We start from the raw sequence: 144,179 nt of genomic DNA, 5'->3' as shown, positions 1-144,179 counted from the left end.
AGAGTGTCTTGAAGATGTGTCCAGAAATAGCAAAAGTTGGAAACACATTGCATGAGTGTTTTATCGAGTAGTCAAATAAGAACACTCATTAGAGTTTGTCATGTACACACCAGAAATCATATTTGGAAAATGATTGCAGATTGCAGAGTGTCAGGTACACATTGGTTGAGTAGGTTTCACATTCTAAATCCAGTGATATCTGCATCAAGGATCCACAAAAATAGTGTAATCCTCATGGAGTGTAACATGGAGTGTGATTTGGAAGATATCTCTAGATATCCCCACTGGCTTGTCTAGTTGAGAGTCGAAGCATGCCTGGATAGAGGTGGAGTGTGCACAGTCAGTCTAGTGCTCAGAGAAAGCCACTGAAGAAAATTACAAGTATTGTCTCCTCACATCATTTTTGTTTTTCACTTTCACAATTATCGCTTTCAGAACTCTTGAGTTCAGGTCAATTTTGGTGTTGCCAAATGTGCTCTTCCCTTTGTGCTGTTTGACAGCTGTGCCTGGACTTGACATCTGTCAAAATTGAAATAGGCCTTAGTGATTAGCCCAAGGTTGGACAGTGTTGATTTTCTGATTATTATTATTAGAGTCAGTGTGCTGTTTAAAAAGTCTCCCATAAACCTAGTTTGCTGACAAATTTGACTTGCTCAGCGGGGTTTTCAGACCATAGCATAAGTTAACATCCGATTGAGTTGCAAACACAGATGTTTGTTTGTGGTTATGCTACAACTCCAATTTGTTATGCTGATTTGAATTGGGTTGCATTGCCTTCACTCAGCTGACTTCACACGCTTGTTTGCAGCGAAGTTCAAAGCCATTTTCCCATGAACATCTCCAGCTAACTCCATAAGTTCTAAAACTTGCTGTTGCTGGACTAATCTACTGTCTTGGAGTTGTACTCCCTCCATGTTATCCAGTACCAGCACAGCTGCATTCACCACTTAGTCATGACCCACAAAAGTCATTTCAGGACCTTCTCTTGTGCATGTAAGGTCCATTGCCAGATTTCACATGTGCCAACATTTCATTCCCATACTGTAATGTGACATGTTAGGGTTCACTACAAACCACTTAGAGCTTGGAGTCAACATGGTTGTCACTCACTGGACTGATCTTCACAAAATGAAAAACTGTGGAAAAAGTATTTTCATTTGTTCAATTGTTTAGGGTTTTGTGACTAGGCAGAGAATATTTGCAGTCATGTGAATTTTGCCATTTGAGGTCCCACAGATATTTAGTTTAGTTTCTGACTCCAAGCATGTTAGCAGGTGCAGACAAGGATAAATCCTAAAGGTTGTCACTCTCCTTCATGTTTCAATCCTCATATTTGATCTTCAGTTCAAAAATTGAATCAATGATATTCTGGTGTAGGCGTATGTGTTTCTACTTTAGCTCACTTCCCTGCAATTTCTCGATAAAGTGGAAGTGGTTGTGTGGAAGTGGTAGGTGTTATCAGGTGTTTGACACATCACACACATTATTTCCATGGGTTGAATGTTTTCAACATTTCCTTTTGCTTTCTTTCCTTTACTCTATATCTTTACACATGACTTAGTTTAGTTCTTTATCAGCTTAAAAAAACTTGGCTTGGGCTTTTCCTGTAAGTAAAATACTTTATGAAGCAGTGTGGTATGGCATGTTTATTGAGCCTTGGTAAAGTTTTTTAGATATTTCTGTTCCTCACGCTTTACAATAGGTTTATGCTTTGTGGAAATGCTTTATGATAAAACCCCCCACCAGAATTCTGACATTACACTCATGAAAGGAACTATTATTATTATTATTATTATGTTATTATGTTTCGTCTCGGCTTCCCACGTCTCCATACCATTGTTCCCATTGTTTTTAATAGGGAGGAGTGTTAGAGCATGGCCTTTGTTTGCCAAGCATGGGTCCAGAGCACGTCTGTAGCTGAAATCTGGGCCCAGTTCTATCAGCTCCTATTGTTACACTGGACCAATTTCTAGGCTGACCCATGCAATCAATGTAGTGAATAACAGATCATGGAAATGTATTTTTTCCTCTCCTGAAAAGTAGAGGTGAGATTGAAAAGCAATACGGTCGATGAAGTCAAAACATACATCTTGTGGCTTTGTAATATCCACGTTATTCTTGGTGACTGTTCTCTTTACAATAGTTGTTGGAAATGTCTACATTGTGCTCTGTTTGATAATGTCTTTTGTAAACTTGGAGAAAGGAAAGCCAAGTTGGCGGCACATTCATTTCTTTGTGTTGGGATTAGAGTGGAAAAACACCCGTGTTTTGTAGATTATGAAAGGTGATCGTTTGATGCAGAATTTGATTTGAACAAAGATAGCTCTTTTCATTTGCTGAGTTCTTTGATGTAGCCCTGAGCACACAGACATATTTGTTCATATACAAGAGTTGACCAAGACCTTGAGGTCTACACTCAAAAACTGTCTCCCTCAGCAGGTAAAGGTATTCAGGGTATTCTCTGGTATTTGTTCACTTTTGAAGGTAATATTTGAAAACTTGTTTTCTACTGTCAATTAGCTTATTTTCATCTTAATTCTCTATTTTCATGTTTGAAACTTTGAATTTTAATGTATAGCCCGTTAAGCATATGTAGTGGAACTTACCCTCAGTGAGAGATCAGACTGAAAGCTTGTGTTGAAGCCCTAAACACTGTTTGCTCCCAGAGGTCCTATTTGGACTCTGTTGGCACCCATACTGCTCCATTTCCCTGCAGATGTCTTGCCAGCCCAGTGCTTTCTTGATGGAAGTTTGAGATTTCAGGCCTATTGTTTTTTGTTTTATGGAGACTCTGGGTGCTACTGGTCCTTTCTCAGCTCTCTTCCCCTCTCAGTGTTCGGCCTAGTTGGTGTCGTCATGTTACACATCCTCAGGGGTTATAGCTCCAAGTAAAACATGCTGGTGTGTGAGAAATTTCACTAACCCTTTGTCTACTAGAAACCTTAGAAGGCTCCAGCTGTAGTTATGTGTGCAACTCACCTTTTGACACAAACTGTGGTTAGCAGCTTGTGGTTTTAATTGTGGATGCACATGAGATGCAATGATGGTTTCATCAGTGTAGGCCTAGTTGGTATTACTTTCCACTCTCTATACCTAAACAACCCTCCAATGTCCTGAGGGCAGGTGTTGCAGACTGTTTACATTTTTAAAATGAATACAGGTGAAGGGCCGTATTGAGTGAAGCGACTCCCTCTGTATTATACGTCTCTGCTAGTTTAATATATGAAGCATGTACATTCACTCTGACCCCATGTATAGCCCATGGGAATGTGAATGGTTTGTTGACGGTGAGTCTTTGTCTTTGATGAGAGGCATGGGAGCACATACAGGCTGGACCAAACAGGATATGGCTGCATACCTATGGGTATGAATGAACAGACGGTCAATTCATTGCAGCAGACCATTCTCACTGTTGTACAATTGTCAATTTCGTCTTTCAACGGCTTGTGGATTTCCTTCCTTATTCTCTTGTCTGTACATGGAGAGAATCATTTGAACCAAGCACTCCGAAGATGGCTTGATGTTCACTTTCCAGTTTTCTTAAAGACACTAAAGCACTTTTCCTCTGTTGCACGAACGCTATTTGTTTATCCAGCAAATAATGATGTCCACAGACAAGGTAGGGTATGTTACATGAGGTTATGAAAGTATGATGTATTGCGACATTGAAGCAAGTCAAATTTGTAGTTTCGTATGTTTAATTCCATCGAACTACAGATCCGCTCCCCAATCTGGTAAACTTACATAGTGCAGTTATAGCCGATAGAGTGCCGCGAAGCGAATGCAGAAGTGCTATTCACCCTGTTAGGAGTTGATGAACCACTGAAATGATTTTGGAAACATTATTTTAAGGTACAAAAAACTCTTTAGTGTTGCTTTAAGGAGGCCTGTTTGTTGAGTCTTCTGTCATCAATGCTCTTCAGCTGGGCTGGTTAACATGATGGTCATCTTTTTATTTCTGGAGGGCACAGATCCCCCCAACAGATGCAGTGTGGCCTGATGTCCTGTTGTCATATCTTACTGTAGCTCCCAGTAGCAGCTGTTAGTAAGCATGCTGAAACAGAGTGACTCAGAAAACGGCCAGCCCCAAACTTCCAGCTGAACTGAACAGGAACAGGAGGAAGACGATAATGTAAAATGAGGAAATGAAATGGGCTAATTGAAGACAGAAAGAGACAATTCTTGTGGGCCACTTGTGGCTCTGGAGAAACTCCAATCACAGTAGGTGCATATCTTAGCAAGGGTGTGCCAAACATCATCACACTGGCCAAGTGGCAAGGTCCTGTGAAGTTTGGACACCAGTCCGTGAAACGCTCCAGTTGGAGCTGCGGCAGTGTTTTCTTGACAAGGGATCCCAGCATGAGTCCTGCTTAGTGCCTTTCTGAGGAGAGAAGCAGCCAAGGTGTTAGTTAATAAGCATTGTTTCGAAGTCCCCATGGAGACCTGGGCGTTTGTTATGGCCCAGGTAGGCCAACAGAGTATCTTAGTGCTCAAGCCTACAGAGATATCCATGTTTCATGTCATATACTGATCCACATTCGCTATGTAATGGTTTAAAGTAACGGAATACCAACCACCATGGAGTTTTGTTTTGTTATACAATTACTGTTTTCAGATTCCTCTGACCAGACAGGAGCAGAGCACAATGAAAATCCTTCTCTCTACAGTACAGCAGAATCCATATAATACACTATATCAGGCCTTATGTGGATCCCATTGTATGCCAATAGGGGCCTTTTTGGATTATGTCTTGGTGTTTTAATTTTAACAGTCCAGTTTAAATTCAGATGATTTCCAACCAGTAACCAAAAATTCCACAGGCAACCACATGCACTATTTTTTTTAATATGATTCCAAACTGGTTGACCTCATAAACAAACCCATTCGAGTTTAGGGAAATTGAGTTGGACTCTGCTTAAAGGAATGAAAAGAACCATGCAATTTCCAATATTAAACTTCTGTTGAGTGCTCATTGCCAAGTGTAGCAATTGTAGTGTTTTTGCCTGCATTTTTCATAACTTTAATGAGTTGATTAGAATTGACCACCAATTAACCAGAAAATCCTTAGTAGAATGAAATCACTTTGTGATTTTACACTTACTCAAATGACACTTACAGTAGCAACAACATTATGGAATGCCACCCATTATTGGGTTCATTCATTGCTGTTTATTCGTTGGCACCAAAGACATGTATAGAAACCAGAAGTCAGTATGATCCAGTTTGCTCTCAAAGAGCTCTCACCTGGAACTGTACCTGTTGTGAATGGGCTGTTTCTGATGGCCAACCACAGCTCACTATGCACCTCTTGTAGTTCTGGAATTTTGGCAGAGAGAAATACCTCAGGGTTTGGAGCAGTGGCCAGTTATAGCATAGTGGGTTTTTACCCAAGGCATACTTCATCTGAGGCCGTCATGTGACTTCTTGGTTTGTGCTTTTTAAGCTCACTGACGCATGCTCACGGGCAGACACTCACCCTCATGCACAAGTTGAGATGCCACCAGGCTCACACATCAGAGCAAAATATCCAACTCTGTTTCCCCTGTATTATTAATATTTTTATAGGATGTGTTCAAAATGTGCGTCTGAGACTTACTGCCTCATATTTTCATAGTCGTAAACTACAAAAACTTATGTCAAAATTCCACGCGTATTGGGGGATGCTGTGGCACAACTGGTTACAGAGCGCATGCCATATATGGGTCCAAGTGCCCACGAGGATCCTGGTTCAAATTCCCGATCCCACACTGTCTCTCTCCCCCACTCATTACCTGTCAGTCTCTCACTGTCCTATCAAAAATAAAGGCAAAAAAGCCCCAATGTACTTAAACAAATCGTACGGTTGTTGATATTTAATTGGGTGGGTTGTTGGGTAAAGATGTTTCTCCATCCTTTTATGTACAGTTGTGCGTGCAACACGCTCATGTTTGTGCCACATTAGGATTAATCAGCTATAGGTTTGACATACTGACAAAAATCTGCAGTCGAAACAAGCAATCATTTAGGGTTGGTCCCAGTCAAAGAGATGTTTCTTAGGGAGATTAATTCAACCTCTTCATTAGCATACTACTATTAATTTAGAGGAGGTAATGGGTTTTTCCTGGGGCCCTTTTTCCATCTGGCTAGTATTCAGATTTGTTTTAAGCCTACCTTACACTGACAAGATTTGTGAAAGATTCTTGAAAGATTGTAGTCTTTGATATAATGCCCATCATTCAAGCTTTACTCAAAAGACTACAATCTTTCAAGAATCTTTCCAAAATCTTGTCAGTGTAAGGTAGGCTTCAGCTGGATTCTATTTACAGAAAGGTTTCAGATCTCACTTTTTTTCATGGTTTATGTTGCATTGCAATAATTTAAATTAGGGTTACGATTAACGGTACACAACAATCACAGTTTGGTGTCTACCAAATCACAGCTCAGTTAATTTTTGGCACATTAAGCCTGTGGATACTGCAAGGCTAAAATTCACTGACAATATTGCTGATGCCCAACAGTAATAGTACTTTGAAAAGGTGTCAAATGTTTTGATGTTAATAGACTAAACTGACATGGTCCACCACTGTTGTTTGTGTGTGTGTCATTTAGATATGTTTGTTTTGTGGGAAAAAACACAACTAAAATAGGACCTTGATTTAATCATTCCAACCATTTTCAGTTGTGGCCCCTTTGGCAGTGATTAATGCCAAAAGCTTGTACTTGGATTTTCTGCGGTTCTTCTTTGTAGATCCTTTCAAGCTTTGTCAAGGTCGATGGGGACCTTCAGTGGACAAACATTTAGGTCTCTCCAAAGATGTTCAATTGGGCTTAATTCTCTAAAGTTCTCTAAAGTCACTCTTGGGTCCCTAAGCCATCCTTGTGTTGTCTTTGCTGTGTGCTTAAAGTCATTGACAGTAATTGTTTGTGATCAGAGATCAGAGAGTGCTTTAGGTTAAGAGTATCCTCAGTCTCAGGCCAGACAAGATGGCTCCAGAGTAGAGCAGTGGAATTTTCTAGTATTGTATGTGATTGAAGCATGACAGCACTGTTTAACCTCCTTTGCTACATCGGTCTTTGAGCAAGAACAGCATAGAGGGCAGCGTTGTGTTCCCTTTACCCTCTAGAGGGGGCTGACTGAGTCGAAGACAGTTGATCACATCTGCAACTCTCCAACTTCATGGTAAGAGTAGGGACAAGTTCATTAAAACACATAATCTGAGTTGAGATCAGGATGTGATGTTGTGTGTGCTGAGTTACTGATAACTTCCTCCTCCACAGTTTGTGGTTTTCAGGAGACTCATTTAAGCCACGGTAACTTTGCCAATCTGGATTTTTTTTTAAAAGGAATCAAATCAGCTACATTCCCAAATTAAAATCTTCCACACTTGGGTGTTGCTATTGGCACGGGTCCTGTGTGTGTGTGTGTGTGTGTGTGTGTGTGTGTGTGTGTTGGTTCATGTGGGCGTGTGTGTCAGAGCTGAGTCACTATTGAGCTGTCCCCCTGGTCACATGGCCGCGTGTCAGAAGTCTGAGCGGAGAAACATAATCCAGAGGAGGAAGGATTGAGCCATCAGTCTGCTGTGTGAGCCTCACGGAGCCTCTGCCTGAACGAAAATCTCACACAGTCTTCTCACTCACTTCTCTACCTCTCTCCCTCCCTCCCTCCCTCCCTCTCTCTCTCTGTCTGTCTCTCTTGCTCTCCTCTCCGTGCACTACTGCTATTCCTCCACAGTGTCCTGGCTCAACACTACGATGTCAGTGGCAGCCCCACAGCAGTAAGCACACTAAGGTAAGATGGTCTTTCACTCACTCATACTCTCTCCCATTCTCTGTCCATCTCTAAGCCCATTTGTTGTTTGCCAGCTTATTGTCTTTGTGTCTTTCTTGTATTGTTTGTTCTCCAGCCCTGATCACGCTTACACTTCAAGGATGGAAATAAAAGATTACAGTTTAGTGACTGTTTTCTACTGGTGCTTTTGTGTCAGTTGAAATGAAGCTAAGTAGGGTGCAGTAAGGTCAGGATTGCTTTCTAAAGACACTTTGAGGTTTACAGAAATGTATAGTGTACTGTGTTATTCCCTCTTTAGACAAGCTGGACATTAAACCTGGAAATAAACCACACACACTTACAAGTTAAAACTGGTGTTGTTGGAAGTCCTCTCAGGGATATACTATTACCTTGTGCAAATGCCCATTCTCAGTGAACAGCTCCTGAGGGATTTTCATTTGTGTTTTCTTTGATGTCCACTAATCAAGGGTCAATTTTACAAACCAGGCTCATTATAGACCGGTTGGCATCTCTGCTAAGAAGGCTGTGTGATTTAACCAACACAAATTGTTAGAGTTAGAGGAATGGCAGAATACAGAGAAAGGGTTCTTCTCTAGATACAGATTATATTAAAGGAGCTCTTCTGCTTCTTACTTAGTCAATAAAAGGAGAGATGCTGCACAGAGATCTGCCAATCTGAGGTTGGAGACATGCGTCCAGTCTTGTGAGTTTGATAAGACAATTACAACATCAAGCTTTCCCAGGGTTCCACTGGTGCTCCTCTGCTCCTCCTCTGCTCCTCTGTAAACATACCCTCTCTTTCCCTCTCTGCCTCTGAGTGTTTGCATACATACTTGTCTCTGTATGTAAGGAAAAATGTACGGTGGCCTTGAAGGACCATGCATGATTTGCATTTCAGAACTGTCTCCATGTGCGAATGATATAATTACTCTAGTGAGAACCTGGATATGAAATCATGTCTGTAATGAAACATTGAGACCTATTTAATTCCTAGCTTTCCTGCTGGCCCACGTACACAGACACCCGTAAGCGTGCGTCTGCCGACTCTTAAATCAGTTAGGAGCTGTCATTCAGCGGTGGTGCGCCTTTCCAGCTGGACAGACGACGACTGAAAACAACATGTTGTAAAGATGTGGGTAAGCTGGCTAAAGCTGTTCCCTGTCCATAAAACTTGCAAGGCAAACTAGTACTTGCTTGCAATACTCTGTTATTGTCCTCTCGCTATAAGAAAGCTATTCCTCTGTGAGGGTTTGCACATTGTGATTCTATGTCTATTTCAGGATTGGCATTTACAGTGTCTCTCCAATTTTTACGTCTGGAATAGCTTCTTTTGATGTCTATTCAAAATGCAACCCACATACCCCTTTGTATTTGCCAAATGGGAAAGGACATGTCATAAAACTATATCCGTGTCTGTAATTTAGCGTCATCTTGAGACTTGGATAAATAGCAGAAAGTCTTTCCTGAGTACAGATTGCTTTACAAGTAACATGTTTAGATGCCTGTGCATGTCTGTCTAGTTTTTCACTTTCAAGTAATTTAATCGTGACCCTTTGGTACTCTCTGTCTGAGGTTTCTCTGAACTAAATTGACGCCCTCTCTCAGAGGAAGTGCAGAATGTATCGATTCTGTGTCCCTGCCCACATTTCAACCACAACTTCTCAAAGGAAGCCTATTTTTAAATCATTAACCTACACACATGGGTCGTTGACACATCTTAAGATAGATTAGTGTGTACTTCCATTCCTATTTCCCAGTTTATGAAATGTAATGTTTTATTACATGAATCATGTAGTCAGTCAGCAGAATGAGTTTAGTTAATCTATTCACACTGTTTTGGACTGTTATTTAGAATGGCTTATCATTAAACTAGAATACAAACTAGTGATTTTCATGCAGGAAAAGGCTGAAGTATGAAAGGAATGTTCACAGAATGAAGCTGTGTGATATCAGCAAGTCTTAAATCAGTGTGTAGAAAAAAGTTGCCTCAGTTTGCTGAGTCACCATAAAAACCGTCTGCTCATCAGCTGAGAGTGAGAAGTGACCTAGCTTCCTGCTGCTTCTCATGCGTCAGGTCATGTGCTACTAGCCTACTTTGGAGAACATCCCTCCTGCCTTTTAACACTTTCCTTTCTAGTGGTCGTTCCAAAACCGTAACGGTGATCATTTCAGCTGCACAGACAAGCTCATTGTGTTTTTAGTCGCATTGCACACCTAGTCGTTTTTTTTCTCCCACTTTCTGTGTGTGTGTTTGGGGAACATGAGGAATTTCTGTCTGCACAATCTATTATACGGTCCTTGAGAACATGCTTTAAACTTGAGGAAAGGTTTGTGTAGATTTGCCATTTCTGCTTACATTGCATCATAATGAACACTGATCGTTCTCCCCGTAGCAAAGCCCACCAGCACAACATTAGAAATGTACACACCCCAAGACAGCGGAGGTGCCAGTTTTGGCAGGTATTGGCCAGTGAGGTTGTAGAATGTGACACGGCAAAATATTTAGTAGTACATCACGCCCACTATTGAGCTGTCAGAAGGGCCTCTAACATCTGAGAGGTTAGTGCAAAATGTAATAACACTGTTTGACATACTGCATGTATGCAGACATAGTAGGCCTCAAATGTCAGTGTTTTACGAATGAAAACAATATTCTTCCTTGTTTTATATCTGTTCCAAAACCCTCCCCAGGAAGTCTTAACCTGCTAGACATAGAAACTGTGCCCCACCACCAAAATTGTTGAAGAAGGTGATGTGGTCAGGTGTAATGGAAACCCAACCATTATGTTTCACACATAGAGCAGCGCCTCCCTGGAAACAACATCATAGCGCTGCAAAGGCCAAGCTGGGGGGCATTTTGTGTTTCTTTGTGACCAGTAGGTAGGCAGACTGCGTGCAGAGTGGGCGAGGACTTGTGCGCTACAGTGACATCAGATCTGGCCCTCTGGCACTATGGCCAGAGGAGTCCTGCTGTGGACCAGGGCAGCGAACAGGGCCCCGTTACCACCGGGCGACATGACCCTGTGTTATTACAGGGCACTCTGTTTTTTTGTGGAAGTGTATTAAATCACATCTTAAATTAAATAAATGTTGGATTCTTCTCATGCTCCATGCAGCTAAAGCAATTACATGATTAGAGGTCAAACTGTCGTATCGTTTTTTGACAGTTTATTATGTTCCTGCAGTTGACATTCCTGTATGATTTTGTGATTCCAGAAATCTAGCATGTAACTTTCGTAGAAAGTATGGCAGTGGTAGACAATAAGCTATCAAACCAGTTGTATGCATCAGTTCTTATCAGTTGTTTAATGGAGCATTTATTTGTTCTTGTACAGTTTGTTCTTTATCTTTTTATATCTCTTGAATTCCCAGCGGAGACTGGGACTGGGAGACTATTTTAAATTGTATCTCAGATGAATTGTAAAATGGTATCGGTCATATCAAAATGCTGTTGAGTAAATTGCTCTTGGGTCATAACTCAAGCATGCATTCCATTGTATCTTACATACATTTGACCTCTCTTTGTACTGTACATAGGCCATTCCTCCTTAGTATTTCCATTTATTAACCATTCATTCCATTCAAAAACTTTTTTTCGTTTCTCATTGCATCTGTTTTAAGTTATCACATGCAGTGAATACCAGTTTGGCTCTCTCAGCTTGACTTTTAGATATACATGTAGCTATATCAGTGACCTTGTTTGTTAAAAAGGATATACATCAAACCAGCCAATTAACAGAGACATGACAGGTGTTTCAGGAAATGTGTGTGGCCATGGTAGTTTGTTATGAATGTAATAAATAAGAAATGTATAGGTGCAGATACCTCAGTTATTCCGATCAGGAAATGAATCCCAGCAAAACATGACAACGTAATGTGAACTTTATTTATATTTTAGAATGGGGTGTATCTTTTGTACTAGTATGTCTAGTTCTTGGGAAAAAAATTGAATTGACTCCAAACTCATTACAGCAATATGGCTACTTTAGCTGTTATGAAATGCCACTGAGTTGGGTCAGGGTCAGTGTTGGTGGTAACTCTCTGGCTTGTGTCTTGCCCCTCTGCAGCTCATGGAAGCCATTTAGAGGTCAGACCCAAGCCACACAAATATCTCCCACTCACTGTTCTAACAATCTGTAAAAGCTGCTCACCTCTTGACCGTGGTTTACCATTGCAGTCACAGCTACAGTACGTTCACCTACCATATCCAGTGCATTCCATTAAAACCCATCAGTCTTGTGCAGATAAAGTGGGAAATGCTGCATGTGACATTCCCATTTCCTCTTGGATTTTGTCCTCAGTCGCGTTTCTTCCTCTGCTGTAGTTGGAGCTGCTGTGTTGAGGGCCACGTGCCACTCGCTATCTTCATCAGCGTTCCACAGTAGCTACTGCTTATCTGACTGTTATCAGTCACTCAATACTTAATCACTGTTGACTACTTGGAAGTGCCTTCAGGGCGGGATCGTGGTTGTACGGTGGTTCTGCTATTTCTCCTTCAACAAAATGCCTATCACAAACATCAACGTCCTCATCCATTGTATTAGGTTTACCATTCATCTATTAGATTATGCCTGTGACAAATCAAACTCACAAGAGAAGTGTAAGTGATGTAAAAGTAAGCTGTGTTTGCTTGTATGTCCAGACAGAACCCCCGTACTCTGACGTAAAAAAAAAAACCCAGCGGAGGAGCGCCCAACACACCAGCCCAGTCATCCAATCATGCCTCTCCGCCCTCGCTCTGCCCACAGGTTATGCTGCCCATAAGTTCCTGTCTGAGTCCCAGTGAGAAAGAGAAGGGCTAAAGCCTGAGCCAGGTGTGAAGCACTCCGCTCCGCAGAGCTCCAGTACAGCCGTTCGCCCACAGCCCCACAGGTGCACCCCAGAGCAGGAGCCATGAGCGACCCCCAGACCCCCGGCCAGGTCACGGACACGGTGACCTCCATCAGCTACACAGTGAGTGCATCCTCCGTCTCTTTTGATCCAACTGTTAACCTAATTGCTTAATTATGTTAACCCAATTTGTTTTTCCATGCTTTCATTAAGCTTATTTCTATCCCCTTGAATTCATCATAAGTCATTTTAGAAGTGAAGTTTTTTTGGTTATGGGAAAAATGATGTCAACTGTTTAACAGTAGGTTCTTTTCCTCAGAAATTAATTTATTCTATGTTATATGGATATCTGAGGTCTAAATGGGTGAGATTAATGTGGATTAAGGTGAAGTTCTTTATTCAATGCATAGAACAGTCAAAAATGTTTAGTTTTTTTTAACAATGTGCAGATAATTTGAGCTTGACACCTCCAGCATCTTCCATCTTCCAACAAACTCTATGAATGCCTGTCTTTATCAGCAGCTCTCCATATGGAGCTGGCTTCCCCTTCTTGCTTTGATTCTTCCCCAGTCAGGCTTTCGTCACAACCAGGCTCTATATGTCTGCGTTCCATGTCCTGTGTTCACTGTTTTTGAGAAGTCAACAGTATTGCTTCGGAGGACAGGGCCAGTCAGGCTTGCCAAATGTTTCTCTCTCTCCCCCCAGCTGCACATCCTTTCTGAGCTTGTGTTATGCCTGGTCAGCCCTTTCAGTGCCTTTTGAGTTTCGAAAGTCAACTCCTTTTGACTTTAGGGTTTGTGTGTGAGCTGTTTACCCCTGTAGTGCTACTCTGCAGTCTGACTTACAGGGAGTTTCTCTCTTTCTCCGCCTCAGTGTGTTGTGATTCTGGGGTCTTTCTGTTGGGAAATGTCTTGTACAGTTGTAGTGAATAATGGGCTGAATACATTGGGCTGGTTGGTGTGCTCCTGAGATGAACTTCAAGTCGAGCAGACCCGCAGTGCTCTTGCAGACTGTATCTGTTTTATGAGTACTGGAGGAAGCTATTACAACAGAGAACACGGCACCATGTTTTTACCTTATGATCATTTTCATGTATGAGAAAACGGTTCACCAGAGACTAGAGAGCCAGCTGGCTAAGTACGCTATTATTACAGAGGGCTGAAGCCAAGTTTGGTTAGTGAAGGGCCATTTCCAGAGGCACATGGATCAATTTGAGTATTCAGGCGCAATCACTGTTTTCAGCGGATACTTTTTTCCCTTAAAAGTATTGATTCCAGCCTAGTTTTCCTCTCCAGTCATCGCTCCTCTTCACTGGACCAGCTGTATGGCATTTTGTGGACCACTGGGGTTTCCCCTCTTCTGAAGAGATTACTGTTCATAGTTCATATTCAAACTTACTGTACTATGATCCAGTTACGACAGTTACTGCCTGTTTGCCCACTTCAATGGAGTATCCTCTTCTTGTTCAGCAAGCATGACATGCCTCAGTATGTACTGTGAGGCAAGATAAAGGGATATTGTAGGTCAGGAATGTTCTTTTCAAGATTTTCCTTTCATTTGACATCTCCGGCATCCGTGTGTTTTTTTTAGTCAGTGATTTCAGATTAAGGTCACAGGATGGAGTCTCATACAGATTGAACTCCAAAGGATTTCCCCTCTGAGCACTGATTGAACACCTTGTGGGATCAAATTTGATCACCACTGAGCAGAATGTGTCCCACACTGGCTTAAACAATTGTCAATTATCCACAACCCTGCCTTTTCCAGTAATGTGGTCCAAAGAAACAGTCAGTCGACGTACCTTCATATCCGAATCGCTGTTTATTTCAAAAAATGTTATGTTATATGGTTCACATTTCAGTGAAGGACAAGCCTCTGCAGGGTGCTAAAAGGTAAATCCTGATGAGATAAATGTGGAAGTGGTGCCTTCTCATGGACACAGGATATTTGTTCTTAAAAAAAGGTCCTTTGGATGCTGCCTTAATATCCTTGCCCTACCCAGACCGTGCTTTTGCATTCAGAACATAGATGTGGTTGCAGATTATCTGAGGCAAGGTGTTTGCATTGCTTTGCCCTCACCTTGAGACTTGGAAAAAAGCTTATCAATGCTTTGTTAATGCAGCACATATACTAGTAGATGCAGAACTAAGATTATACAAGTGTTCAACGTACTAGTGTAAACTTGGTTGTTTGCTTGCACTACTAATGGATGAAGATTCAGTAAGCATATAATGTCTGGTGTTTCATTGCAAAGTATTTCTATCTTTTTGTTTTTATAAATTCTTGAAAATATCAATTAATATGTGGGTCCTAGTGTGAGGTCAGGCCTTTGGAAGAGAGAGAGAGAGAGAGAGAGAGAGAGAGAGAGAGAGAGAGAGAGAGAGAGAGAGAGAGAGAGAGAGAGAGAGAGAGAGAGAGAGAGAGAGAGAGAGAGAGAGAGAGAGAGAGAGAGAGAGAGAGAGAGAGAGAGAGAGAGAGAGAGAGAGAGAGAGAGAGAGAGAGAGAGAGAGAGAGAGAGAGAGACATTTAAACATTTAGAGACTCTGGCTAATACTACCGACCTTTCACCAGTGAAAAATGAGTGTTTAAAGCCGTGCTGTCTACAGTAACTTTTATGTGCAGCATAGACCTAGCTCAAGCGGGCGATCTGGTGGGGTTTAAGAGGTTTTATACGACCAAAAAACGTCCATAAAAAAACTGACCAGGCTACTAATTGAGACCTGCATTTGTTTGTCCACACCTGTAGCCATATTAGGCCAGTAAAAGGGGCCTGTGTCTAATTGGGACTCAGCTTTTAATCAAGGTTTTACAATAAATTAAGTTGTATACCATGGATTTAAAAAAAAAAAAAATTTAGTCAGTTGGGCCCTCCCTCAAAGCACAGTGATTGTTGGTCAAGCACTCTAAACAAGCCATAAATGTACCTTTGCAGGCAACAAAGCCTGCAATGCATTCTACCTGGAAACCTGACTTTATTTACTTGCAAACGTAAAGTCTATAGTATAGTCTACTAAGTATACAAGCAGTTGCGTTTACAATCCCGGCACAATGATACAGCAAGCCTCTCTGTGACCGATAAGTGTATTTGCTGTGTGACTGCATCTTAGCTGTAATTGGCTCACGTCCATGAAGCAGCAACAGTTGCTCCCTCGGGTTAATGATTCATCTAGAACCAATGACTATATGCTCAGTTTGGATCTACATTTTTGGTTGTTAGGATTGTGAAGACAATCAGTAATTGGATTTTGAAATAGGGGCGGGCATTGTGAAACTAGTCTATATCCACTTCCTGTTAGTCATGTGAATTGTGACATGAGTGAGAGTTCTCTAGTAAATGACCAGAACTGCCTTTAGAAGGCAAAGGACCTACCACTCCGTTGACAACGTTGTCCTGGACTAGACGGAACAACAGTTTGATGGATTTCCTTTACACAAAGGTCAGTTTGAATAAGTCATGGGAGAATCCTGAGAATCCTATCACTCCACAGTCACATACTCTTAGAGGTCAGGGTACATGTTGAAATGTTGAAAACGGCAGCACTTAACCAATATTTAACACCCCATATGGTTACTTAGCTTTGTGGAGGAGAAGTCATTGTGCTAGCCGGAACCTAATATTAGTGCTGTGTCGTTTTCAGCCCTCCTTTTGAGGAAATCAGGCACACTACTTAGATAAATCTTTCTCTTTTATATTTAGGTTAGCATGAGCCATCATGAGTCCAGTTAATATTTGATTTTGATAAGAGTCAAACTTGTCAACAGTTGTCTCTAAACGGATGTGGCGTGGAAATCAGATTATGATTGCAACTTTTTTTTGCCTTAAATATTAGAATTTTGTTTATGTTATTGTTACAGGTTCATATATGTATTTTAAACTGACATGAAGACCCTGTTAGTCACTCTGATCCAACCATTATCCTCTCATGGTTGCTTTTATTTTCTCTTTCAGAAAAATCTTGTCACCAGTCTACCAGTTGCTTGTTTTTTGTAAATGTTTAACCTGTGCCAAATAATGGCATGTCTAGTTTCTAGTTCATTTATCTATGATACAAACATGGCACAACATTGTGACTTTGTGCACTAGATTATTATTTTCATATTCACCTCTAGATATTCAGGTTCCTACTAGCTACCCCACATGTCATTGTTGTCCTATGAAAATGACCAAAAAATGCAACCACACCGAGTTTTATCCTTAACTTTTCCATTTCCAAATGCCGTGGACAGCTCAGATATTGGCACAACATTAATAGTTGTATTGTAAAAGTATTATATTGAAGATAAAATATTGATTGATGCCATGTGGGTACTTTGAGCAATATCTGAGATGGCACACCAACAACTTTCCTGGATTCTGTCTGATCTGACACAGTATGACTTAAATAAGACAAATAACAAGATAGCAGGTAAATATGCTAAATGTTGGGTCTGCATCTTAAATTGAAAGCTGGAGTGTATCTTAACCCCCTTGGGTCAATTTGACATTTACCCAAGACTTTTGTCTAGTGACTAATTTGGACAAATTGTCATTTGAGGCCAGTCATTGTTTCCAATGAATGATCACACCTTGAGGTTCCAATCAACCACAGGAGAAGGAGTGGGCTTAGGCTTTAGGAGGCTGCCTTTAGTCAATCATACCCAAGAATGGAAAGCCAACCTAAGTTTTTAGTTACTGTAGACATAAGGCCCTGGCAGAGGCTGATATTTGGTGTCTTAGAATCTAGCATACAACCTGCCATGTAAATGAATGTGAGCGCTAATCCGTTCCTCTCTATAATACCTTCATGTGTGAGAAGGTGGCAAGAGGTAACAGATGAGTCATGTACTTTTGAAGGGTAGTCTAATTGTTTGTAAACCCTGGGATGTCATCAAGGAGGATCTAGTTGTCGTCATGCAAGATTGAGGTTTCACTGTCCCTCAGCGATTTTATTTCTGTCTGTTAGTGTTTAGATGTAATTTGTAGACAGTACTTGGAAAATAACACAAGACTTACTTCACTTGCAGTTTACTCTCCCTGCCTGATCACTTTACCGTTCTCCTTGTCTGCCATGCTGCCTGTCCGTGTTGATACCGTGAGTAGCGGCTGTTGCTGACTCAGTGGGATATTAGGCACCTCCTGGCCACTGCTAATCCCTGCCCAGCTGAGTGCACCTGCAGCCTGCACACACTGCCCGGCTCAGGCCCTCTGTGCAACTCACTGCTTGGGCCAAGGAGACCGAGGATGTTGCTTAATGATAATGCCTGTTACTTAAAGTGTAACTGTAAGGAGGGGTGCATCACGCTCTGGAGATTAGAGTTAGGGTTCATCGTTAACTAATGGAGCTTCATAGGTATGGTCCCTTTTCTTAAGCTTCTCTTTTTCTGCAGTCAAATGGATTACAAATAGCATATTTTCTGAGACAGTGTTGTGCAGTGTAAAAGGTGCAGAACATTGAATCATATCACAATACTCTGCATGCCTCTGATCTTTATGGCTGCGTTCAGACTGCCAGCCAAAATCCGATTTTTAGCCCATCCAGATTGGAACCGGATGGCGCTTTTGAAGTCTGAACAGTCACAAATCGCATGAAAATCCGATTTTTGCAAAACGGATCGAAATCATCTCCAGGAGGTTATAATCACATTTGGACAGATGCATCTCAGTCTGAACAGCTCTCAACACTCAGATCAATTTTGGCTGTCCGTGACGTCACTTTATGCGATGCCAGACCAGACCCAATGCTCCAGACCACCTGCCCATTTTGAGTTGTGGAGCTACAGTATGTTACGGGTATCCGAATGGAGCAGGAAGATGCCGAAAGCAACAGTCCTTGAACTGTGGGGAGATGGGTCCATTCAAGCGAAGCTCGAGGGCATGTATATCGCACAATACACGCCCTGGATGACGCCTCCGCTCCGACGCCGTTGCTACAGCAGCCAGTCAGACCGGTCAATAATGTGGCCCAGTCTGAACAGAACCTGATTTGGACACTTGCTAAAAACAGTGTAGACAGTCAGCTCTAAATCGCATAATGAGAAGGAATCAGATTTGAATCAGATTCGCCTATAGTCTGAACGCGGCCTAAGACCACTAGAGATCCAATGTGGCTTATTACGAGAATCTTGCCTTGCCTTTAGATACAGTATTTATGCAATAAGCCCTAATAGACAGTAGTTTGCAATGATTTTAAAACAGCAAAGGGGCAATATTGGGATGCAATTCCTATATGTTGATATGACGTGAACAATTGTGCATAATCTTGTAGGCACCTATCCCATCTGTTGAAGTATTATGATAAGTGTGGCCTGTCCTTTTCCTTTGGTGACATGTTTGACTTTTCTGAGCACAAGGTTAGATCAAAGAGCTTGAAGCATAACCTGGTGCTAATGTCCATGACCGGGCTACAGACTTTAAGGGCCAACGTGCCATGGTCAATATTTATACATGGCAATGTTAAAAGTGTAAGATTAAATGAGTGGTATTGTTTCGGACCAAATCAAACAACCATGTGCCCTTATGAAAGCGTTTGTCCTCCACATGGAAAATGGACAATATTTGTTTTAATCACACTGTGAATACAGCTACATACGCACGCCAGGTCAGGACTGCAGTTGCTGTGCAAATGTCACACGAACTGGGAGTGAATGGGAGGGAATCGAGGGGGCATCGGCAGGTGGGGGATAGAATGAGTCTGTTTGTATTAAAGTGGTGTCGTGATGTGACGCCCCACACATTTGCCATAGGCTCTGCCACTAGACACCTCTCAAGGCCGTCTCAGATCTCAGCACTACTGCACACGCTGCAGATGCCGGACCATGAGTCTGGTAAGCCCTGCCACAGTGGGAGGATGCTGGGGCTTTATTTATAGTGCAGAGAGGATTCCTGCCTGCTTTGGGAACGGTGTTACTTTTTTAACACAGGAACCCCATATTACCTCGGTACAGAATGCAAGTACTTTTAGTATTGAACTTGGTTTCTTAACTGAACTTTTCTTTTCTATCAGAGAAGAAAAATATGTTTTCTCTTTTGTTTTTCTGATGCTTTTACAGTAATTTCCTCTGTATTAGCTGCAGGAAAGTGTTTATGCAAGTTAAAAGAAACAAAACCATATTAATACCATATTAGCTCCCCCCGTGTATTAACCTCATACTGTAGCTGAAGACATTTTGCAAAATTGGTGTATAAGCCGCGGCTAATAGTTGGGAAATTACCGTAGTTTGCTTCTAGACAGATTCATTCAGGATTTATTCAGTCAGATTTCACACCCTCTTCCCACTACTGGGAATTCTACCCCAAGCAAGGAAGTGTGCCTGCCAGGTAACTTTAATTAGCAGAGGTTCCCCATTTCTAATTAAACACTTGGCATTTCCAGAGGTCTGGGGAACATGAAATTAATATTCTAGTTGCCTTAAATACCGAGTAGACAGCTGTCGTGGATAATCGCAGAGACGTAGTCATGAGAGGCAGGGGACCAAATGGTACACAGAATGCTTCTAGTAACACACCAAGCTGGTGTAAGCAAGCCATGTGTTTGTGTTGAGATGTTGTTTCTGTCCTCCAAAATGCAAATAATAAAGTGTTTACATTGTTTTTTATACTGAAGAATTAGTCTGGACCGGGATCTAGTCTTTGGTTACATTATATTGAATCATTTAAATGAAAATTCTTTGGCACCAGGGGAAGCGATGGGCAAATAAGTGTGCATGTACCAAAACCAACACTACAGCCCACCCTATTGTGAGACAGAGCTTTTTCTGAGATAGTTTTTGTGAAGTTGGCCTCTGCTGGTCCTCAGGTTTTCTTTCACCTCCACGGCAAGCCTTCACACTCCCTCACTAGCTCTGGGGATTTACTGTGAAGTGTTCAGAGATGGAAAAAAAGTCATCTATGCTGGTGCAGGGCAACTCCAAACCTCTCCTGCTGGCCGTGCTACAAAAATGTTTACATGGAAAGTTATGCCTTGCGGTTTTATTTCTTGATGTGAAACACATTTGCAACGATTTTGATTGATATATTTTCTCTTGAAGCAAGGCATATTTGTAGTTTGTAATTTGTAGTTAGTAGTTTCCTATTTGTCTTGCCTCCTGACAGTGCTGCCAGGCAAATAAAAATAGCCTTTTGCACGTTGGAAGTATGACTTGGATTGAAAGTTCATATAAGACTGCACTAGCTCTGGCCAGTACAGTGAGTGTCACTAACTGCATATTGGTGAGTAGTTTGAAGTGCAGCAGAGGGGGTTAGTAAACTTTCCCAGGGCAGATCTGCAAGGTTACGGGAGGGCTGCTCCTTGGGTCAACATTGACCCTTTTCCTCTGAGTTCAGAGAGATTTATCAATAGTATGTGCTGACTCCTATATGTTCACGAATGCATGTGGTATGCTACATGCACCTATCCATCAAGGCCTGATCTCTGACATGAACTTAGACCAACATGATGTAAGAATTGGTATTTATACCCCTTGTCATAAAATGTCTAACGTATGGGGCACCCAATGCGTCAACAATTGACAAAAGTGGGTCATGATGAGCAAGGGCCTTATGCAATACTGGGCATTTCCTTGGCAATGACACAGGCCTGTAATACACAAAATTACATCTATATCATCAAAAAGAGTTTGAAGCTGTTATTTCAAGATAAACATGCTGTAATATGTTGCTTTAAAGATCCCCTCCCCATTTCTGTCCATATCTAGACAAGTATAGTTAGTGATATTGTATTGTAATAAGTAATTGACAGTAATGATACACTTTGGAGTCTCCTTACCAGCGATGTTTCCCTTTGATTCTGATTTTGGTTGCTTAAGTGATTTAATGTCATGTTGTCTGTCTGTGAATGTCTATGGAAATGTGGAATCATGCCTTTGAGTAGTAATACACAATATAGTTTTACTAAACTGGTGGAAGGGAAGTGGATTATTGCACATGGGTCTTGTCTGTACATTTCGTAATAGCATGACCTGAATATCATATCTGTAATTGAGCTTGAAATCTTGGGGTATTTTCTCCTAATAAAAGATTGTAGTGAACTGCTTATAAAACGGCACTGCACATGCTCAACTAATGCTTGGCATTCCAGACATGGTTACATTTCAATCAAACATGAAAAATGTAGTGAATTCTACCCGGTAAAAGGACTTGTCCCTTTGGTCTCTAGTATGGACCCCAGGAGCTCTCTTCCTGGTCTGGGGGCATAGCACACATTCTTGGAATGACAAGGTTCCATTGAAACAACTCTTATTTGTCAAAGAGCTTCTGAGAGAAATCCATTTCACCCAGGCAGGAGCAGCAGCAGCTGTGGCGGCAGCATCTCTCGTGGCCCTCCCAGTTGGTTTGGGCTGCAGTGGACGTGGCATTTGACTAATGCTGCAGACGGGGCAGAGGTTGGGCAGATTAAAGGGCCGCTGGACTGGGCAGCGGCTCATTAGTTCACTGTCAGCTGGAGAGATCCCACCCTCGGGGTCTCAGACCCTAGGGGGGTGCGCTAATCTCATCATGACGTCATAGAGCCCTTCATTAATGTCAGGGCACGGGAGGATCTCTGTGTTGAGGAGAGGGACCCCAAGCGCTGGATGCTTTCCCTCAGACTGGGGTGGGTGTTGTTTTCCACTCGAATGCACTGGACTGTGCGATTGTCCCTGACATCCTCAAGGAATAACCAGCATGGTAGAATCAATTGAACCAGTCTCTTGAGACGAGTTTAATACATATGAATTACCTTTGCTGTGTGGTACAGCCATTCATTTGATGAGCATTTATTTGATTGTTTTTATGATATCATGTTTTTGACATTCTGTCATGGTCTTTTTTTTCCTTGTACAAATGTTGTCCTATGTGAACATGGGGAGGTCAGAGCTGCTCTCACTTTGGTAATGTGTCCCTCTAGTGGAGAATGAGGAGAACACACCTTCAGCAGCATCTCGCCTAAATGCCTCAAGTCTCTCACAAAGTCTTGAGGCCACACATTCTATTCCTTAGAATATCAACACTAGTTGCTTACAGCGCAGCCAATAACCACATCAACATATCAAAAACAAATTCAGCACTTCAGGATGATCACAGTGTGCAGTATTTCAATTTTTCAATTCAATTCAAGTTTATTGTCATATACTCATAAAAATAATTTATAAGTAATGAGATTCATTGTGCTCAGAAAGAACAAAAAAAACAAAGACAAACAGAGACAAAGAGACAACTCCCTAAGGTGGTCACCATATTATTACTATTATGACATACAGTATATCTGTCCTCTCTCCTCTGCAGCCGGAGCCAGCAGCCTCGTCACTGCGTGGTGGAGGTCGTCAGCAGCAGCAGGAGGAGGACGATGGGGACCTGAACAAGGCGCTGGGCGTGCAGCGCTTCCAGCAGATCCTCAGCCCCACGCCCAGCGTGCCCGACGAGCAGCACCGCGCCTGCCACGAGGAGGACATCGAGTGTGAGTGCACACCCTCAGCAGGGGCGTCATGGGAACCACACAGTGCAGCTGAGCTGGCACGCCTTCGCACAGACAGAAAAAAACATTTAGATGATTGTTCACATGTTGCTGAGACACCACAATTAAAATTGACAGCACATCGAGAACAAGAATTACCTAGGAGTTTTTAGCTGTCTTTGTAGGTGACTATTTTCACATGCAGAGCATTAGCATTAGCATGCAGAGACAATTCATGGGTTTCATCAGGTCCCTTTCCACATGTGTATCAAATCAAGCACCTTGATTATCAATGCAGACTACATGGTGTTTGATTGGTACACCCGAGGAAAGGGACCTGATGAAACCCATGAATAGAGAAGAAACTCATAAGCTTAGCATGTATTTGTGTTGCAACAATGATTCATCAGGAAGGCTGGTGATCATTTATTCTCCATCCTGTTCTGATGTGAAATTGATCATTGCAGACCATCGCAGCTCTTCCCACCACATCCACCGGCCTCTATCCAAGCTTCCTGGAGACAGCAAGAGGAAGAAGAAGAAGAGGAAGGGCCGCGATCACCGTGGCAGCCCGGGGCCTGGCGGAGCGCCCCCTGTAGAGGAGGGAGAGGAGGAGGAGGATGAGGAAGAGGAGGAGGCCATAGAGGTCAAAAGCAGCACTACACAACACGGTGAAGAGACCGACGCCACCCAAGATGTGCAGGTAAAGACCACGGCTGCTCAGCTTTTAGTCTCTGAATGATAGATAGATAGATAGATACTTTATTGATCCCCAAGGGGAAATTCAAGATGGGAATGCCACTCAGTATGACTAATGCAACTAATGACTGTATTCTTTGTTAGTTCATTTGTTGACTGATTTATTGAGGAAGTGATTCCTTATCTTGAGATTGTGATTCCTTATCTCGAATGAGGAGAACACACCTTCAGCAGCATCTCGCCTAAATGCCTCGTGTCTCTCGCAAAGTCTTGAGGCCATACATTCTATTCCTTAGAATATCAACACTAGTTGCTTACAGTGCAGCCAATTTATTAAGGAAGTGATTCCTTATCTTGTCCACTAAAGGACAGTCTGTGCAGTTCCCAAAGCCCTAGATGATGCACTTCAATGCCTTTTTTTTTGTCCACTCCCAAAAGATGTTCAGTTTGTCATCATGACATAGACAACAAGCTGGAATCAGATCATTTTTGCTATTTCTTATTTATTTATTTATTTTTACAATTAATTGATTACTGGTATTCGAATCGTTGGTGATTAATTTAATAGTTGACAACTACTCAGTGAAGTGGCGCTGAGTTCAAATGTCTTGTTTACCCATGTTGCTTTGCTGAATATTAGTACATACTGTACTGTACTGTACCCACTGTCCTCCATTACGCCTGATAATGAGACTAAAAGGCTGCGCTCATCCTGGAGGGGAATGGATGGATGTTTGGGGGATGGGAGGCAAGTGGAGCTGTTTGTGGTGCCAGGGGACAGCCCTGTCCAGCACATGTGGCCACACCACCACGCCGCTGCACGCCACTTCCTCTCTCCTCTACATTTTCCCCTTGTTAATTTTGCAAGAAGGTTTCTATTAATTATTTAATATGTGGGTGTGTTTCATCAATATGACATTCGAAACCTTGTGTGTCATGTCTCAAAACATGGATTATCTAGAGTGCTAGACGTTTTGTTGTCAGCGCCTCTTTAACGTTCACATCGTTGATGAATACCCTCATGTAGCTTTTCATGTGTATCTTAGAGCATGGGCCATAAGTAGTTAATATAATGTATTGGTAGACTGTAGTTACATTCTAGCCACACTGCAATAATATATTCAAAAGGTCATTTCTAAATCAGTCTGAGCATTCATTTGAGCAAGCTTACTGTAGGTGATTGACATTGAATGTTCTAAGGAGATTTCTCTTCCACCTCCTTGTGTCCCTCCCGTCCAGTTCTTTGTGTCCTGTGAGGATCCCGAGCACCCTGAGGGGTCCGAGAGCCCTCGCCCGGCCCGAGACGTCTCCGTGGTGCCCTCCTCAGCTGGGGGCATGGGCCCCGAAGATGCCACGCCAACTGAGTAAGTCGACCCTCCACTCAGATGAGCAAGCTGAACTCAGACGAAATGCCCACAGAAGAGTGATATTCATTGTACTGTCTTCATCAATGGTTTCCTGTTCTCAGTCTATCCTCTACTATTCTCTCAAACTTCCGTGTCGGAAGATGTGGAATAACATTTACAGTACATGGCATTTACATGGTTTTGAAAAACTGAGCATTTTCCAGCACTCCCACACTGAATTGCATAGCTTTTCATTTACCTTCTTCTATCATTTCTGTGACACGTTAGTCATGAGTTTGCTGCACTGATGTTGTGAGAAGGGCCTCCTCCTCTCTGTGTCTTCCCTTTATTGACTGAAGCAGCCGGAGGCGTTTACTGTCTCTTGTGTGAGGCTGGGCCTGATGGGGTTTTGTGGTAAGGTCAGGAGATGGTCATGTACAGGACAACGTGTACGTTACCAAGTCACAGCTATTCAGGAAGCCAGCAGGAGGGAAATTCGTTCCCGCAAAGCCCACGTCACCCCAAAGCCCATATTTCAACCCGCTTCCATGGCTACTGGCCGATGTACCTTTTTTACCTGTCAGCCTGCCCCACTACACTCTTAGACCCTCTGGGGAATACACTTCATAGAATCCTCGGGTCCAGTTCTTACCTTACTTTCTTTTGTAGACCTCTTCAGATAATCTCTCATTTCCTAGTATTAAGAAATAGTATCCATTGGAGCAAGCAGAATAGTGCGGATATTCAGGACTAAAGAGTTTCAGGGGAATATGAAGCTTGGATCCTGATTTACCCTAAAGGTCAATCATTATTTTTGCCTGTATTTTATTTTATTCAGACAAGTTCATTGCAGGTGAGTATTGTTTATTGTATCCTGTATATTGTTATAAGTTATCCTGTTTTTGACTGATAGTCAATGAGAAACTTTGATATTACTATGTGGTATTCAGTTTCAGTTGAAATAATTAAAGAGTGGTCTGAAATACTGAAATAGTCTTAGAATACATTTAGTTTATGTGTTAAAACATTCTTTTTGTTTCAGTGGCATTGTTTCTGTTTTATTTTGATGCACAATTTCACTGATACTTACTGTACTGTAGCTGCTCTTTATATTTCTGCATTTTTCCATAGATTATTCAACGATCCCTAATGTACTGTATGTATGTGCTCTATATGGTTACCTAGGTCACCTGTTGGAGCCCCCGCTGCCGTCCCTCTGGCGAGAGCGTCCAGCCGAAGCTACGACCTGCAGGAGCGGCGCCGCACCGGCAACATGACGGGCGCCGAGCAGGCCAAGTACGAGCGCATCCCCACCGACGAGAGCGAGGCTCAGACGCTGGCCTCCGCTGACCTGGACGGGATCAAAAGTGAGTCGCTCAGGTGCCCTTATATGGGGTCACTCACAGTTCAAGAGATCTTAATGAGACTATAGAAATGGCTGGTAAATGCCTTGTACTTACATATGGGCCCTTTCCGAAATGGATCCCTACTCACTTCGACTCGGTTAGCGAGTGAACTTCCTTTTCAAGTCCACTCGTGGGTGTGGAGAACACTCGCATTTGAAGGGTTAGGGGGTTAAAACAGCGCTACATTTCGGATGCGCTTGAAGGGAGAAGGAAGTTGACGTCATATTCGTTTTCATAGAAATTATGAAGCCAATATATATTAAATCGCCAATTAAGATGTTCTGGACACCCCTGTGTATTAGGATATACATCCCTCTTCTCTCCTTTCATTACTATGAGTGAGGAGTTGCATTTTATGCTTTATTTAACATCAAATTATAAAAGTGCTGTAAATGCGACCTGCACATGTGTTTAAATATTACAGCCTACTTCTGTACGATCTTGCACATTTTACTGAGTATCAAACTAAACATGAGTTGTTACAATGTAGCTTAAAACACGCTTTTGTCTGTAAATGCTGTCACACGGACCAAAAAACAACTGGCAGGGAGATACGCAAACACTTGAAAACGGCTGCACCTGCGTTTCAAGACAGCATCGATGCTGACTTGCTTCTGGAGGCGTGGTAGCCCCTCTCCCTAGGCACTTCACTCGACTCAAAATTCGTTTCGGATGATACTTAATGTGGCGGACCCTCGCGTGAACGCGCAAACGAAGTGGAAGTGTGTAGGACTAGGGTTTAGGGATCCGTTTCGGAAAGGGCCAATATCTTGTACGTCCACACACACACACACACACACACACACACACACACACAGAATAAATGTATTCATCAGAGCATAGGATGTCATCCCACTCTTTTAAAGTCACAGCCATAATCTCCTCACTATTAGCTACTGTTTCTCGATCCAATTAAGTCCACGATTTTCCATCATGACGAGGTCTCCTTACACTGAGCCCTTCGGGCTCTATTTTGTTTTTACTCCATCATGACATTTTAATGAGAGGACCTGTGTTGAGGATCTAAACTCTCCGTGACCTGGGGATGTTTTCACTGGCTGCTGTGCCAGTGCGGCATTCTCAGCTGTCCTTTTAAATTTCACTTCATCAAGCTTAAGGTTGCTCTCCTGTTTCCCGGGCCTCAGAGTGTGTGTGTCTGTGTGTGTGTGTCTGTGTGTGTGTCCTTAGATTGTGTGTGTGTGTGTGTGTGTGTGCAGGCGTATAGGCCTCTTTCATAGCGTTCCTCACTACACCTTCCTGCGGTGCTTTGAAATTAAATGTGGTCCCAGGCCCCCGGAGCCTCAGCTCTGTTGAAGGTCAGCACCCGAGGGGGTGTGGGCACGCATGGGCCTCCGCCCCTCCCAGCAGCCAGTCTCTGCCCTGGCCTGAGATGGTGGCTCCACGCTTGTTTGCACAATGGCGCACTTTATCTCCGGGTAAAATGTTTTGTTCGCCAGTGAGGGTCAGTGATCAGATTACCCCTCCGACCTGTCTCTCAGCTGAATGGGCAGGAGTTAACCTCCTGCAGAAAGGAGAGGCCTGCTCTAACCTCACTAGCGTTGAGGTTAATCGCCACATACTGACTCCGGACCAGTCAAAATATGCAGCCACAGGCTACATACATGATGGTCACAGAGAGCCTGCTGCCCTGCTCCCTGAGCAACCACACATGTGCTTTTATCGCGTGGTCCTGGAGTGGCAGCATGGCTGTAGTGCCTACTGCTCCATAGCCTTGTCTCTGCACCAACATTAGCGATTGTGCTACTGTAATTAGCCTGGGAATCTTGCTTCTCTCATCTCTCCTGGCCAGTGCTCAACGGCAGTAATCATTAAAATTGATCTCTACCCTTTTGTCCGACCCGAGGCGTATCAGCACCTCAGAGTCCTAATAGGCCTGGATGGGATGATCCTGTTAGGTTTGGCCGGCGGTCAGTTGCTGCTGCAGCTGCTGGTCACGTCTCCCTTTAGCGCCATGGATGAACGCTGGCCAAGCACCCAACAGATCAGGGGGTCATGTCCCTATCAAATCAGAATTACAGTAATGCCACACCCTCCTGGATCCTCCTCTTGTCTGAAGACACTGGGATGTGCTTAAATCTGCTTGAAACTATCTCAGATATATTTTCGCTTTGTGTTTGAAGATGGATTCTGTGTATTGAAATGGAGAGCAAAATCTAGGAGCTTGGGGTTTTTTGTTGGTTGATGGACTTTTAGCAGTGTTGTAGACAAGTGAACAGGATGACAGGAGTTTTCTGCTGATATCCCATGGTACTGAGACATAGTCATCAGAGGAGACTGCGGACATAAAGTCTCACCTGTGAACCTGTTGGATAAAGCAGGTTACTCATGAAGAAACAGAAGGAGTGCTGTCTCTATGATATCCCCAATGGCAAAGGTAGGACAGAATGCAACAGAAGTCAAGACTTGGTAATATTACATGTCTGTTAGGAAGTACAGTATCATCCCGTTTTTGAAAGATGCTGTTTGATGTTACCCTTTACCTTGCAAATGACCCTGCAACCTTCAGCCATACTAGTGAGCTTGCGTGTCAGAGACTGTTGGGTTTCTTTTTGTAAACAATGCTCATCTGCGGACCAAATTGCTGACCAAAATGAGTTAGCGAAATCTGCTCCTAAGCCATTCCCACATTAAGCCCAAGCCCATTGGTGAGTGAAACATAATATAACACATATTGTGGGACAAGAACAGAAGATTCCGGCTTTTCTTCGGCTGTCCATTTCTGTGAGTGCAGCCGTCAACTCCTCTTGCATACCAATGCTCCTTTGTCCCTGGTGCTGTTAGGACTGATTAGACGTTTCTCACCTTCAGTGCCCTGCACTCCAATCAGGTAATGTCCCACACACACACAGATACACACACACACACACACACACACACACACACACACACACACACACACACGCACACACGCACGCACACAAAAATACACACACACACAATAACACCCCGTGTATACTTGGTGCCAGGCCAGTCTTGAAACTGGATTCTTGGAGGCAGGGGAAACGGAACAAAGGCGAACAGGGCTCCCTTAATTCAGCAGGCTGAGATTTGATCTGCTGGGTGAGGTCATCCTGACAGCAGCAGGATTGGAGCAGGGACACGCTGTCCAGAGTGCATTGAGAAAACCCTCCCCGGGCTCCCATGATGGAAGTGGGCCTTTATTCTCTCCCTGATGGCCACAGTCCGCTCCTGTGGAGGCGGCCCTCTGCAGCCCTCTGCAGCCATGGCTAGCAGGACCCTCCGATTGCTCTGTAGTCCCTCATGCTACTATCTCTCACTACCATCTGGGTTTCCTTATGCCGCGTTGACCGTCAGTTTTCTCACCTGACTGTGGTCAGGTCTGAGACTGGTTTATCAGGCTTGGTGTGGTGCTTCTGTTGGTGTGTGTGTTTTGTGTGACATGATATGTGAGCTTGTGTGTGTGCGTGTGTGTGTGTGTGTGTGTGTGTGTGTGTGTGTGTGGACATGATAGAGCTATTATGCTGTGGACTATTCCAAACGTAAAGCTTGCGTGAAGCTTCTTCCCTACCTAACACACTTACCTAACACACAAGCTCACCCCATTCCTCCCCTCCCTCTCTCCGTCCCACTCCCCTGTCCCTCCCTCAGGTCACCGATTTGAAGATGTGCCTGGCATGCGGAGACACCTGGTGCGGAAGAGTGCAAAGGGCCAGGTGGTGCACATCAGCAAGGATCACAAAGAGGCCAGCACCCGCACCCGCAAACTGGACCGCACCCCACACGAGGTGAGCTGCTCAACACCACACACGAGCTTCCACATTTCACCTGATATTTGGCTCTGCTTTTGGGGATATGGTGTCATTTTTGGGTTATGATATATTTGGGTCTCTTGCAACTTGCAACTCAGCAACATGTAGTTCAGGGCACTGTGTGGCCTTTCCATCGTGTGATTGGTGGGGTTTTTGGAGGTGGTCCTGGATCATTCCTCCACTCAGATCGGAGGTTCATTTTAGAGAGTGTTCTCTTGTTTTCTGACATTACAAAAAAAACCCTCTGGCCAAGTTGTTGGCAAAGCCCCTCGTGCCTTTTGAGCAGACGAATAGAGGGGGCAGGTGCAATTAAAAATGAATGAATGAACTTCTTTCCTTTCACACACGCTCAAAGAAACCGAGATCAGCTCAGGTAACCCGACACCACGGGCTTGTGAGAAGCGGAGATGTTTTATTAACGCACTCAGACCCCCCAGCGGCCAGGTAAACAACAGGTTCTCGTCAGAGTGAGTGTGTGTGTGTGAGTGTGTGTGAGTGTGTGTGTGTGTGTGTGTGTGTGTGTGTGTGTGTGTGTGTGTGGAGGTCTACGGCCCCCTCTGACAGCAGACGAGGGACAGTGTGCGGACCCTGAAGCTCAGCAGCTCACACCTCCGTTTCCCGTCCCTCTAGTCAGTGGTTCTGTACCGCTCCGAGTCTCGACCCGACGGCATGGTCCTGCTGGACTTCTCCAGTCAGCTGGCCCGCCACCAGAAGGTCAGCAGCTAGCTAGAGGATGTGCCTGTGCTTGGCTGTGTTTTGAACACGTGTGTGCTGGTGAACCTGCGTGACCTGAACCGTGGAGCTTTGTTTTTTCTGCCGAAGACACTAATGCTGGTCAGGATGTGTGTGCTGTGGCATGTGGAGCTGGTGCTGTTATTGTGAAGCGGTTAAGAGGGAATCTCCAGCGTGTCTCTCTCTGCGTGCTGTGATCTGGAGCGGTAGCATCAAGGGTCATGCAGAGAGACAGAGACTCAGCGGCGGTAATAGTGTGCAGTGCTGGAGAGCCTAAACCTGTGTGCAGAATGCTGATCTAAAGGATGTTGTGCAAACATGCTGCGCTGCATGTTTGGTGTGACGGTTTTCCTTTTTGTTAATCATTTAGATTTACTAAAGAATGGATCTTGTCTGAAGAGTTCAAACTAACTTACATCCAATTTGTAATATTTGCATGGCTTGGTTTTCTTTTCTGTTGTGGTTTTATTTCAAATAATTTATTATTAATTTTTATTTACATGCTTTCTCTAGTAAAGAATTAGATATGTATATTTTTAGGCTTTTTTGACTAAATTAGGCAAGGGAACAGTGACAGGAAGTGACTGGGAGAGAGAGATGTGGTGGGTTCTGGAAATGATCATGGGTCGGATTGGAACTCTGGTCCCTATGGGCACTTGGACCCAATTGTGGTATGGCTGTTGCATCTGCTTGTGCCACAGTTCTCTCAAGCTCTGGTTTCAGTGACTCTAAGCGAGATCCTGAGGCAAATCCCCATCTTAGCTCTGTATTGTCCTTCCAGGGATTGACTTTGTGTGTGTGCGTGCTTGCGTGCGTGCGTGTGTGTGTGTTTTTCCCACCAGGTGTTTGTGGAGTTGAATGAACTGATCATGGACAAGAACCAGGAGATGCAGTGGAGGGAGACTGCTCGCTGGATCAAGTTTGAGGAGGACGTGGAGGAGGAGACGGACCGCTGGGGCAAGCCCCACGTGGCCTCCCTGTCCTTCCGCAGTCTCCTGGAGCTCCGCAAAACCATCTCTCACGGTGAGTCGCTTGACCAGCACCTTTAACAGCGGCGCCTCGTCTCACTCTCCCCGAGTGATCTGCGCCTCAAGTAGCTGCACGTCTGCCTTTCCCTCTTCATTAGTAATGTAGCGGTCACCGATAGCCGAATGACCGCGTGACGTCGCCTCCTCTTGTGTGACCTCTCCCAGGTGCCGTGCTCCTCGACCTGGACCAGAAGACCCTCCCTGGCATCGCTCACCAGGTGGTGGAGCAGATGATCATCTCGGACCAGATCAAGGCCGAGGACCGCGCCAACGTTCTCAGGGCCCTCCTGCTCAAGCACAGGTGAGGCGCGCCGCATGGCACCACGTGGCACCACACCACGCCGCTACCCTCAGGACGCCACGGCACGTCTGCCTCATGACTTATGGATCAGTCACGCAGGGTAATGGAGAACACGGGCGCTTAGGGGAAGGGAAACGGAGCTTGACTCAAGCCAAGGTCTTAAGAGCAGAAACCAAAAGCGTCTCTGGCTGTTTGTGCTCTACCGATGTTATCAGGGCGGGAGTTTGTGGTAACTTTGCCGTGTTGCGTAAGAGACACAGCCCATGGGGGTCGAGACTCAGAGCAGCATGCTCTCACTACACATTTGCTTAAATGAGGCAAACAGGTTGGTTGGTTGGTTGGTTGAATTGCAAGACTAAATGAGTTTGTGTCTCATGTTGTATGTGTTGCTCACCTTGTGCTCTCCCCCTCCCTCCCGGTCCTTTCCTTTTCTTTGCCATCGCTGCCTCCCCTTGCGGCTCCCCCCCCCTCCTGTAGACCCGAGCTGCACCCCATGCAGACGCTAGTGCAGGAGCTGACCCGCTTAATGCTCTTCCCCCTCTCCCCCAGCCACCCGAGCGACGAGAAGGAGCACGCCTCCTCCTTCCCCCGCAACATCTCGGCGGCCAGCCTGGGCTCGCTCATCAGCACCCACCACCACCACCACGGCAGCAGCAGCAACCACATCTCCCAGAGCGAGCCCTCCGCCACCGAGCCCCTGATGACCGGCGCCGGACACGAGGGCGAGCTGCGCATCGACATGGACAAGCACGAGGTGCACGCCCAGGTCAGAGCCCGCAGCGCTGTCACGTGTTTTGATTACGGTTTGCTGTGTGAATCGTATTATTTAGTTACTATGCTTTTTTACTATACTGGACTCATTACTTTAGCTTTTTCTTTGCCTTCCGTGCACGGCACGCTTGAGGTGTGCTTGGGATTGATTGATTGATTAATCATGGGCTTTTCACTTGTGAATTTTGTCTCATAACTATAATCTTCTATAATTTTCTCATGATTATAACCCATACAGAGGGACTCCATGCCAGCTATTGGAATGCATAGGTCCAAGTCGAAGCATGAACTGAAACTCTTGGAGAAAATTCCGGAAAATGCTGAGGCTACAGTTGTACTAGTTGGTGAGTTTCTTCCATAATGCAGTGGATCTAGTGGAGGAGCTGTTTTGTTACTAGAAGCTGTTACCAGATGTGTTCTACATCAGCTAACCAGCTTCTTAGATACGGCCTGAATAGTATGTACACATTTAACTGTATAAAAACCTCTGTTGCTGTTGTCGCAGCCTTTTATGATGTATTTAGGAAGCTGTCTGTACTTTTACTGTCCTGCAAGGCATGCGTTGAGAAATCTTTAGATCAGGCGCGCCGCTTCGTGATTGACGGTGTGTGTGTGTGTGCGTCTCTCTCCCCCTAGGTGCGGTGGACTTCCTGGAGCAGCCCACCATGGCGTTTGTGCGTCTGCAGGAGGCGCAGGAGCTGGACTCGGTGCTGGAGGTGCCGGTGCCCGTCCGCTTCCTCTTCGTCCTGCTCGGGCCGCCCAGCACCAGCATGGATTACCACCAGATCGGCCGCTCCATCTCAACACTCATGTCTGACAAGGTGACTTAACAGATGCATGATGTGGAGATCATGGACACACCAGTATAGTGCTCACATCACTCAGTATTGTTGGGTGTACTCATAGTACTATATTGTTAAAGCATTGAATAAAACTGATACTGTTACATTTATATCAAAATGAGTTAAGATAATCTCCCTCTCCACCTTTCTTACTCTCTGACACAAATATACACAAATGAGATTTTGGTGTTTCACCTTGTGGTAAAATATTTAGATTTTTGCATTTGCTCACACCTCCCTCCCCTCCGCAGCATTTTCACGAGGCGGCCTACCTGGCGGACGACAGACACGACCTCCTGAGCGCCATCAATAGCTTCCTGGACTGCAGCATCGTGCTGCCGCCCTCGGAGGTGGGGGGCGAGGAGCTGCTGCGCTCGGTGGCGCGCTTCCAGCGGGAGATGCTGCGCAAGCGCGAGGAGCAGGACGAGAAGCTGCTGGCCAAAGAGCTCAAGAGCCCCGAGGAGAAAGGTGCGCGCCACACCACACCACATCGCACCGCACCTCACCACACCGCACCTCAGCTGAGTTTAGGGGTGGCTCAGGAAAAGGATAATTGATTTAGGACCGCCAGGGGTGTAACTAGCAGTGGAATTCAACTTAAGTCAGTGCATTTAACTCTTATCATATTGTTTCTGAGGTAAACAAAGAGCTTGTAAACAAAGATTTTAAATGCAGTTGTTGCAGTTGAATACACGGCTGTGTCTGTTCAACCCGGTCACCAACTGCGCAGCCATTGGTTGTTTTGAATGCACTGCTCTGTCTGTCATCACATAAAGCCCGCCCCTGGTGTCTGGGTCTCTGATATGTCAAGACAAGCTGGAAAGTTAACATATAGCAAAGTGTGAGAGACATAAGATTTAATTGTGAAAACAAATGATATGGCTTCCTGTGATTGGACTCATCCCCCCACCTTGTGGTCCCTCCCAGAGTCCCTCCTGCCCAAGCCCAGTGACGACCCGCTCCAGCGCTCGGGCCGGCCGTTCGGGGGCCTGATCCGCGACGTCCGCCGCCGCTACCCCAAGTACGTCAGCGACTTCAAGGACGCGCTGAACGCGCAGTGCATGGCCGCCGTCATCTTCATCTACTTCGCGGCGCTCTCGCCCGCCATCACCTTCGGCGGGCTGCTGGGCGAGAAGACGGAGGGCCTGATCGGCGTGTCGGAGCTCATCGTGTCCACGGCCATCCAGGGCGTGCTCTTCTGCCTGCTGGGCGCCCAGCCGCTGCTGGTGGTGGGCTTCTCCGGGCCGCTCCTGGTGTTCGAGGAGGCCTTCTACTCGGTGAGTGCCGCTGACTTGGACCTCTCTCCCTGGGTTGGTTATGCTTCAGATATTGGGGGATTTTTGCTCAGGTTGTTTCTTCCATGTGTAATTATTGTTTCCCCCTATTGGTGATAGTTCAGGTATTGTATTAAACTGGTAATGCTGGAAGTGGTGCTGGTGGGGCCACTTGGATTAAATGGGATGAAGAGATCATCTAACAGTCATTTTTGTGTTTGTCCTCCTCTGCAGTTTTGTAAGTCGAACGGCGTGGAGTACCTCACAGGCCGGGTGTGGATCGGCTTCTGGCTCATTATCATAGTGGTGCTCACGGTGGCCTTTGAGGGGAGCTTCCTGGTCCGCTTTGTGTCGCGCTTCACTCAGGAGATCTTCTCCATCCTCATCTCCCTCATCTTCATCTACGAGACCTTCTCCAAACTGGGAAAGGTCAGACTGGAGGCTGGCTTTTGACTAGTTGTTGATTACTGACAAATGGGAGGAAACACCTCCACTATGTTGAAATGTAAAACGTAAGCCTGATCCTCATCCTCCCGTATTTCAGATATTCCTGCACCACCCACTGAAGCGATGCACCATCCTCAACGGCACGGAGGACAACAGCACATCCGAGAACATCACTCTGAGTGTGCTGTCAGACAACAGCACCAGCACCCTCAAACCCGTTGTGAGCGGCGAGCCCAACACGGCCCTGCTGTCCCTGGTGCTCATGTCCGGAACGTTCTTCATCGCCTTCTACCTGCGCAAGTTCAAGAACAGCGCTTTCTTCCCTGGCAGGGTAAGGCCATATTCGCCAAACATTAAGGGCCCTAATTTGAACAATGAGCAAATTCTAAGGTCTAAGATCATACTGTATGCAAATATGAGGTCATGCATATATGTTTATAAACACGTTATAATATAAATAAGTATAAATATTCACGTTAGGGCCCATAGCGAGGTCCATTGAACCTGTTCAGTCATTGATGTTTGATGCCCCTTTTGTGTGACTCTTCACAGCTTCGTAGGGTGATTGGAGATTTTGGTGTCCCAATTGCCATCCTCATCATGGTGCTGGTGGACTACAGCATTCAGGACACGTTCACACAGGTGAGGCTGACACATACCTCCCAATGATGCAGATACAGGCACAGTGCAGTCTCTTTTAAAACAATGCAAATAGTCAAATCAAGTGTTAACCTAAGTGTGAAAGTGGATAACATAAAAAGCCTACAGATCTCTAAAATGTGTGTCCGTTTAAATTCTTGTCCTCCTCTCCCAGAAACTGAGCGTGCCCAGTGGCTTATCTGTGACCAGCCCGTCCAAGCGTGGCTGGTTTGTGAATCCTCTTGGCATGCACAACCCTTTCCCCATCTGGATGATGGCCGCCAGCATCCTCCCTGCTCTGCTGGTCTTCATCCTCATCTTCATGGAGACACAGATCACCACGTATGTCATGTTAATGTTGTGTTTAATACTGAAGATGATGCATGGTCTACATAACCAGTGAACACAGTAACTCAAGGAACAGCCTGAGATGTTTCAAGCACAGTTCCTTACTGCAAGCATTTTATTCCGCAACATTGCAAGATTTGTTGTCATGTAGGCAGGCATGTGAATAATTAAACAGTACTGACCATCTGTCTTAACAGTATTTTATTACCACCTTCACAACACATCACATTCTAAACAGCTTCAATCAATCTTTTTAGGTTCTAAGCATTGTTTCTCATTTCATCTCTCTGTGTCTTTGTATACCTCATACCCTCAAGTCATTCTAGTATGTAACCATTTGTCTCACTCTGACTTGATCTCTCTCCATCTCTCTCTCTCTCTCTCTCTCTCTCTCTCTCTGTCTCTCTCTCTCTATCTCTCCTCCATTCTCTTCCATGTTGCAGCCTGATAGTCAGTAAGAAGGAGCGGATGCTGGTGAAGGGCTCGGGCTTCCACTTGGACCTGCTGGTGATTGTGGCTCTAGGGGGCACCTGTGCCCTGTTCGGCCTGCCCTGGATGGCCGCCGCCACCGTCCGCTCCGTCACCCACGTCAACGCGCTGACGGTCATGAGCAAGGCCGTGGCCCCCGGGGACAAGCCACGCATTCAGGAGGTGAAGGAGCAGAGGGTGACTGGGCTCCTGGTGGCCATCCTAGTGGGTGAGTAACACTACTTCAGAGTGCTGCAGCACAGCACCTAGCTTAGAGCAGAGAGGCCCTTTCAGTCTGTTCAAAACCAATGCAGATTATTTGATATAAAAAAAAAATACTTTGATGAAATACTGAAATTTTAAAACTTTAGCGTAATGCTCTAGAAAATGTGGACCTTAAACCTTTTTATTTTCGTTTGTCCCGGAGTTACCATTTGCTCAGTTTTGTTTGCTGTGCCACTGGAAATGTCGTAGGAAGACACCTGTTTGTTTATGCCGTTGAAAGGGTCGATGGTGTGCTGTGTATGAGCAAGGATGTTGAACTTAGGTTGAAAATGTGTTGGTATGATGATTAAGTCTCTTTTTAAACTCTTTTTGATTTGTAACTTTTTGTCTGTCCTCTACCCCCGCCCCTGTGTTGTGTTCCTCAGGTCTGTCAATTGTGATTGGGGACCTCCTGCGTAAGATCCCCATTGCTGTTCTGTTTGGGATCTTCCTCTACATGGGCGTGATGTCTCTCAACGGCATCCAGCTGACTGAGCGCATCCAGCTGCTGCTCATGCCTCCTAAGTACCATCCTGACCACATGTATGTGCGCAAGGTGAGAACTCGGCACAGCAGCGACTATGCCTCATGTCGTGACCGACAGACAGCATGGTAAAATAGCTAATAAGCACCAGCATGGACCACTGTAATAGTGTGCCCTAACAGGATACGAGCGACGAGCATTCAATGTTATCTGTCTACACAGAATCCATTAAATATTCAATTGAAGACTAATAATTAGTGCCCTGGAAATCCCTGGAGTTCTTGTGAGAGCACAATTTGAATTGTGTCCGCAAGATACTCTGGCCACGAGCAATGATGCACGTTATGTTTACTCCAACCATCTGGGATTGAACTGATGATGACAGTGCAACAACTTTCGAAATCAGTTAATATTGCTTGCAGTGTTATCCAATTTCCTGCTTGCAGTGAGATTTCTAGTGCATGCTTGGTGCCACCCCTTGAGTTGGACCATTTTCGTTATTCGTGGCCAGACCCTTAGATTCCAGGGTCTGGTTTACTACCAGGCTATGTAATTAGTATAATGTAATTGAGGTTTTTGTTAATCTAATGTTCGCTCGCATCGCCTCCTGTTAGGACACACAGGAAGAACACAGTGTTACTCTTTCATTGAGGCTGTGGTAGAGGCATAGCTACAGTATATGATGTGACTGTGTAATCATCAGCTTCTCTGCTCCCTCAGGTGAAAACGCTACGCATGCACCTGTACACGGCGGTGCAGGTGGTGTGTCTGGCAGCGCTGTGGGCAGTCATGTCCACCGCTGCGTCACTGGCCTTCCCTTTCGTCCTCATCCTCACCGTCCCCGTCAAGATGTTCCTCCTTCCACGGATCTTCACTGCTAGAGAGATGCAGTGTGTGAGTAGACCACACACACGTACCACTGCTTACAGTATATACAAATGACACTTCTACACCAAATGACACCTTAGAAATATCCCAGGTGGTGAGAAGATGATGTTGCTGGTCATATTCAATAGTAGAGACCACTGCTCATTTGAATACGACCGTCAACTAATTTGAGTGTCACTCAGCAACCGTAGAATGACCTCATAAAAATGTGCATTGGTCTCATCATTTCTTCCAGAGCTGTCTATAGTATGTGTATAGATAGATAGATGTGTTGACAATGCTAAGGATGTGTGTGTGTGTGTGTGTGTGTAACCCTTAGCTGGATGCTGATGATGCCGAGCCCACATTTGACGAGCGGGAGGGCCAGGACGAGTACACAGAGATGCACATGCCTGTGTGAGCCACGCCCAACCCCAGCTCTCCACATCCAATGGGATCTCTCCATCCACCCGCCACTCCATTCCAATGGCCAATATGAAGTGCCTTAGGGGAGCTCTCTCTGTAGCCAATCTGAACAGACGCACAGAACACACACACGCACACATATGCACACACGCCACCCACCTTCACCCACCTCTCTCGTTCGCCCTCTCTGTATCTCTCCTTGAAGACTTCCAGACACCAGAAGGCAGACAAACATGAAGTAGACTCTCCCTTACCAAAGCCTGTTCTGCTTCTGGTTATTTAGAAAGCATCCGTCCATCATCTCCACGTTCTAAATGAAGGATGCCTTTATGGTGATGGCTTTCACATGGGAGGTTGTCTGTGGCAGCAGTGTCTTCCACTGGGCACAGAGAATATTCTTCCTATTAGAAGAAAAACTAGTGTTCCCTATGGTGGAAATGTTATAATCGTAACTGGACATTCCCCCCTCGTCCTGCGGCGTAACGTGGCTCAGAGGTCAATGATTTCAGATGTTTTGTAATATTTATTTTTGTATACATCACTATTCACTACACATTTCAGAAGGGCTCACAAGAGGAACATTTGAAGCGGCTGGATGGGAACATCTGTGCTTCACTAGCGTTCCACTTAGCCACATACACACATAGGAACGCAAGTAGGTGTTCTTCCCCCCTCACATATCTGTTGTCTGATATTGTTATTGTACCAGGGAGAGAGCTGTAGGTATATGTAGCTTGATCCCACGGGTATTACTATGCTGGTATGATCCCTGATTGTCACTGTGCTGAATATTTCAGTGTTGCCAATCGATGCCTGCAGCATAACTGCAGTAAAGTCACTTCAGCTATGGTTTCTTAGGCTCACTCAGTTCATGCAACGCTACATTGTGTTCCAGTGGCCATAGCTGGCTTTGTGGACCGGTAAGTGGTCCCATCCACCTCGCTGTATCTGAACCGGCCATCACTCCTCAGTATCTCAGTAGCTTTCGTAGGTAATTGGTTTAGCTGAGTGGCAGTTACTGAGCCCCTACATAACACTAACTGTCAGAGAGATTTAATAATTGCACTTAGTAGCAACCACAGGCTTAATGCTGCCTAACCCTGCTTCTCCTGTCCTGCTTTATGAGCAGGGCTCTGTGAGCATCCAGTTCAGACCAGTTTAGCACACACTCACTGGTGTATTGGTGTATTTCATTTTGGGTATTTAAAATGGTTCATATTATGTTTGGGACTATTGCTGGTGTCTCACTTTTAGAAATGGTGGAACTAGACGTCATCTTGACAAGACTTCTCGCAGCTTGTTGGAATTCTCTTAGATCATCGTGTATTATCCCGTAACACATTTCAGTGCCAATCCAACCAGGTCTGTGAGGATGTAAGCTGTTCCTGATCTCATTCTCCTTCTCCTCCTCCGTCTTTGTGTTTCGATGATGTGCTGGGCTGCTTAGTCATAGGAATGACATCACAGAATGAAATTGTAATGGTGGTTCCCTCTGCATGCCCTTGAGTTAGGGTGACATGGCCCACAGATGAGGGAGGGGGGGGATTGCTGTTGGCTGTTATGGGCCACATATTGAAGTAAGCTTAACTCTTTTTCTTGCTTTCTTGTCAGTCTGTCATCTTTTTAGTTTCAACATGTATTTTAGACAAACCTCTGTATATAATTTGAATGTTTTCAGAACAAGTTGTATCCAGGCTTACTTTCTCTGAATTCTTCCAAAAGTGCTTCAGCTGGTCAGAAAGTGCTCTTAACATTCCACGTATAACTTAGCTTTGCTTACTTGATGATTTTAAAGTAATATAATAAACATAACTGACAGCACAATCTTAGGAAGAAACGCTGCTCTTAACTAATTACAGTACATTAAGAGATCATGTATTCTTTTCTTATCTGAGGATCAGTTGGACTCTTTGTGAGGTTATATTTTTGAGTAAATTATTAATGAAGAGCTATACATATAATTTTATAAACCACAGATTTTTATCTTCAGACATACAACTGGATTCTTTTGTAGGCCAAGTTCTTTTTATGGTTTGCCTTCCCCTGCTCTGGCAATGTCTGCACTCCTCCATAAAGCCTTTATTGCGGTTGTTTGTATTATCAGTTTTGACTGTATTGTCCTTGCTGAAAGTGTTTTGAGAGTGCCATGTAGCTGTTCTTAGCGTTGTCTGAACTCTTTCATTCACTTTTTTTGTGAACTGCTAGTATCATGTATGGGAAAGATGTGTTGGTGATAAGATCATGTTTTTTTGTTTGTTTTTTAAATTTGCACAGTGTTGTGTCTACATGTGCATTATCTCAAGTTAGAGTTGAAAGTCAAACTACGGCATATTGATTTCAGACATATTAGTCTAAACCTACAACATCTCCAACCTCTTACAGAAGTCCTTTGTGGAACTGTATGCATATTGTATCTGTTTCAATCAAACATTTATCCTTTTTGGCTTACCCTATCTGTGTACATGTATGTAGGTCATGGATATAAAATAAAGTAATTTTGTATTAATGCTCTGCATTTGTGTCACCCAATGTTTTTCAAATTCCTAAGAATGAGTGGTGTGTGTGTGTGTGTGTGTGTGTGTGTGTGTGTGTGTGTGTGTGTGTGTGTGTGTGTGTGTGTGTGTGTGTGTGTGTGTGTGTGAGAGAGAGAGAGAGTGTTTGAGCGAAAGAGAGACCTGTGTTACTGTTGGGACTGGTGTGAGAAACAGACATGCCATCAAAGAAGACAATGGCTTAAAGAGTTGGTTGTGAAACATCCTAAAACATCATGTCTACTCCTTGGTCTCAATCACCAGTAGAGTCGTGAAATTTCCGATGACAACTACCATGCTAACCATTGGAATTAACTATTTAATTGACATTTTCTAATAATATTTTGCCCCTTTAACCTCACTGTAGTTTAATAATAGAAACATCTTATTAAGGAGAGGGATGGATTGTCATTGGACATTGGAATGCAAATTACGTTTCTGTTTGCCTTTTAGACTTTGCAAACAAAAAAACTGTTCTTGGCAAATACTGTATGACCTAAATAACCAACTGAGTTTGTTACTGAGATATACTTACACTCTTAGTAATTAACAATGTGTGTGACATGTGATGTGACATACCGCTGCCAAATGATGCCCAATTATTCTCATACAATTGGTAACCAGGAATTATTTAATAACGTGATGTGAAGTCGTGTCCAGAAAGATTTTTTTTTTTTTTTTTTTATGTTTTATTTCAGACTGAAGTCCCATCTTCAGCTACAAAGCAGAGTAAGTGTATGGTAGTTCCTGACGTAAAAGACTTGGGATTTTTGGGGTATTCATATTTGAGGTGGAAGTAAATTCAATGCCTCTTAGTACAATGTCATGATCTGAATACAATTGTGCATCACACAGTGTTGTTTCTGTTAGAATCAAAGGAGGGTGTATCTCTGAGCATTGCATTCTACCTACCAATATCTGAATTTGTAGTTTTCCTGAGAATGATTGTATAACATCGAGCCATCCTTTTTATACTAAACTTGAGCACCTGTCTCAGCTGCCATCACTGTTATCTCTTCTGTTCATAGACTAGAGCAAAGGGAGAACAAATGGTCCGTTCATGCCACCTGGGAATATCGGGGACCACCCTGTGATTACGTTGTTTTTCCCACTTCAAGACTTCATGTGCTTTGTGGAAAACATGGATGCCACAACTAAGGTGAAAGCATACACTCACTAATCTTAATCAACCAACTGTATTTGCTTAAAAGTATGATGTAAGATGCTTGAGAAAGAAGATTATGCTATTTTCAAGTGCAAAAATGGTAAATTTAAGTTCCAAGTTCATATTAAAATGGTTGGACATTGAAGTATGACATGACGATGAGCCCCAACTGGGCAATTCAGTTGGCAAAATCTTCCCCCAGTGTCTCACCACTTATTCCATGAGGTGACATGGATGATGCTGTTTTCACTGGGAATTTCCCCATGCACATGAACACACCGAAAGAGTATCACTGTCAACATCGGCCAAAAATCCCTCTTCTGCCAGTGTTTACTCTTCCCGTGGGTTTGGATGGGGCTTGAATTTCACATATTTTTGAGGTTAAAAGTTAATGTTTAGCCAACATGTGTAGTCCAAGTGACAGTGCTACTTGCTCCAAAGTAGTCAAGAGTCTGGTGGAAAGATGGCGTTTCTCCTGAGTCTCTTACTGCTGGCTGCTGCAGCATTGAGCACTGAAGGTCAGGAGGCTTACGGCAAGCTAACTGATCCCTACAGGAAAGGAGTGGACCTGGCCTTGCAGAACGTCAACAACTATTCAGCCATCCAGCAACACTTCCTCTTCTTCAAAACTCTTGTCATGTCAGACATAAATGTAAGTAACTCACCAAGTAAGCTTGTCAACTGACCAGGGTTTGAAAAAAAAAAAAAATTAGTCGTCTTCATTTGCTAATCATATATATATTAACTTCTTTGAATTCTCCTCCTTTTTGATACCATACTACACAATTGTATCACCAATGAAATAACAAATGCTCAAATTATGAGATACTGTCTGATGCTACTCTATTTTTAAAGGCTGGATTTAATGTGAACTTCTACTACCACAACTTTTACCTGAAAGCTACCAAATGTACTAAAGGAACAGTGGATCCTGACCCAAAGAAATGTGTGTTCAGGAATGACAGAGTAAGTGTGTTGTGCGTTTGTTTAAATGTCTTTGAACTTAGTAAAAACAGTTCCAGTTTATGAATTAGATTGAAGCTGAAATTGTTCTAATGAATTTTCCCTTTTGGCTGTGCATCCTTTTTTGCTTGTCTAGCCACTTATAGACTGTGCCATTTGCTACAAAACCTTTGAGGGAGAAATTGACCCAAACCCCAAGCCCTATGTACACTGTATACACAAGCCTTCACTAACAGAGGTACAGTACTTCAGCCCATCTCTCTTGATTTGTTACTTAAAGGAATAAGGACTCTTACAGTACAGTAAGTGTCCCTTTCAAAGAATGGTATTGCTCAGGATTTCACTTTGTTTGTCTCTGTGACTATTAGGAAATGAAGAAAGCACGAGTGGATCACTGCAACACTTTGAGCTATAACAACGGATCTCCAACCCTCTTGGCTGTAATTACAGAGAGCTGAAAAACAGAAGGAGCAAACCTCAGTGTTTGAGGACTGACTAAAGATTACATAATACTGATGTACAGAGATGTTGACTGGTTGTCTAATCATTACTGACTGAAAGACATGTGTAGGCTATCTGTTTGATTTGGTCAAGAATTCCAAATGGAATACACAAGACGAGGAGTTAAACTGAAAAGTGGAGTAAAGGTGCTTGATGATGACTGTTGAGCTGACTGTTTTAAATCAGTGAAACATGCAAATGTTTGTCTTCCGTGGAATCTAGATGTAATCTCTGTCCGACTAATAAAAGCATGTATTCAAACTGTTGTTGGTAGCAGTTTTATTTTTCCGGTAGGACTCGTGTTTATAACAAATCATGCGCAGCAACTACCACAAGTCTGGACTTGTGCAACTCTTTGTTGAAAGAATGTTGCCCGCCGCCAAAACAACAAAAAAAAGGGTCAGGGGGTGGTGATGAAAGAAAACATGTGAGCTGTCGGCCATCCTCCTCTATTCCCGTCAAACCATTTGCGCAATCTCCTGCAGTACAGCAGAACGTTAGATCAATGCTCTCTCTGGATCTCAGGGGACAGAGTTTGTTTGGCACTTTTGCTTTATACGTGCGTTGGGAGACTTAGTGGGTACAGAGTCTCGGTGGAAACATGGCGTTTATCGTGACTGTCCTGCTGTTGGCTGCTGGAGTGCTGAGCTGCACTAAAGCTCAGGATGCCTACAGTAAGCTGGCTGATCCGTACAGGAATGGAGTGGACCTGGCCTTGCAGCAACTCAACAACCACTCAGCCATCAAGAACCACTTTCTTTTCTTCAAAAGCCTTGACAAATCAGATATGGATGTAAGTTTTCATTTCGGGTTTAATCCCTATGCCTTCTATAGCACAAGGATTCTGATACTGTGATAATGTCATTTTTTTTTTTTTTACATCTACACTCATTTATATACTGTACGTTTGGTATTTAGATCCGTTTTGGCGTGAATTTCTTCTATCATAACTTTTACCTGAAAGCGACTTCCTGTGCGAAAGGAACGGCCAATGCTGACCCCACTAAGTGTCCATTCAGAAATAACAGAGTGAGTATTGTGGGCAGTGCTATTCAGTTATTTCAAAATTCTCTCTAAAACGGCAGTGTTCAATAATCCCTGTTATGATATTTTGTTTAGCCACTAATCGATTGTGTAGCGTGCTACAACACCTATTTTGGGAAAATCGAGCCAGAACCCAAGCCCTACATTCACTGCGTCCACAAGCCCTCCTTAAATCAAGTAAGTCTTTCAATAATATTGTGTTAGTATTTTACAGTGGAATAGAGGTGGAGGGGTAGTCCTTCTCCTTGACATTTTCTATTTAGAAGCCAAAGCTGGAGGCATGAGCACGTCTCTGTTCTACTTTAGTTTCAGTTTCCTGGAAATAGCTTGACTTTCTCTTTCAGGAGGTCCAAAAGAGAAGAAGAGAACACTGTGGCCAAATGAATCACATCAATGGAGGGGCAACCGTGCTTGCTCAGAAGGGCCCGTAGAACAGCTGTGGCACACCACTACTCGTCGTCTGCAAGTCAGATGAAGTGAACAATAAAATAAACTAAAAGTTGATTTTACATTGAAGTATTCACTTTTCTAGAAAGATGCCATTTTTAATGCACTTAATCCCCCAATAATAATAATTAACAATCTCAATTTATCATCAGACTGGTAGAATTACTGTTATTTTCTACCAATAGATGTCAGCATAATACTGTACATCTATGATGATATGAAAACATTTGATGAGTGAGCTTGCAAATCAAGAGAGATGCTTGGAAGTATTTTGATATGTGAATGTTAGACATTCACATTCACATTGTGGACAATCCCATTATGTGCATTGAGACTGGGGTTTCCATAATGCATAGGAGAGAAAAACAAGCTTGTCACATAAACAGTATTTCAACAGCTCTTTGGTTTCTTTTCAGTAGAGTAGAGTGGAATGTTATTTGGTCCACATTACAATATTATATATTTTTATGATTAGATACTTAAAAACAGAATTATACTTTCACGTTTGTGATGATTTTGCTGTATAAATGGGCCATTCTGTATTGTATTTACATTTTTACATTCAATTTTATATGCACTGAGATTACTAATAAAAGAGTACATTCCCTAATTTGTATTTGTTTGTATAATGCAGTGTGAGGAAGTATGTTGAGCAGCAGAGGTATCACCAGGGCACAATGTTGCCAGTACAAGAACAATATTTATTTTAAGCTGCCGGCAGGTGGACAGACAAGACAGACAAACACATTTAACATTAACTGTTGTCAGAAACAAGGCTGAAATTAACATTGGTCAGACAACCTCTCACCTCGGGTCCAGAACTGAACACAGTTACCTGAATACAGCTGTAACCCCTCCCCTCAGGAGTAAACCAACATACATAAACCAATGAACTAGCAGAAAGGCATTTAAATAACACAATCATACATAATGCAAACTGACTTTCATGTTGAACATGACATGGGTATCAAATGCACATGCATGAACTGCTGACTAGTTCTCTGCCAGACATATACACAAAGGCATGCACACACACACACACACACACACACACACACACACACACACACACACACACACACACACACACACACACACACACACACACACACACACACACACAAGTGTAGATTTGTATGGGGACCTAAGGACATTGTCACACCAATGTCAAATGATGACTGAAATGTCCCCACCAATATTCAGGTTGAAAAGGCAAAAAAAGCGCCTCAAGAAAGGAATGCACACACCTTTGATAGCTGAGTTAGCAAATGATTAGCAAACACTGCAGTGCAGCATTGTTTATTGTGATCAGCTGCCTGTGTCAGTCTCACTTCATGTAATCTTTACCATTATCTTATTGATCCTACGTATTACTCATTGTTATCATAAGCAGTGTCCTTAGGTATGCCCTTAGCAAAACGTTTATGGATATAGGCCTACTGTTGATCTGCTTATTTTGAACAAAGTAAATTACTTTTTGTGTACTGATCAGGACAGGAGATACACCAAATTGATTTGTTCTTACAAGTACACCTGCAGTATAAAAATGATTGAACTTTTACTCTTCTCGAGCTGTTCACTGCTTCTGCTCTGTAATAGGCTTGCCTTCTCCTAGAGATAACAACCATCCACACCATCGATTGACCCTGGTTTTGGTTGTCTGATGGAAACTGATCCGCACTCAAGGTCGCTTTGACACACCTTAAGTTAAGCTAATCATTAGCAAACTTATATTGCAGTGCAATTGGGGGAGGGGGTCATTAAAGTTCATCACAAGCCTACAACTAATATGGGATGCGTCTTCACAGTATAGGAGTTAATATAGATATCATCCCCTGAGCGAATAAAACTACAGTATATGTACCGCAAAGCGATACACAATATGACCGCCGCTCAGTCCTGCACATTCTCTCCGCAAATATCAATCACGCTTTTGTTTCCATCGCCTACTCCATCCCTTACTGCAACTTTAATGTATGTAAATGAGTGTGTGCATGTGTGCGCTTGCTTTTGTGTATGAGTGCACACACACACACGCAGGCACACACTCAGACACACACACACACATGCGCGCGCGTGCACACACACACACACACACATACTGTACACAGGCACACACTCACACACAAGCACACATACGCACACACACAGGCACACACACAGATACACCCACAGAGAGAGAGAGAAAGAGAGAACACACACAGAATACACACAGACAACACAGAACACACACACACACAGAGAGAGAGAGAAAGAAAGAGAACACACACAGAATACACACAGAACATGCACATACACACATATACACACATGCAAACACACACATGGGCACACAGAAACGCAACCCCCCCCCCCCCCCCCCACACACACACACACACACACACAGGCTATAGTACATCACACACACACACACACACACACACACACACACACACACACAGGCTATACTGTAGTACATCACACACACACACACACACTCACTTCTCAGCTCCGGTGGTCTCAAACAGTGCTGCATCTCAGAAAATGTACTCAAAGATGTGTGTGTGTGCGTGTGTGTGTGTGTGTGTGTGTGTGTGTGTGTGTGTGTGTGTGTGTGCACTGTGCATCTCTGTGTGTGTGTGAGAGAGGTGTGTGTGTGTGCACTGTGCATCCCTGTGTCTGTGTGTGAGAGGTGTGTGTGTGTGTGTGTGCACTGTGCATCTGTGTGAGGTGTGTGTAGGTGTGTGTGTGTGTGTGTGTGTGTGTGTGCGTGTGTGTGTGTACGTGTACTGTGCATCTGTGTGTGTGTGCGTGTGTGTGTGTGTGTGTGTGTGTAAGGGTGTTTGTGCATGTGTTTGTGTATTTTTTTATGTACATGTGTGTATGTGCTGGTGCGTGTGTGTATAGGTAAGTGTGTGTATTTATGTGTGTGTGTTTTTGTGTGTGTGTGTGTGTGTGTGTGTGTGAGTGTGTGTGTGTTCCTGCATGTTTGTATGTTTGTTGCACCCAGAGCAACCATTCTCTTTTAAAACATATATATTTGGAAACTAGTTGATTAAAGGTTTCTAATGGTGTCACTTATATGTTTCTAGGACAAAAACAGCAGAGATTGAGATGTGTGTTTGGAACAGTTTTTCAAATCCCCAGGGGGGGATTTAGACTCCAGAGTTAATACCACCATCTACAGGCCGATGGATATGTACACATAAATCCATTTATTTCATAGCCCCCCATCGATGAAATTCCACAAAACTTGGCATACTCCCAGAGGGTGTCAGGTTAATCATACACATGAAATTTGGTGCAGTTCATAACATCTCATCTGAAGATAGGGGCAATTAAAGCAATATTACATTGCATTTTCAATTTTTACCATGGGGGTGCAAATCACAAATGACTGGTTATAAGCGAAGTTGATGCGAGCTCTTGAGACCAACATACCATAAACATTTTGTCATCCTCGGTGCCACGGTTCAGGTAGTTATGTAGGAAATTTTTGGGCAATTTTTGGGCTTCGGGCGGGGGCAGCGCGGGGGGGGAGTGACCCCCGGGGACGAAACAAAATTTTTCCTTAGAAGTCTACTGGGGCTACATGCCCACCAAGTTTCATGTGCCCCGGTGTTACGGTGTCCCGGGAATCGTTAACGAAAAATTCAGAATCGATGACGAAAAAAAAGAAAAAAAACTTTGACAACAACTATATGACACCGCTTCGCTAGCTACGCTAGCGGCGGTCATAATAAATGTAAACCCATATTACAGGGTTTGTTTTCAACTGATAACACACTAAATATTTGCTTGACACAACATTTTCTAAACATGTCTTTCCAACGCCATAACTCAACACCAAATCTGCAATACTAGTCCGGCAGCCAAATGCCATAATTTAGGTGAACCTGGTTTTGTCGGTTAAAGTTTTTTCTTTTGCAGAATCTAGTAGACTTGGGGTACCTCTTTAAGATTTAAGAGGGTGCAACAGATGTGAATAGGGTAAAATAATTAACAAGCAGATATCACTATGAAACTTCACCAGTTGATTACTTAGATCAATATGAAAAATAAATGTATTACACGTTTTCTGAAATTTAATGTTTGAATATGCAAATTAGGTATGATGTAATTAAATATGCGCTGATTTGCATAAACGTAAAAAGATCAAATCTGAACATTGGACAAAGCCAGTTTCAATGTTTTTCTTTTCATTTTGTTGACATAAGAGATGAAAAGTATTTTAGAGAGGGAATTATGGATATCTCATTTAGTTATTCAGTAAATCAGAAAATACTATACCAGCCTTTAAAAAATCAATTTTCGCCATGTTTTTTGGAATAAAATGTCATGTAAATCAGGCTAAGAATCATATATCAACAAACCCCTCTGCAAAATCCTTCTAAACATGGTTAGGTATAAGACTGAAAAGTTTGGTGTATGTAGATGCTTGTGAAGTGGAGATTTTGTTCTCCGAGTGAGAGAGGAAACTCATCCATATCCGCCTTATATTCAACACATTGGACAAGAAAGGCTTAATATACAAAATTGCCCAAGGGATATCACCGGGCACCCTCTTAAATCTTAAAGAGGTACACCTACTCTACTAGATTCAGCAAAAAAAAAAACTTTAACCAACAAAACCAGGTCTGACCTGGGTTGGTTGCAACCTGACCCCATGGCTTAGTGACTGGTCTGGTCTGCCAAAAGCTCACGAGAACCTTAAAGGAACACTTCACTTTTGTCGGTTAAAGTTTTTTTTTTTGCTGAATCTAGGACAGCACACTCCTAACCTTCCTCAGCACTCTCTGCTCCAGGATTTCCTCCACAGAGCATGCGCCAATGATGGAACCTGCTTTACTTATCAGTTTATTGAATCTGTTCCTGTCCTCCGCAACATAGCATAAAATAAAATACTTGCCAGAATCCAATGATAAAACATGTTTAAAATACTGTAGGCCTGCCCATATCAAACGACTTGAGCTTCCTAAGGAAAAACAGATAACACTTTAAAACTAGAAAATGTAATTCCATGGAAGGAATTACCATTGCATGTAAATGCAAAAAGGTTACTGACATCATTGTATTAGGCCTATAGTTAAAAAGACAACTAGGCTACACAGACAAATAGATAAATAACAATAACCCAATTACAATTCCACTGAAATTACTTGGAAAGTCACATTTAAAAAGTGATTTATGAAAATGCATCAAAATTGTGGATATAGGCTATTTTGGAAAATAACTCTTCATTTATTAGAATTTAAAAGACTGAAATGAAGTTGCCAACTTCAAACGAGTTGCAAGAGCTGACACTTTAGTAGTGAAACGACTGGTAGGATAGCTAATAGCCTTCATATCTACACTAATGCAGGTTAAAAGTAGGCATGGAATAGGCTACAGAATACAATCTCATTCTCAAACAACGCCAATCAACGATGATGCAGCAACAGGTAGGATATCTAGCAAATGTAACGTTAGCTTACAGTAGGATATTTTATGTAGGCTACACATTTTACAGGATGAGCTCCGCTTTAACCCTCTCTGGCCTGGTTTAGCGCAGCGGTGATGCCATGGCTTTGGATCAGACTCAGAGATCCTTGATTAATGACAGCTGAGCACTGACGTAACAATTAGTCTTTGCCGCCAAAGGGTCTCCATGTAAACTCTATGGGAATTTTAAACTCTTTTATCGTAAATATCTCAAAAAGTATAAAGTTCACAAATGTGAAAAATAATAGAACAAATCTCCGTTTCAAGACCTTTGTAAGAGTGCTTGAATGACGTCAAACGGTTCAGTGGTTTTAGAGCCTTTGATCGTTGATTTTGGTCGGAAGCAGAATAATTATAACGATAATAAGAAGAACAGGGATAACAGTACATTGCATTTACGTGCAATGTAATAACTACACACAATTCATAATCTATTAAGCATCTGTTACCTATAAGTTAATGGTTTGCTCATCATTAGTAATTTATTGTTCATGCATAATGTATCACCAGTTACGCATTTGTTCACAAAGTTATGAATGGTTTGTTCATAGTAAATAAGCTTATTTATTTTCTTGTTTATAAATTATTGCTAATATTTTAATATGTCATGCAATAAACATTTTTAATGAAGTGCTATTTCCATTATTTAACAGCTGTTACATAAATATGCACTAATGATTAGTTAGGATGTGAATAAATGTTTTATAAACGACTTCCTAATACTATAATTCATGATTAAAGATAGATAGAGATAGATACTTTATTGATCCAAGGGGGAATTCAAGGTCCCAGCAGCTTAAGACACCACACACAACATACAATACAATGTAAACAGGATGATCAACAACAACAGCAAATCAACATGACTAAAAAGAACAGTAAAATACTTAATACTAAAGATAAAGATGTGCATGAATGTACTGAGGATTGGTACTGTGATCCAGTATGAGGTGTGTGTCAAGTTAGTATTGCAAATAAGTCCAACAGTGCAACAGTGCAAGGTTAAAGTCAAGTGAAATATATACATATATAAATATGGACAATAAAAATTAAGCATAGTAATATGACAGTTCTAGTATAAATATACCGACAAATAAGATAAAAAATAACATAGCAATATAAGAATAATAGCAGCAGTGCAAGGATAAGGATACAGGCATCAGTCATTGGTCAAGTACTGTATGTTAGAAATATATGGACAAAATAAGAGAAACATAGTAATATAAGAGTTGTAGCAGCAGTGCAAGGATAAGTTTGATAAGATGAAGGTTAGTTAATGATATTTTGTGATCTCATCTAAGGTGAGGACTTTATCTGCCTTGCTACACATTTGCAAATGAGTTGTAAAGACTACATTCTCATTCATTGTCAGTGAATGTCAGTCACATTCAGCCAGGAATCTAATCCCCAACTCTTCAGGCTACTGCATGCTAGGCTAGCCCTGCTCCTTAGCCACTACACTACCTCCACTGTAATGTTCAAATAGACGGGATCTACTTTTGCTTATTTTAAGAGAACGACTTTTCTGTAATGCGTATGACTACATTTGATATAGCACTGTAGGAGCCATTTGTTCATTTTCTGCTTAAGACCCCTGCTGGCCAAATACATGTTGAATCGTAGCCTTGGCCTTAACTGGAGCCCGGTACACAAAAGGTTAAAGGACGCACCTGTGCTAATTAGAGAAGCGCGCGTCTAAGGTCTAAGACAAAGGTGCTTGGTTTGGTTGTGGAAGTTTTGGAGACACCAGCGGGCACAAGGTTTTTCAATCTCTTGATAGCCTTTGTTTTGCTTGATCGTATATCGGTTGTATTATTTGCTATTATCGTTTTTGTTTTACGAAAAGTTTAGTTTTCATGGACTTAAAGACGTTCACTATTTATACGAGTTATGTTTTGGAATACCACCTGGAATAGCGTCTAAGAAGTGCCTTACAAGGAGACACTACAAGCACTAAGCAGCGCATTGATAGAGTAGTATACAAGTAATTGACTGTAACATATACTGAAGTGAAGTTAACCTAGTAAAGATATTGTCACTTGTGATATTGTCACTCTGGTGTTTATTGATTGTTCGTTGTGAAGTGAAGAACACAACATCCACCCAGTTAAAAACACGTAGAACACGTAGAACTGCAAGAGTGTCTTACTACAATTGTTAAGCATTTGTTAAACATTTGTAAACTGTTATTAGATGCTGTGTTCTTCATTTTAAAGCATAATTCCTACATTAACTCTCATCTGTAAATCATGTGTACACACAATTATAAATGGTTTGTTCATAGTAAACAAGTGTATCTATTTTATGTTTATGAATTGATGATAGCAAAAGCACTGGGCAAAGGTAGTGTATAGTGGATAAGGAGCAGGGCTTGCATTAAATAAGCCAAAGAGTTTTTAATTTAAATTTCAATTTAATTTCACTTATAGAGCGCCAAAACATTAAGCATGTCTCATGGCGCTTTACAGAGTGTTAAATATTCAGAGAGAGCCCATGAGTGCTAGCCTGACTCTCGCCAGACCCTTGTAGTTCCGCCATGCTCCACCAGAGGCGTTTCGCTGAGCTCCTCACAAGGGTCTGGGCTCAAGGGCAATGCAAGCGAAGAGTCTTGTGCTGACATTGATTCTGCTATTTCAACCGTTTTGTCGAATCTATCGAGTATTCATTCTTTAAAAGATGAACAGAGAATGGTTTTGAAGGCATTTATTGGTGGCAAGGATGTTTTCACTCTTCTTCCGACCGGGTTTGGCAAGAGCTTGAAGTAGCCTAGCACGTCATTCAAGATAATGGACAAGTGGTTTATCAAATCACATGCAAGGATTTTTTTACAAGGCCCCACCTTCAGAAATACATCTCCTATCCAGAAGTCCCAGATCCTTGTGTGAAGCTCAGCGAACTACAAGGATCTGGCGAGAGTCAGGTTAATGAGTACAGGGGTGAGGAAAAACTCCCTAGAATTGGAGATACATATAGGAAGAAACCTCAGACAGATCCACGACTCAAGGACACAATCCATCTGCCTAGGGTCAGTTTACAGTACAGTAAGGTGATTTTTAGTGTCAGAAAGTTCAAATAGTCCAGTGTAAGGAATAAGTTGTCCATAGGGATTAGTAATTTCTAAGGGGAAGTAATGGGTTGCTAGGATGCGTGGGCCAGGAAACCGGGCAAGGGGACCACAGCAAGTGATGGTAGGGCAGTCATAGGGATGGGACTTCAGGTGTGATGAGGGCCAGGCACAAGGATGGCTGATGACTGGAATGGTTTACCTCACAGGTGAGGTATAGAGGGGAAAGAAAGATACAAAATTGGTTAGTATTACTGTAAGTATGTAGTATCACTGTAAGTAAGTATGGTTAGTATTAATAAGCATATCAATAAGCATATCAATTAATAAGCATATCAATGGTGAAATAAAATGTTATACTATAGAGAGAAAAGGGCAGAGAGGGAGAGTTGAGAAAGAGAGGGAAGTAGAGGGAGATCAATTACAGAACAGATAGAGGAACAGATAGAGGAGGTAAGAGGGAGAGTTGAGAGAGACAGAGGGAGAGGGGGGAAGAGGAGTTGTACGGCGTGACACATGAAAAGTCCATGCCAGCGCTATGCTATAGCAGCATAACTAAGGCATGGTGGAGGGTAGTCAGCAACAGCACAGGTGCGGTCAGTGGCCACCATGGGACGCATGATCGGGGCACCAGTCACACAAGCCCACAGCAGAGGTGGTCCGTTCTAATAAGACCCTGAGGTGGTTGAAATTCCACACTGCACCATACCTAACTGGGAAGCACTAAAGAGGTATGTTTTAAATCTAGATTAAAAATAGGGAGGGTTTCTGCTAATCAAATTGAGGGAGGGAGATTATTCCAGAGGAGGGGTGCACGTTAACAAAAAGCTCTGCCTCTTACTGTAGTTTTTGAAATTCTTGGAATTACAAGAAGTCTAGTATGTTATGATTGTAAAGGTCTAGGTGGATTATATGGGACTAGAAGATCTTTAATATATTCAGGTGCCCTGCCATTAATGGCTTTGTATGTTGGAAGTAGAATTTGGAAGTCAATGCGACTTCTGACTTTTAACCAGTGTAGAGATGCTAGGATGGGGGAAATATGTTCATATGTTTTGGTCCTAGTGAGTGCGAGCAGCTGCGTTTTGTATAAACTGCAAGCTTTTTAATACAGGTATTATAGCAGCCGGCGTATAGTGCATAGACTAGCCTGGAAGTGACAAAAGCGTGGATTAATTTTTCAGCGTCTGGTAAGGATAAGGACTTCCTTATCTTTGAAATGTTCCTTAAATGGTAAAATGAAGTTTTGGGGATCTGTTTTATGTGATTATTAAGTGAAAGTGCTTGATCAATTACACCTAGATTTTTAACACTTTTGGATGAGGTCAGTGAGAGATCACTAAATGTAACTTGTGATGAGGATAAGATTTCCCTAATCTTTTTAGGACCTAAACCCATAACTTCTGTTTTATCTGAGTTCAAGAACAAGAAGGTATTAGTCAAAATGTTGCCAAACATGTGTAAAGTTTGGCTAATGGTGTTAATTCATTGGGCTTTATGGAGATGTATAATTGTGTATCATCTGCATAAGAATGGAAATGAATGCCATGTTTTCTAATTTCAGAATTTAGGGGATAACAGGGGCCCTAGTACTGAGCCTTGAGGCACTCCATATTTTACCATAGTCTGGGTAGATGGTTCAATATGGACCTGTACAAATGTCAGCGGTTAGTAAGGTATGATCTAAACCAAGCATGTGTAGTCTTTGATGCCTATGGAATGTTCAAGCCTGTGTAGTAGTATGTCATGGTCTATGGTGTCAAAAGCAGCGCTGAGGTCAAGGAGGACTAGTAGTAGACATTATCAGCAGCAATGAGCTGGTCATTAAAAACATTAACTAAGGCTGATTCGATACTGTGGTGGGCTTTAACACTAGAAGCGCCAAGCGCCGGTCATTTGACCGCTGACGCGTATTCCTAGAAGCGCCGTGTGGGTTTGACCTAGATATACCTAGAACTGCCGGGCTGCGGTCATTTGACCGCAGCGATTACAAAAAAAAAAAAATCTTTTCACTCGATTAAATTCCAGGACCCTACGTTCACGACTTTTCTTAAATACGAGTGTTTTGTCAGCCAGAATTTTTACATGATCAAAAGCACACCGGTACAAGCTAGTTTAGAGCTATTTTGCGCTCACTTATGTGACAACACTATGTTGTCTCGCGTTCGGCCATTTTTGTCCAGGCTGCTATTCTCTTTTCTCACAGCAGATGTCGCAAGGATTCCTGTCAGTCGGGCATGAGAATAATATTTTACCATAAAACATATCGTATGTGCAATATGTATTATAGCCTATATGTGCTTTATTTTAATAACTATTTTTCATTTACATGGTATAGTCTATGGAGGCAATTTACAGTGGTAAAATGCGAGTTTGTTTTGAAAACGTTGCGACAGGCCTACAGGTGTAAAACATATTTTCGTCGTAGCCTATTTATGTACGTAGGGCGCGTATGCCTACGTACATTCATAGTTGTATATCTTATCTTCTATTTGTAGGCTATCTTTTAAAGCTCAGGCTAATATATAAGCATTTTCTTACATATTTGCTGGACTGACTGAGTTACGTCAAGTCAAATACCTATCCTAACGCAATCTTAGTAGGCTACAACGTCAAGTGGCGCAGCGTTAACACTCCTGTCTGCAACGCCAGAGATCCGTGTTCACATCTTGGCATCAGCGAAATACAGAATCTTACATCGATTTAATTTACTGACCGTTTTTCAACGTCGATGAACAATTATTTTTTGTTAATGGTTTTTAATAACAACCTATCTGAAATAAACGGATGAATCACAATATGTTTAGGCCTACCATTAACGAAAAATAATTTCGCCAGCCAATCATTTTCTGCCGCCATCTGACAAACTTTGACTAAGCCAGTTAGACTTTTTGCATCTAAAAATAATTATATCATATAGTGACACGCGAAAAAATAAACGATAGCTTAGAACTACTACCGCATGAGATTTTCCCACTGGACACACCACATCAGTATAGAGAGCCGAAGTCCCGCCCTTCTACTTCCGGTCTATGGGACCTATTTTTCGATTTTTAATGCATGGGAGTCAATGGAGAGATAACAATTATTTTTTGGTCCCGTTCGAGTTGGACCGTGCATTTCACATATGATGTGTGGGAATTTAAAAGATAATTTTCCACATTAATAAAGTTCTGTTTTTCGTTAGACTTTAAAAGTTATGTAAGTTTTGTGCGAATCCGTTCAGTGGACTACATCTCTTGTCTCAAGCGATGCACGTCACCAACTAGCAAACGAGAGGCTGGCTAGTTAGCTAGCTACTATGCTAGTTAACGGTTACATCTTGCTGCCAGCTAAGTCACTTAACAGCAGTGTTTGTACAGTCTATGAATGAAATACAACTTATCTGGTGTGTTTAATCCTCTGACTCATGATATTTTCATCGGCAAGGGGGAAGCTCAAATAAGACCTGTTGCTGGCGCCCGTGGCTGTGAATTGGTCTAACGTCACTAACGCGACTGATGTGTTTGTAGTCGTTGGAAACACGATCTTTCACAATGTTGTAATTCACTAGTTACAACATACTTTTCAAATGTCTTTACATGAAAAATTGTCATTAAAATTGACAAACATCATATGGGTAATTCAAGGCACAAGACAATCGGGACCAGAAAATAATTTATATTTCTCCATTGACTGCCATTAAAAAAAAATCCAAAGATAGGTCCCATGGAGGCAAAAGGAAGGGGCGGGACTTCGGCTCTCTATTGTGCTCGTTGCTACGATACAGGACTCACAGTGAGTTGACGACCAATGAAAATGACATGGGGAAAAGAAGGAAACAAAGTAGGCTAGCCTGATTTTGATCTCACCTTAGGCCTACATACTTTCCTAATTCCTACGTTACTCAGACTTTTGTTAAATCGTCAGGGCCCGGTTGCACAAACACCAAAACCAAAGATTGATGATATGAACCAAATATTCTGGAACAGATGGATTTACAGCATTGAACGTGATAGGCTATTAGGCTACTGCTGCGACTTCCACCGTTTCCTTTCCAGAGATTGCTGCACGTTCACAACGCAATGAACGCATGCAGTCTACATTGAAGTGAAACGTGCAGAACGTTGTCCAAAACAATACAATAACATTGTGTGTTGATATCTAATAGGCTACAATATAGGCTACACATCTGTAGACATGAAGTGGCAACTAAAGCCATTATCAGTCATGAAAACTGTGGCGGCTGCATTAAGGTTTTGGCTGAGCCAGCTAGCCAGCCAACAACTTCATCAGCCAGCCGTTCTCAAAGCAAATGGCTTCGGGGTCTATACATAACACTATCCATTGCAGCCTATTTGAAACCGATCATCCCCCCTCCCCCATACACTCGTCTAGGCTAGGCTACAGACATCACCGAGGCATTAGCCCCTTTCAGACCGTCGGAGGACAATTAACTGCCTCCCCACCCCCACCCCCACCCCATCTATCTGTCCCTACATAGGCCTACTAGTCTGTAGGCTGACTGTTTAGGCAACTCGTGGAAGAATGCGCAATGTTTCATCGCATATGCGCATTTCAGAATGTTCGAATTCGCCAGCGTGCGTGTAGTTATGTGAATAGAAAAGAATAGAATAGCCTAGGATACTTGATGCCTTGTTCAAAAGGACTTCCGTCGTGAATAGGTTGGGAATCGAACCAACACCCTTTAGATCTTTAGGCCGAAGCTCTAACCAGTGAGCTACAGCCTTGCTTACCAGGCAGGTGAAAATGTGTGTGTGAATGCTGAATCTCGAATTCACATAGAAGTTAGCTTAGAAAGAATAGGCGTATAGCTTTTTTTCAGCAAACATCGCAAACATAGCCCACACATTCGCAAAACGGAGAATATCATTCACTCATTATTTTAAATTATGCTACTTCTCACGCCTATGCCTGCTCAGCATAGCTCTCTCTATCTCCCTCCCTCCGAGGTAGCTAGCCTACCCTATGAGATGCTTCTCCCTAAATGAATGAAAGTTGTTTTAGAAAGTAGCCATGGTAGCCTGTAAAATGCGGCATGAAATCCTGGCTACTGTGTAATTGAAACCAGACTGTTAGGCTCTTTGTTCCAGGTGACCAGGTCCGATCATTTTCGGCGGCGCGAACATATAGCCTAGGCTACCTATTAAATGAATAGAAGTGAATTTGGGGAGTGAATTAGAAATAGCCACATTCACGTTTAGAGCATTTTAGTTGAAAGTCAAGTTTGCTTAAGGTTTGTTCAAGAACTCTTCCAAAGTTTTTACCTCAAACAACACAAATCAACACAAATACATGAACAGATAACTCAAACGTGCTGTATGTCATAATGAAACAAACAACCACAGATTATCAACAACATGGTCTGACACGAATGACACATGGCTTAGTGCAAACTGAATTTATGACCAAACGATTTCATTCGTGCACGAAGCGCCATCTACCGATCATTATGTGTAAGTAAAAGCCTCCCTGTCTAAGGACTCAGCGGTCATTTGACCGCCTCGCCGCGCTTTAAGTAGTTCACAACAGCACGGCGCTTCTAGTAGGTCGTCAAAGCGGTCAAATGACCGGGGCGTGGCGCTTCTAGGTATAAGTGGGTCAGAACGGCGCGGCGCTTCTAGTGTTAAACATGACTGTGCACCAGTGCACAAAGCAAGGTCTATAAAGATGTGGATGACAGAGTTTGGTGTGGATGAACTTGATTGGCCTGCACAGAGTCCTGACCTCAACCCAATAGAACACCTTTGGGATGAATTAGAGCGGATCCTGAGAGCCAGTCGCCTCGTCCAACATCAGTGTGTGACCTCACAAATGCGCTTCTGAAAGAATGGTCAAAAAATCCCATAAACACACTCCTAAAACTGTGGAAAGTCTTCCCAGAAGAGATGAAGCGGCAAGAGCCGCAAAGAGTGGACCGACGTCATCATAAACCCAATGGATTAAGGACGGGATGTGACCGAAGTTCATATGTAAGTCAAGGCAGGTGAGCGAATACACTATAGTGTATATTTTTGTATGCAAATAGTCTTAGGAATTCTGGAAATTATATAGCCTCTCTAGATTATGCAGGCTAATGCAGTATATTGATGTTGGTTGATGATATTTATTGTAATCTTTGTTTTTGTGGGCCACAGTTGTGTTAGAGTGTGGAATACTCTCACCGCGTCTAGTGTGGTCATGTGATGATGTAATCACCTATTTCACCTGTGGGTGTCATATTGACTGTGAACATGAACCTGAAGAAGCAAACTGTGAAACGTGTTGTTCACGCAGATAAAATCATCAATAGGATATCCTCCAGTATGTGATACAGTATACTCTTTTTTGAGGTTTCAATAGTTCTACTGCACATCATCAGCACCAATAAAAATGAAGGGCTGTGCACAGGAATTTTAAACTTTAGGCCTAATATAAAGTTGATTAAAAGATTGAGGACAAATGCCTTACTTTGTGCATTGATGAAGAAATACACTGTCAAATTTAATACATTTGCACAATTGAAATGCGAGATTTTGATGAAGTTAAGATAGAAGATTATGATACATTGACTCACATAACAAATATACTATACCCTCCATCATGATTTTATACACAATAACTTTCATGTCACACCAGGTCTGACAATTTCAGTCACTAACGCAAGAAATTAGTGAATTAGTATTCCCATACAAATTCTAAAATACCATACCCTGGAAATCCAGAGTTCTTGCAAGAGCACAATTTGAATTGTGTCTGCAAGATACTCTGGCAATGAGCAATGATGCACGTTACGTTTACCCCAACCATCAGGGGTAACCAATCAAATCTGTGTATATGATATAGGCGGGCCAGGGGCGAGCTAAACTTATGACGAAATGCGCTACAACTTTCTAAATCAGTAAACAGATCGTAGTGTTATCCAATTGCGTCGAAGTCCATAATCAGTCAGCGTAAACATTGGTCGTAGTGTTATCCAATTGCGTGCAGTGAGATTTTCAAATGCATTCTTGGTGCCGCCCCTTTAGTTGGGCCATTACATTATTTGTGGCCAGACCCTTAATCTGAAAGATTACTAGGCGTCTGGATTTTCCAGGCTAAAAATACCATACATATTTTGGGGAATGAGAGAGTCAGTAGCCATTTTCAGACAGGTTTTCCACACATTTTGCAATAATTGCTTGTCGAATTTCTGACGGTAACGGACATTCAGACATGAAGCATACTGTATGCTGAATTTATACGCCCACCTGCTGTTCACATCTAATTTAGAATTTCCGTCAATTGGGGTTAGGTTCGCTGGGCAGATAATGACGCCTTATAAATGCGGCCGCGCTGTCAGCTGTTCATGCTTGACAGCGGAAGAGTGTAGTTTTTACATCGGTAGCATGTAGGATTAAAAAATAGTTGCCATAGCCTTGCTGCATTACCTGCAGCGTGTTAGAGAGATGGAACTGTTCAGTGACATTAGGGCGCTTTAAATACACTTAATACTTCCTTCGATCATCACTGACAAGTGCGGAATCTTTTTGCGATTGTACCCACATAGCAGCTGTGGCGGCAACATTACGCCAAAATTACTAGGTCAACAGCAGGACCTAGCAAGTTCCGGTTGTAGATATGCAAACATATGAATTCAGACAGCACAGCCAAAAAAAAAAAACTACCATAAAAAGTCCTTGAACATTACGGAAATACACGTCTGTCTGAAAACGGCTAGTCCAACAGGACTCTGATTTTTTATTAAAAAACTTTTTCGGTCTAAAACGTCACCCACCAATGTCTAGGAGAAGTGTGTGTGTTTGTATCTGACATGTAGCTCCAAATATAAGGATACATATCAGGGAGGTGCACAAGAATTTTGAGGGGCAGTTGCTCCGACCTGAAAAAGCCCCCCACCCACGTGGCTTGTGGCCGCTCCTGGCTCCTCATCTTAAATGTAATGTAATTATGAAAAATTGCCATTAGTAGACTAAAATATGAGTCTGAATATGAGTGAAAAATTGCCATTAGTAGAGTAAAATATGATTAATTTGGGTGACTCCCTTGAGCGTCTTCAAAAATGAAAAAAAAACAAAAAAAAAACAAGAAGATTTGATAGTCTGCGACACACGTTTCAGGGCGTTGCCGTGCCAGGCAGGTGGCTGTTGTAAACCTATGGTTGTAAACAAACTGGCGGGTGTGTCATCATGGGCCATGAATCCCAAAGGGAAAAAGAGAAAGATAGCCAATGTTTGCTTTGTAATGAGTGGTCAAACAACAGAAAGAGTAATTTGGAAAGACATTTCCAGGGAAGGCATGCTTCATTTGCACATGACTACCCAGTTGGGACTGAGAGAAAAAGTGTGATTACAGTACATCTGGACACATTCTGTTGCAACCTGAGAGATAATAAAGCGTGGAAAACCGTTCACGGATGGTGATTACATGAAGTTAAAGTTAAAGCACCAAATATCGTACAGTGGAGTAGTCAAGTGGTGTGTCATTCTCTCCAGGATGCGCATTCGCTACAGGGAAAAACATTTAATCATGAATGCACATTAGGCTATAATAGGGCTCGGTAGGGATGTACGCTTAGCTTTTTCATTAGGAGCACAGCCAGGTGCTCCTAAATGAAAAAAATTAGGAGCACAGAGAAAAATTTAGGAGCACTAAGAAATGTCCTTGAAAACCTCATGCCTTAAACAGGATACAGATCATTCAAAGGAGTGGCAATCCTAGTCTCTGCTCAAACCCACAAACACAGAAAATGGCTTGTCTTGTTTCTATTTCATATTTTGAATTCAGAATTTGTATACATTTTGTTAACAATTTATAGCATTTGCAATATCTTGAATACTTCATATCGATTACACTCGTCTGATATTACAGTGGTGGTGTGTAGGTCTAATTGAATGTCTGTCACTTTAAGTAACGTAATGAACATAATTAGGTTTCATTTTAGGAAAATACTAGTCACGCATAGTTCAAGGATACATGTTTTCATTAAATAACATGAATGTTAAAAAAAACTAATAAAGGTTAAGACAAATATTTCTGGTGTAAAAAGATGAGTGTCCAGCACTCAGTTGTCCAGTTAACTTCTATGATTTAGGTAGCCTACCGTGGCATGGCATTGTGAGTTGTCCCGTTCACTTTTTCCTTGGTCGTGTTGGCTGGGTGCTTAACCTACTCTTTCTTAACTTAGGAGTACTCTTTCTTGGAGTTTGGTATAGGCTATCTGTTGTATCCAATGAGTGACAACCAGTGCTAAAAAAAAACGTTACGGTATTGATCATGTTAGTGGAATGGATTTAATGTGAACGTAGCCTACAAAGTCGCAGTATATGATACAGCGCACATTTGCGATGAAAATGTTCCGCCTTTTTGAAGTAAGTGTAGCACCTGTCAAATGCAGGCTCGGGTGAAGCTGGGAGGAATTTAACATAGCCTACGGTTTCCACACCGTATTTATCAACCTTGATAATAATAATATTTTAAATGAACACGGTAATATAGTCAACATTTGTATCATAGTTCACCGTTTCACCGGTAATCGCTACATATAGTCACCAACTGATAACGAACAGATTGAAGAAAAAGAACAATGGATTTGGAGTGACATTTATGTTCTTGCGTGTGTGTGAGAGTGGAGGTTGATGCTGAAAGCGTGAGTGTCCAGCCAGGTGCAAGAGTTTGCAACTCCAGAGCTGTCAACTCTGAAATGTGTAGGCTGTACAGATGTGCGAAAATTGTAGCCTACTATAGGCCTACTTTGGTCCACTTGGTGTTGATTCATTTTAGGAGCAAAATGCGAATGAAAGGGTTGAAATCAGTATTCGCACGTGTGCGACAAATTATTTTTTTCAACTAGCATTAATATATATTTACTCGCATTTGCGACAAGCTGCTCGCAGTGTACAGCCCTCGGGCTCGGGCACATGCGTTGCATCCTAGGAATATTGCCGCCATGTTGGTAGCTCTCCGAACGTAATAATCCATTCATTCAGATGCAGAAGACAAGAATTAGCGTTTCTTTTCCTCTTGCGATCGTGGGTTGCGCTGTTACACCCCACTACACAGCAACATACGACCAAGAAGGCACAAACTAAGTAACAGGAACACACTAATAGGCGGGAGTAAATTCTTACAAGGCGCATAGTATAAGGAGTGACGCTGCCAACATGGCTGCCCGCAAAGTTTTCACGTCACGATCCCGAGCCCTATATAGCTAATATACTTGCAGCCTGTGTTGCCTTCCACCCATCCTACCCTAAGAGATTGATTAAAAACATTCCTATTGGCCAATTCTTACGTTTAAAAAGAAATTGCAGCACCGAAGATGATTTTGAGATCGAGGCCGTGGAAAAGGCTGATAGATCAAAGAGCGCGGCTATGCCGAAGTCGACATCTAGACACAGTCTTTGCAACCTGACATTCTAATCATAGATACAGACAGTCTTCTTTACGTTCTAAGCATAGAAACAGGCATAACAGGACGATTGACGATTTCAAAATCTGATTGACAGTTACAATTAGGAATTCTTAAGTTAAGTTAAGATGGGAGGTCTGAGATAAGAGAGGTCACAGCCATGAGTTTAGGAACTGCTTCTGTAATAGGAAGATAGGATTTTTCCTATCTTTGAAACTTAACTTAAGATAGGACAAGCACTTAGGATATTTTTCTGTCCTTGGATAACAGCACCACTGCGGTCGTTGCGCCCACTGTGCTAACTCTAATGACACTAGCACTTTTCGCATCCACACACTGGTAAACGTTACAACCTAAATACTTTTATTAATTGTAATACTAGCCTACTCATGTTGTATGCATCTTGAAATGTCCTTGTGGATTATTTATGTGGGGAAAACCAAAGGTCCACTCAAATAGCGGATTGCTGAGCACAAGGCCGTGATACGGAAACAGAGCCACTAGCGCCACTATGTCCAAGCTAATCACGGCCCTTGTGCTACATTACAATTCTGGGGGATTGACAAAATAATGCCTCACCAACGAGGGGGAGACATTATAAAAAGGTTACTCCAAAGAGAAGCCTTCTGGATTCACACACTCAACACAGTTGAGCCCCATGGTCTGAATGAAGAATTACCGGTATGTCTGTCCTGTTTTCTCTGATTTTGTCATCTTGAATTAATTTATTTTCACTTTGTTATATTCTTAATTTCACACTGACTAAGGATGTACTTGATGCCCATTTTGCTTTCAGTGAGTGCTCGAGTAGGGCTCGAGTAGGGCATATGGGCAGTTGCTAGGGCAACCTGAGCAACCCCCCTGTGCACATCCCTGTATTATATCATATCAATATAATGAATATAGTGAATATCAGGCCTTAATTTGGGGCAGGGTGGGATGGAGGTCCGTGCTCAGGGGTCCATGGGCGGAAAACGATTTAACACCCCTGTTGTACGCAGTACATTTAAACAAGGGTCTGTCATTAATAAAATATGTACAGATTATGTGCATTCATAAGCACCATGTTTTAATGCATTTGGTGCTTCTGAGAAAACAATTTCATTCGACTGAGCGCTTTATTCACTTCCCTGATCATTTGTGGAGCCCATTTCCACAACCCTTGATCTACAATCAAATCATTCCTTTTCAGTGCTTTGTTTTTCCTGCGCCGGATGTGATACATTCTCCCCAAGGAGGGTGGCACCTTGACAGTACTAGTACTGCCTCTGTCCACTAGGTGCACATTCAATTCAAACACAGTTCGTGGATTGATGATCAGTTTTCCTGATGGGGGGGGAAACATTGGAAGTGGCTCTCGAAGAGTGTGCTGTAGGAAGCTCTCACCAGGAAGGGAAGCCCACTCTTTCAGGTAGTACCTCCCGCTGTCGTCCAACTCCTCAACAGGGAAGACATTATTCTCAAAGTAGTAGTTGACGTCTCCATACTTGGCCCTCAACCTGTCTAGGAAGTCCCTCCAGCTTTTATCCAGATATGGAAGGATGATCTCATCTGGATCGTGTAAAAACACATACTTGGAACTGTACATGTTACGATACATACAATCATGGAGTGCTTGGATTTGTCCATTGTAATGGAGGTCACCAGGGGACACCGAGACCAACCAATCGGAGGACACATTGATGTGGGCACTGATTGGCCAAGGGAGGACTTCCACAAATCCCAAGTTATCTTGGTAGTAGCGCAGCACTTCTTCCATGCCTGGGCTGCAGCTACTTTTGTAGACCACCACCTTCTGGGCTCCTAGTAGATAATACATCTCCATAGCCTGGATGAACTGGAGGACATTGTTGTACCCATTAAACATGGTACTGATACAGACGGTGATGTCCACTGGGAACTCACTGTCTCTTGGCTCCTGGTTAAGAACACTTATGAAGGTGCTGTTCACATAATCACTCCCAGCAGTAGTGAGGGCTGCATGCTTTGGTTTGCAATCCCCTGGAATGGTGCAGAGAAAATCAGCCATTCCATAAGGGAAACCATAATGGCTGCTGTGAACGGTCTTCTTTGTGGAAACGATAAACAACAAATCTTCACAATACAAAACACAGTAATGAGGAGTTTCTTCAGCCCGCCACACAATAGCTAAGACTCTGACACTTGGAAAAGAAGTCCGATGCTCCAAGAAGGCATTAAAATATAATGTTTTGCATTCTTGGATACCAACAAATGTTTCTGTTGACACTACATGAAGACAATTGGAAACAGAACAGTTCATCTTTTTGACACAATGCTGGCCTTGTGACTCCGAGAACCAGTATCCACTTGACCAGATTTGTGAAAACATAAGCATAATCCCAAGGAGTGCAAAAATGAAGGTGATCACAAAGCCACATTTTAGTTTCTTTATAGTGCACTTACAGTATGAAGCATTAAACATCATTGACTTCTTCCCGTGGGGCTTGAGGCAGGGGCTTCTTTTTCTAGAGAAAAGAGGCAGAAATTAGGAATGGACAGATTCAATCACATCTAATACAATGTCAGCATAAAGCATAGATAGAGCACAAAACAACCAGCATAAAGTACAGTATTTCAGTTTTTCATATTGTAGCGTTTATGAAGAATGCAGATTTGAGTATGTCTCAGACTTGGTTGGCAGCTTAACTAATGCGCATAAGCATCCATTACATACACTTCCTGATAGACTGGCATGAGGATTTATAGGTGGGCACAGAACAGGACATAAAAGGTAACACATGTCCATACATCAGGAACAGTCAATAACAAAGGAAATAACATTCCCACACAACATGTTTGTAATTGCCACAACTGACAGATATTTACATAGTCATATTTGTAAAAATAACAACTTTCCAACACAGTTCTGAATCACTGCAGCCTAGTAACATTCATTTACCTGCAGTATGCTCACATTTACATTTGGATATGGTGATCAAGGATGCATTCAGAGTAGCAGTCACATTTATATTGGTGTGAACCCATTTCGTCTGTTTGCTTTTGCAAATACAGTTCAAAAGAGAAAGAGGAAGTGATTAATTGCTGTATTTTGCAGGACTGGAAAAACACTTTTTGAGGAATTGAGGAATTGTATATATTTATTGTATTTATTTACTCAAATACGTAATAAAAATCTTGGCTAAGCCTACATTTTATCACTCAGTTAAATATACTAGTCAAGTCAAGTTTATTTAAATAGCACACTTCACACACAGAGGCCATTAAATGTGCTTCACATAAACAAAAACAAACAGTAATAGCAGATAAAAGCATAGATGGCATAGTAAAAAATAAAAATAAAGCATAAAATGGTAAAATCAATAAAGAATAATTAACAAGAAAACATAAAAGACTACCCATAACCATGACAATAAGCCAGGGTCGAACTGGGAATAAAATTCGGCCCTGGCAATTTTTGTCCTAGACCGGCCCACCACTGGACTGATGACTGATTTAACACACATGTTTTCAACATCTGCGGCATTGTGCTGTGTGATGGAACTACACATAGAGTGGCCTTTTATTGTTGTTAACCTAAGGCACACCTGTGCAATATTCATGCAGAGTGGATATTTTGGAAAACTTTTTCACATTTGCATGTAAACTGAGAAAAACTGAGCTTTAGGCAGCCAATGTCACAGTATGTGCCAGAACCTACAGTATGCTTACATTGACATATGGATATGGTGATCAAGGATGCATTCAGAGTAGCAGTCGCATTTATATTGGTGAGAACCTGTTTGCTTTTGCAAATACAGTTCAAAAGACAAAGAGGAAGTGATTAATTGCTGTTGTTGCTATTTTCAGGATTCTGGCTAACATCGGCTTGAGCTTCTTGTTACACTACCACTTGGAGAAGGTGAAATGTTTGTTTATGAAAATAGCAGGCCGCGTGTAAATGTAGCTTCAGATCTTAGAGTTCAGCTCATGAGAAAAGGGTACAAAAACTAAAATGTTGCATTTATAATCTTGTCCAGTGTATATAGCGCTTTTCAGGTAGGAACTCATTTTGGATTGTGCCATTCATGTATCAGATAGTGTTGTATTGAACGTGTTCGCTACTGTCTTTAATGTTTGCTGCTGTGTTGCACCAAAAGTTAGCTCTCTGTGTAGTCTATTTCAAATGCAGCTCGGGAAACAATATGCTGTCTGCACAACTTGTACAATGTATGTACTGTAAGTCGCTTTGAACAAAGGCGTCATATAAAATATATAAAATCATCTTTTGGAAATTGACCTTAACGCCTTAAATAGAAAAAAAAAGAGGAAATATCCAACCTTTAAGGACATCAATTTTCTTTGCAAATGAATAATGTATTGTAAATAAATAAATGTTTTCCTTAAAATACAGGGGTCATAAGTATTGGAACGCCTATGTTAACCCTATGTGTTAAAATTCCCATAAAGGCTAGCAGATTTGTATTTGTTTTATTTTTTAATTGCCAGTTATTTCAAGGATACAGGACATACTATGCACCCTGATGGAGTCCCCTTGGCCTTTGGAATTAAATAACCCCACATCAACACATACCCTTCACCATACCAAGAGATTGGCATGGTTGTATTTCAGTTAGCCTATAGCTGGTTTGAATTGCATAGAGCTCAATGAGAATGAAACCAGCTAATAGGCTAACTGAAATGACCATGAAATAACTGGCATTTAACAAAATTAAAAAGATACAAATCTGCCTGCCTCTATGGGACTTTTAACACGTAGGGTTATAGCTGTTCCAATACTTACTGTATGACCCCCCTGTATTTAAAAAGGTATACAGTCCAGGGCAATGTCTTTCTTGAAACGCTGCAAAAAAAGTCTTTGTGGGGTAAAAGTGGTGGATCATTCTAAAAGACACTTCTTTATCTTTCTTCGTATTCAGAAATTTAGAAGGTAAACACCGTATTGTTTCTCCATTCTAGATCAGAAAATAAGAGACAGCACTTGGAACAAAGATCAGATCTCTTTGAAACAGAGCATGGATTTAATTGTTGTTCTTTAAATGTAACTGCACCCTAAAATATGTTTTTTGAGCTGTTGATTGATTGAAATTGCTCATAAGTGGTGAACCACACTATTACCAGGGTTAATATTGACAAAAATCGTGTTTCCCGAGAAAAGTAACATTTTGTATTATTTTGTATTGGAGATATAGCTCAATCAACAGCTCAAAAAACATATTTTAGGGTGCAGTTACACTTTAATGGAGGTGAAGCAGATCTAGCCAATCTCAGTCACAGTTGGAATTAAGGGCAATAAAGGTAGTGAAGCATGTGAGCTGTTTTGAAGAAGACGGAAAGCACCAAAGACTATTGCATATTTTTTGGGTGGAATAGGTATACTATGCTTCTGTAAGAATTCAGAGTAGGACAGCTCACCATTAATGTTGATAAGTTGGCTAACCAGATAAATACCATGCCTGAACCAGTTTTCTAAAAACAACATTTTGTGGTGTTTATATAATGTGTCTCTGTTGTTCCAGATATGTGGGGTGAGAAATTATGTTTATAGATTAAGGACCAGGAAAGAAGCATCTGTTTATGAAAGTGAGAGAGCTTTGCGGTTTCTAGGAAATCATTTTCACCAGTCTCAGTCTGAACCTGCAGTTCCTCTCGTACTGAGCAGGATTACCATTGCAACAACACGTCATCAGTAGGGTAAAACTAACCTGTCTCACGATGGTCTAAACCCAGCTCATATTCCCTATTAGTGGATGAACAATCCAACACTTGGTGAATTCTGCTTCACAATGATAGGAAGAGCCGACATCAAAGGATCAAAAAGCGGCGTCGCTATGAACGCTTGGCTGCCACAAGCCTGCAAAGAGGCGTGTCCCTGGATGCATTACTGTAATTGCTGCGGGACAGCCTCCAGGTCAGTCACGTTACTTTGTTGATATAATGGTCTAGAGGATACTGTAGAAGGATGACATCATTCAATGTGTCAGCCCGTGGTGACCATGGTGGTCAGAGGGAGGTCTAAATAGATTCAGCATTCCCCTTCACAGTAACAGAGGGCTGTGTAGTCTAAGGCAGCCTTTTTGTTTTTTTGTTTCTGTTATTCACCAAAAGGTTATAGAATAATATAACACTTTTACTGTCTAACCATTAAACATTTGAATATTATTCACTTTTACCATTTGAAGACTTTGAACAATAACACCTTTATTCACTAGCTAAAAACACCTCAGCAACATGTCACAATAATGCCATCACCCTTTGCCAATGCTGTCAGCGATCTATCAAAAAGTTGTTTATGCCAGCCTTTGTGGTCTGGCTTCATTACCAGGATGTTCTTTTCTTTCTGTATCACATCCTCTGCAAATAAAAACCGAATATCTATAAGTCTTGTCTATAGTATGTTGTCTGTGTCCTATTTGCAACTAAATATGAGTAACAAGCTTTCTATAAATGTGGATTCTACTGTGGAAAATAGCATTAACTGGTGATATGATATGATATTATGTCTTGTTACAGCTAAACCTAGTTTCTGTAATCTTTCAACCAAAGTTAGGAGTCATATTGAGTGTGGGCGTGCACTGCAGCACAGATAGTATATAGCACAACAGGATAGAAGTTATCAGTTAACATGTAACTGACTGCTAATTACCTTACGTTAGAATTGTAGTCACAATAAACAATGGATCTGGGACATTTTCCTGTTTCTATATTCGGCTTATGTAATGTATTGTTAGTGTAGTATGTAATGAATTGCATTCACATATCATTGCCACTATGCACAACTATTTTCAACTAGCCTAAAACCGTGAGATTGAAAGTTAATAACTTTTGACATGACAGACACTCAAGTAGACACACCACACATACAATTACATTAAAGACAAATATAATAATTTAATGTCTCCCCACCGAAGCGGAGTCCAAACCTACACCCTTGAGCAAGGTTATATTTCAAATACACTTCAGTCAGCTCAACTTTGATATTACTGGTCAAAGTGAACTGTGATGTTTGGTTTTAAATGCATGCAAATTTAGCCGGGACTTTAAGCTGGCACACGACACGTGGGTACTCAATTTCTTTTGCCGCCTATGGATAGCAGGACCACAATCACAAAGAGTGCTAAAACAAAACTCAGGCCTAGATCACACCTTAAAGTTTCTTAACAGTTTCAGTCAAGAAAAATAATAAGAAGAATTAAGATGTACTGTATCTCATTGTTTAGGGCTTGATGCATTTCAGCTAGATAAAAGAAGCAGGAAGTTTAAACAGCAACAAACTCACATATCTTTTCAGGTTTATTATGGGAAAGAAACAGCTTACATTTTAAATTAAATTAGATTTTCTTAAAAAACAATGCAAAAAGTTTTGGGGCAGTATACGCCTATTACAGTTTTGTCACACAAACATTTGACTTAAACATGTTCCCTTTAAGCTGTTTTGGTTACAAAAGCAGCTTTCAATACATTCAGTAGCCTATAGTCCTACATTGTACATTATACAATACATTTTTACTTCAAACATGATTATGTGTCAAGCGATATCTGTATCACTCATTTCTCAAATGCGATCATTTTCCAAGCAGATAAATATTTCATAGAAGATTATCCTACTAAAAGCATGTTTATATAAGGATTTAAAGGGCTGTGAGGAGGTGTGAGTTGGGCTACGAGGCTGCTCGGAATTTTCTCAAAGTTATCGCGAAAATCTTGATTTTGTCTCGCGCACACCAAGACACTGTTCCATTCGCTACATAGGCTACTGTACTATATGTTGATGGAAAACCATCCAGCGTAGAAAAATACGCATTATAACAGGGACATTAAGACATCATTTGAATTTGCCAGAATCGGTCTGTTGAATGGAAAACCATTTTGGTGCTTCTAATATCGCTCAAAATGACATCGAATTATGAGTTAATTCGCTTGCCAATCTTAAGGAAAAGGGCTTGGCTACTGTCTGCATAAAACAGTCTGATACAACCACTAGGCAATTAGTTTGGAATATGTAGGCCAATTTATCATAGCTAAATACCTCAGATTGTATATTTATCCTACACAATCTTGTTTCCCAGCATTATTTTTGATAGGTTGACGTTAATTTCCTGTTGTAGGTCAGGCTTTGTCTTGTTTTTGAGGATTTTGAGATGAGGCTACACCCTATAGAAGTTCAAAGTGAATGTATGGTATATCTTTAGTTAGCCTACCGTTAAAATAGGAAAATCCTCAAAGCAGAAAAGGCAGCCAAGAGACGCAAAAATGACATCCGGACGGGATTTGTTTTACATGCATGTGAGGCAAGTCGGCTACTTTCATCAAGTTCTAACATACATGGTTCAATTTGCACGGGATCACGAAATCTCTGTTTAGGCATATTGCCAGAAATGGGAGGGGTAGCCTAACTCAATTTGCCAATTTGCTCCCCGATATCGCATGCATCATGTCCTTAGTAGGCTAGCCTAGTATTTATCTAGCATAGGATCCCAACATATCATAGCTATATAACAACAGCCCTAGGAGTTTGGGATTCTATAGGATTGGATCTGATTGGAATCCTATAGGACTTTTTGATAAGGGAAGTTAATTTGTCATATGCTCATAGGCTATCCTTCATCCGGTCCCTATCCACAGATGCACAATCTGAGTGCAGACTGCGTGTGGTGCTTGATAATAGCTGGAGAAAGGGATCTGATGAAACCCATGAATAGTCTATCAATTGGCAGCTTACAATAAAATGCTTGTGGTGTGAATAACAGTTCACATTCGACAGGCTGGCTACAGCTCAAAAAGTACCCTCACAAATTCACCCTTCTTGGCTTATACTTACTTAACAGGCAAATCACCCTGTGGTTGCCTCACAGTATTTATAACCGAATGCAATTACAGTAAGTTATGAAACGAGACGCAGAAAAAGAGACATCTGTGCTACGTCTCAGGATATGTCATTTAAGCCACATTTCCGTAGCCTGTTTTCTTACTCGACCTCTTGCTTGTGACACCACGAAACATTATTGCCCAGGCAGCAGACTCTCAAGTAGCAATACTGGCATTAGCCTACCGATGTAAGAGTAGGTTAATATATCTTCCAACAAACATAAACACGGTGCAACAATCTGTTAAATAATTGCAATTATGCATCCCTAGTGTGGTAGGCCTAGCCTATAGCACTTTGGGCAATGCAGAGTTTTTCCTATTTTCGTATGAATTAATGTGGAGATCCGAAGTTTAAACGGTAGACCTAGCTGTGATATCACCATTCACCATACAATTAGACGATATTTCAGGACCATTAATGTGGACAGCTCCTCTTAAGACGCCATAAGAGCAGTGCACGTGTTACTTATGACCTCCATTGGTGACATAGGCTATTAACGTTTTATTCTGAAAGAATAATGAGAGGGGCTAAGATGATTAATCGACATGTGACACGTGCTAGTGGCATGTAAAATAGTACTTGTCACTGGATTAATCGACATAGACCTCTGAAGTTCGCCTACAAAAAGGATCCAAAGCTGCCATCTTTGCCCATATAAGGAGATCCGGGAGTTAATTGAAGCTAACTGCCTATGGCAAGTTGCATTGTAAGTTAGCTCTGGGGTAGCGAAGATCAAAGTGTGCCATCTTCACCTACCGAAAATCACAGTATGCACTTGAAGGCAGAGGACAAAACTTTGTAGCGCAAAACGTCTGCATTTCCAATTTCTTCGTCCCCGTGAGAGTTTGACAGGTGCGATAATTCAAAATCCCCATGTTATTTTCCCATAGAAAAAATCTTGAGATACCGGATCTCCTTATTTGGGCAAAGATGGTGGCTTTTTTGTAGGCGAACTTCAGAGGTCTATGTGCCACGTTCCAATGACATGTCACTGGCATCGGCATGACATGCCACTTAACCTTCTTGTAGGTGTGCATAGTAGCATCCCTTGCACATTGTGTCTTTGGTTGTTGTTGACACATAGTTGTTGTTCAGACTTGGGAATCTGAAATGTTTTTCAGAATGTCTTTGCAAATCTAAATGGGTCTATGTTAAGGGTAGATGTGGTAGTGCATCTTGAGCAGATGGTATACACTCAGGAGGAGTCAAGAAGTAAGTTTTAAGATGGGATTTTTAATTGAAGTTTCCCAAATAAGGCCAATAACTGGCAATAAAGATAATAGAAAAAAGATAACAAAAATAAATACTTTCAAATCACCTCCTTTATGTTGCAGTCTCACCATATCTCCCCCTCGGCCTTCTTGTTGTTGTTAAAACACACTTGTTCCACATATTGAAAATGTAATAAACAAATGGTACGCCATACTGTCTTCGCTCTCCGAACGTTCGCCTGCCCCCTTGGTCTTGATGTGCAAATGACCAATGAGCTGCCCGTTGCCCTGGCAACGATAAACTGAACCGCACCAGAGACCTTTGACCGCACCAAAGATACTTAAATACTTTTTCAACAGTCTCTGACCGCACTTAGCTGTTTCACTCCATAGATAGGAAAGATTCTAGAGTGGAGCGCGTATCACTTGCAATTTATGACCTTTGGTACATAGACAGTTTCACTCGGACAGTTCACGTTTTGTCGAGTGAGAAACAGTAACTTTTCACTGCACTATCATTGCCATTTTTACATTTCCATGTAGGCATAGTGGAGGCAAGCGTTAAACCTGACTTCTCACACTTATTTCAGCAAAAAGGATTAACAATGTTCAAGGCATGCTAGCACGATAGTTTCATATTGACCATTAGTGCCTAAATGGCACTGGCTATACCAGACAAGATACACTAATGTTACACTGTGCTAATACCATCAATAAATTGACCACCTGAAAGAATATAGAGTTGCAACAAGCACAGGCAATTTCCAGACACCATCTAGGCTACCAGATTTTTAATGGCATCCAAGGGCCAAACCAAAATTCTAGAGCTGAGCTCTTAACCTTGCAGTTGTACACATATCATGCAAGACTCAAATTCTCCATTTCTTTGCACAAAACTCTCCAGAAAGTGACAGTGGTTTAATAAAAAAAAAAAAAAAAAATCAAAATCCCAATTAGAACCCTGGTAGTCATCCGTATCTCCATCATTGGACTTCCACAGCTCTCTGTGTGCCTCACACGTGGGTTCACGCTATCTGCTGGGTTTCCCAATAACGATGGATACACACACTACACTGACTACAGTAATATGAGGGCTGCTGCTGCTGCTCCTGCTGCCACCTGCCAGTGCAGCCAGGATCTGGTGCAGCTGGAGAGGGAGAAGCTGGGCCCAGGAGGCAACTGCGTCCAGGAGTGAGTGGTGACTCCTTTGGGACAGTGAATATCCTCTCCGGCCATACCTGTTCACACCTGTGGCCAACCCAGTGGACGACCACCAGCGAGCATACAATGAGACTCAACAAAGAACAGGCTTTAGATGGAGGTACTCAAAAAGGAATGTCAACAATTGATGAAGGGGTCATGCACATTTAGTAGCCTGTTCAGTGACAGTAAAAAGGCTATGTCAGTCTGTAGACTTTATAGGCTACTAGGCTAATAATTAAAACGGCTTCATGTTTAGGGTAGCCAGATGTCCGTCTTTAGGCCAGACCGTCCAGTTTTTCAATGCCCTGTCCGGCGTCCGGCATAGTACCAAGCCAGACGCGTATTTGTCCTCCTTTTTGAGACACTTGGTTTGGAAAGCAGCGTTCTATGGGGCGCCAAATGTAACATGCCTTATTTCCTGGACAGAATACCCTTTGTGTGAAAAAATACATTGTAATGCATTTTGTCCACAGAACAGGCTACACAAATTAGTTTACATTGTGTCCATGAAACACCAAAGAGAGCACGTTTCGTGGACCAAATTGACTGGTGGCCTTTTCCTTTGGTAGACATAAGGCTTAATGCACTGTCGTAGATGAAATAAACTTTATCTTGGTCAAAATGAATTAGTGTCCACATAAATTGCGGGATGCACATTGTTTCGTGCCATTCTACTGTATTTCAATTTCGTCCACAAAAGCATTGTGCTGCGTTACAGAGATTGTGATGTGTTCATAAGGGATTTAGCACAATATATTCTGTGACTCTGCAGTTACAGAAGGCATTCCGTCTACAAAAATAGTAAATAATAACTTACGAAATGCATTCAGTGACATTGCTCGCATTTCGTGGACAATATGGAATTGAGAAAACCGAGGTGAAGTTAGTTTGATATTGGATATTCAAAAGATATTCGGATTTTCATTGAAGTTAGTTTGATGTTGGATATTCAAAAAGACACACCTCAATATGAAATAATATTTTGCATCCACTAGGCCTATTTGTTTTTAAGAATCCCATTCAAATCAGTGTCGTGACTTGTTACAATAGATTTTGTGAGTCAGCAGTTTACGGAATTAATTATGTGTCACGAAATAGTAACTTGATAACGTACAAAATACAATATTGCTTGCATGGCTTTTTTTTTTTTATAGAATCACAAAATCAGTTTTGTGACTTAATGACCCAAGAAATTCACCCTCGCATTGGTGAATTTTCAATGACCAGTAGGTGGAACTGTGACACAAAACACTTTCCTGGCCAACCACCGGAGCCAGGTTGGCTTCAGTGGACCCTGCTGAAAAAAACAGCCTGACCGGCTGAAGGTGGTTTGCTGGTTGACCAGCTTGTTAACCCGTTTGTTTGACCAACCTATGATGGTTGACCAGCTAGACCAGCAAAACTCTTGCGAAAACATACCTTCAGCTGGTTTAACCAGAGAATGTCTAATAGGGGGAGAATGGCCACTCTCTAAATACCTCCGCATGGTACTGCAACTAGAGGGCGATTGTGAGCAAGTGGAGAATGAATGGAGGTGAATGGAATGGAATCCACTTTTCTCTGGATATATTTTTTTGTGTAGAAATCAGAATATTGCATGCGAAAGGGGGGTCAAAGAAAATACACATGGCTGAGTTTTAGATTTTTTAAGTCCCTTAATTGTTCTAAAAAGCCTTTCAAACGTGTCAATGACGTCATTCATTAGCAGGATGCTAGTGTGTTATGGGCAACAACGACCAAGCCTGTGAGAAACCGGCCAAAAGTAATTGTTCATTCAACTTTCGACCTATAATCCATGTGACGGAACTGCTATGAGTCTCGTCGATTTGTTTGGGGCTTGGCCACAGAGTCAGAGGGACAACGCAGATAAGATGAAAAAATAATTCAATTTAATTGTAGGGCTTACCAAGTCAAAGCAAGCAAATCCGGGTGACAAAAAGGAAAAGTAATTTACGACAAAAAATAGAAAAATAGCAATGTAAATATGTAACAGCAAAAACTAGTTCTCAGAGTCACTAGGCCTATAGTCAAACACACGAGACAAGACTAGACTAGCACTCACCATGACTGACAAAAAGGTGAACATATACACAGGTGACCAGCACCATTCTTAATTACAGGTGAACACAAAACAAACAATTAACACATAATTCACAAGACAGACTCTGAGTCAAAATAATAATATTTCTCTATAAACTAATAACCAATTCAAATAAACATAACATAATAAACACATTCAAACAGGTAGTTACAGGGACAAATACACAAAGCAACTTGATCAGGATTGCCCTGCTCCCCCCCCTTCCGCGCTACCCACATGAACGTGGCCAATTCCCCCGGAACACAATAAACAGTCCATTGTTCCCCGGCGGCACCCCTTTACTGTCGGACAGTCAGAAGTCGGAGAATGCAGCCGCCGGTAACCAAACATGCAAACACTTTACACAAAAGTTTGTGCACCAACTTTGTATAAATAAAATGCATAGTTTTACTAATCTTATCTAGTCCATATATTTTGACATGAGTGACATTGATGAGAACGTTGAGTTTGTTCGTGTGCGTGCGTATGAAAGAAGTTCGTGCATTGTTTGTGTGTGCGTGCGGGTGTATCCAATAGTTCGTACATGACATAAATCCATAGTCTGTGCCGACCAGGCGATAGATATGTGCGGTCACACTCGGGACCGTCACACACCCCCCCTCCTCAGGTCTCAAGCCGGCAGGCGGGAGAGGAAATCAGCAGTGACATTATCCCGTCCCGGAACATGGCTGATGGTAAAGCGGTAGGGCTGCATGATAGATACCAGCGTGTAATCCGTGCGTTGGAGTCTCGCATGCGGTCCATCCATTGCAGAGGCCGATGATCTGTTTCAAGGAGGAACTCACGAACTTGCGCAACATCTGTTTGAGGGTCTGGTTGAACCGCTCAGTCAAACCGTCGGTCTGTGGATGATAAGGTGTAGTCCGTATGCCCCTTATCCCTAACAGTGTATAGACCTGCTTAAGGAGCTTTGACATAAAATTAGTTCCCTGGTCTGTGATTATGGCCCTAGGGAAACCCACTCTGGAGAACAGCTGAATGAGACAGGTGGCCACCGTTCTAGCCTTCACTGCCTTCAAAGCAAATACCTCTGGGTACCTAGTGGCATAATCAGTGATCACCAACATATAGCGGTTTCCAGCTTTGCTACGCTCAAGGGGTCCTACCACATCCATACCTAGTTGCTCAAAGGGTGTTCCAACTATGGGCATAGGCTCTAAGGGAACCTTAGGGGGACATCTGCTAGAGGTTTTCTGGCATTCTGGACATACCCTACAGAACTCAGCAATGTCTTTGCTCATATTCGGCCAATAAAAATGGCGACTAACACGGTCACTGGTCTTTTGTCTGCCTAAATGACCTGCCCAGGGGATAGAATGGCTTAACTCCAGGACTACTCCTCTGACTTTCTGAGGGGCTACTATCCTTGCCTCTGATCCACCCCCTTTATATAACACCCCCTTCCTGAGGTAAAACCCATGTCCTGCCTCCCCACTATCATCACCCCCACACTGTGCCCTCTCCTGAGCTTGCAGGTATAATGGCCCAATGTGTGGATCCTGCTGCTGCAGCATACTAATATCTTGGGGTATCTCTAAAGGCACCTCCACCTGTTCTGGTGACAACTCTTCTTGACACTGAGACACCCCATACTGGAACTTTTCCTTTCTTCTCTGACTCTTAGCTTTCCTACCCTTCCCTGGCAGGGCCTCAATGTCAGCATTATAGAAAGGCAGGGCAGACTGGACTGGACTCAACTTCACTATTTGTAGCCATGGCTCGTGTTACAACCATGTTACAATCATTCCTAGTAGTCACCAGATCAAACAGAGTGGGAAAATCTTGGCCCAAAATCATTGGATAAGGCAAACTATCCACCACCCCAACCTCTAACAGATAAGTCTGCCCTAATACCTGCACATGTACACTAGCAGTTGGGTACGACCTTTCCTCCCCATGGACACACCGCAGCTGCGTCAACACTGAATAGTTCCTAAGATTGGGTGGCACTAACTCTGAGGAGGCTAAAGACTGCATGCTTCCCGTATCTAACAGTGCACTAACCTCCCGCCCATTTACTTCTACAGCATGACAGTGGAGCGCTACCAGGTTCTTGGGAGAGCTGGCCCTAGGTACTGTGCAGATGTTAGCTTGATTGGCTGGGTTGTTAGGACATTTTGGCTTTATATGGCCCTCCTGCCCACACTGATAGCAAACTGGAACTCTGGGGCCACTAGACTTAAAACCAGGGCTCTGTTTGGACGGACCACCCCTATCACTCACAGACTTACCCTCACTGCTGGTCTTGGGTGGTGGAGGCTGCCAGGGAGGCCGGTTGGTTTCTCTGTTCCCTCTCCAGTGGGTGTATGTCCAGGGTTGGCCTTTACGCCGGGCCGCCACGAAGATGTCAGCCATCTTGGCTGCCTCTGCGGCAGAATCGGGGTCACGGTCCTTTATCCACACCTGGAGGTCAGGGGACAGCATGCGAAGGAACTGTTCCAGTATGATAACCTCTGCGATCTCCTCCTTGGAGTGCTGTTGGGGCTGTACCCATCTGTGGTACAGGTCTCGCAGCCGGACATACAATTCCTTCGGTGTCTCTTCCTCACGCACATTGGAACTCCGAAACTGTATCCGGTAGCTTTCCTGGTTGATGTCATACTTCTCTAGAATGGCCACCTTCACTTTATCATAATTGAGTGAATCCTCTTGGTCCATATTAACATAAGCAGCCCTAGCCTTGCCCGACAGGAGGGACACTAACCTTACTGCCCAGTCGGCTGTTGGCCACCGACACGTCATGGCTATCCTCTCAAACGTTACCAGATAGTGTTCAATGTCATCTGTGTCTTTCAAACATTGCATTCGAGGTTCCTTTTCTATCTGGCTTCTGACTTGACTACTTGCCCGGAGTGGTGCGGGATGGCCGCTTATGGCTGAGGACCTGGCTTGGAGCTCCGGACGGCTGTTCAGAGCAGGCTCTCCAGGATCTGGTGACGTCCTCTCGTGCACTTCCCGCTGCAGGAGACTGAACTTATGTTGCAGGGTCTTCCACCGATTCTCCTGTCGTGTAGCCTCTTGGTCCATAAGGGTGTCTCGGGCCTGTTGTTGGGCCATGTGGCTTCGGAACATGTCCCGAAGTTCCTGCATCGACGCGTCTTCGGACACACTGGCTAATTCCGGCTCATCACCATCGTCGTCTTCTCTCCCGCTGGGGCCCGCCTTCTGCTGCACCGCGTGCACCTTCTTGGGTCCCATGGCACAAAAGTAGTCCACCAGAGATGTATGGAAAAACAGCTCCAAAATGTATGAAAAAGCCTCCAAAAATAGCCCAAAAAGGGACAGGGAAAAAAAAAATCTGCTGCCCTCTATTGGCCAATCCCACCGCTGCCACCAGTTGTGACGGAACTGCTATGAGTCTCGTCGATTTGTTTGGGGCTTGGCCACAGAGTCAGAGGGACAACGCAGATAAGATGAAAAAATAATTCAATTTAATTGTAGGGCTTACCAAGTCAAAGCAAGCAAATCCGGGTGACAAAAAGGAAAAGTAATTTACGACAAAAAATAGAAAAATAGCAATGTAAATATGTAACAGCAAAAACTAGTTCTCAGAGTCACTAGGCCTATAGTCAAACACACGAGACAAGACTAGACTAGCACTCACCATGACTGACAAAAAGGTGAACATATACACAGGTGACCAGCACCATTCTTAATTACAGGTGAACACAAAACAAACAATTAACACATAATTCACAAGACAGACTCTGAGTCAAAATAATAATATTTCTCTATAAACTAATAACCAATTCAAATAAACATAACATAATAAACACATTCAAACAGGTAGTTACAGGGACAAATACACAAAGCAACTTGATCAGGATTGCCCTGCTCCCCCCCTTCCGCGCTACCCACATGAACGTGGCCAATTCCCCCGGAACACAATAAACAGTCCATTGTTCCCCGGCGGCACCCCTTTACTGTCGGACAGTCAGAAGTCGGAGAATGCAGCCGCCGGTAACCAAACATGCAAACACTTTACACAAAAGTTTGTGCACCAACTTTGTATAAATAAAATGCATAGTTTTACTAATCTTATCTAGTCCATATATTTTGACATGAGTGACATTGATGAGAACGTTGAGTTTGTTCGTGTGCGTGCGTATGAAAGAAGTTCGTGCATTGTTTGTGTGTGCGTGCGGGTGTATCCAATAGTTCGTACATGACATAAATCCATAGTCTGTGCCGACCAGGCGATAGATCTGTGCGGTCACACTCGGGACCGTCACAATCCATATTGAGCTTGCAGGAACTAAAATAAAATCTTCGATTTTTCAATGACAATCAGGTGAAACAGACCAATTTAGCTGTCTAGCCCCATAGACTCCCATTGTTTTGCACTTGCTCGTGATCGCCCCTAGCGGAACTGCAACAGGAGCTGCAGGTACAATGGAGTTAATAGGGAGTGGACCGGCTCTCCCTAAATAGGCTCTGGTTTAACCATCTTGTGATGGTAATTCAGCAGGTTTTACTGGCCATGCCAGCTTATGTTGGTCATAGAAAACCAGCTTGACCATCTCCGTCAAGCTTGGCAGGCTGGTCTAACCAGCTACACCAGCAAAGACCAGCAATAGCAGGAAGAAAACCAGCAAAGACCAGCTAAAACCAGCTAACAGCATATGCTGTTTTTTTCAGCAGGGGAGGCATAGAGCAGGTGCGAGGGGCAAGTAAGACTTTTGCAGCTGTTGTTGGCCCATTGATTACCAGATTGGAAGTTGTATCAATGTCTGCTGTGACATTGTCTACAAATGGCTGTTTTCTGCATTTCTGTGTTAAAGGCTTCTCCTGGGTTACACACTGTGTAGGCGAACTTCAGAGGTCTATTAGGTACTGTAAGTAGCACCTGTAGCTGTTGCACACTGATGTCCAACAGATGGCGCCAAAAGACAGATTGAATGTTGACAGCTTGTTACATGAAAAAGATGCTTCCAAATACAAACACAATGCCAGGGACTGCATTTAAATTAGATTTAACACATAAGACATGCCAATCATACAAATGTCAACCTTTAATATTAATTTGGGTTTTCATTGGTTTTAGATTTAGCAAATATCCATTCTTCAGCACCTAGAACACTTCCTTGTGCCCCCACACATTCCTGGCCTACCAACAAAGCCAGATAGGTTTCAGTGGAGGCATGGAGCAGATGAGAGCGGCCAGGGGGATTGTTGTGGTTGCACTCTTTCATTGTCAGTTGGAAATGCTGTATTAGATCCATTTACATACTGTAGACAACTGGTTGTTTTCTTCTTTCTAGTGCTAGGTGGAGATATGTCTCCTGTGTTATGAAGTAAATGTAGGCAAACTTTTTTCTCTACCATTAATGAAATAAGAGCAACCTTCACAAGGAAGGTGAAACAGAAACATGGATAAAAGACCACCCTACCATGGCTAAATGACACTCTCTGGCAACAAATGAAAGATAGAGATTCTGCTCTAAAGAGGGCTCTAAAATCAGGGCATAGTAGTGACAGCCTTATTACCTTCACAACTCTCCAAAATAAAGTATTAAGGAATTTAAGAAAGGCTAAGGCAAATTGTTTTATTAGAATAATTAATGAAGCACAGGGAAATGGGAAACTTATTTGGAGAAATATTAACAAACTAACTGGTAGGAATAAAGAACAAAGGAAAACTCTACCTGAACTTAAAGTCAATGGAATCTTGACCCAAGATAATGATAAGATAGCAAGTACATTTAACGATTTCTTTATCAAATCAGTCAGGGATTTGGCTCAAGGTATCCTAACTGAAACTATACCACCTATCCCCATTGATGAAAATAAACCTATTTTTAAAATAAAGGAAATATCTGAATCAGAGGTTATCAAAATTATAACCTCCTTGAAGAACTCAAAAGCAAAGGATTCATATGGTTGGGATACTGTACCACACACTTGCTTGCCCCATTGCTCATCTGATCAACCTGTCATTTAGGCAAAGCACTTTTCCAAGCTCATGGAAATCAGCAGTGGTACTCCAATAAGTTTGGTGATAAAACAATGGTGTCAAATTATAGACCCATTAGTATTCTATCAGTGATCTCCAAGGTAACAGAAAAATGGGTGGCAGAACAGTTGAAAAATCATCTACATTTGGGCCACACTCCTTTACACCCAATGCAATTTGGATTTCGCACAAACCACTCTACAGAAACAGCCAACTGCTACCTCCTTGAAAACAAGTCAAAATTAGATTAGGGTGGTATAGTAGGTGCAGTGTTTCTGGACCTTAAGATTGCTTTTGACACTGTGAATCACCAGACACTTTTATCAAAATGATCTTATTTAAATTTCTCAGCTGAGGTCATACAATGGATGGAGTCCTATATGACTAACAGGAAACAGAGTGTACATATAGGTCATTCTTATTCTTCATACCTCGACTGTAATATTGGTGTACCCCAGGGGTCAGTACTGGACCCTATCTTGTTTAGTTTGTACATTAACGACTTGCCTTCAGTTTGTCCTTCTGTTAATATACAAATGTATGCCGATAATACAGTTCTTTATGTGCATTCCAAAAGCAAACAGCAGACTGCAACTAAACTAACTGAAGCACTGGTACATGTTTCTGACTGGCTAAAAGTATCATATTTACATCTTAACATTAATAAAACAGTGTGCATGTTCTTTTCTAAGAAATCCTCAAGTGCACCGCAGGCTGATGTTTATATTAAAGGAGAAAAGCTCATGGTTGTGACTGATTTTAAATACCTTGGCATCATTTTAGATTCTAATTTAACTTTTAAAAAGCATGTCAAAAAGGTGGCTAATACCATCAGATTTAATCTGGCTAACTTTAGACACATAAGGCCATATTTAACAACAGAGGTAGCTAAACTTTTTATGCATGCCATGATCTTTTCTCACATATCATACTGTTTTACAAGCTGGTCCCAAGCAAACAGAACAACTCTTACATCAAAAGAAACCCTTTATAAGCAAACTTTCAGACATCAGTTATCACCACTGTTAAATCATTACAAAATACAATTGATTTAATTTTGACAGTTTTTACTTTACCTAGATGCCGTCTCATTTACAAAATATTACATGGGCTTGCACCTCCTCCACGGGGTGAATTTGTAAAGAAGCTTCAGCAGTGGCAGGGCAACTAGGGCACATTTACATTTTGAGTGTAAACAAAGAATGTTAATTGATGTTTATTGTCCCTTTTAAATAAACAAATAAAAAATAATACATTTGTACAAGGAAATGCTATATTTTGATGAAGTATAGAAGATGTGATACATTAACTCACACAAAAATGTGTAATTCTATACAGAATAATTTTGTCACCATGTGACAATTTCATAGCCTGACGACGTCTGAATATGAGTCTGAAACTGCTCCATTCAGCTGCGATTATGGGGCGTGATTCAACCGATACAGTGCGGGGGGGATAGCTCTGCACTCATTGGATAGACCAAACCAAACAGAACAAGTTATTGGCTGTCAGTATCTGCGAAATCTAAGACAGAAATATGTAGCAGGGTAGGCTATGGAAAACATCCTCCTTCGTTTTTAAAAATAATTCCTTCAAACTGTACATGCAATGAACAGCTGGGGAAGTGTGTCGTTAACCCAACGAGCAAAACAGACATTTTTAAACAAACGGGAACAACATCACCCAAACATGCTGTTTTAACGGGGTGAAAGTGAAACTGAAGTTTTCCCACATATCCTCGTTGGTCTAAGTGTTCAGAAATAGTTGTGCGAATCCGTGATAAAACCTCCGTTTCAATAGCTAAGATAAACGAAAGGCCAAACTGCATGAACAAATTATGCATTCATAGCCATAGCGTTTCTGTTGCAATCAAAATCAACCTAGCGAACATGGTCTCACACCCAACTCGTTGAACGAGGACGCATGCAGCCGTGAACGTCACTGCTGTTCATCTGTCAATCATCACGTAAAGCCCGCCCTGTGAAATGTGATTGGTCCGAACAGATCTGTATCTCGAATAGTAGCAGCTGAACGGAGCAGTGCCAGACCGAAGTTCCCTGCAGAAAAAGAATGGAGGCGGGGCTAAACTTCGGTCTGGCATCCAGGCTAACAATTTCAGTCACTAACACAAGAAATTAGTGAATGAATATGAATTACCATACCATACATATCTGGGCCCGTATTCACAAAGAATTTTAGGGCTAAAAGTAGCTCCTAACTGGCGAATTTAGGAGAAACTCCTAAAAAATACTTTAGGACTCCTAATTTTTTTCACTAAAAGTTATTCACAAAGCATTTTAAGCTTAAGTCTAGGACAGCGTAAAAGAACTCAAGAGGACTTCTAACTCACTAAGACCTATTCACAACCTGCTTATAGTGGCATTCACGTCGCGATGTTTTGAAATGAACGTGCAGTGCAGGAGCTGTCATGCAAGGAAATAAATGTGCATTGCTACTAAGGATGCAAATGCAATAATGCCACCGACAACCAAAAACCACCATTGCATGTAAACTAAATGTAACGTCTCATTGTGCCTAATTAAATTAAATCGTTTACCCTCTTTGCAAATGTAGGCTACGTGTTTTCATACAGATTAATTTAAAACATGTTGCAAAGATACTGCTCCAGTCCATAGTGTTTCATTAAGGCTAGGCTATTTGCTTTATTCTTTACTCTTTATTCATTTAGGCTATGCCTATTTATTCATCATCTTCCATCCTTCACAGCCCGACATAGCAAACGCATTCTCACCAGCTAAGACCTAACACCTGTCACTCAACTCGTCATCGTAGGGGAGGTTTGCCATCATTCCCAAGTTATAATCATCAGCCAATCAAGGTGGTCACTTTAATCAAGCTCGTGCATGAGTAATGACGTCCACCATAGTAAGGAAGACTCACTGGCCACGTTTACATGATGTTTTTAATTCCGAATTAGTTTATTCAGAATGAATTGGCGTTTACATGGAACATACGTTAATTACGCTTTATTGTATTCCGCTGAACGTCTGGGGGTCGGGAAGGGTTCCGATTGGACAGGCGGCGCATGAACGTAGCCTAATAAGGTCTACCGGAAGAAAACAAGCTGGCTAGCAACTTTTTTGTCATCTCGGGTTAACGTGACAGCATGGACAATAACTCAATAAACCAGCAGCTCGAGAATATTGTCAAGCTTCACGTTTGCTAGCTGAGGAGGAGAAGACTGTCGGAGAAGGGGGGAAGAAGACGGAGCCGAATTAGCAATGAAACGAGCATGCGCCTGCGGCATCGGGTCCTTATTACCACTTCGAACATGCATTATTTTCCTAGAACCGCAAGGCGCATCGTTGATTATCCCTTACTTATTGTACGGCTCTCTAGAATGTTGAGGGAGCTCCCATTCACTTTGAATGGGCCTCTCAACGTTCTACCGGTCAGTTATTTTTGCATAATGACCACTCCGAAGGTATAATGACCGCTGCCAATGGCAACGGGTTCACTCCGCTAGTTGTTGCGGAAGCCACGAAACGGTAGCCAAATCATTGCTAAAGACACATTGAGATGAGTTTCTTTTCTCGTTTTGGCAAGTAGCCGTATAATAAGCGCGATAATGTATAGAACGCCGGTCATTATCGGAAAAGAATTCCCTTCCGGACGAAGCAAAACCCCTCCGCTGCACGTCGGGGTTCAGTTCATCCTGTCGGGAATTATTTTCCGATAATGACCGGCGTTCTATACATTATCCCTTACTTAACATCGGAATAAACCAACCACTTAAATCGGAATTAAGTTTGATTACGAATAATCATTTTCAAGCGGAATAAGTGTTTACATGGTCTCTTTTAAAGCGGAATTAACTTGTATTCCGAATTAACTTGGTTTTATTCGGAATTAAAGCTCTCATGTAAACGCAGCAACTATTAGTTTAGGAGTTGTCGTTTCTCCTTACTAAAAGGTCTGAAAGGCTTTGTGAATAACTTTTCAGAGAAAACTCCTAGCTAATATCTTTTAGCGCGATTTAGGAGTAGGCCTACTCTTAGTGCTAAGATAAAAATCTTTGTGAATACCGGTCCTGATTTTCGGCCTAAAACGCCAACCTCCCACATGTATACATGTGTAGGTGAAGTGTGTGTGTGTGTGTGTGTGTGTGTTTCTGATATTTAGCCCCAAAAATAAGAATATATGATATAAATATAAGGAATATAATGAATATCAGGCCTAAATTTGGGTCAATTAAGGGGTGGAGGTCCGTGCTCAGGGGTCCTTGGGTTGAAAAAGGTTGAAGCATTACAATATCTTTTAACAAATCAAACTAAACTATGTACACATTATCTGTATTCCTGAGCATGTTTTAATGCATTTGGTGCTTCTGAGAAAACAAGTTCATTCGACTGAGCGCTTTATTCACTTCCCTGATCATTTGTGGAGCCCATTTCCACAACCCTTCATCTACAATCAAATCATTCCTTTTCAGTGCTTTGTTTTTCCTGCGCCGGATGTGATACATTCTCCCCAAGGAGGGTGGCACCTTGACAGTACTAGTGCTGCCTCTGTCCACTAGGTGCACATTCAATTCAAACACAGTTCGTGGATTGATGATCAGTTTTCCTGATGGGGGGGGAAACATTGGAAGTGGCTCTCGAAGAGTGTGCTGTAGGAAGCTCTCACCAGGAAGGGAAGCCCACTCCTTCAGGTAGTACCTCCCGCTGTCGTCAAACTCCTCAACAGGGAAGACATTATTCTCAAAGGAGTAGTTGACGTCTCCATACTTGGCCCTCAACCTCTCTAGGAAGTCCCTCCAGCTTTTATCCAGATATGGAAGGATGATCTCATCTGGATCGTGTAAAAACACATACTTGGAACTGTACATGTTACGATACATACAATCATGGAGTGCTTGGATTTGTCCATTGTAATGGAGGTCACCAGGGGACACCGAGACCAACCAATCGGAGGACACATTGATGTGGGCACTGATTGGCCAAGGGAGGACTTCCACAAATCCCAAGTTATCTTGGTAGTAGCGCAGCACTTCTTCCATGCCTGGGCTGCAGCTACTTTTGTAGACCACCACCTTCTGGGCTCCTAGTAGATAATACATCTCCATAGCCTGGATGAACTGGAGGACATTGTTGTACCCATTAAACATGGTACTGATACAGACGGTGATGTCCACTGGGAACTCACTGTCTCTTGGCTCCTGATTAAGAACACTTATGAAGGTGCTGTTCACATAATCACTCCCAGCAGTAGTGAGGGCTGCATGCTTTGGTTTGCAATCCCCTGGAATGGTGCAGAGAAAATCAGCCATTCCATAAGGGAAACCATAATGGCTGCTGTGAACGGTCTTCTTTGCGGAAACTACAAACAACAAATCTTCACAATACAAAACACAGTAATGAGGAGTTTCTTCAGCCCGCCACACAATAGCTAAGACTCTGACACTTGGAAAAGAAGTCCGATGTTCCAAGAAGGCATTAAAATATAATGTTTTGCATCCTTGGATACCGACAAATGTTTCTGTTGATACTGCATGAAGACAATTGGAAACAGAACAGTTCATCTTTTTGACACAATGTTGGCCTTGTGACTCAGAGAACCAGTATCCACTTGACCAGATTTGTGAAAACATCAGCATAATCCCAAGGAGTGCAAAAACGAAGGTGATTACAATGGCACATTTTAGTTTCTTCATAGTGCACTTACAGTATGAAGCATTAAACATCTTTGAACTCCTCCCCGTGGGGCTTGAGGCAGGGGCTTCTTTTTCTAGAGAAAAGAGGCAGAAATTAGGAATGGACACCGATTCAATCAAATCTAATACAATGTTAGCATAAAGCATAGAGCACAAACAGGGTGTCTACTTCTAAATGAAATTTAAGACCAAACGTACGATGGAAATACAGTACAATCAAAATTGGTAATAAACAATAATAATATTTTCAAGTAAACACACTGATGTAGCCAATGTATGCAGCCAGCTTCATAAGCGCTGCCAGGCACCAAGAATATTCATTCCTTAGCCATTTGTTATTTAAATATTTCCCCATATTTGAGTCAGTGCTGAATTAGGCCCACCTGTAGATGCTTTAGCCTACGTCATCTAAAGCCGCGCGATACCACTTATGTTCGGGCTCGGACCCAGACACATCAGCGTGATAAGACATTTGAAATGTGAAATGAAAAACAACTTATTACACTTGATGTTCGTTTTTTTGTGATAGATAATTTCTTCCTGTGCGCGAGATTTTTCTATTGCTGCGACAACGAAACACGTCGTGCAGTAAGTGCAGTTGTGAGACGTGAGACCTTTTTGTCTGAATATTTTGGCTTTTGTTTTGCTGTTCTGTCAAGTTTGGTAGGCTCATGTTAATTTGATTCAAATTGGTTAGCCTACATAACTGTGCCTCTTGACATTGAATGCCTTTCAATTGATTAATAAAATCGGACTTTGGTCTTGTAACCACTTCTCTTACATTAATCATTACATGAATTAATCTAAAGGTTGCCTATTGAGTCTTTCAGGTTGAACTGAAGGCTATTTCCTTCTGATAGGCCTAGGTACTAGTGATGCGCGGTTCAGCCCATTACCCGCGGATATCCGCGGGTTTACCCGTGGGTGGGGCGGATTTGGGTAGGCCTAGTAGTTTTTTCTAAACATTGCGGGTGGGTCGGGTCAAAAAAGTGAAAATGCACATTTCTCACTTGGGAACTTATTACATATTAGGTGCAATGAATTAGCATTTTGCATTGCAGATCTTTCTAAATCGCATGCACAACGCAGGAGGTGTGGTCGAGCGGAAAATCGTTATGTCCATGAAGATGATTTAACACTAGCTATGTCTAGGCTGCAGATTCCAATTATGAATGGCGTGGACGAGCGCAGATTGTAAAAATGACCGATCATTTTAACCACTGCTGTCCTCACGTGGGAGAATTAGACTAATTAGGCTACGAAAGACGTTAGGTGCGTTTTTTTCTTTCCTCGGGTCGTAGTGATGCGCGGTTCAACCCATTACCCGCGGATATCCGCGGGTTTACCCGCGGGTCGGGCGGATTTGGGTAGGCCTAATAGTTTTTTCTAAATATTGCGGGTGGGTCGGGTCAAAAAAGTAAAAATGCACATTTCTCACTTGTTAACTTCCGACATATTAGGTGGCGATGCGCCTGCAATACAGGAGGTGTGGTCGAGCGCAAAACATAATTTCTCCTAAATTCAGCACCCAATTGCGCCATGCGTGACTGACTGAAAAAGTCAATTGCGCATTCGCTACTTTATGGACATGGAGCCTAATGATCTGGGATATCGAAGGTTGTGCACAATGCGAGAACACCTCGCTTCTGTCATAGGCTACACGAATAAACAGCTGTGCTTGTTAAATGCTTGGCAGTGTTAAACGCAAAAGTAGGCTAGCCTATGAAGTTGCAAGGGGAAATATGAATGGAAACTTGTTATGAAGATGAGATTTAACACTAGCTATGTCTAGGCTGCAGATTATGAATGGTGTGGAGGAGCGCAGATTGTCAAAATGACCGATCATTGTAACCCGCTGTTGTCCTCATGTGGGCTAATTAGGCTAGGAAAGACGTTAAATGCGTTTTTTCCTTTTCGCGGGTCGGGTCGGATTTGGGTCACAATTCGAACATATTTTTGCGGATTGGGCGGGGCGGTTTGGATCTCCTGAAAAGTCGGGTTGGGGCGGGTTTTATAAAAAGCCCACCCGCGCATCACTATCGGGTCGGGTCGAGTCGGATTTGGGTCACGATTCGAACATATTTTTGCGGGTTGGGCGGGGCGGTTTGGAGCTCCGGAAGAGTCGGGTTGGGTGCGGGTTTTAAAAAAGCCCACCTGTGCAACACTACTAGGTACTGTAGGCTATTTTATAAAACCATTAAACGTCTTTTGATTAATTTCGCCAGTCATCACCTTCTTTTTAATGATTAAATGATTAAAGGAGACAACTTTATTGACGGATATGCAGTCTTGTAACCCCTTCTCTTACATTAATCATTAAATGCAATTGAAATGCGGGTTGAAACTTTCTGCCACCTGGTGGTTGTTTGGGTACTGTTAAAGAAATTATTATGTTATTATCATTGTTAAGGACATTTAGGTGTGCCTCACATATTGTTTTGCAATGTCTGCAATATATCATGTATACGTGCACTACTGATGCCAAGAGTATTCTTGCCAACATTGTTCTTGTTTACGTCAAAGGAAACAGATGTACCTGCAAAAGCAGGATATGTTTGATTGGACGAATAATGACAAGGCCGCTTCTTCTAATAAAAGAACTACCCAGAGTTTCAGAGGACAGAGACTGTTTAGCAGGGAGAGGGAATCCTCCTGTCTGAACGCTCTCTCCTCTGGGCCAGAGTAAAAACATACTACTTGTTGTGGTTCTTGTGTCTTAAAATCTTAAATACTTGGAAGATTTTCCTGACATTCTTGGTCCTTCGAGCCGGATGCCAATACACCCAGGACCTGGGGACTGCTCGTCGAAAGTTGAAGACTGTGCACAGCCTGCGGTTTAGGACCGTGGAAGAAAAGCCCCATACGGTTTGAATTTCCGTATTGGCCAGCAGACGACGTCCAGCCCCCGGCGATTGGATTGAAGGCATCTCGACGAACAAGAGAGCAGAACCATAATAGTGTGAGTATAAAAATCCTAGGTTTTATAAAAAAGGGAAAGATCGCATTAAGTTGCTGTTCTCTTATACAGCTGTTAAAAGATAAACTTTCCAGGGGGATCGAGTCCCGGGGGCTCGAGTCCAGCCTGAGGTAAAAAGTGGTCCGGGACCACTTAGTTTATCTAAAAGGGGTCCGCGGGGCCGCCTGAAATCGAGAAAAAATTTTATATATAAAAATGAAAAAAAAATAGAAAAAAAATAGGCTTGAGTCCCGCCTAAGTCGACAGGAGAGGGAAAGAAGGAGTGTGACTGAGAAGTGTGTGTGTGAAGGGATTGTCTGTGAGTTAAAACGAACAATAGAGCCTGTGAGAGATAAAACACCCAGGGGAAGCCAGACTACGGTCTAGAAGCTCGCTTCCCAGGCTTGTTGTTTGCCCTAAGAGGACGACACAGATCAACCCCTTATTTGTAGACATGGGAAACACTCAAAACAAAGAAAAAGTTTTGATAGGTGATGCCAAATTTATGGCTCGGGTCCATCCAGGACATGAAAATTGGCTACCACGTTGGAAAGATAAATTCGAATTTGAAGGCAAATTCACAGTTCCTAACTGTTCCAAATTGCTGCGCGACGTGCTGACGCACCACTCTAAAAAGAAGGGTGGATTAAAAGCGCATCATCAAAAAGAAATTGATGCGGTCAAATTGTGGTTGGAGGAGGCAAAAAAGCGTGAAAATAAAATAAAAGAGCGAAAAAATTGCACTGTAGCATATGTTAAAGAAGAAGACAATATGCCAGGCGTCGCACCTCCTTCCTATAACCCACAACCACGACTGGCTGCAGCAGCACAACCGGCACCCCCGCCTTCCCCCGCTCTGGAGGAAGCATCCCCTCCCTCACATTATGATAAAACTCCGGATTGGCCCCCACAGCCACCGCGGGTGGAGGCATTTCCAATGATAGAACTGCCTAATCCAACATTTAGGTCAGATCAAGCCGTAAATGATGCCAATCCACGCTTAATGTATGTCTATAGGACATGGACACAGGACGATGTTAAAAAAGCGGTGGAGGGAATTCCATCACATAAAGCCCAAATTAATGAATTTTGCGACGAAATGAAAAGCATAATAGCGGTGTACCACTTAAATGGTTTCGAGGTCGAAAGGATGTTTCGATGCAAAATGGGTTCCGATTGGAGCCGTGTTAAAGATAGCTTCGTAGCCCATTTGAATGGTACAGCGCATGCCTCTGGCTCTGCTGATCTTACTCAGCAAATCCAAGCCTTGGAGAACAAATGTAAGGAAGTTTTTAGAAAACATTGCGATTACACTAAAATACACGCCACAACACAAAAAGACGATGAGGATGTTTGGGAGTTTAGAGACAGATTTGAAAAAGTCTTTAAAGGGATATTCCGCCATTTTTGGAAATACGCTCATTTTCCACCTCCCCTCGAGCAAAACAATCGATATTTACCTTGTTCCCGTTCATCCAGCCATTCTGTGAGTCTGGCGATACAACTTTTAGCTTCAGCCTAGCATAGATCATTGAATCGGATTAGACCATTAGCTTCTCGCCTGCTAGCTTCATGTTTAAAAGTGACTAAGATTTCTGGTAATTTTCCCATTTAAAACGTGTCTCCTCTCAAGTTAGAAAGTGCAATAAGACCAACTGAAAATGAAACCTGGTGTTTTTCTAGACTGATTTGACCTGGAACTACACTCTCATCTGGCGTAATAATCAAGGCAACTTGCAAGCGTACCATAGGCGCAGTGATATCTTACGCAGCATCTGAAAATAGTCCCCATAGACAACAAGCAGTAGTAGTGCCAGTAGCTGCAAGTTGCCTTGATTATTACGCCAGATGAGAGTGTAGTTCCATATCAAATCAGCCTAGAAAAACGCCAGGTTTCATTTTCAGTTGGTCTTATTGCACTTTCTAACTTGAGAGGAGACACGTTTTAAATGGGAAAATTACCAGAAGTCTTAATCACTTTTAAACATGAAGCTAGCAGGCGAGAAGCTAATGGTCTAATCCGATTCAATGATCTATGCTAGGCTGAAGCTAAAAGTTGTATCGCCAGACTCACAGAATGGCTGGATGAACGGGAACAAGGTAAATATCGATTGTTTTGCTCGAGGGAAGGTGGAAAATGAGTGTATTTCCAAAAATGGCGGAATATCCCTTTAAAGCTTATAGTGGTCTGAAGTCAGAAAGTGATGAAGATAAGGCAATTTATAAACAACAATTGAAGCAAGCATTACTTCAGAGTTTCAGACCAGAAATAAAAGAATGGATAGAGAAACATTTTGTTACTTTCAGAACAGCAGAACTGCCAGATTTTATGGAACAAGCTAAACATGCAGAGAAAACAGTGAAGAACAAAAAGAAAGAAAAAGAAAAGAAAGACTCAGAGAAATTAGTGGAAGCATTTGTGATGGCATTACAAGGCAATAGGCCAATGCAGAAAAAAATTGAAAATGAAGGTGATGATAGCAACAAGTGTTATAAGTGTGGGGGTCGCGGGCATTGGTTTCGCGACTGCCCCACCAAAGATAAGAAAGTACAGATACGATAGAGAGTATGTAAATGGAGAAGGAGAAGAGCTAGAAATGTGTGAGGAATTTCTAGACTATAGCTGATGTGTGTTTAAATTACTAAGAAAGTGATAGCCTAAATATTAAACTAAATATTTGAATTCTGCTGAAATTGCATTTTTAAACATAAAACAGTTAATTGCTAGGTCCACTGTTTTAGCACTGCCTGATTACTCTAAACCATTCATACAAATGTTGATGTAAAAAAAAATGGTTTCATGACCACGGTTTTGACACAACAATGGGAAGCTAAAAATAGACAGTGGCATTTCACTCTTCACAACTGGACCTTGTGGCGAGAGCCACCCCCGTGTGTGCAAGTTGTGCCCGCCACTGCAATCGCAGTACAAACTTCTGTTGAAGTTGTGCTTTTTCACCCATTGACTGTGAAAAGTCCCACATGCCGTCTCCCTATTACTGTTACAAACTAACATGACATTCTTATCTCGTATGACAGTATTGTTATCACAACCACACATTAAATATGGTGTAAACAAAGCAGCTTATGCAGTGACTACCTGCTAAATTAAAGTTAAACTTTTGTCTGCCACATGCTCTGCACAGGTAGCATGTGAGCTTTTTGTCAAAAAGAAAGTGACAATATACACAGACAGCCAATATGCCTTTGCTGCATCTCACATTGCCAAAATCAGTGTACAATAGACAGCTATTTTGAGTCATGGGCAGAGCCATGTCTCAACAGGAGGGATGTGTGCACTAGTAGACAAACGCTATGCAACATATGGATTTACAAACTACTCACAATATTTTTGCCATCAGTGCATTTTATGTATTAAACACAATTCACAGGGCAGATCGTATATCATGCCTGATTTCTCTCATAGTAAAGCTACACCTGATGATGATGTAGGAGTAGTGGAGCAACTGATTAAAACACTGTGTTCAAAGGAATATGTAGACACGGATACTGCTCCCTCTCTCTCTGTTTCTCCACAGGATCCCAGAGTGAAACCAGGAGACTGTGTGTTCATCAAAGTCATCAAGAAAAAGTGCTGGTCCAATCCACGTTGGGAGGGCCCCACAGAGTCATCCTATCTACACCCACTGCAGTGAAGGTGGAGGGCCGGACCGCTTGGACACACCTCTCTCACTGTAAGGTTCGGGACCTTCCAGTCAACCGCTGAGGAGGGGAAGCCCGACTCCAAAGGGGATTAGAGGTTTAGAATCTAGTCGTCTCAACGTCGGTGAAGATTTTGGATCCTCCCAAGCTTAGTGACGATGCCTTGAGGTAACAGACTTTTAGTGTTGAGGCTGGCCCTTGGAGCGGCTATCACTCTCACCTTGCTGACACTTGTTACAAAACTGTTTCTTGAAAGACAAAGGAAGCCGAAACAAGAGATGGATTTTGTCAGAGGATCTGCATACCTACAACAACATTACATGTGTATCATTTCTGATTTGACTAATGTGTCTGATTGCTATGTGTGTTCTCTGATGCCAATATCTGCTTCTCACCCCCGTTTGACAGCCGTAAAAAATTTCTTATGTACAGAGTTCATGTATAGGTGAAGGAACATCTGGTGAAAATGTCTCTTATGTTAATGCTCACATGACAATGCATAAAGACAGCACTAACACGACCTATGTCTGTGCAGTGACACACCCATTGAAGTTTGTAAAGTCTAGCGTAACATTGACTCCTTATGCCACTTTTAGACCTAAAATAAAATTCCCACTGATATAGCCCATAAAAGTAAAAGTATATGTGTAGTAGAAGGTAAGTTTTCTCCTCTTGCTTGTGTACACAAGTGCCGCTGCTATGGCAGGGTAATGGAAGAATTTTTCCTTAAATGGTTTTCTCCTCAAAATAAGATCAATCATGACTGAGGTTTTCCGTTAAGGTTTTCGCTTCCATCAAAAGGTTTGAAACTTGCTATTCAAGTTGGTAAAAAATTACTACATGCTTTGATTTTATGTGTGAGGTTGGAATAAGGATGTGTTTAGTGTGAAGACATACAGTACATGTTGTAGTTCTTTAGTTTTAGTTCAGAGTTGAATCGTTTGGTTTTGCAGTTAAAATTGATAGTTGAACAGCTTAAATAGATTTAAGTTTGGTTAATTATTAACATGAATCCATGTCTGCATTATTATTGATCAAAAGTTGAATATGTAAGTAAAATGTAATGGTTAAATTGATTAACCTTATGATCAGCAAAGAAGTTCTTACAGAAAACCTGTATTGGAGATGTATCAATGGAACAATTGATTGTGAAGTTACCAATGATAAACAGGAGGGAAATGTTAAAGAAATTATTATGTTATTATCATTGTTAAGGACATTTAGGTGTGCCTCACATATTGTTTTGCAATGTCTGCAATATATCATGTATACGTGCACTACTGATGCCAAGAGTATTCTTGCCAACATTGTTCTTGTTTACGTCAAAGGAAACAGATGTACCTGCAAAAGCAGGATATGTTTGATTGGACGAATAATGACAAGGCCGCTTCTTCTAATAAAAGAACTACCCAGAGTTTCAGAGGACAGAGACTGTTTAGCAGGGAGAGGGAATCCTCCTGTCTGAACGCTCTCTCCTCTGGGCCAGAGTAAAAACATACTACTTGTTGTGGTTCTTGTGTCTTAAAATCTTAAATACTTGGAAGATTTTCCTGACAGGTACATTGCCGTAGCCTCGAAAAAAAGTCGGCTTGACAGCCTACGGGATCTCTGCGGGATTTCCGTGGCAAAACGTGCATTCTCAACCCGTACCCACTGTACATTTTTGCTTTTTCATTTTTAACTAGGTGGCGCTACACATAAAATGAGTAGTTATGGGATGGGTTGACAAGGCCCCGTTCACGGAAAACTGTGTCTGGCCACCTACACCAGTTGGTGTACAGGTCAGGAACACAATTAATTTATTATATGCCCCCCCCATGACATAACCTCTTAAGATGTGCACAATGTTTGTTTTTTTTTAATTGGAGAGGGTGAAATGTTTGTAGCAGGCCAAAGTGTTACATTTATAATTTTGTCCAGTGTATAGCGCTTTTCAACTAGGAAAGTGTTTTTTGGATTCATTAGGGGTGTGAATCTCTCATGTGAAAGACGATACGATTCGCATCTAGATACATTGTCACGATACGATTCAAAAAAAGATACATGTTAATAGCAAACGATTCGGTACGATTCAATTCGATGCGATTCGATGCAATTCGATGCGGTTCAATAATCAAAAGCATTCTGAAAGTTATTTTTCATTGTGCACATTCACTTTACAATTGTGCACATTTTACATGATCAAGTTAATGGTTATCAATAGGACAAACAACTTGATGTATGAACATGACAAAACATTTTATTGTGAAAAGGTGAGGTTTTTCATATAATATTTTAGTAATGGCACACACTGAGGACACCATAAAGAAATAAACAGAAGAAACACATATCTCTGTATATGTTGCATAAAAAAATTAAAGACCAAAGAGGTGTCGTTACAAAAGAAAATAAAGCAGTGCTTTGCCCTTGGCCTTTTCTCATGTAAAAGAATAAATGATTCTCTGCTTATCTCCCTCAACAATGGAATTCTCTTCTCTGATTGGCTGATGGGGTGGCCATTAACTTCGTATAACCTGCTACCTTTGAAGTAGTTCCCGTATCACACTTGAATATTAATTCGCCAAACTCGTTGCGAAGTTTAAATGAACTGTCACGTTGCATCCAAGCTGAAATACAGACGTGCAGAACCATAGTAACATTGTAGCATATGACGGAGGTGGATTGTAGCTAGTTGGATGCCATGTAGGCTATAAAAGTAGCGATCTTTCAAAGTTAAAGTTAATCAGAATCCTGGGATATGCCCGCTTGACAACGGGAGAGATAGAACCAGAGCCATATAAAGAGACCTTCTCTTTTGAAAAAGCCAAACGACTTCCAAACTTTGGATTTAAGTTTCGCCGGCGCGTTGAATATAGGTTCGGAGTTGTCAGAAATCTTTTCTGAGGAAGACTAGCATCTCATTCCTTCAGGCACGTCCAGGGCACGTTTCGTTGGAATGGATAGACGAACGTGATAGGCTATGCCATCTTTGACCAATGAGAGGCTGTCATTGTTCTCAAATCAAAATTGGGATGCACACAGCCACGCACCAGGTCAGGAAATCGAGTATTTCATAAGAGACGGTCAAGTCAGAAACGTTTGCGAATGTGAACCGATTTGTTTCTTTTAAATCGAAACAATAACCGATTCATGTCATGAAAAATTCGAAACGAGGCTTGATGCATCGATGTAGTCGTCTTTTACAGGTTAAAAACGAATATCGATATGTATCGGTTATTTTTTACACCCCTAGGATTCATGCATTCATGTACCAGATAGTGTTGTACTGAACGTGTTTGCTGCTGTTTGTGAGTCTTTAATGTTTGCTGCTGTGTTGCACCAAAATTGATCTCTCTGTAAAGTCTATTTCAAATGCAGCTCGGGAAACAACTGTATACTTTATAACGTGTATGACTTGCCTCCTTGTATGTGTGTCGTCATTGTGTTAACGTATTAATATACTGTATGTAAGTCGCTTTGAATAAAAGGATCAGCCATGTGAATACATAGATTTTTGCTAAATCAGTTGAAATCCTATTCTAACCCACTTACAGCCACTGAGTTGGAAGCACTGAAATGGAAATTAAACACGTCAATCATCTGTGGGATGGGTAGGGCTCGAAAAACTCCAGCCAATTACATTATTTACCCGCTACCATCATTTCACAGCTCGTTCGTCAATCTAACTAAACTCAGATATTTCAGGAGGTAAAAGCCCCGGTAAGAACCAAACCAGATTCTGTTCAATACACACCTATGGCTAATGAAAAATGTAAGGTTCATTTATCAAATGTTGTTGTAAAAGCATCATTGTTTTAGAAATTCCTTACGAAAGGGCCGATAGCCTAATTGGTGCTTTTTTACGATAATGTATAAAATCACCTGCCTTCGGGGATTTGTGGAACTATTACCTACAACCCTTTGGAGGTGAATAAAGAATGTAAAACTAGTTAGCTAAGTAACCTGCTTGGGGAAGTTGATGTGAGCAATTGTATAGAGACTAGAGGTATAGTGCTGTACAGACGCCAGGCTGGCATTCAAGAGTGCTTTGGCCGCGTTCAGACTGCAGACGAATCTGATTCAAATCGGATTCCTTCTCATATCCGATTTTTAGGGCTGACTGTTCACACTGCCTTTAGCAAGTGTCCAGATCAGATATGGCTCTGTTCAGACTGGGTCACATTAGTAACAGATCTGACAGGTTGCTGTAGCAACGAAAACAAACATTTCTGCCATCAGGAGGAAATACTTGCTAATTTGGTGTGATTAAACATTGAACAATACAACTAGGTGAGTGTCCATTGAATGCATGCATACGTGTGCGCATTTGCGTGACAGAAACCGAAACTAATCAGTGGCAAGCTCCGCTTCAAACTGTTGGAAGGCTATTTAATTATTAACGGCATTTAATAGAACAATGTGGATTCTTGCAACTTCCATAGAAACAGAGCAGAGACTGTATAATGCTCTATTAGCATTGGGTATTGTTAAGTCACGTTTAATATAACATGGTCAAAAGACATAGCCGTAACGTTGCTCCACAACTCGAAATAGGTGGGCGGTCACGCACGTAAAGTCACGTCACGGACAGTCAAATCCGATCTGAGTGTTGGGAGCTGTTCAGACTGAGACATATCTGTCCATATCCGATACGAATGCGATATGAAACTACCTCCTGGATGTGGTTTGCAACCGTTTTGCAAAAATCGGATTTTATGTGACCTGTCACTGTTCAGACTTCAAAAGTGACATCCGATACAAATCTGAATGGGCTAAAAATCGGATTTTGGCTGGCAGTCTGAACGCAGCCTTAGCCTGGCTCGGTCTTGCGCATCTGAATTCTTGCTTGAGTTGTCTATTTTCAAAATCTGCCGGCCGTTTTGCAAATTCCATACCCAACCGTTCAGCGATTCGTTTTACGATTGCTGTGTGTGAGGGGAAAATTACCAAGATGGAATTTAACCTTTGATTTGATACTTGTGTATCTGCAAGATCGTTCACTCTTGAACAGACTCTTCTGTTAAAGCTTAACCTGGGGCAGCCGTGGCCTACTGGTTAGGGCTTCGAGCTTGTAACCGGAAGGTTGCCAATTTGATCCCTGACCAGTCCACCAGTCCTTGAGCAAGGCACCTACAGTAACCTCTCTCTGCTCCCCGAGCGCCGCTGTTGGGTTAGTGTGTGCTTCACCTCACTGTGTATTCACTACGTGCTGTGTGTGTTCACTAATTCACGGATTGGGATAAATGCAGAGACCGAATTTCCCTCACGGGATCAAAAGTACGTACTATCCTAGTTCATATTGTTTCTTATAATTGGTATTTCTATTGCCTTGTGACTTCATTCTTTTGTGGGAAACTAACCCAGTTCTTCTTATTTGCAGGGATTAAAGTTTTCCGGCACCGTGCCGGAATTCCGGCGTGCGGCCATTGACTGCGTTCATTTTTTAAAATATTATTTATTTGTAAACGCCATTGAAAAACACGCAGCATTCGTTAAGCTGAATTTCCTTTCCCTGCTCTCCCTCTCTGTCACTCACGCGTCACGCACCCTTTAATATACACTCACACACACACACACTAGAGGTTAGATTCTCTGCCCGAGCCCGAGCCCGACCCGAGCCCGACCCGACCCGCGGGCCGGGTCGGGCCGATATTTCCCGCCACTATCCTCGGGCCGGGCCGGGTCGGGCCTTTGATCAAGCATTTGTGTTTTTTTAAAATATATATAATTTCTTTATTAGCCTAACTGGGTGGGGAGACTATGCCATTATCCGAAATATTACATTTATTTTTTAGCAAAGTAGCCTAGGCTTAAGTAACAAATGTGTACAAAGTTGCAAGTTACAAAATGCAACACATCATGCGCACGGTCTCCTCCACTGGCACGCATCACACTGCTGCTCTGCTGTAGAACATTGTGTGGCCTAGCTTAAGCGCAACATGGAGATGGACGATATAAAGAAGAAAATTAAATCAGGAGAATTAACTTTGAGCAAGTCTGGAGGAAAGTCGGACGTATGGAAGAGTTTCGAACAAGCAGTGGCGGTTCTAGACTGAATTACTCCCCAGGCGAGATCATCCACGAGCGCCCCCATGAGTGTTTTTTGACGCACTTTGCGTCAGTCGGGCTCATAGGGTTAAGCGCTCGTGCCGCCCCATACAAGATGCCGCCCCGGGCGACCGCCCGGTTCGCCCGTACCTAAAACCGCCACTGCGAACAAGTCGTGGACAGTGACAACATTTGCGTTGGCGTTTCGTTTTGACATTTGCGTTTCTTCATTCGGATCCATTTGTGATCCATTTCAGAATAAACAAACAACGAAGTCTACATGCTTAGTCCTTGTTTCATTATTCATTAAGATAGGCCTAATTCAGATTTATGTAGTTCAAACAACTCGTAATTGTAGTTGAGAACGTCAGTTATAAGGCTCACGCATTTAAAAAAGTGTCGGGTTTAAATCGGGCTCGGGCTCATAAGTAATATGTCGGGCCGGGCCGGGCTCGGACACAACGTGCACGGGCTCGGGCCGGTTCGGGCTTGATTTTTTGTGCCCGATCTAAGCTCTAACACACACACACACACTCAGACACAGACACAGACTCCCCTTCGTGCACACCGCGTCTGTCTCCATAACGAGATCATCCCTGGAAGCGCGGTCGCACTAATGCACCTGACGCTGCGGGTGTGGAAGCATAAGTTCTTCTTCAAATTTTGTAGACTATGCGTGCAACTTTACCAAACCGTATAGAAGTAAACGAATTCTCCTCGGCCCGCGTGCGCACTCAATGGACACCCGCCCCTCGACATGCACATTTAATCCAAACAAAACATTCACAATCGTGAACGCAATGACGCACAGAAGACGACTAGCTGAATTATTGTTATACGGTTAGCATCATTAGTAGGCTATGCTGCACACATCTGATTAAAACTCTGCATTCAAGTTGACTGACCATCTCAATAGCCTACCAATGTTTTTCAACTCCAAGATTTAAAGGGCCTGTCCCAAGGAGAAAAAGTATGAGCTTACCTTGAAACTTAAACACCCGTGGGGACACTGAACAGTCCAACCAGCTAGAGTATGATAAACTAGCCAACTATGCTACTTTGTTTACAATATTTCGAGGCTTCAATCAAACAGCTGAATTTAAGAGGTGGAGTTGTAATATGAATAGCAGGCTATAAGCTGCATAAAGTTTGCTGTTATGAATATCAGTATACAGAATGTATATAAATAATTACACGTGTGTGTGTGTGTGTGTGTGTGTGTGTGCTTTACATCTTGTTAAAAAAATCATTAAATAAATAAATTCACATTATGTGAAAACAAAGTGTCAGACATGAGGCGACCACCACATATTGCCTTCTAATCTGTGGGAAACACTGTTATTACTCTTTAGAAAGAGAATCATTGTCTTTTTTTGAATACCTTAACTTAAATGGTTGCAACTAAATCTTATTCTTCAAATGCCTGCCTTCCAATTTCACATACCCTGACAACATGACACCTTATGATTGTTGGTCAATTTGTAACCTGTCAAAGACAAAGATTAGCAGCAAAACTTGATATAAAAAGAAATCCTAAATGCTATGTAGCATATTGTAGTGTGTTGGACTACTATTGCCACCTATTGGCCTTTCTTGGGGTCCAACATCACAAACAAGGCCTGTGTCGTGTGCAAACACTCCAAAAAGTAAACCGGTTTCCAATCGATCGACCACCATAGTGTCGTATAGAGTCGTATGCACGAGTCTAAAAAAGTTCAGGCTCAGGATTTTTTTTTGCTTTAATCCCTGTATTTGATACTTTTGTTTCAGTAACTGGTGGGAAACGGCAAATTATGTGTTGTATGACGATAGAAATGTTCTTAATGTCTGTGATTCTTAATTTAAAGAGGACATAGAATGGATTAATTGAGATTAATTGAGTGTTCTCTGATGTTAAAATAGTATATATTCAACTTTGATTTAAAAAAAATAAACTCAATTGCAATTTTACAAGACTAATTAAAACCATATATTTAGGCTGGGTATTGAAATGGTCTGTTTGACTAAATGGCGCCCTCTTTGGCAACCCCAATTGAACTTCAATGGCTTTGCAATGTCTGACATCACAAGCAGGCTCTTTTCTAATTTGCCCATTTTTTTGTGTCTATTTCTAAGTTCAGGATTTTCATATGAAGGAGGGCACAACCATGCCTCATGTTCATGATAGCTCTTTGTTTATGCACAACCTCTCATAATTCATAAAAACCAAGAAAAAAATGATTTCCATTCTATGTCCTTTAAGGTAGGGTAGGAGATCCTGGAAAACGATTCCAGCAAAGCTGCACTTTGAAAGTACACAGGTCAAAAGTCCCAACCTCTTTCTTCAGACTTCCCCCCGAAGCCACGCCTCCAGAGTACAGGAACGTGCAATGCTTGTTCACGAGTGGGAGGGAGGAGCAGATTGCAGTTTGATAGATGCATCAGAATCCAATCATCGTTAACAGTCCGTTCAGTATGATTGGATAGTGTTTTTCCTGGATTGTTCGTTCTAGAGGCCACTAAAGCCCTATTCGGACGGGACTAGTTTTACAGGGGGATGTAGAGAAATGCAGGTTTATCACATGTTCTCTGTAATGCAAATGTCCAATTCGGACGGGACTAGAAATCTGTGTAATTTTATTTGACATGGGAGGAGTAACTACTTACGTTCTGCCGTCACCGTGCACGCGATACGTTAAGTCAGTTGCGTGCAGCATTTTCAGATTTCAAAGACTACACAAGTTGGTTGAACTAGCGAACGTTAGCTTTATGTTATGCCATAAGTAGTTTGAAATTGCCAACAACATCAAGCTATTAGGCAAACTAGCTAACGTCTTATTAGAAGCTGCACAACATGTTATGTTTTCATTCAGACTATGGTGTACAACATAGGGAATTGGGTGGAATTGTTTTTAAATCAGGATGTGATGAAATATTACAGACATCTTTACAGAGGGTCGCGTTCGCACGGGATTAATATTACCTACAGTAATTTACCACGTTTTACTGAAGGTAAAAGTGGCTGTAAATTTCACGGACATACTCCGTTATGTTTACTGACATGGCGCGTCCGGACGGGACTAAATTCCCTGGTAATTATTACTTCACCTCATGTCACCTCTTAAAATTCATCCCGTCCTAATAGGGTTTAAAACTTTTCATTTTTGTGTTAAAATGTAATTAATTGGTTGCAATGGGGGTGTGAAGAGTATTGCCAGCAATATGTTAAAAAAAAAAAAAGACTCCAGAGAGCATGCTCCAAAGATCTCCTACCCCACCTTTAACTCATTGTACTGACCAAGTCATGTGTGTGCAGAGATTAGAAGGTGTAATGATACAATGATGCAATGATATTATGGTACCATAAAAGGTACAGTATGTGTGTGAGAAACAACTGATTGTCTCTTGGGTACAGAGATTGTTTCTGTGTCCTGATTGCCTGATGATAATAAACTACTAACTAGACAAAAAAAAAAAAAGTTTGTAAAACAAGTAAGTGTGGGCCTGGCATTTACACACAGCAATCACTTTGGGAAGTAGTATTGCTTCCAGTAACACAGCCACTATGTCTCCAAATAACCCCAAAATCATGCACAACCCCAGATGCATATCGAGAATCAGTGTAGACAGACTGGTAGGCTACCCGATACAAATGACCAAGCGTCTTGCAGAAACCAAATGCCAATGAATGCCTTCAAAGCTTCAAAAATAACGTTGTTATAATTTGACTTTATTTCGCAGATGTTAGCCTATTTTAAACTGAACACTAAGAGGGTAAATTGTGCTCTCATTTAGGCTTAAAGTGTAATAAAGTTTGACTGCTAGAAACACTTTTATACCCAGTCATGTGGCTCACCATCATGCGTGTGTCGTGTCGGATATGTGTATATGTACCGTAAGCCTACTCGTTTGGATCACTGGCTATGTAAAACTGCATTTTGTTACTGGTATTTCACTTGTGCAATAACAGCAAAGTTGAATATACTCGAATAAGAAATATATATATAAAAAAACTCCATGGCATGACCTCTTCCTGACTGACCCCAATGAAAAGTCAAACTGCATGGAACTGACAGTGATTTGTTTTTGTTGTGTATTTTTACAAAACATACTGTAACAACAACCAAAAAACAGGTCATGCTAATACCTGTTGTTGGGCTGTTGTTGTACACATGCTGTGGTTCCGCTGCATTAAAAATAAAAGTCCCCTTCTAAGTTACGTAGCCTAGCTGGTCCCTACTTTGCGTCAAAAGAAATGTGTGATGCTGAACCTTGGGGGCTGTTTAAGACCTCACTGCTCGATATGCTCCAGTATATGTGTGTCAAGCAGTATTAGGTTAATTCATGATTGTCTCTCACTTAGGCCATTCATCCTGTAGGCTACACTAGGCTGCAGATGTTGACACTCTGCTCTGCTTGTGAAGCTCAAGCTGACCCCAGGAGGACTCAATAGCGTGGACTCTCCTCAGCAACAGTTGCAACATTAATTCTGCATTGCAATTGTCTTCACAGGCAGAGGGGCATGACCACTGTAATTGCAGAATTAAGAGTCATTGCACGAGAAAACCAGGCAAAACCAACAGGAGGTAGGAAGATGGGGGTCGGCCAAATCGGCTCATACTTTGTACTTTTCTTTTTTGTTGTGGAGTTCTGGGGCCCCTCTCAGAGAACCTCAAAAATCCAACAATTCATGGCTGAAAATGACTGAAATTGCCATTTCTACCCTGATTATCCTGATAAAGATATGAACATGAGCTTTATGTTTCCATAGAGCTTAGGTAGAATAGTTTTAAAGACCACAAGGTGCACTAGGGGGTTATCTGCACCACTGAAAGCAGAATTTTCATCCCTCTAAAATTGGTCATTTTTAGGAGGCATTATCTCACATTCGCAGTGGCTTTGGTGGATGGTTTTACTGTTGCTGGACAGAGGACCATCTTCTGATTCAAAAACAATTGTCGTCTAATTGGGCCACACATAATGTGCGCCGTGCCAGGAGGGTCTTTACGGGGGTTTTTCGGGTTTTGGAGTATAATAAACCAGGCAATAATATCTCACAATAGGGTAATTTATGGTCAATTTTTGTGTCACTGTATGACAAATTGTTAAAGAAAGCTTTAATTAACTAGAAAAACACTTAAAGAGTGCAGACCTCTGCATGCATTGTTGTTCTGGGTTGTCATACATTTGAAACTAGACTATTCAGTTCGCCACCGAGTGGCCATACCATGCCATTACATCGCAAACATCTGGCATTACATCTGTTTGTGATGTAATGCCATGGTATGGCCATGTGATGGCGATCTGAATATGGTTTATCACAGGCCAAAACATGACAAATCCTGCTAAAGACCCTCCTGGCACGGCACACATTATGTGTGGCCCAATTAGACGACAATTGTTTTTGAATCAGTAGATGTTCCTTTCTCCAGCAACAGTAAAACCATCCACCAAAGCCACTGCGAATACGAGATAATGCTTCTTAAAAATGACCGAAATTTAGAGAGGGGAAAATTCTGCTTTCAGTGGTGTAGATAACCCCTCGATGCACCTTTTGGTCTTTAAAACTATGCTACCTAGGCTCTATGGAAATATAAAGCTTATGTTCATATCTTTATCAGGATAATCAGGGTAGAAATGGCAATTTCAGTCATTTTCAGCCATGAATTGTTGGATTTCTGAGGGTCTCTGAGAGGGGTCCCAGAACTCCATAACAAAAAACAGCTGGAGGGTTTTAAGTATATGGCTGTTCATAGTTCCACATACTTATCACATATACAAAGTATGAGCCGATTTGGCCGACCCCCATCTTCCCACCTCTGCCTGGTTTTCTCATGCAATGACTCTTAATGTTACTATTGATAGATTGAGAAATGTCCACACATTGTATTGTTACACTCAAGTGAACCCTTCCTGTCTTCTAGCCCAGTTTATGATCAAGCAGTTTTGTGTAGGCCCTACACAACAATCAATGTGATATTTGCTCCAACACGGGACCTAGTGAATTAGAGGTTGATGTTAGAGATTATTTACAAGAATATACAAATAATGTCTTCCATAATAATGTATGTTAGAGTACATACAACTATAATTCATAACAAATGTAAATAAACACCAAACAGGCAATAAGGACAGGTCAAACTAGGTGTTTTTAATGGGCCAAACATCATGTGTAATGTTTGTGCATGGACAGTTTGAGAGGAATCTCACTCAGGCTTCTTAACAAAACTAATTTGGTGCCAAACATTGTTGACTCGCACAAAAGACAATCATCATTGTTTTTAAGTACGTCTGCTTTGGCATTTGGTGACAGTTAGCCTGGCAAGCCAAACTATACAGAAATGTATAGTCTGGGGTCGGACCATTCACAGAGCTGAAGCCTGTGGGTGGGATGAACAGTTGTCTTTCAAACGGCCTCTGCACGTAATAGGCCAGCATTTGTGACCAATCGTAGCCGGTCGTCAAAACGGCAAATACATCCTTCTTTAAAACGAATGACTTGAGTGCTTCTTTCTGCTCAACCTTCAAAGAAAAGCTCAAGTCTAACTCTTCCAAAGCCAATTCAAAGGAGTGCGCTTCGTTAGCCTCATCCATCTTTTCCTCACCCAACTCGTCGAACGAGGACGCATGGTCCAGCCCCCTGGCGTCAATAGGCTCACTCGACTTGTCAAGTCGACTGCAGTCGGATGCAGTCGACTGCAAACAGAAACGTAATTTGTGTAATATGCAGTGCATGCTGGTTAGACGTGTTATTCGACTTGAAGAAATGTTGTGAACATGTCACAAAAATGTGATCATGTCACGTCACTCAAAACTCGCTGGATGAAGACGTCTGCAGTCAGATTTCGCAGCTCTCTGCATTTGCTTTCTAAAGCCTGCAACCGGCTGGATCCCGCCCCATGATGTCAGTTCAAGGACGTGATGGGGCCGTTTGGAAGGAATTTCCCCATGACGATTATGACAGGGGTCTCGTTCTGCCTCCTTACCAAAGATTCTATAGCGGAGCAAGATGGATCAGCTAACATTTTAGGATCAGCACTGTAGCCAGCGTCTGGGACGACACCTGAGCTTGTCAAAAGTGATCCATCTGGCTCTGTTCTGGAATCTTTGCTCCTTACATTAGAATGTACCAAAATGAACAGATATCAAAGGGATACCTTCTTATTTGTGATTTCTGGCACAGCGGTAGGCTAGCCTACTGAAACCGTTTTGATATTTTATGCTGTTGGTTACAGTACATATACACATGGAAAACACTTGATATTTAATTAATGTGCTACAATGCAGGCCTGTTAACTGTATAACAGTGGTTTATTTAAACTACATCATATCAATTTATTTCGTCTGTCATCATGCTCATTTTAATGAGTAAGGATGAAAGTTATACTGTATTTCATCAAAAAGTGTTTCTGATATAATGCACACAAAATCCTGCGATATCTCCCGCGAGGTCTCATGCGAATCACGTCTGTCAAATTTGCAAAATCGTGTTCGGTACCATCTGCGTCTAAAACTTTCGCCCCTCCCGGTGAGACTCAAGCTCACGTTGACGTATGCAGCCAGCCGAAGTCAGCCGTATCCGAACTCGAATGCGCCTACTATCCGAAGCCGAAGATGAGCTAAGGCGGGCTCAAGGACTCCGTACACAGATAGAGGGTTCTGATTACTGGCCTGGAGTCGAACGCCCTAGACCATCCCGCTAGGCAAAAATTATTTTGGCCGCTAGGGCGCGTCTAGATTTCTAGGCTAGGTGACAGTGGCTTCTGCAGCCAAATTTTGAATCAAATCATGTTAAAGATGTTTTTGATCTGTCCGTGTTCCCCGCTCCTGACCCAATAAACGTGCTGATTTGAGCCTTGACGCCACAAGTTGTTACAACATGAATATAAATATGTTTTTATATTATAGGCCTATTATATGTTACTTTGAACAGAAGCGTCTGCCCAATAGATCTGCTACATAGGATAGGCCTGATCACGTCCACTCCACTCCACCCCCCAATCCAAGGACAGGTAGCGCATACAGAACAACAGAGGAGCCCAAATGCATATTTTCGTGCCTCATAGGCCGGTTCTCAGAATTTTTCCAACTCTGCGTTCTTCTACGTCTCCACTCCCCTTGCTCCTTGTTGAGACAACGTGTCTGACTTTTCTGCCTTAGAAACGTGTACAAACATGTCTCTAATTAAAATGTCACAGGTTTCAATGTAGGACAGCCTGGGGGATAGGCCAAATGAAAAGAATGAGACAAGTTCCGATTTCACATTATTGTTGTGCAGATTTTGGATTTCGGTCGTGGGTATACAAAGTGTAATATTCAAAACAAAAACACGAGGACATTTCCTATTTTTTTTTTTTTTAGATATTTTTTTTTGGCCTTTTATGCCTTTAATCACGGTGTAGGGTGACAGGAATCGAGTGGGAGAGAGAGTAGGGTGGGATCCGGAAAGGACCGTGGGGCGGGAATCGAACCCGGGTCGCCGGCGTGAGGTGCAGGTGCCCCAGCCAGTCGCGCTATTTTGTTTTAAAAAAAAAAACAGATATGTGACCATTTAAAGCGAAATCAGTTGCTTTGCGCACAACGTTATTTTGAGAAAATCAAGAGTAACAAACTTCCAAATTAAAATGTTGAATTTCACGTTTTCACTTAATTCGACAGTATACAGTCTACAGTTTCATATTGTGAACGCATTTCACAGAAAAACATGCTGCTAAACTGCTAAACTGCTAAACCCGGCGAAGATTCAACGCATTTGCTGTCATTCCCGTTGTCCACGCGCCGCTTAAAAAGGTGATTATTTTCTGGCATATCATGACAGGAAAACCATGTCAACTTTGGATGCAGTTATCTTAGTGATAATTTGTGTAATACCCTCGATATACATATCATTGGAAAGCTTAGTTTATGGCCGTTCACGTGAGCACAAAACTTAATTTAGTAAATTTTAAGAAACGACTGGTTTCGCTTTGCAGAGTCACATATAAGGTCGTTTTTCGATTTTCAATTTTTGTTTTGAATTTAAAAATCAAATGAACAGAAGGTACACGGACCATACACGGACCTAAAACTACAGCTATCAGTTCAATTTTCTATCCAAAACGTAAAAATCGGAAATTGGAAAATGTGTTTCGATTTCCTAATATTGTGTTTTTTTTCGCCAGGTCCTTTTAAAGAGCGTTCGTTGTTCCTTTGTAGGACTACCCCCCCTCCTCCCCCCACCACCCCACAACATTCAAAATAATTTGTAGACACCATATTACCATGAAGCATAGTAATGTTATACACCATCTGAAAGATTGGACTCTTGGAAATCCAAACGTTTTTTGGCATTTTTTTTAAATGCACAATCTGTGTAGTGCTCTACATTGTAAGATTAATCATACCATGTCTTATGCCCTCCTCCCCCTCCTCCGCTTTTGGTGCCACCCTGACATCTGGCTGCAGTATAGCTGCACTTCAACAAGTAGATGCAACATATTGGGTACTGAAATATTCACAAGAATCCATAGAAATGGAATCTTCATGTTGTTTTATCCAATATTAGTTGTTCAGATGTATAGTCTAGTTTATACAACCATTGATCCAACAAAGTAAATGCAAAAATAAAGGCTTTTGTGTAACTATTCACTTTTTGTGTAGTCACTCTGTATCAGAACACCTGACATACAATCACAAAAGTCTACAGGAAACCTCAGAGTGTTACCTTTAATTTGAGACCAAGATTATGCTTCTACACAAAGGGGTTCATGTGCAGTAAGCATTTGATTGTCAGTATGCATTTTGGATAGCTAAAAGTCCTATGGGGAGTTTCCATAGTTTGTTTTTTTTAAACGCATACCTTGGCAAATAATGGTCTACAGCACTCATATTTCATGTTATATTGATCTACTTTTGCACACAGCTTCACAAGACCTGGTTCTAGGCCTCAGTTGTGTTTCCTAGAGGCTCAGAGGGACCTAGAGGGCTGATATGTGGTCAGTTCAGAGATGCTTGCAATCCGCCAGGAAGAAAAAACTATACTGGCCCTGTGTCAGTACATCACATAGTTATTCTGTTTGTCTATACTGAAGCCTCTGTGTCTTAACTTTCCAGAGAGGTCAAGCATTTGATGGTAGGCCAAATTGGGTGGGAGCTGTGGCCTCTAGAGTAGGAGCAGTGCGATTTCGGAGGGAAAGCCTAGAGATGGTAGCCTGGATGCCAGACCGAAGTTTAGCCCCGCCTCCATTCTTTTCCTGCAGGGAACTTCGGTCTGGCACTGCTCCGTTCAGCTGCTACTATTCGAGATACACTTCGGCCCGGACCAATCACATTTCACAGGGCGGGCTTTACGTGATGATTGACATATGAACAGCAGTGACGTTCACGGCTGCATGCGTCCTCGTTCAACGAGTTGGGTGTGAGACCATGTTCGCTTAGGTTGATTTTGATTGCAACAGAAACGCTATGGCTATGAATGCATAATTTGTTCATGCAGTTTGGCCTTTCGTTTATCTTAGCTATTGAAACGGAGGTTTTATCACGGATTCGCACAACTATTTCTGAACACTTAGACCAACGAGGATATGTGGGAAAACTTCAGTTTCACTTTCACCCAGTTAAAACAGCATGTTTGGGTGATGTTGTTCCCGTTTGTTTAAAAATGTCTGTTTTGCTCGTTGGGTTAACGACACACTTCCCCAGCTGTTCATTGCATACAGTTTGAAGGAATTATTTTTAAAAACGAAGGAGGATGTTTTCCATAGCCTACCCTGCTACATATTTCTGTCTTAGATTTCGCAGATACTGACAGCCAATAACTTGTTCTGTTTGGTTTGGTCTATCCAATGAGTGCAGAGCTATCCCCCCGCACTGTATCGGTTGAATCACGCCCCATAATCGCAGCTGAATGGAGCAGTTTCAGACTCATATTCTGATAAGAATTGAGTATGACGTCGTCAGGCTATAGAGATGGCCCTGCTCTTTAAAGAGTTAATTCCTTACTGTCCTCCTAGAACTCTTCATTCTTCCTCAATGTCTTCTTTCTATTCTTTCTGCTTCTCTTAAATCCAAAGGTGACAGAGCTTTTTCTGTCCATGCCCCTCAACTCTGGAATAGCTTTCTCGATACTGTCGAATCTTGCCCCACTATTACTAGCTTTAAATCCAACTTACCTCTTCTCCCTAGCTTTTAACGCTCCCTGACCTCTCCACCTCTCCCTCAAATGTTTCCTTTTTCTTTATATCCACTGTTGTTTTAACTTCTTAACTTTTCTTTAACTTTTATTTTTTTTATTATAATTTTTTTTATGTTTCATAAATATGATCACAATGGCAATTTTTTGTCTACTATTATTGTATTATTATTATTACTTTAATTATTATTATTAATTATTTATTTTATGTAAAGCACTTTGGTGCAATGCTGTTGCTTTTAAATGTGCTATATAAATAAAATATGACTTGACGTGAACAATGCACATCACACACTCACCAACCAATCCTGAACAATCTATTCAGATGAGGTTGTGACGCGGTGTAGCAGACGAGAAGAAGTGAACTTTCATTTCAAAACAAGCAGCGGTAGCATTTCTATCTATGGGTAGGCCAGTGTTGTTCAACAACGAGCTAGGTTAAGAGATCACGGATATATTGAGGTGCTAAGTCATGTAAGGCTTTATAAACAAAGAGCAGAATCTTTAAATTAATTCTATGTTCTACAGGGACCCAGTGAAGTTTAGCCAACACAGGTGTAATGTGGTCATGTTTCTTAGATCCAGTTAGCAATCTTGCTGCAGAATTTTGGATAATCTGGAGTCTGTGCAGGGTTCATTTAGTTAAACCTACATACAATGAGTTGCAGTAATCAAGTCTAGATGATATGAAGGCATGTATAAGGACTTCTAAATCACTGTAGGAAAGACAGGACTTAAGTTTAGCTATTACAGTAATCGAAGCTGGAAAAAACTCCCTTTTATCTTGCTTATTAAAAGTCAAAGAAGAGTCTAGGAAAACACCTAGGTTTTTAGCAACACTGTGGTGGTTAACAGACAGAAGGCCAAGAGCCTTGCTAACAGTGTTGACAGAGTTTGATGGTCCAAAAATGATCACTTCTGTTATATTTTCATTTAGCTGTAAAATAATGTTATTCTTAATGTCACTGAGACAAAGAAAAAGGTTGCTCAATGAACAGGAATTTTCAGGGGCCACTGGTATATAAAATTGGGTATCATCCGCATAGCAGTGGTAACAAATGTGTCGGTTAAAAATGGACCCCAGGGGAAGCATATATAAAGAAAATAACAGAGGCCCTAAAATAGAACCCTGGGGGACACCACACTTAATGGGAGCAGATGATGACAAAGCATTACCTAAATGCACTGAAAAAGTCATCAGTTAGATAAGATCTGAACCAATTTAATAAGGTACAGGGACACAGGACGGCAGTGTTGAACTTGCCGCCATAGACAGTAAAAGGTTGTCGCTTGCAAAAATGATGAAAATGGTGAAATACTCGATATTTGCGATATAACAAAAAATGTATCTCACGTACTGTAAACTGCGATATATCGAGTATATTCGGTATATCGCCCAGCCCTATGTGACCCCCTTTAACTGAGTAATATCACCCAGCTACCTGACATAACCATGAGCTGCCTTAAAGGAACACGCCACCCCCAGGTGAAATTGGGTCACTCCCCGCAGTCCCTAGAGTTGGATGAGTGAGCCAAAGCGTTTTGTAGCCGACCCAGCCACTGTCCTAATCTAGAAACGCCCCGTTAGCCTTATCTTAGCATAGTCGCTGTATTCCAAAGTGTCCGGTTAGCATGTCGTTGCAAAAGTGAATCAAATAACTCAAGATTTTTTATAATTATTTCTCGTAACCTGTACATTCACAACGAGTGCAAATACCAATGCAAATTCACACGAAGGTATTTACTAGACCAATTTAGATGTGGAACTATTTTCGGGCATAGCACCGTCAAAGCACAGCTGCCAGGCGCAAAGACACCACCAGCATCTGAAAACCCTCAACTTCCGTCAATACACTCGCGTGACTACAAAGTTTTCTGCTACTAGGCAGTGACAGGTGGGCTTTTTCTAAGACACCACGTAGCACCGCAGCTTCAATACACCATAACTATAACCATGTAGTTGCAGTAAGAGAAGAAGTTGCAGTAAGGTTGTTAGTTACAATTAGTTTAACATCTATTGAGGAAAATGATTATTTGCTGCGCTGCGATAACTGCTTTGAAGGGCTGCGATAACAAGCAGAGGACTACACGAACATAATGTTTCACAGAATTCCAAAACCATTGGAACAAATAAATCTTTGGCTTGCTGCCCTCGGCATTCCTGCAAAAACACCAATCGATATTGTGTTTGCAATGAGCATAATTTTCTAACCGGGGACTACGAATAGAAAATGCAGTAGCCTATGCTACGAGAAAGATGCTGTTACATCTGAAGGATACAGCCGTCCCATACATTTTCAGTACAGAGGCAGAACAGTGTTCATCATCCGTGCCTGTAAGTAGCCTATCATTTCTATCCTTCTGTAGCGCCGAGGCTATCGCCCCCCTGTTGGACTGCTCTGTTTGTTTCCCCTGTGTCTCCTGTTTTCCCGGTCTGTGCGCGCGTGCGCGCGCGTGTGTGTGTGTGTCTGTGTCTCCCTCTCCCTCCTGTGTCAAAGAATGTGTCAATCAGTTCTGATGATTGGGGGGAATATTTAGGGGATCAGATAGGTTAGTTATTGATATGGGGAGGGATTAGAATAAGGGGTTCTAGACGTTTACTAAGTTTTATCAGAGTTGAAGTGAATTACGTGCGAGTGAGTTGTGTAGAGTGATTGACGAGCGATTGGCGTGATTTAGCAGTGAGTTTGTTGTTTTTGAGTGGACACCTCCTGCTGCCCTCAATGTGCTAGTCTGTACAATTTATTAGCAAGAATAAATTACCGGAGTTTGAAACGACATCCCCTGTCTCCTAACCTCTCCTCGGTGCTACACTTCCTTAGGCTATACATAAAGCCATCGATATCGATGGCTTTGGTTATACATTGCTGACGTATTGACGGAAGTTGAGGGTTTTCAGATGCTGGTGGTGTCTTTGCGCCTGGCAGCTGTGCTTTGACGGTGCTATGCCCGAAAATAGTTCCACATCTAAATTGGTCTAGTAAATACCTTCGTGTGAATTTGCATTGGTATTTGCACTCGATGTGAATGTACAGGTTACGAGAAATACTTATAAAAAATCTTGAGTTATTTGATTCACTTTTGCAACGACATGCTAACCGGACACTTTGGAATACAGCGACTATGCTAAGATAAGGCTAACGGGGCGTTTCTAGATTAGGACAGTGGCTGGGTCGGCTACAAAACGCTTTGGCTCACTCATCCAACTCTAGGGACTGCGGTGACCCAATTTCACCTGGGGGTGGCGTGTTCCTTTAACCTCTTCCTTAGTTCTTCATTTAGGCCGGCGGATAGTTGGGTGGTAAGCATGCACCCTATTGCTAAGCCTTGGGAGTTTTTGCTGTCTTTCCCCTTAATTTCCATTACAACTATTGACTACCGACCCTTTATACTGATCTGATTGATGCAGATGTTACATGATATAATGTAATGATGTATATTTAAAGTGACACCATGGCATTTTTGCTCTCGGGGTCCCCCTACAGTTGGGAAATGGTCATTTCTTCTTCATCGATCGTAAAATCTGTCACGGTTACACCAGAAGCAAGGTAGACATAGGGTACAATATAGGCTAGACATATTGAGGCTGCACATTAAATATTAAATTATGTGGTACTACGATACCAGTTATGTGATACATTTGTAAAATTAGGCTTTCAGCTCAGGTCTGTGCAATGTTGGTCATTGTTGGTCAATTACTTATTTTTTAAAAAAACGATTGATATTTATGAGCAATAGCGTAGCCTAGTCTAGGGTGGTAATTTGTAGTGTCTCTATAACATTAAAAAAAAAATCGATGGTCACCAGATATTGTATGCTATGGTATTCACGTCCATAGTGGCATATAATTAGCCCTTTTCACGTGATGTCAGACGAAGCGTTGCTGGGTATCATCCGGCATGTCCAGCCGCCAAATACTACAGAAGAAGAAGAAGAAGTATTCATGGGTTTCATCAGGTCCCTTTCCACAAGGTCAAGGTCAAGGTTAAGTTTATTGCCATATAGTGAAGATACACAATAGGAATGTTTTACAGCCAATTCACGTATGCATATGGTTGACAGCAACAGACATGTAATAGACATAGACATGACAATAATGACAATAGAAGCTGAGGTATTAATGTTGAAAGTGCTGATGATATGCAGGCAGAGAGCAGTTAAGTAAAGTGCAGTGGACAACAGTAAAGGTGCAAAACAGTGCGTCAGTGCATTCAGTCCTAGAGAGAGTTCGAACTGTGATTGAAAAGCCTGGCAGCTGTAGGGAAGAAGCTCAGGCGATGCCTGGACTTCACTGCTCTCGGGAGCCGTAGCCTTCTCCCAGAGGGGAGCATTTGGAAGAGGGCGGAGCCTGGATGTAAAGGGTCCTCCATGATCTTTTTTGCCCTCTTCAATGCCCTGGTGTTGTGGAGTAACTCCAGGCTGGGTAGGGTGGTGCCAATCACCCTCTCAGCTGTGCGGATCACACGCTGCAGTTTAGCCTTGTCCTTGGCTACTGCAGCAGGGAACCATGTGATGATGGACTGTGTGATGATGGATTCGATGATGGTTGTGTAGAACTGGGTTAGTATTGACTTGGGCAACCTGAATTTCTTTAGCTGTCGCAAGAAGAACAGCCGCTTATGTGCCTTTTTCAGAAGGGCCAAGGTGTTAAGGCCCCACTTCAGGTCACGGGAGATGGTTAGCCCTAGGAAGCGGCAGTGTTCTGCAGTGGCCACTGGGGTGTTCCCCAGCATGAGGGGTGGGGGCGGGGCTGCGCTTCTCCTGAAATCCACCACCATCTCCACTGTTTTTAGGGCATTCAGCTCCAGATTGTTCAGGCTACACCAGCTTTGCAGCCGCTCAATCTCCCTCCTGTAGGCAGACTCATCCCCCCTGGATATAAGACCCACCAGGGTGGTGTCGTCTGCAAATTTCAGGAGCTTGACTGATGGGTCAAGAGAGGTGCAGCTGTTGGTGTAGAGGGTGAAGAGGGCGGGGGAGAGGACACAGCCCTGAGGAGAGCCCGTACTGGTGGACCTGGAGCTAGAGATGCAAGACCCCAGCTTCACCCGCTGGGTCCTGTTGGTGAGGAAGTCGGTTATCCACTTGCTTGTGGAGACCGGAACCCGCAGCTGGGATAGCTGGCGCTCCAGGATGTGAGGCAGGATTGTATTAAAAGCCGAGCTGAAGTCCACAAACAGGATCCTGGCATAGGTCGCTGCAGTGTCCAGGTGTTGTAAGATGTAATGCAGAGCCATATTCACAGCATCCTCTGTGGATCTGTTGGCTCTGTAGGCGAACTGCAGGGGATCCAGTGCAGGATCCGTGATGGACTTCAGGTGAGCCAGGACGAGGCGCTCCATCACCTTCATGGCCACTGAGGTCAGAGCGACGGGTCTGTAGTCATTCAGACCCGATACTTTGGCCTTCTTGGGGATGGGGATGATGGTCGCAGCCTTGAAGCATGCTGGAATGCGCTCCAGCTCCAGGGAGGTGTTGTAGATGTGAGTGAACACCGGGGCTAGCTGGTCCACGCAATGCTTCAGGGCTGATGGTGATACAGAGTCCGGGCCCGGGGCTTTTCTGGGGTTCTGTCTCCTGAACAGGCGTCTCACCTGCTCCTCGGTGACAGAGAAGGGGGCGGGGTTGTGAGTGGTGGTGGGGGACTGGGGGGGGGACTCTACCTCGAACCTGCAGTAGAACTCGTTGAGCTCGTTGGCAAGGGGGAGGCTGTCAGGCGTCGGTGGAGGCTTGGGTCTGTAGTTTGTTATTTTCTTCAGGCCTTTCCAGACGGAGGAGGGGTTGCCTTGAGACAGCTGTTGCTGTAGCTTCTCTGCGTACCGGTGTTTAGCCTCCTTCACTGCCTTAGTGAATCTGTACTTGGCCTGCTTGAACAGATGACAGCTCCCACTACGCCTGGCCGCCTCCTTCTCCTTCCTTAACTGCTTGAGCTGGGGGGAGAACCAGGGCTTGTCGTTGTTGTAGGTCTTCCTGGAGCGGAGAGGCACACAAACCTCCTCACAGAAGCCGATGAATGATGTTACGGTGTCAGTGTATTCATCTTGGTTGTTGTTAGCTTCTGGCCCTGCCCACTCAAAGGCCTGGTCGCAGCCAGCCCACTCCAGGCAGGCGCGGAGATGCTCCTGTTCCTCACCGGACCACACTCTGAACTGGCTCACTACAGGTTTCGAGAGTTTTAATTTCTGCCTATAGCGGGGTATCAGGTGGATGAGGTCATGGTCGCTATTTCCCAGTGCAGCACGCTGGACAGAGTGATAGGCCTGCCGGATAGTACAGTAGCAGTGGTCAAGAATATTGTCTCCCCGGGTGGTGCATGTGACTTGTTGCCTGAACCTAGGGAGCGCCCGGCTGAGATTTGCTTTGTTGAAGTCGCCCACAACTATGACAAAACTATCCGGGTGCTGGCGTTCCACACTCATTACATGCTCAGCCAGTGTGTCTACCGCTGTAGTGACGTCAGCGGACGGTGGAATGTAGACACACATGAGAGTAAATGAGCTGTACTCACGGGGGGAATAGAATGGACGGCAGAGGATACAGAGGGATTCCAACTCGGTAGAACAATGCCGGCTGATCACTGTGACATCACGACTCCATCGGTTGTTGACGAAGAGCAATAGTCCTCCACCCCTCGACTTGTTCACTGCCGCAAAGTCTCTGTCTGCCCGAAACGAGGAGAAGCCTTCCAACTCCACAGCCTCGTCAGGTGTAGCTGGTGACAGATGGGTCTCCACGAACGCAAACACAGCTGATGAGCGAAAGTCGTTGCTTCGTGCAACAAGGCACTGGAGTTCATCCATTTTATTGCAGATGGAGTTCACATTTGCGAGGAATATTCCCGGAAGAGGTGGTCTCGTTCCCCTCCGGCGTAGACGAACCAGGGAGCCGGCTCGCTTTCCCCGCCGTCTTTTGATCCACTTGAGAGCACCGGCGAAGAACGCGGTGCCTCTTACAAGAATATCCAAAACATCCGTGGAACGGGTGAGTAGATCGGGGTATAAGTCCGGCGGGGTTGAACCCCTAAAGTGCAGTAATTCCTCCATTGTGTAAGACGGCAAACAGGACACAGAGACGTTACTAAACAAGGAAAACAAACAGACCACAACATACGGAGAGGCTACGGCTGCCATGGACGGCGCCATCTTGGATCTCGCGAGAGAGGAGGGGAGTATACAATCAAGCACCTTGATTATCAATGCAGACTGCATGGTGCTTGATTGTATACACCTGTGGAAAGGGACCTGATGAAACCCATGAATACTTCGGTAACACTTTACTTGACGGGTTCGTTCATAACACATTCATAACAGCTGTCATGAACTGCACATGAAGCATTCATGACTGTTTCATAAAACATGACTCAACATTCATACCAACCCTTTCATGAATGTGGAAGACAAAACGTCAAAAACTTGTCAAAATAAAAGTCCAACAATCGCAAAGCAGCATTGCTGTCTTTTTTGTTTTAGCCAACCTGATCATGTCACATTTTAGTCAACGGGGAAGTCCAGTGTCCAGGAGAATTTAGTTTTTTGTTTGTCTGTTGATTTTATGATAATAACCTCTGAAGAATGCATAGGCCTACTTGTCTACACCAATGACTGTATAGATATATACAACAGGAATGTCCAACCATTCAGAGATCCACAGATGGTCAGTAGTTTACTTCCCAGTATGATGAATACTTCACAACTCGTATAGTAAAGTGACATTTGAAGTAGACTTCATAAAATATTCTTGAGATGTTTACAAATGCTGGAATGGATTCATAATACCCTGTATATGGATTACTAGATTGTTGGACTTTTATTTTGACAAGTTTTTGTCATTTTGTCTTCCACATTCATGAAAGTGTTGTTATGAATGTTGAGTCAAGCTGCATGAATCAGTCATGAATGCTTCATGTGCAGTTCATGACAGCTGTTATGAATGTGTTATGAATGAACCCGTCAAGTAAAGTGTTACCAATACTTCTTCTTCTTCTGTAGTATTTGGCGGCTGGACATGCTGGAGGATACCCAGCAACGCTTCGTCTGACATCACCGTGAAAAGGGCTAATTGCGCGCCCAAAATGTTTGGAGAGGCAGCTGTAATATGAGAGAATCTTACATGTGATAACTGTTTTTCAAGATAATTGTTTGGTCAGTAGCCTATAGGCGGTAGATTTACACGTTGAGCTATAACTAGCACACATAGTCCTAACCAGCTCCCGCAGTTTGGTTGGCAACATGACACTAGATGATAGAGCTAGGATACACATGCATTTGTTGACAAGCCGAATTCTGCAGGAGTTCTCACGTCTTGGGCAAACTCGGACTGCCTGCGTTGCGTGTGAAATGTATATTCCAGGTAGCCTACAGTAGCCTTTAGCATACATTTCAGCATATCATCATATGAATATGATTTCATGGGTTTTGTTTTTTTTAAACGCCAAAAGATTGTGTAGCTCATGTTTATAAGGCAGTGTCATTATTATACTTACAGAAGGAATATAATTCAATTGTTTGTAGGCCTATGGTAATGGGATAGGCTATATGGTCAATATTATAATATGAAGCAATCTGCAAAGTAGAAAAGTCTGTCTAATCGTGATTTACTTTCTAGAATGTACAGATGGTACGGGTTGAGAATGCTCCTTTCTTTCCCGCACATCGGGACTCCCGAAGCATCGGGAAAACTGCAACCGCAAGGGGGCAACATAGACCGCCCTAATAATATGAAGGTTCGGCTCATGGAAAAACCCGAGGACACCACGCTGGTGACAAGCGGAGAAAAGAGACATGACGCTCGGCATGTTAGATTGCAGTTGCAGAGTTTTCGAATGTTTACAGTCTACCTCACAGCTCTCTCACTCGACGTAGCCTATAACTCAGTCAGTCCAGCAGAGATGCCAGAGCAACGTTTTGGTCAATGGAGAGGGAGAGAAATGCTCCGCATATCCGTCTCATTTAATCATTAAAATGAAAGTGATGACTGGCGAAATTAATCAAACGACGTTTCAATAAACCATTGTTGAAATGAATGAAAATGGTTTTAGAAACATATAGGCCTATCAGAAGGAAATAGCCTTCAATTCAACCTGAAATACTCGAAAGGCAACCTTAGATTAATTCATGAATTCATTACGGTTACAAGACCGCATTTCCGTGAATAGGCTATTATTGTCAACGTCAAGGCGAAGACGAAAGAGATGGACAAGATGGACATTTTGGCAACATTTACATGCTAGGAATACTTAGAAATGTGTAGGCTATTTTAAAACGGAGGCATGTTCATTTTAACCGGCGACGCTGGGTAGCCTACATGTACCCAGCACTTGTTATCACAGATCTTGTCCCCACCACTTTTTTTTTTTTTTGTGATTAACATTTTTTATTTATTGTTAGACAAGGTATAATTTTACATTTACAGTTTAACACCACAGCAAACCACAAAGTACAGTACGACACAATGCAGGCTACACACAATATACATCCAGAGTATATACGTCCAAAGTCCACGTCTAAAAAGACGAGTTATAATGAAAATCTGACACGCATGACAAATGAAAGAAAAAATAAATAAAAATAAAAATAAAAATAATAATACAAATAAAGTCATAATTAACAAAACAGACCAAGCATAAAGAATAAATAAATTAAAGGTTAGTCCATAAAGGGGGGGGGGGGGGGTTGAATGTTTATATTATCCCAGGTTGCTTGAGGAGATCTTGAATGGACAAAGAAATGTCTGACCAGGCCTGGACAGTTTTAGGTTGGGCATTGTTAAGGCGTGCAGTTGTGCATTCAAGAGAGGTAATATATTGATAAGAGGTTAGCCAGTATTTTTTCAGAGGTAAAGTAGGATAGAACCAAAGTCTTAATATAGTTTTTTTCGCTGCTGTGAGCCCTGCTAAGAGCAATCTGCGCTGAATGAGAGTGAGGGACAAATGTGAGTCATCATTCAGAAGACACAAACAGGGGTTTGGTTGCAAGTCCATGTCCAGCAGTAATGAAATTATAGAGAATATCTCATTCCAGAAGCGCCTGATTGGCACACACTCCCAAAACATGTGCATAGTAGTGCCTGTTGCATGATCTGGGCAGTGAGTGCAGTTGGGGCTTGCCAGTAATTTCATTTGAAAGCATTTTAAGGGAGTTGCATATGCCCTGTGTATTAGTTTAAAATGTATAAGTTGGTGTGCAAGATTCTTGGAGGCACTGTTTAAGTTTTCCCATATATCCTCCCATGATGGCTCTATACCAGAAGTCTTCAGTTCCCTTTCCCATACCCTCTCTATGGCTAGGCCTTTGGAGTGATGAAAGATCAAAGCATTGTAGATCACTGATACAGTTCCTCTAGAGCCCTGCTTTGGTCCAACCCATTTCTCCATGGGATGCTCTGGAATCGGCTGACTCCAGGGCACCCCATACGCCTTCATCGCAGATCTCAATCTGAGATATAGGAAATAAGAAGTATTTGACAGATCAAAATCAGTTTTCACGTCTGCAAATGATCGCAACGCAGTATTATCAAATAAATCCCCAAAAACATGGACACCTTTCTGAACCCATGGGGGAAAGACAAATGGCTTCCCACCTGATTGAAAATGAAAGTTGTTCCATAATGGAGTTGTTTTATGGAATAGCTTTGTTACCCCCAGCAGTTTTTCTGTTTTTTTCCAAATATTGAGAGAGTGAACTATAATGCTCCCATAGCGTAGTTGGATATTTTTGCGACCTGTGCCTGTATAGAGCAGGTCCTCTAAACGGTGTGGTTTCACACGCGCCGCCTCTATTTCCCTCCATGGGACTTGAGATTCTTGGCGTCTCCATACCTGCAATGGTCTAAGTTGAAAGGCATAATAGTAAAAATGTAAATTTGGGACCGCCAGGCCTCCTGTGAGCTTGCTTCTTTGTAACGTTGCTAATTTAATTCTAGCACGTTTTCCTCCCCAGCTGAATTTTGAAATGAGAGAGTGCATTTCAGATATAAAGTTGGTTGGGGGGGCAAGAGGAATCATGAAAAACAAGAAGTTAATACGGGGCAGGACGTTCATTTTGACAGTTGAGACTCTGCCTTGCATAGATACTTGGAGAGAGCTCCATCTCCGTAGATCATTAGCTATTTTCTTTTTAACACCATTAAAGTTTTCATGAACAATTTTATGAAGGTTAGGGTAAATTTCTATACCAAGGTAAATAAAGGATGAACACACAGGGATGCCAGCTGGTAGGGAGGCCATCTTAGCTGCTTGGTTCAAAGGGAGAAGGGCAGACTTAGACCAGTTGATTTTATATCCTGCCATATTGTGGAACTCGTCGAATAGAGTTAAGACGTGTGGTAGGGACTCTTGAATATTAGAGAGAAAGAGAAGGCAGTCATCGGCGTATAGGGAGAGGAAGTGTCTAGAGTGATCAACAGTGATGGGGGATATTACCTCACTTTCTCTAATGGCCTGTGCCAGCGGTTCTAATGACAATGCAAACAGCAGAGGTGAGCAAGGGCAGCCTTGCCTTGTTCCCCTGTTTAAGTTAAAGGCTGCAGATTGAAATGTACCAGTAAGGACTGAAGCAGTGACATCACCATATAAAACTTTTAACATGGAAATGAATTTCTGCCCAAAGCCGAATTTCTCTAGGACTATCCACAGGTAACCCCACTCTAGGCGGTCAAAAGCCTTTTCGGCATCAAGTGAAAATACAGCACAATCTTCTTCGTGAGCATCAGAAATGTCAATAATATGTAAGAGCCTCCTCAAATTATCTGATGCCACCCTACCTTTAAGAAACCCTGTTTGATCAAAATGTATGAGTTTACCCACTACATTTTCAATACGTGTGGCCAGCACCTTAGAATAAATTTTAATATCCCCACAGATCAGTGAGATGGGCCGGTAGCTGGAACATTCTAGTGGGTCCTTGCCCTTCTTAAGGAGGAGAGTAATTAGTGCATTTCTTTGATCCCTGTGGAAAGATCCCTGCTCGATTGCAAAATTTATGGAATCCAATAGCAGTGTCCCTAACTGATCCCAAAATACTACATAAAATTCAGGGGGTAGGCCATCCAGCCCAGGGGATTTCCCTCTATTCAGTGATTTCACTGCTGATTCAAGTTCTTCCATAGAGATAGACTTTTCTAAGTCATCAATATCTTCATCTAATTTTGGGAGAGATAGGCTATGAAGAAATGTCGCACACCTCTCAGCATTTAATTGGTCATCTGATGAATAGAGTTGGCGATAGAATGTTTTAAATTCATTGTTTATAGCTTCAGGCTGTGTCACAACCGTGCCCTCCGTTGTCCGAATTGCATTAATCATTGCTTTGGACTCACATTGTTTAAGTCTGAGAGCAAGTAATCTACTTGGACGGTCACCATCATAGTAGTATCTTTGTTTTGTTCTATGTAATATAAACTCTGCCTTTGCTAGGGATAGACTATGATATTCTCCTCTCAGTGCTGTGAGTAAGTTTGTGTTTGTCACTGAAGGAGTCACTGTTCGTTCTCGCTCTAATTTTTCAGTCTCCCTCTCAATTTCATTCATACGTTTGTTACGCCCAGAGTGCAATTTGGAGGAGAAACCTATACACACACCTCTTATGAAACATTTTGTTGTTTCCCACAATATTTGGGCATTGCTGCAGCTGTCTCTGTTGTGGCTAATAAAGTCACATAGTTGTTGTTTCATATGTGACAAAAAGGCCTCGTTGCTAAGGAGAGAGTTATTCAATCTCCACCTGTGTACTTTGGGGTGGTTAATAATTGGTGTTAGGGTACAGACTACCGGGGCATGGTCAGAAATTAAAATTGGAAGCATGTTAATATGACTGATGTTATTTGTAATAGATGGACTGATAAATATATAGTCTATTCTAGAGGAGGAGCCATGGCGGCCAGAATAAAACGAGTAGGCCTTAACTGTATCATTGCGAAGGCGCCAAATGTCCACTAAGTGTAGATCTGTTATGAATGACCTGAGAGATAATGAAGACGGTGGTATAGGCTCATGGGAGCTACTTGATCGATCCCATTCAGGGCACATGGTTGCATTAAAGTCACCTGCTATAATGCTATGGGAGTCACTGTATTTTAATAGAGAGTCACTGATAGCGGGTAGAAAGCCATCATCAAATGTGTTGGGTGCATAAATGCTGGCTAATAAAATCTTTGCATAATTAATAGCAAGTAGAACATAAACAAACCTTCCTTCATCATCCTTTCCATTTTCCACCACTAAGCATTGCAATTTCCTTTGGACAACAATTAGCACACCTCTCGTTTTAGAGGAAGCACATGAGTGAGCTATGACTTTGTAGTGTTTATTCTGAAATCGCTGCACATTAGTCTCTGTCAGGTGTGTTTCCTGAATCAATGCTATAGATATTTTCTTGCGGTGAAGGAATTCTAGACAGCGAGTGCGCTTAATGGGCGAATTTAAGCCTCTAACATTCCAACTAATAATGTTCAAGTCGGCCATTTATGTGGTGGGATACCAGACAGATCGACTGAAATATAGAAACGGAGGGAGTGGGAAGAAACTTCCCAAAGTAAAATGGCATACTGAAAACTGGGCATGCGTGTCTGAAAAGCTTCTGGTCGTACTGTATAAACAACAACAACATAGATGAACAAAACTATATACACAAATGCAAGCCGCCGGGCTCCTAATGGGCCCAAGGATTGCAACACACACACAAAAATCATTCCGGTGACGCAAATATGCGAAGCAGTCCACAACAACCCCTAAGAAGTAGGCAAGCTCCAGAGTAGACAAAACAAATATGTCACGGTATTTAAATGAATAAGGAGCAATCATAAGTCAACCAACAGAGGTAGGCTAAACATCCCCAAAACAAATGACTTGGATTGAATGAAAGCGAATTTCCAGTTCCCACAGGCTATTATATTTAAACTAAAGTAATGACGAAGTCAAAGAAAAAACCTTCAGATTATTACCAACTTGTAGGCGGCACAAGGCTAATTTAGCTCGGCGGAGAAGACTCATCCATCTCGTCTGATTCCTGTCGAGGTGAAGCTCCGTCGCGTCGTGGGATGGAGGCCCTCTGGAAAGTGTTCTGAAGAAAGTTCTCTGCGTCGGAGGGCGTATCGAAGTGGAAGAGTTGGCTCTGGTAGGTAACCTTAAGCTGGGCTGGATAGCGTAGAAATGGCTGTAGCCCCAGTGAGGTCATTTTCTTGTAAACCGGGACAAAAGCCTTCCTCTTGTTCGTGGTGTCTTTGCTGTAGTCCGGAAAGAACAGCAGGTTCTGGTCAGCATGCTTAACTGGCTGTGCCCTGGCTCCCTTCAAAATCGCCTGACGATCAGTGTAGTCCAATAACTTGAAGATCAAGGTGCGTGGACGGTTGTTGTTGGTGTCTCTCTCTGTTGTGTAAAGACGATGTGCTCGTTCAATTCGGATGGTTCGACCCAGCAAAGATGGTATCCACTTCGGTAGATTTCTCACCAGATAATCGATTGCATTCGAGCCTTCCTCACCCTCCTTCAACCCGATCAGTCTAAGGTTTGACATTCGGCTGCGGTCTTCCATCTGGGTTAGTCTAGAATTGAGATCGCTAACTTGCTGCTGGAGAGCATTAGCCTCATGCTTGCTAGCCCTCAATGCAGCCTGTAAGGTGTCGACTTTGGCGGTGTTGTTTTGAATAGCTTTACGAGAGGTGTCCACGTCTTTGGCTATGTGACCCAAGTTTTCCTCTGCGTGCTGTATTTGTGTTCTCAGTTCTGTTAATTGCGGAATTAGGATATTATTAACAGCCTCTGTCACGGCTGCCTGTATCATCAGGTTGAGGTTTTTCTGTTGTTCTAGCAAGGCTACTTTCATTGCTGAGGCGATTGCGTTATCCAAGTCCTCCTTCGACATGCCTACCATCTGTATCTTCTTTTCTTTCAACGGTGACATGCTTTCACCTTCTCGTTTGCCTGCTGACTTTCCGTGTGCCGTCATGTTGAATCTAATACTTGAGTTGGTTAACTTTATCGTGATAAAATTGAAATTTAAGGGGAATCGTGGAGGAGCTATCAAGCTACACGTGCATCGCAGACATGCGTCACCCCGGAAGTCCGTCCCCACCACTTTTGACGACTGAAAATAAAATGTATTTAACAGAAATCTCTTTAATACATGCCTATGCTTGTCACTTTACTTATAACCGTAGGCTACATGCATGGAGAAGATCGCGCATTTTGTAACATTGTAACAATGGATGGTCAGATATGCGATAGGGCAGTGAGGGTAATTCATTGTAACCATCGACTAGCAGGCCTAGCTCCGCAAAATAAGTTTCTAGCAACGTATGTATGGTATGCATGTTCATGTTGATTCAGAGATAGGCATAGACTACCATAGGCTGCTGGGCGTCAAGCTATATGACAGCATTTTATCATGTGGTGAATTAATAACTAACGTCAGTTTAACATGTCAGAACTTTTGATCGGCGTTTCAAGTACATTTCCCGAATAAAGCCTGTCGAGGTACACATCAAACTGTGGCGCAAGTGGTTGGAGCATAGGTGTCGTAAGCCAGCGACCGGGGTTCAATACCCAGTCGAGGAACCTCTCCGGAAACCATCAAAACAAAATGCAACGAGTTATTAAAGAAAATGACAGACTTTCTGTTTTGAGATTCTTTTTATGTTTGCGATGTCTGCTGAAAAGAAAAGTGAATATGTTAATTCGTGGTTCAGCGCGCACTCACACACATTTTTACATTGACATAGTGTCGGCCTCAAGTGTCGTCCTCAGTGCCGCATAGGTAGGCTATAATGTAGTGAACTGGTTAGACGAGTGTGGGGGAGGGGGAATGATAGCACAAGACAATTGCTCTTCATGAAATGAATCTCACAGGCGGCTGTCGGTTTTTAAATGTAGCCTACTACACCACTTGCGAAATCGGACGTGGCACATAGCCTAATTATTATTAGGCTACTGGATAGCAAATCCATAGACTTTGTTATATCCTTGGCGGAGATAATAATTAGACCTATCAAATTAAAAGCACACTACGACAGGTATAGTACTTGTGTGATCACGCAACACAAGAGAGCATTTAGCGATGGGACAGTTGTGAATGAGTGCTTAACACCCTGGAGTCTAAATACCCCCGGGGGATTTGAAAAACTGTTCCAAACACACATCTCAATCTCTGCTTTTATCATATTATAGAAACACAATTAGAAGCCTTAATCAACTCGTTTTCAAATATATAGCCTATGTTTTAAGAGAATATGGCAATGATAATGGCACTTTCTAAAAACAATAAATTCTTAGGATTTGTCCTCTCACCTGCAGCAGGCCCATTCAAAAGCCCATCCACCTAATTTGCATTTGAAAGAGCCAATCACTAAAGTGACACATTTAGTCTAGCCTACTTTATGAGTTTTTTTTGACCCCTCTAATAAATTGCCTATAGTCCTACTACGATAATGGAGGAAGGGCTGCCTAACTGTTCCCCCTAAGAGTTTTTTCATAAGATAAAATGTTTAGGCCTACTCTATTTAAGTTTAGGATTTGGTAGACAAGACAACATCGGAAAAGTTATTCAGATAAACAATGTTTTATTGAATTAAAGGAAAGAAAATGTATCGCCAGGGTTTCGGGGCTTGCGAAGGCATTCGTTGATCTTATCGATGCAGTCCTTGCGGCCACTCTCCCCATCGTAGGAAACTTTCTGCTTAGTGTTAACAACACAAAGGTCTTGACTTTATGTGGCAGTGCTTGCTTGCCCTTCGATCCATCCCAGTTGGTGGTTTTGCACCAGGCTCTGTAGTGCTCCTTTGTGGTGATGGCTCTGAAGAGCAAGCATCCGTATCTACCAACGTTGCCGGGACTCTGTTGGTGAATCCGAGCATGTTGTTCTGGGCCAACAGCAAGCAAAGTCACGTCTTCGTGCTGAGAAGGAACTTGAATGCTGTTGTCGAATGTGGCAGAGAATACAGAAGAAGACTTTAACTATTACTTATATATTCTTATAACGAAACTCGAAGAAAAAATACGAGGACTGACCATCTCGCCTCTCCGCGTTTCCCCCAATAGGCCTACCATGGCGACAAAGACAAATAAATATGATTTGACATTTTAATGTTTGTAGCGCGCCAGTTTACCCAGTGTGTGTGCATTGAGTAGTTCCTTAAAATACGGAACAAAGAGCATCCTGTAGGCTATCTGTTCAATACAGAAGAAGACTTTAACTATTACTTATATCTTTCTTATAACGAAACGCGAAGAAAAAATACGAGGACTGACCATCTCGCCTCTCCGCGTTTCCCCCAATATCATGGCGACAAAGAGAAATAAATATGATTTGACATTTTAATGTTTGTAGCGCGCCAGTTTACCCAGTGTGTGTGCATTGAGTAGTTCCTTAAAATACGGAACAAAGAGCATCCCGTAGGCTATCTGTTTAATACAGAAGAAGACTTTAACTATTACTTATATATTTCTTATAACGAAACGCGAAGAAAAAATACGAGGACTGACCATCTCGCCTCTCCGCGTTTCCCCCAATATCATGGCGACAAAGAGAAATAAATATGATTTGACATTTTAATGTTTGTAGCGCGCCAGTTTACCCAGTGTGTGTGCTTTGAGTAGTTCCTTAAAATACAGAACAAAGAGCGTCCCGTAGGCTATCTGTTTAATACAGAAGAAGACTTTAACTATTAGGCCTACTTATATATTTCTTATAACGAAACGCGAAGAACAAATACGAGGACTGACCATCTCGCCTCTCCGCGTTTCCCCCAATATCATGGCGACAAAGAGAAATAAATATGATTTGACATTTTAATGTTTGTAGCGCGCCAGTTTACCCAGTGTGTGTGCATTGAGTAGTTCCTTAAAATACGGAACAAAGAGCGTCCCGTAGGCTATGTTTAATACAGAAGAAGACTTTAACTATTACTTATGTATTTCTTATAACGAAACGCGAAGAACAAATACGAGGACTGACCATCTCGCCTCTCCGCGTTTCCCCCAATATCATGGCGACAAAGAGAAATAAATATGATTTGACATTTTAATGTTTGTAGCGCGCCAGTTTACCCAGTGTGTGTGCATTGAGTAGTTCCTTAAAATACGGAACAAAGAGCGTCCTGTAGGCTATGTTTAATACAGAAGAAGACTTTAACTATTACTTATATATTTCTTATAACGAAACGCGAAGAACAAATACGAGGACTGACCATCTCGCCTCTCCCCGTTTCCCCCAATATCATGGCGACAAAGAGAAATAAATATGATTTGACATTTTAATGTTTGTAGCGCGCCAGTTTACCCAGTGTGTGTGCATTGAGTAGTTCCTTAAAATAGCCTACGGAACAAAGAGCGTCCCGTAGGCTATCTGTTTAATACGGAAGAAGACTTTAACTATTACTTATATATTTCTTATAACGCTGGCTGTAGGCGATTTCTATAGGCCTAACCATTTTCATTCATTTCAACAATGGTTCATTGAAGTGTCGTTTGAATAATTTCGCCAGTCATCACCTTCATTTTAATGATTCAATGAGATTAAGGAGTCGACTATTGACGGATATGCGGTCTTCATCATTAAATGCAGTTGAAACTTTCTGCCACCTGGTGGTTGTTTGGGTACATTGCCTTAGCCTCGAAAAAAATCGGCTTGACGCACTGCGGGATCTCTTCGGGAGTCCCGCGGGAGAAGGTGCATTCTCAACCCGTACCCACTGTAGGCTAGCCCCTACCAAACGTGTAGGCCTACACCCCGTTTAGACATAGGCTTTTAGGCTACTGACTGTTTTTTGTCCTAATATAAAAGGGGCTTCGACATAAATCGCTACTTCAACATCAGGCTGTAGTCTACAAAGTTTAGACTTGTATCATAACACTTTCGGTTTCGTTGCTACTTCGGCCATCAACTGTCTATTCAACGCTATTGGGCTCGCACTGAATTTGAGGAAGTGGTGGGGGAGGTGTAGCCTAATTGTAGTCAAATTTTGTAGTTCTTTGGTTCGTACCCGAACCCCAAAGTGCCAGAAAAAGCGATACAGACACCGTCAGGCCATCACAGGGGTCTTAGAAATGTGTTACAAAGGTTGAAAAACTGCATGGTGTTGCTTTAAGCTCAATGACCCTGATGAAGGCGTAAGCCGAAACGTTGGAATAAAAAATCTTTAAGTTCCGAGTGTGCCACGACACTTCTGTTTATAGTTAACCTTTACCGCCGTGAGCACCTCACAAGGTGTGCGTTTACTCATTCAAACAAATGCTTTAAGCTCAATAACAAAATAAATAAAATGTGAAGGCTGCTCCTGCCTCCGTTTTTCCATTGTGATGACCATAGCTCAAAAGCTTGACCACAGTCCCCCACAGCATCCACCGCCAGCTAATTCTCTTGCAACAGATGTGACGTATTTCATGGAAAGTTTAAAGGTAATTCCTAGGTGAGTCCCACATGTAAAAGATGTCTTCAAAGCTGGGATAAACTGTTGAAAGGCGAATGTCCCACAGCTCCTGTAAGCCTGCACTCCCATACAGAGGGTCATGCCCAATGTCCGTGGGTTGGGTCAGGTACCTGCCTTCAGGGATGTAATGTGCTGCCACAACTTCAGCAGGTGGAGATGGTTCCAGAGGTACTCTGGATGTTTGCAGGTTGTTAGCAAACAGGACATCAGGTAATGACAGAATTTGGATCATCATCAGTAATAAACCATGCAAAAGTCACGCAGGTGACTGGAAAGCATGCAATATTTGATTCAAAATGTGGCTGCAAAAGCCACTGTCACCCAATGCCAAAGCAGACGTACTTAAAAACAAATGATGATTGTCTTTTGTGCGAGTCAACAATGTTTGGCACCTAATTAGTTTTGTTAAGAGGCGTGAGTGAGATTCTTCTCAAACTGTCCATGCACAAACATTACACATGATATTTGGTCCATTAACTGATGCATGAATTATGAGAGCCTGAGACAATTTTTTTTAATCTTGTTTTTACATTACTTGGGACAAGAAAATGTTCAATTCTTTTCAAAAATATTAATTTTTCAGAGTTACGAACATGTCCACTACAGTGGACTACATGCACCTCAGCACTCAAACATAAAAGTGTAAACCTAATATAAAAATTAAACAAACTGAGTTTTTCCTCAAATTAACCTAATTTTATGGTCATCAACCATTAGTTCATCAATCCTATCAATTTGCACCCTGACTCTCTGCATCTCCTTCATAATCGTCATATCCCATGCCTCTATTGTTCTCTGGCAGCCACTCATCACCACTTTTGTCACTATTCTGATCACTACTGGAGTCAGAGGGGTCTGCCCTATTTTTTGCAGCACTTGTGGACCAAAAGTATGATAAAATGATAATAAAACTACAACTAATATGCATAAAAAATCATAACTCTAAATATTAATATTATGCATACAATGTATAAAACTAACAAATATACCCAAAATGCACTGAATTGCAACCAAAATAGTTATTGTAAGAGATGAATCAACCATATGACTTGTGTTAGAAATATACAGTCAGTGGCGTCATGCCCATTGAAGTAAAGGGGGCACGTGCCCCCTCTGATTTTTCGTCCCTGATATTTTTTTTTATCATAACTTTCCGATTATGCTCCATTCCAGAGCCTATAACGACTCAAATGTATTCTTCTGGATGTGTAATAAACCTATAGCTATAAAGACCGGCCATATCAGCCCTTTTCCTTTGTAGCATGTATGTTCCCGTAGAAACGCACACGCACGTCGAGCGCGCATTGTTGTGCTTATGTTGAACTGTTACAGTTAACGTAGGCTACAATTTGAACAGTTGAACTGCACCGTTTGGACAGCTACAGTCAATGGTGTTGAAGTGGTAAGGCTATGCAATAAATCAACATTACATTCGGATGATATTAAAAAAGTAGCCTAGCGGAATTATTTGTGGACCTGGAAATGTTGGTGATGATGATCAAGTTCACCAAACGCTCCAAAATCGCATTTCCAGGGAAGCCGGCTTCTCAGGGAGTGAATGGGTAGTGCTGTAGCCCGTCAGGACAAACTGTTTTATCTCACTCTGAACGTGGCTAGAACTTGTTGTGATTGAAAGCATAGGTTATGTCGCGATTGGAGAGGAAGAGTTTCAAGTCCAGATGCGTTGACGTTAGTATTGGCAGGTGAAGTTATAGTTAAAGCCAAGGCAAGTTGGAGCTCAAATTCTCGTAGGCTACAGTATATTTGTGAGCAATACAGTCGGTTCCTATTTATCCTACTGTAAATTAAACTGTAATGTGGAGTTAGGTTCTACAGAGTTTGTGACTTGCTTTTGTTTCAGTTGTGTAGGCTTTGTAGCCAGATAGCTCGCTATAGGCTAACCCCTGACAAGGCTAATGTTTACTTGAATTTTAAAAGCCATTTGATAGTCTTCCCCACCGGGGGAGATTCAAAATAGAACAGCAAGGCAGATGAACGTACGGAATAGCCACACAGAAATAATTAGTGCATTAGTGGCAAATAGCCTATTTAAACTTCCTCCAAAGTGAACTGGTATAATGTAGCCAAGCCAGGTGACATGTCTCAGAATTCTAAGGTAGCCTACTGTTTGGTATATTCTGGGATTTTGGGATCTTTATAGCAACATAGCACCCTTAATATTTATCTAATAATTTACCCCCCCCCCCCGTCGGAAAATTATTGCAACGTCGCTGATTGTGCCCCCTAAGAATTTTGGCTTGCATGACGCCCCTGTATACAGTACCTAACATGCATGACGTCCACTTCATTGGACACATGGTTAATCGCAATTTACAACTTATTTGAAATATTTTGTTAACAATTTTTCAGAGCAATATTGTTCCTTAGATATTCCTGCATATCATCATATTTTTTTTACCTCTAGGGTTATCCTTTTATAGAAGGAATGACAGGATATTCTAGCAGTGGTCAACAAGTGTGGCTTTCTGTCGGCCATCTTTGATTCAGAGGATGTTCGCTTGTAGTTACAACACCTAACCACTGAACACACCTCAATGGTCGGGGGCAGCAGAGAGCAGTCTAACGACTGATATGCAACTCCACCATAGAAACTATTGCGTTTGGGAGAAAATGACTTTTAAATAGCTGTCCACTGTAGTGACCGCTATGCGCCAGAGGGTTAAAAACACCTAGTTTGACCTGTCCCTATTGTCTGTTGGTATTTATTTACATTTGCTGACTTAATGTTGTATGTACTCTAACATACATTATTATGGAAGATATTATTTGTATATTCTTGTAAACAATCTCTAACATCAACCTCTAATTCACTAGGTCCCGTGTTGGTGCAAATATCACATTGATTGTCGCGTAGGGCCTACACAAAACTGCTTGATCATAAACTGGGCTAGAAGACAGGAAGGGTTCACTTGAGTGTAACAATACAATGTGTGGACATTTCTCAGCATCAATAGTAACATGAATTCTGCAATTACAGTGGTCATGCCCCTCTGCCTGTTGGAAAGCCAATTGCAATGCAGAATTAATGTTGCAACTGTTGCTGAGGAGAGTCCACGCTATTGAATCCCCCTGGGGTCAGCTTGAGCTTCACAAGCAGAGTGTCAACATCAGCAGCCTAGTGTAGCCTACAGGATGAACGGCCTAAGTGAGAGACAATCATGAATTAACCTAATACTGCTTGACACACATATACTGGAGCATATTGAGCAGTGAGGTCTTAAACAGCCCCCAAGGTTCAGCATCACGCATTTCTTTTGACGCAACGTGTCACTTAGAAGTGGGGACTGTTATGTTTAATCCAGCGGATTACTACATAACAGCACATACTACATTTTACAACTACCAGCCATGCATACATGAGCTGAGTCTGAGATACTAAACATTCGCCCGTGTAAAGCCCACGGAAACGCAACGAGTCGCCTGCGCTTTCCAGCGCAGCCACTGATCAGGGAATAGCACGAGGTTTGGCTTCCCCAGCAGCCTAGAGGCGCAAACAACAAACCTTTCCGATTTTCTATGTTTTCAATTATCCAATTTTCTATCAAGCTCAACACATATGCAAAATAAAAAATACGATTCCAAAATGGTCCGTGTATGCTTCGTTCATTTGATATTCAATTAAGAGCCAAAAATCAAAAAATCAAAAAAATGACTTGTTATTTCATTATTTGTTTATGAATGTGATACGAAGAAGAAAATAACGCTTTGTTTTTCAGACTTTTGATTTCGTGGTCAGATCAAAAGTAGAATATTTAAAAAACGGACTCAGGGCTAACTGATTTTGATATTCATTTTTTTCCGATTGCTGTGACCTGGAAGTCAATTCAACGTCACTTTCTTGGTCTTTCAGTGCTCAGTGTTGCCAATTTAGTGACTTATTTGTTGCTAGCTTTAGCGACTTTTGGCAATTTTAGCGACAGAAAATATTGTCTGGCAAACCAGAATCTGCGCGACTTTGCGCAACTCAGTGTCATTGTTGAATCGTCAGAAAATCATCTCCCTTCTCGTGCCTGTTTTCTTGAACATTGCATTCGCCCAAATCGTTGCTCCATGATTATAGAAGTAGCCTATGATTAGTCTGTAGTAGCCTAGGCTATCAGGCCATGTTATTGCCTGGAAGTAGGCTACAGTGGGTTGACACACTGAGGACGGCTTGACGCCGAAACGCGTTTATCTTTTAGGCATGGTGCTACAATAAAGAATAAAAAGATAGGCCTAACGAACTATAGTGAGTGCGGTTCTTTTGCACATTGGAATTCCCTAGAAGTGGCCACTTACTTCACGCACATTGAATTGTATTACAACTTATCGCCACGAGGTGGCAGTTTTAAGTCCGCTGGTGTTTTGTTTACCGGTGTTATGTTTGTATGTCTGCTTTTCCCATAGACAGTAAAAGATATGGACAGAGCTATCACGTAGACGGCAGCAGAGACCGAGGAAGCAAATTTCAAAATTTTTTTTAGGTCTTCTATTTCCCTCATAGGTCTCCTGCGCAGGCTCAGGTGTCGTACATGTGACGTAGGCACGTAGTCTGACCGAGTCCAGAGAGGGTTAAAGCGGAAGGATCTTTGCCGAGTCTGACCTAAAGCGACCATAGACCTACTCTCGCTGGACGCATGCGCCTTAACACTTTAGCATTGATTTCGGAAAACGTTGATTACTCAGCCGATAAGACAGTTACGAGATTATGATGTCAATTTCACAATGTAGTATGTACTCCGACAATAGAAAATGTTCATATAAAGGCTTAAAACGCTTCAGCTCTAATGTAATTTGATGTCAAAGTGGCGCTTACGCCCCATAGGATTCAATGGAATGGCCAGCTAGCCACGGTCTTCTTTTTAGCATGGCGGCCGCCATACTGTCTACACTCTCAGAACGTTCGCTGCCCCTTTGGCTTTTCCCCACCTACTGGTTTCTTTGCGCATGCTCGCGTTGCTCACAACAGATGCTGGAGTTTTCATCTGTGCCATCACTACACTAGAACCACTCGGATGAAAGACATGTGAAATACACGCAATAATTTCAGCAAAAAGTGGACCACAACTTCATTCACAAGCAGAGTAAACAGTTCAAATTAGAAAAACCTAGATTGTCAGCTGAGGGGACGTTTAAATAGCCATAACCTAGGCTAACCATAGTCTTTAGGTTAAATATGGTAAAGTTATATTCGGACTGGTCTGACAGAAGCAGCAGCTGGCAATTGGAAGTCAATAAGTAATTTCCGGGGTCACAGCAATCGGAAAAAAATAAATATCAAAATCAAATTGGTCCCTAAGTCATTTTTTCAAATGTTCTACTTTTGATCTGACCACGAAATCGAAAGTCTGAAAAACAAAGCGTTAATTGCTTCTTCGTATCACATTCATAAACACATAATGAAATAACAAGTCATTTTTGTATTTTTTGATTTTTGATTCTCAATTGAATATCAAATGAACGAAGCATACACGGACCCAAAATCTTACTGACGTTTTTACCTGGCGAAAAAAACACAATATTAGGGAATGTAAATACATTTTCCAATTTCCGAACATTGAACTGATAATCGTTACACGGACCAGCTTTAGTTTCGCTTTGTGAAAACCGGATGGTGAAAACCATCCAGCGCGGTAGAAAAATGCCGAAAAAAAGACATTAAGACATCATTTGAATTGGCTAGAGCCGGTCTGTTAAATGGAAAACCATTTTGGTAACATTGCTCAAAGTTACATCTACATGCTACTGCTACTGTACATGCCATTGTCTGCATAAAACAGTCTGATACAACCACTAGGCAATTGGAATAATCAAAATCATCATTAAATGTATCATAGCCAAATATCTCAGATGGTAGATTTATGCTACAAAATCCTGTCCGACAACATCGACTGTTGTTTCTCAACATTATTTTGATTCACATCTCTCCGTTTTTGATCATTTTGAAATAGGCATAAGGCTATACCCTGTAGAAGCTCAAAGTGAATGTATAGCCTATTATAGGCTCCTGTAGAAGGTCAAAGTGAATGTATATTATAGGCTATCTTTAGTTAGCCTACCGTTAAAATAGGACAATTCCTCAAAGCAGAAAAGGCAGCCAAGGGTCGCAAAAATGACATCCGGACAAGATCACTTTTACGCGCACTTGAAGTAGGCCTAATTTCATCATATGACGTCCTACCATAAACCTCTGTCTACGGTGGGCGAATTACCAGAAATGGGAGGGGAAGCCTAACTCAGTAGGCGCTGTCGTCACCTGTTGCTTCCCGATATCATTCAGGGTTCAGGGTTTTCAAATTTGGTGCCGCGGCACTCTGGGGTGCCGACCGTGACGCATACTCAGGGGTATTAGGGCTTGATCATTTACAGTTTTTTACGATTGTTTACACACTAAAATATTTTTTTCCACACAATTAGCAAACTTTTACTCCAAGGAGTAAAACACCTCAACAGATTTGCACAACATTACACACAATGTCTGCTTCACCCTTTTTGCAAAACATTACACACAGTGATTTGTAAAACTCTACGCACATTTCCACACCTTAGACACAGATAAAGATTGTGAGGTTACTTCCTTGTCATTACAAAGCCCCGGATTGCCAATGACTACACTAATGCACGAATTGGATAATCACATCCACCAGGTGTGTAAGCACACATGTGCAAAATTGAAAACGCAGCACTCAGGTGTGCTATACAGTCTTGTTGCTTTTGCAGTAGTTGCTCTTCAGAGTCAAAGTGTATGTACTTTATGCAGTAGTTTTTGTTTGTCTACAGATTTTATTTGTTCAATTGATTTCATTGTTGGTTGATTACTGTAACTGATTATGGTTAGAAATACTGTAAGTATTGAAAGAAATACTTGAAATATTCAGTCTACAGCAGTCTTCAGTGTTGTACAGTGCAAGTGCAAGTTTATCTATTTATGTACACTTTCCCTATGTCGAACTAATCATGAAGAATGTTGTGGGTTTGTCACTATTTTTTGGACATCTAAATGATCCCTTACATCACAATGTCTGGGCAAAAATCTAGCACATGCTATTTCCTAATTTTTCTTTTTACAAATGCGTTTTGCATTTATCACTGCAGTGTGAAACTGGCTGCAATAGTGTCTGATCATTGAGGACTGTGTTTGTTAAATGACAACTAATAGCATTTTTACAAATACATGTATATGTTTTGACTGAAGTGTGTATGTTTTGACTAAAGTGTGTTTGTTCTGACTGAAGTGTTTCATTTTGCAAAGAATCTAGGAATTATGCAAACTGAGTGTGGCGTTTGGATACCTGTGCTTAAATTTTGTTAAAAAGAACTCGGTTTGAAAAATTGTGTGTAAGCAATTGAAAAAAACTGTAACAACATGTTTTTAAGCCATAATAATTATATTGCAATTTTATCAATTAAAGTTTTCTTTGCAGCAGAAACAACAATAGTAGTCCGGCAGTCAAATGCCATAATTTAGGTGAACCTGGTTTTATCGGTTAAAGTTACTTACTATAGGGTAGCCTACTAGAATAAATAAAACAGTGTGTTTGAAATAATGGAATTTGTGCTCTCTCATGATGGGTCGATGGGACATGGAGTGTGGGTTTGCTGATCAGGGGGAGGGGGCGTGGCACTGTGCCAATGCCACGCCCCCTCCACCCTGAGAAACAAAGTCTCACTCCTTGCAAACTTAAACACTGGAGAGCCCTGATGTTGGCCATATCACTACTATGGACATGCATACCATACAATATCTGATGATCAAAGATTTTTTTGATATTATACTAAAAATTACCACCCTAGATTACGCTACCGCTCATAAATGCGGAAGTAATCATTTTTTAAAGTGTAATTGCACCCTGAAATATGATTTTTGAACTGTTGCTTGATTGAAATTACTCATAAGTGATGACCTACACTATTACCAGGGTTGATATTGACAAAAATCGTGTTTCCCGAGAAAAGTAACATTTCGTATGATTTTGTATTGGAGATATAGCTCTCCGCGCCCTCTACAGGTTGAAACATGCCATGGCATTTTGGTCCAAAATGCTATTGGAATGCTGACGTAGTCCTGCACTTTTCTGCCAAGACTACGTCACCGGGTTGTTACAAATTAGGAATGAAACGCCCCAACACCTGCTGCCCTGATTAGCCTACCTGTGATAAGCCAGCACTCATTCCCAGATTGACACGAAATCACCATGGTTGATTGGCTGCAGCAATGCTGCACTACCTTCCAAATTTCAGAACGTCCTGCCCATTTTGAAAGCCTTTTTCAGAAATGTGAAGTGGTGGAGTTATGGGGTGAAGTTACACTTTAATATAGGCGGTCTTGTTCATCTCCACGTTTCATGATTGGCCAAAGTCACCGAAACCCCGAGAACGCGCACAGATCTGAGCTGAAAGCCTAGTTTGACAAATGTATCACATACCTGCTATCGTATAGGATCACTTAACTTAATACCCGAGTTAAGGCTTTGTGCAGCCTTGATATGTCGAGATAGCCTAGATACAGCGCCCTCCACAATTATTGGCACCCCTGGTTAAGATGCGTTAAAAGCCTTAAAATAAATATTTTTTTTTATTATTGTAGAAGCATACTCTCACACTGAAAATTGTAGAAAAATTTAACCTTCAACTCAAGTGAATTTTAAGGTGGGAAAAAAATCCTGCCTGAGAAATAATTAAATTCTTCATAAAATCACCTGTTCCACAATTATTGGCACCCCTAACAATTCCTAGGAAATAAATGTAATTGAAGTATTTCTGTAATTTCTGTCATTTCTACAGTAGTTTACAAAGTCAGTCAGAGGCCCTTTCCAAAACGGATCCCTACTCACTTCGACTCGGTTAGCGAGTGAACTTCCTTTTCAAGTCCACTCGTGGGTTGCGGAGAACACTCGCATTGAAGGGTTAGGGGGTTAAAACAGCGCTACATTTCGGATGCGCTTGAAGGGAGAAGGAAATTGACGTCATATTATAGTTTTCATATCAATTATGAAGGCAATATATATTAAATCGCCAATTAAGATGTTCTGGACACCCCTGTGTATTACATCCCTCTTCTCTCCTTTCATTACTATGAGTGAGGAGTTGCATGTTATGCTTTATTTAACATCAAATTATAAAAGTGCTGTAAATGCGACCTGCACATGTGTTTAAATATTACAGTCTACTTCTGTACGATCTTGCACATTTTACTGAGTATCAAACTAAACATGAGTTGTCACAATGTAGCTTAAATCACGCTTTTGTCTGTAAATGCTGTCATACGGACCAAAAAACAACTGGCAGGGAGATACACGAGCTGCACGGACACTTGAAAACGGTTGCACCTGCGTTTCAAGACAGCATCCATGCTGACTTGCTCCTGGAGGCGTGGTAGCCCCTCCCCCTAGGCACTTCACTCGACTCAAAATTCGTTTCGGATGATACTCAATGTGGCGGACCCTCGCGTGAACGCGCAAACGAAGTGGAAGTTTGTAGGACTAGGGTTTAGGGGCAGGTTTCGGAAAAGGTCAGAGTGTGTAGGAACATTCATTTAGTCATTCTTAACATCCTGTTTCCCTGGGCTATAAATATGACGTGACACAAAGGCCATTTCTCTTCAACATGGGAAAGACAAAGGAACACACTGTTCAAGTAAGGCAGATGTGTGTCGACCTTCACAAGTAAGGCAATGGCTACAAGAAAATAGCCACTCGCACACCTGCCCATATCTATGGTCAGAGGAATCGTTAAGAAGTTTAAAACAACTGGAGCAGTGGTAAACAAGCCTTGAAGAGGACACACGTTTATTTTGCAACCACGCATAGTGAGGAGGATGGTAAGAGAAATAAAAAATCTCGAAAACTCACTGTTACAGAATTGCATCAAATGGTTGCATCTTGGGGTCACAAAGTCTCCAAAACAACCATCAGGCGCTATCTACATGCCAAAAAGTTGTTTGGGAGGCATGCATGGAAAAAAACCTTTCTCACTCAAAATCATAAGCACAAACGTCTGGAGCGGTACTGGGTCTTCAACTGGGACCGTGTGCTTTTGGTCAGATGAGACAAAGTTATAGCTTTTTGGCAGCAAACACTCTAAGTGGGTCTGGCGTAACAAAAAGATGAATATGCAGAACAGCACCTCATGCCCACTGTGAAGTATGGGGGAGGATCGGTGATGCTGTGGGCCTGGGAACCTTGTTAGGGTGCATGGCATCATGAATGCTTTGAAATACCAGGACATTTAAAATCAGAATCTGGTGGCCTCTGCCCGAAAGCTGAAGATGGGTCGTCACTGGGTCTTTCAGCAAGATAATGACCCTAAACATATGACCAAGTCTACACAGAAATGGTTCACCAGACACCGTATCAAGCTCCTACCATGGCCATCTCAGTTCCCAGACCTCAACCCCATTGAAAACCTGTGGGGTGACCTGAAGAGGAGAGTGCAGAGGAGAGAATCCAGGTTGTTGGATGATTTGGAGATTTTGTGCAAAGAGGAATGGTCAAAGATCCCTCTTTCTGTTTTCTCTAATCTTGTGAAACATTATAAGACAAGATTAGGTACTGTTTTATTAGCAAAAGGGGGTTGTACAAAGCATTAACACCAGGGGTGCCAATAATTGTGGCACACATGATTTGATGTAAAATAATTATTTCTTAATGTGGGATTTTTTTCCTTCTAAATAAATGCACTTGTATTAAAGGTTGGATTTTACGCTTTTTTTAATTGTGGTCCTATATTATTTGGAAAGAAAATGAATTTATTAGAAGCTAAAGAACGCATCTTAACCAGGGGTGCCAATAATTATGGAGGGCACTGTATGTCTAACTTGCTTCGTAGGATACCCCTCTGGTGAGACTGTTGTTGTTGCACTCTTTCAGTGTCTGTTGGAAGTGCTGTATCAGATCCATTTACATAGACATCTAGGTTGTTTTCTTCTTTCAGGTGTTAGATGGAGATGTGTCTCCTGGGTTATGATGTGTAGGCAACTACACCATCAAGGGGTCTACATGGCTGAAATCACAGTAGCCTACCCTGAGCCTACCCTGATCAGGTCTGGCCCTTGGTTACAGAGGATGACCAACATTGCAATGTAGCAGTTGTTGACTCTGTTTGCCCAGCTATTTTGCTGCATCTTTATTGTTGACCCAAGTGACCTTGACCGATCATGGCCAACTCAGGCCACTCATTTCACATGATTTTAAAAAAAATATATATATGTTATATACCATGGGTTTTTTTTCATATGTATTATGGATTCTTTGTCTGGGGGGCTTTCTTTG

The 144,179-nt window shown here is 42.2% G+C and overlaps 2 protein-coding genes across 6 annotated transcripts; one reads left to right on the top strand and one right to left on the bottom strand.

Moving 5' to 3' along the window:
- The first annotated feature begins 7,709 nt into the window (after positions 1-7,709).
- On the top strand, positions 7,710-42,825 carry slc4a2b (solute carrier family 4 member 2b). 4 transcript variants are annotated; one of them, XR_009936431.1, is made up of 23 exons: positions 7,712-7,768; positions 12,517-12,721; positions 22,839-23,010; positions 23,475-23,710; positions 24,946-25,070; positions 26,238-26,419; positions 30,089-30,225; positions 31,824-32,004; positions 32,175-32,310; positions 32,860-33,076; positions 33,320-33,425; positions 33,718-33,902; positions 34,175-34,391; positions 34,851-35,200; positions 35,432-35,626; positions 35,742-35,975; positions 36,197-36,286; positions 36,459-36,625; positions 37,075-37,328; positions 37,750-37,919; positions 38,568-38,741; positions 39,055-40,717; positions 42,700-42,825. XR_009936431.1 is itself a non-coding variant. In XM_062521790.1 (22 exons), the coding sequence occupies exons 2-22, from the start codon at positions 12,662-12,664 to the stop codon at positions 39,133-39,135; spliced, it is 3,669 nt and encodes a 1,222-aa protein (XP_062377774.1). In that variant the 5' UTR covers positions 7,710-7,768; positions 12,517-12,661; the 3' UTR covers positions 39,136-41,647. The 4 variants fall into 4 exon arrangements, 3 of the variants coding, with proteins under 3 accessions (XP_062377774.1, XP_062377775.1, XP_062377776.1); XM_062521790.1 differs by lacking the exon at positions 42,700-42,825 and having other exon boundaries at positions 7,710-7,768; positions 39,055-41,647; XM_062521791.1 differs by lacking the exons at positions 7,712-7,768; positions 42,700-42,825 and adding an exon at positions 8,890-8,904 and having other exon boundaries at positions 39,055-41,647.
- A 22,445-nt stretch (positions 42,826-65,270) lies between these two features.
- Positions 65,271-139,102, bottom strand: LOC134066458 (uncharacterized). Of its 2 annotated transcripts, XM_062521807.1 has the most exons (3): positions 138,969-139,102; positions 89,707-89,769; positions 65,271-67,191 (listed from the first exon to the last, which is right to left on the bottom strand). In XM_062521807.1, exon 3 carries the CDS (start codon positions 67,149-67,151, stop codon positions 65,775-65,777), a length of 1,377 nt encoding a protein of 458 aa, XP_062377791.1. In that variant the 5' UTR covers positions 67,152-67,191; positions 89,707-89,769; positions 138,969-139,102; the 3' UTR covers positions 65,271-65,774. The 2 variants fall into 2 exon arrangements, with proteins under 2 accessions (XP_062377791.1, XP_062377792.1); XM_062521808.1 differs by lacking the exon at positions 65,271-67,191 and having other exon boundaries at positions 87,708-89,769.
- Between the last annotated feature and the right edge of the window lie 5,077 nt (positions 139,103-144,179).

The sequence above is a fragment of the Sardina pilchardus genome, chromosome 19 (assembly GCF_963854185.1).
Source record: "Sardina pilchardus chromosome 19, fSarPil1.1, whole genome shotgun sequence".
Lineage (NCBI taxonomy): Eukaryota > Metazoa > Chordata > Actinopteri > Clupeiformes > Clupeidae > Sardina > Sardina pilchardus.
The sequence above is the reverse complement of the archived record's forward strand: the minus strand, read 5'-3'. Positions and strand labels throughout refer to the sequence as shown.

What these genes read in the sequence shown, in the direction of transcription:
- slc4a2b (XM_062521790.1), top strand. Translation starts at nt 12,662, where the DNA reads ATGAGCGACCCCCAGACCCCCGGCCAGGTCACGGACACGGTGACCTCC. An exon ending in CAACACTCATGTCTGACAAG is followed by an intron (nt 33,903 to 34,174) that starts GTGACTTAACAG and finishes TCCCCTCCGCAG; the next exon opens with CATTTTCACGAGGCGGCCTA. An exon ending in CTGCTAGAGAGATGCAGTGT is followed by an intron (nt 38,742 to 39,054) that starts GTGAGTAGACCA and finishes TGTAACCCTTAG; the next exon opens with CTGGATGCTGATGATGCCGA.
- LOC134066458 (XM_062521807.1), bottom strand. Translation starts at nt 67,151, where the DNA reads ATGATGTTTAATGCTTCATACTGTAAGTGCACTATAAAGAAACTAAAA.